The sequence below is a fragment of the Castor canadensis genome, chromosome 10 (genome assembly GCF_047511655.1).
Source record: "Castor canadensis chromosome 10, mCasCan1.hap1v2, whole genome shotgun sequence".
NCBI lineage: Eukaryota > Metazoa > Chordata > Mammalia > Rodentia > Castoridae > Castor > Castor canadensis.
In genome coordinates, this window is record NC_133395.1 from 75,085,194 (window position 1) to 75,229,372 (window position 144,179).

General features: G+C 42.9%; 3 protein-coding genes, 2 long non-coding RNA genes and 2 other non-coding genes across 11 annotated transcripts in view; 3 read left to right on the forward strand and 4 right to left on the reverse strand.

Annotated features, from left to right (window-relative positions):
• Positions 1-4,529: 4,529 nt before the first annotated feature.
• Positions 4,530-32,417, reverse strand: Alox5ap (arachidonate 5-lipoxygenase activating protein). 3 transcript variants are annotated; one of them, XM_074043608.1, is made up of 6 exons: positions 32,258-32,417; positions 24,737-24,836; positions 17,558-17,628; positions 14,439-14,520; positions 6,138-6,213; positions 4,530-5,473 (listed from the first exon to the last, which is right to left on the reverse strand). In XM_074043608.1, the coding sequence occupies exons 1-6, from the start codon at positions 32,325-32,327 to the stop codon at positions 5,366-5,368; spliced, it is 507 nt and encodes a 168-aa protein (XP_073899709.1). In that variant the 5' UTR covers positions 32,328-32,417; the 3' UTR covers positions 4,530-5,365. The 3 variants fall into 3 exon arrangements, with proteins under 3 accessions (XP_073899709.1, XP_020030777.1, XP_020030778.1); XM_020175188.2 differs by lacking the exon at positions 6,138-6,213; XM_020175189.2 differs by lacking the exons at positions 6,138-6,213; positions 17,558-17,628.
• Positions 32,418-38,362: 5,945 nt separating this feature from the next.
• Positions 38,363-44,857, reverse strand: LOC141411323 (uncharacterized). Its single transcript, XR_012436095.1, has 3 exons — positions 44,428-44,857; positions 39,634-39,768; positions 38,363-39,203 (listed from the first exon to the last, which is right to left on the reverse strand). It is a non-coding gene; the product is annotated as an uncharacterized lncRNA (long non-coding RNA).
• A 25,571-nt stretch (positions 44,858-70,428) lies between these two features.
• On the reverse strand, positions 70,429-77,751 carry LOC141411324 (uncharacterized). The gene is made up of 2 exons (XR_012436096.1): positions 76,986-77,751; positions 70,429-70,741 (listed from the first exon to the last, which is right to left on the reverse strand). It is a non-coding gene; the product is annotated as an uncharacterized lncRNA (long non-coding RNA).
• Positions 76,739-76,812, forward strand: Trnan-guu (transfer RNA asparagine (anticodon GUU)). The gene has a single exon. It is a non-coding gene; the product is annotated as a tRNA-Asn (tRNA).
• Positions 77,752-88,582: 10,831 nt separating the features above from the next.
• Uspl1 (ubiquitin specific peptidase like 1) lies at positions 88,583-125,018 on the reverse strand. Of its 3 annotated transcripts, XM_074043609.1 has the most exons (10): positions 124,837-125,018; positions 123,920-124,074; positions 122,163-122,328; positions 121,491-121,619; positions 112,689-113,325; positions 107,801-107,914; positions 102,685-102,814; positions 100,540-100,665; positions 92,947-93,104; positions 88,583-90,652 (listed from the first exon to the last, which is right to left on the reverse strand). In XM_074043609.1, exons 3-10 carry the CDS (start codon positions 122,259-122,261, stop codon positions 88,758-88,760), a joined length of 3,288 nt encoding a protein of 1,095 aa, XP_073899710.1. In that variant the 5' UTR covers positions 122,262-122,328; positions 123,920-124,074; positions 124,837-125,018; the 3' UTR covers positions 88,583-88,757. The 3 variants fall into 3 exon arrangements, with proteins under 3 accessions (XP_073899710.1, XP_020030771.2, XP_020030776.2); XM_020175182.2 differs by lacking the exon at positions 123,920-124,074; XM_020175187.2 differs by lacking the exons at positions 112,689-113,325; positions 121,491-121,619; positions 122,163-122,328; positions 123,920-124,074; positions 124,837-125,018 and adding an exon at positions 109,414-110,183.
• Positions 112,132-112,261, forward strand: LOC141413207 (small nucleolar RNA SNORA51). Its single transcript, XR_012438015.1, has one exon. It is a non-coding gene; the product is annotated as a small nucleolar RNA SNORA51 (small nucleolar RNA).
• Positions 125,019-125,557: 539 nt separating the features above from the next.
• Positions 125,558-144,179, forward strand: part of Hmgb1 (high mobility group box 1) — a 123,200-nt gene continuing 104,578 nt past the window's right edge. The window contains exon 1 of the mRNA XM_074043611.1: positions 125,558-125,691. The gene's annotated coding sequence lies outside the window, so the exon portion shown is untranslated. The remainder of the gene's footprint in view (positions 125,692-144,179) is intronic.

Below are 144,179 nucleotides of genomic sequence, written 5' to 3' on the forward strand. Positions count from 1 at the left end.
TGCTTCAAACAGAACAATGAAAAGAGTAATAAAAGCCATAAAAATGCTACTTTATTTTTATTTATTTATGGGGTTTTTTTAGCATTTCATCGAGGCCAGGCCCTATACTCCATGCTTCCAGCGACCCACTTCCTTTCTCTGCCTGGCCTCCCCCATTTGATTTCTCACCCCACCACAGGAGGAATGATGGAGGAAATTCATGGAGGAGAGGCTTTGAACTTGAGAGTTAGAACAAGGCTAGGGCCAGGCATCAGCTATGCTTCCTAGGGTCCCTATTAACCCAGGTGATTGAAAGGGAGACAGAAAGGACGCATCAGCCAAAGCCAAAGTGCTAATGTGGTTCTTTTCCTCTCAGTCAGCACACAGCACACGTACACTGGCGTGTACACACACATACACACATGCACATGCACGCACGCGTGCACTTTCCTGCAACCCCTCTCCCCAGCTGTTTTCTGAAGCTGGAAATTACAAGTGCCATCGAGCCTTACAGTGTCAATCATGTCAGCACTTTTAACATGGCACTGGCTGATGCAGGGGTGAGTTTGAATACAACTGAAGAGTATTTTAGTGCATTCAGGCTACTATAATAAAATACCACAGACTGGGTGACAAAAACTACAGGAATTTATTCCTCACAGTTCTGGAGGCCGCCAAGTCCAAGGCCAAGACATGAGCAGATCTGGAGTCTGGTGAGGTCACCCTTACTGGTGCAGAGATGGCACCTTCTCACAGAGCCCTCACACGGTGAAGAACAATAGGCCTCCCTCGAACCATTTTGTAAGGTACTAGACCATTCATGAGGACTCCACCTTCGTGATCTAATTACCTCTCAAAGGTCTCATATCAGAATTTGGGAGGGGTGGGGAAAGGGGACACAAGCATTCAGATCATAGAAAGGACAGAGGGGGAATATGGAATTGGTGTGCTCCAGGGAAAAACAGACATTTCTGGACATTCACTGTGGCCACATTCTGGTCTCCTTAGCACTGGTCTCAAGTCCCCAGGTGTCTATGTACCACAGGAAGTAATCTAATCACACGCCAAATGTTCATTCTTTTGCACTCTCGCTGACGGGCCGAGAGGCTGTTCATCAGTTTGAATTCCAAAAAGGCTTGTAATATAAGCCATTGTTTACACATCAAGTTCCAGTCTATTAATAGAAAACCCAGATTTGTAGTCACTTGTAACTATTTAGACCAATTTTCATTAAACTGTGTTTCAAAAGTTATGAAAAGAGAAACAGTTGTTATTTTCCTTTAGATGGGCCACCTGACTTCTTGGTGAGACTTCTGACATCTTTTGGGCCAAGAAGGATGTGCCTGTTTGCAGGACTGAGTCCATCTTAATCCTCACACTCCAGACAATGTGTCCTACCAAGCAGCACATCTAAGGGCTTAGCAAGGAGAATAGAAAGGTTGAGGTGATACTTCTCCTGGGATGCTGGTGTTTTGATATGCTAAGGCAAGTTTTTAATGTGAAGACAGTTCTGCAGAAAGGAGCAGAAACTCCTCTGTAAACATTTTAATAAGAATAACCCCCGAGCCAATATGCAATTGAGTGCAACACTCTAGTAATTTAATTTATACAACTGCTCACAAGCTGCTTCTCTCCCCATTTTCAGATAGCCCTAGCCTCTAGGTGACTGTAAAAATGATATTTTAATAAAGTGCCACATCTGTGATCAGAAATACTTCATGAAACACTCTCATGATCACATGGTAACAAGGTTCAAAGAACTATTTTCCAGATTTAGGCAGGACTGGTGTGTTATTTGTGGTAACTTTCGTAGGTATACTTTCCCATACTGTCTGCAAGAAATCATACCTAAAGATGAATGTGTAGGGGTCTGGCATGGTGGTACACGCCTGTAATTCCAGCTACTTGGGAAGCAGAGATCAGGAGGATCGAGGTTTGAGGCCTGCCTGGGTAAACGTTTGCAAGGCCCTATGTCAAAAACAAGCTGGGTATTTTGGTGCACACCTATGGTCCCAGCTGCTCAGGAGACCGAGACAGAAAGATCATCATCCCAGGCCAGGCCTAGCAAAAGCACAAGACCCTATCTAAGAAAAAAAAAAAAGTAAAGCAAAAAGGGCTCGCGGAGTGGCTCAAGCAGTAGCGCTCCTGCCCAGTAAGTTCAAGGCCCTGAGTTCAAACCCCAGCACCAAAAACAGAAGGCACCATCCATGAACTGAGACACAAACCCTCTCCAGAGACCGAAACAGCTGGTGCCACAACCGTGGATCTCCCAGCCTCCAGAACGGTGAAAAACTGAAGCTCTGTTGTTTAATTTTAAACAACTGGTAGTTAGCAGTTTATGGGTTCTCATTACAGCAGCAAGAGTAGGGTAAGTCACGATAGGCAGGGAAGGCAAGGTATAGGGGTGAATATAAAATCCCCGTTGTGCAGTGTCACTTCATAACTGGGGCAGTCTCAGCATGAAAGTCGCCCCAATTTCATCCACGTGGAGGGGAGTCAGTTCACCACGGTGTGTCTCAGCCCAGCCTCTTCTTTCACTCTGCTGTTTCCCACAGGGGTCGAAAAAAGGTCAGAAGGTCTCCTGAATGCAAGGAGGAAAAAGAAAATCCAGCGTCTGTCCTCATAAAATTCCCTCCCAGGGCTCCCACGTACAAACACACACAGATACACAAAATCAGGCTCACGTTCTCCTTCCTCTCTCCTCTCCCCCACCTCCTGCTTCTGCCCCAGAAACCCTGCAGTGTCACCACTCGTCCTGCTCCATTCAGCTCCTCTGACACTGGAAGGCTAATGACGGTAGCAGAATGGTAGCCCCAACCCACATGGCTGTATGATGCCCTCCCCTGCAGTGACAGCAGGATCTGGACTGTGATGTCACTCCTCTCACTAAGTCACCTTATAGGGTAACCGAGGGAATTTTTCGGATGAAATTAAAGTCCCTAATCAGTTGACTTTAAATTAAAGTGAGCTTGCTCTGTGTAGGCCTGACCTAATCAGGTGACCCCCATTAAAAGTGCTTTTGAAGGTCTCGAGAAAACACCAACAATGCTTTTCTACTGCCCTTGAAGACATGAATTGTGGGCTGGTGGAGTGGCTCAAGGGGTAGAGTACCTGCCTAGGAAGTACAAAGCTCTGAGTTCAAATCCTAGTACCACCAAAAAAAGAGTCATGAATTGGCACATGAAGAAAGCCACATGAGGGAAAGGGCTTCTAGGAGCCTAAAGGCTTATAGACATTAGCCCTACAGCTACAAAAAACTGAATTTTACTGACAACCAACGAGCCCAAAAGAGGATCCTGAGTGAGCTTCAGCCGGGATCACAGCTCCCGCTGATACCTTGATGGAAGACACAGGTGAGCAGGAGGACCTCTGACCTCTGACCCAGGGGAGCTGTGGGGTGATCAGTACATGGTGTTTGCGGGCATTTCTTACGCTTGGTAGAAAGCTAGCGCAATGATCATGACTACAGCTGATCATTTCGGCACTGGCTCTGTGCTAACTGTTTGTAATCGCTGTACCTCGTGAGTCCTCACAGCCCGTGCGTTTGGCACTGTTACCATCCCAATTCCACACATGCAAACGCTAGTTTTCGGGGCGAAGCCGCAGAAGGGAGGGAAGGAGACAGCAGGATCCGGTCCTGTCCCTGGAGCTCTGGAGACAGGGAGTGTGGCCACTAAACAATGTTGCCTCGGGTTAGAGAAGTCTGTCACTTAGGAGCTTGGCACCAGAGACCCTCATCCTCATAATTACGCAGAACAGTCTACCTGCTCCCCAGAAAGAGTGAGCTGAGCGGCTGTCCTGAGATAATCCGTGGCCAGAACTTCCTGCTGGATGGGGTTCTGCAGGCGCCCTCTGGGGACCTGCGATGGTCTGACTGTGTCCCCAAAGCTCATGCAACTGTGTTGAAAGTGACTTTCAGAGGAAATTAAGGGACTCTCACAGGAGTGGGTGGGTCTCTTACAAATGCGAGTTCATCCCTCTCACTATCTCTGGCTCATTCTTTCTTGCCTTTTCACCTTCTATCACGGGAAGACAGAGCAAGAAGGCCCTCTCCTCCTAGAACTTCCCAGTCTAAAGAAGTGTAAGAAATTTCATCTTTATAAAATCACCTAGTCCCAGATATTCTGTTATAGCAGCGCACACACACACACATGCAAAATCTCAGAACCTTTCCCTTGAACTGAGAGGTCTGGCCTCAAGAATCACACAGGAGACCCAGTGATCGGACCCTCAGGCCTCCCCTGGCTCCCTATTCCATCAGCTGCACTTCCTGTGTGGGCAACTCAGGAGAGCTGGGTAGACTCATGTCCTCTCTAAGTCGTGATCATAGGGCTGCTCAGTTGGGGGATGGAAGGCACCTAACTGAGGTCAGTCCTAGTGAGTTTGACTCACCTATAGGAGCTGGCTTTCCACTGTGGGTATCCTGTGTGCTGGACTACATTCATCTTCCAGTTGTGCTGTTTGTGCCAAGAGGCACCTGGGGGTGACGTGGTCAGATCAATAAAAATCTGTCCATAGGACATATTTTATTAAATACATCAGCCAGTGACTCACAAACTTACACATTCATTTATTCATTTCTTTAGCCAGGATTTGATGACACCTACAACAGGCTTGGTATTATCTTAGCTGCTCACAGGGAATTATAGCACATTTCAAACTGTGTGACAAGGTACGAGGTGGGCATGACACTGTGTATAAAGATTCCAACCTAGTCTGGCACCAGTGGCTGATGCCTATTATCCTAGCTACTCAGGAGACAGATCAGGAGGACTGAAGTTCGAAGCCAGCTCAGGCAAATAGTTCATGAGACCCCATCTCGAAAAAACCCAACATAAGAAAAGGCTGGCGGGTTGGTTCAAGCAGTAAGAGTGCCTGCTTAGCAAAGTATGAGACCGTGAGTTCAAATCCCAGTGCCACCAAAAAAAAAGAAAAAGTAAAAAAGATACCAACCTAAGCCACCTGGGTGTTGGGGGGGGCATGGTCAATTACAGAAGAAAACAACGAGTAGTTCAGCTTCAAAGATGTACCCCAAAAACTGAGCCTACCATTTGTCTGTGCATTTTATTTTCAGAAAACATACATCTGGTCACAAAACAGCTTCAGAGAGCAGAATAAGTCATGAAGCATACTGAATGGATCTGAACAATAAATCTGAGGCCACTGCCATGTTCGAAGGGTGGAGCTGACACAAAGTTGTTTTCTCGGAAAAGCAAGGTTACTTGAAGCTGGGAGGCCCAGATGGTCGTTAGATTTACAGCTATCTAAGGAGGGAGCAGACTCCTGCGAAGTGCTGAGTTATGATGGTGATGGCTCCTAGCCATTGATTAGCTACGGAATGAGAAGCAGCGGGGAGATGGTGGTGGTCACCGTCTTTATGTAGTTTTCAAAGTCGCTTCCGAAAAAGAAGATGAGGTAATAGTTGAGTATTCCAGCCAGAGACATGAGAAGCAGGAACAAGATGATTCGTTTCCCAAATATGTAGCCAGGGGTGCTGGAAAAGAAGGAAAGAAAGCTGGAACCGTGGCACAAGTGACATGCATTTCACCAAAAAACATCCTCACTTTCAGACCCAGGGGGCTTAAATGGTAGTGCCTTTTACTCAGCAATGCTCCATTTACCCATTTACTTCAGATGAAGGTGGAGGTGTCTTTGCTATTATTAGTCATTGAACATGTTTCAAAGTCAAGGCCACAGAGCCTAGACCTCAAAGCCCACCAGCATTAGGGCTTGGTGGCACCTGCTTCTCTGTGCTCTCCTGCTGTTCTCAACTCCAGCTTCTGGATGGGGAGGGTGGTGGGTCCTGTTGATTGTCACACAATCAGCCTAGGGCTTAGGAACACCATTAAGACCCTCTCCCGAGGGTGGGTCTTCTCACAGGTGTCTGTAAGACCCACGGCTGTGTGTTTACTGCAGGACTGTGCTTGGAGGAATGTTTAAGTTAAGCAGGTGGAATAATTCCTGCTCACATTACGACACTGAACACCAGCGATGGAAGACAGGCCCTACATTCTTGAGTGGAGGGAGAGGTACTTTTTAATAATTCCTGTATCCCTCTCAAGGGCTCTCAATCCTAAATTATTTAGGTAAGTCACCAGCAAGGGACAGGAAGAATTTCCCAAGGGAGATGTGAACACTTAATTGCTTGCAGCGGCCACCTTTGTCTTCTCTTGTTCTGCAGGATCCTCTGGCCACTGAGCCCATCTCTGGGTCCATCTGAGTAGAGCTATGTATCTGGAAAGTTCAGTGAAATGGCTCATTAAGGATGTTAGTGAAGACCGGCAAGGATATCCTCTGACAATCAGGACCTCTCACCGATAACAACCAACTCAGCCAAACAGGGCGTCCATGCTACTTACTACAGCTTGCTTCTTACTATGGCCAGAGAGAGAGAGATGGAGAGAACTGGGCATCCACTGGTTTCAGGCTAGAAATTTTATCTGTGTGGAAGGCATCCCAAAGGTTCGAAATGGAACTCATCATGTTCCCACAGCACAAGTGTGAGAGTTGCTTGGCAGTTAAGTATCCTCTTCCTCTCTACTCAAGTATGGTCTGTGGACCAGCCGCAGCAACAGCTGCCAGGAACTCGTCAGACATGGAAAACCTCAGGTCCTTCTCAGCACAGGGAACCAGACTCTGCATTTCAACCAGGTCTCTAGGCTATCTGAGAAGCAGATAGCTGATTGTTACAATTTGGGTATAAGATGTTGCCAAAAGCTTACGTGTGAAAGGCTTGGTCCCCAGCCCATGGCACTGCTGAGAAGTAACCAAATGATTAGGGCACAAACCTCATCAACAGGTGGAACCAATGATGAGTTCATAGCTGAAGGGGCTATTAGGAATTGGGGACACCGGAAGTGGCAGGAAGTAGGTCAATGGGGTTAGGCCTTTGAAGGGTATATTTTGCCCAAGGTGTAGCTCGCTCTCTCTTTCTCTCTCTCTCTCTCTCTCTCTCTCTCTCTCTGTCTCTGTCTCTCTCTCTCTCCTCCCTCCTTGGCCACCGTTGAGCAACCTCTTTCAACCAGTGCCTGTTCCCACCATCATGATATTCTGCCTGAACCTTGCCTCAGGCCCAAAGCAATGGGACCAGTGGATCATGGACTAAAACATTTTAAACCATGAACCAAAATAAACCTTTCCTTCCTTTAAATCATTTTCTCAAGCATTTTGTCACAGCCACAAAAAGCTAACACACTGATGCCACTCCTCCTCCTTGACCAACTTTGTCTTTGTCTCTTTGGTTGACTGTTCCCAGCCCTGCCCATGAAGTAAGGCATTCTGAGTCCTTATTGGGGAGCAAAGTTGGTCCCAAACTAAAGTATGGGCTGAACTGTGTCCCTTTCAAGTTTATGTGTTCACGTCCTAACCCCTAGTACCTCAGAATGTGACTATATTTAGTGACTGGGTCTTTCTTGAAATTGTGGTTAATTTATTTTCTATGTATGATTCTGTTTATGAAGTATCAGAGTAGGCAAATCCTTGGACACAGAGAACAGATTTAGGAATACAGGAAAAATTGGAAACAGTCAAAATAATTTTTAATCCTGTCTATTTGAAATGATGCCTAGTCTCCCAGGAAATTATGGTTAATTTCAAGGCAAAACCCACTGAACAATGAACGGATACTAAAACAAGGAAGGGCAGGACTGCAGAGCAGGTTGTGTTATGGGGAGGGCTCTGGTGGGAGGGGAGGGGAGGGGAAATGAAGAGGGTAAAGGAGGGTGAATATGGTTTCAGCACTTTCTACACATGTACGACTCATTTTAAGAAGAGGAACAGGGGAAGAGGGAGAATAGTGGAGGGAATGAACCAAACTGGGGTACATTTTTTTGAGGTAAAGACATAAAAAGTCTATTCTTTCAGCAATTGTGAAATATGCAATACGTTATTATTAACTGTGGTTACCATGCCATACCACAGGGCACTAAAACTTACTCCTCCAGACCAACTGAACCTTTCTACCTTTTGATCAACAGTTCCCATTTCCCCATCACTCCTGGAGATTGGATATTTGCAAGGCAGTTAAGGTAAAGCTCCTTATTTGGGGAGCTCTAATCCACAATGACTGGTGTCCCTATAAGAAGAGGAGATTAGGACCCAGACAGGTATAAAAGGAAGATTATGTGAAGAGACAGGAGGAAGACAGTTGTCTGCAAGCCAAGGAGAGAGCTTCAAAGGAAACAGCCCTGCCAACACCTTGATCTTGGACTTCCAGCCTCTAAACTGTGAGACAATTTCTGCTATCTAAGCCGTCTACACTGCAGGCCTACACTGTGCACCCCTAGCAACCCGGAGTCACCTGCTAGTGCTGGTCAAGGAAGTGAAAACAAAGGTGAACAGTAAGAGATAATTTTTAACCAGAACATAGGTGGTTCAGAGAAATTAAACTGTGAAAGTCAAATAACATAGTGACTCACATCACGTGAGTGAGGGGACCACAGGGCTTATTCCAGAACCAAGGACATTTACGTCCAAGGCAAAAGCAAAGTGAATAATGAAATGACAATGCCTCCTGAAGACATGGTGGCCCTTGAATTAAGGGGACATTTTCAAAGGTGTCAATGCATGTGGCCCCAAAGGAACCAGGACAGGGTGCTTTAACTTTTGCTAGACCAGACACAGGGTGTAGTAAGAGCATGGTCACATGCTTCAGTCCCTGCAGGGCTAAACTCCAGTGTGGGCCCAGGTCATGACCTGCACAAGATGTACCTATCAGACTCTGGAGGTTAGACATGAGGTCAGGATTAGACATTTCTTCTAGTATCTTTCATTTCTATTGATGACAACTGCTCCGAGCTCAGGATTAAGAAGGACTCTGAGATCAAGTTTGATGGCCACACCCTGGAGGTGGGCATGGTGAATGCATGGAAGAATTTGACTCGGGCTAAGCAGAGCCACAGGGACCTGAAATGAGGCAGAGAAAGAATTGTGGGGAGCCCAGACAGTGCTCACACAGGATCACTAAGCCTTGAACAATCCAGACAAGTCTTGTTATTTCTGAAAGCTGATTCATAATTCTCTCTCAATGGGTGGAGAAGGTCAGAAGTTAATTAAGGAGTACCTGTCAGGGCCAGGTGTTTTATGTCCATGTCATTTAATTCCCACACCCACTCTGTGAGAACACATGATAAACCTATTTTCCAGCTAGGGAAACTGAGAGCAGAGGGTGAGTGATTTGCTTAAGACCACACAGCCAGGAAGAGGCAGCATGGGAGTTAAACCTTCCCATGTGAGGCCAGTCTCTGTGCCACACTGACTTCCTGAAGATTCCTTCAGACTTGGAGACTAGGATTTGATCATTAGTTTTGAAACAAATGGGCCATTGAGGAAAACACATAAAGCTTACATGGAAACACCAAAGAGGAATTATGTTCAACGATTCCTGTCTGGAGTGTACTAGAAACTTCTAGCATGAGATGCTGTGGTGTGGGAAAGGGTGAACCTGGTCATGCTTAAGCTTCAGTTCCAGTCTCAGGTTGATACTACGTGACTTCTGGCCAGTCACTCTCCTCCCCAGTTCTTAATGTCACATATGAGGGAGAGGCAGAAAACCTTATAGTCCCTTCTGCTCTTCAATTTCTGTTCTTACCATAGGGAAATGCTACTTTCAGCCTGGTGACTGCTAAAGGAAATAAAAATAGTAAGTTCCATGAAAGCATGTTGTCTGCTCCCTTCATTCAGGTAGCTTCAACAAAACAAGCCTCCAGCAATATTTGGTACAGAAAGGAGGCATGGACAGCCTTCAGGGGTTCAAAACTCCAGCATGTATTAAAATCACCTGAAGAGCGTGCTGCAATGCAGATCCCTGGGCCCCCTCCCCTCACAGAAATTCTGAGTCTCTACATCTGGGTGAGGCCCAGGAATCTGTCTTTTTAATTAGCACCCAGATGATTCGGGGGTGGTTCTTTGGCAGTTTTCACTTTTAGAAACACTGGCTTTGATATTTAGCTATGTACCCAGGGGCTTCCAAGCCCACCCTGGAACTCGGGTGAAGTACTGCCATGGTCCACATTTGGAGGGACCCAAGTCTAAAATATTGACGATGGAGGAGAGAAATTACTACAAGGGATCACTTCTCTAGTTTTTGAAAACTACGTTCATTATTATTCTGCAAACTGAATATGTTTGCCCTTGCAGCATGTCCCTGACTCTACGTGACCCCTTGGCTCTGTCATCTTATTGTACCTCAGCTCCTGGCAGGGGGCCTGATACAAAGAAAGTAGTCAACAAGCCTTTACTGAACGGATGCTGAGTGAGTGAGGAGTGGGTCAGCAACCAAGGAGAAGGTGGAGTTGGGTAACCTCTGTCCATTGGTCCAAAGAGTCACCAGTTGCCACGTTCCGAATGTGTCCCCCACAATTTGTATGCTGGAACTTAATTGCCAATTTGATAATTAAGAGGTGAGGCAGGAGAATAGAGAAGTACAGTTTGGCCAAGAGGAGGTGGGGACAGACCAAGACATGCCCCAAGTCCTATCTAGGACATGCCCTCTTTAGGAGACATCTGGTTGGGAATGTCCTTGAAACCATCTTTTTGTGGTTAATTCAATAGCCAGTCCACAATGATAAAAGAAGATGTTTGTACAGAAGGGAAAGTTCTGGAGATAGCCCATCGCCGAGGCTGGAAACCTGTCCTCAAATGGCCTTTTGAGACACCCCCCTATAAAAAACATCATACACCTAGACTGCATCTTATGAATGTAATTACAACAAGGCATTATGGGTAGGGCATGCACAGTAGGAAGTATGTCATAGAACATCTTCTTGTCAATCAAACCTGTCAATCACCACAGTCCCTCCTGCAAATTTTTCCTGCCATTTGCCCTTACAACATATAAATTGCCCTTTGAATAAAGATGGGGGCTTCTGTGCCATCTGCTCAGAGCCCACCACACTGTCTTTCAGTATTTCCTCCTGTCTATACTTCTCTTTTTCTTTTAATAAAAGCGTACTGCTGCTCGCCATCTGTGTCTCTGTCCAATGTTCTGTTCAGAGACACCCTGGACCTGAGAGCGTCTTGACCAGGGTGGTCTGAGACCATCCACCAGTAACACCAGGAGATAATTAAATAAAGGCGGAGCATGGTCAATGGAATCAGCAGCCTTATAAAGAGGTTGAAGGGAGCACCCTATGCTCTTTGCCTTTGTGCCATGTGAGGACACAGCAACAAAGCACTATCTTACAAGCAGAGAGCAGCCCTGCCAAACCTGCCAGCACCTTCATCTTGTACTTTCCAGCCTCCAGAACTGTGAGAAATAAATTCCTGCTTCATATTAATTGCCCAATCTTTGGTATTTTGTTATAGCAGCCTGAACTGACTAAAACACCAGCCATTGCCCACTTGCTATTGAACTAAGAACTTCAACTTGACAAGATGAATTTAGTGGCAGCCCCACCAGGGGACAAGACTCTGAGGGGACAGATTGAGGAGGCAGCCTAATGCTGGCTGGGGAAGGTAGATGGTGAGGGGTAAAAGGTCTTACAATATGACAATATGACATCAATCGCTATTGAGTTTGGGCCAGGATAATAACTTAGAGTGAAAGGAGAAGAAGCTACAATTCATTTTAACTACTGTAGAGAACTGGGCATCAGATGGCCCACACGGGACAGGGAAGAAGGGCTTGGTAGGTGGGAGAAAGGGCTGAAAACAAGAGCTATGAACTTCTAGAAGAAGGAGGAAAGCAGGAAGCTGCAACAACCTCACAAGGCAGCCTGAAGCCAGAAGGAAGACGTTTTGGTGGGGGAGAAACACGGACAGGCATCCGATCCAAAAATGAGATGGGAACTTCTGAAGTGGACAGAGCCAAAGCAACTTCTGGGAAGGAGCAAGGGATGACCTGGAGCCCAAGAGAAAAATCCTTCAGGAAGGTTCTCATTAAGTATTATCTTCCTCAAAGCATTAGGGTATCACTACATGTCTGTTGAGTCCGAGTGTGTTACAGCCCAGGAACAGAGGGGGCGTTAGGAAGGTGGAGCCCCAACTGAGGAGGACATTAGCAAATAGTTTCTAGAAGGCAGAACTGAAAGTCCTCTTGGACTCAACCACATAACGCTCAGGCTCGCATCTACTTCAGGTTGTGTTTTGGTCTATATGAGGATTGCACTTTTCTTCTAGTATCTATCTTTTGTATCAATGACAACTGCTTAGGACACTGGATTAAGAAGAATTCTGAAACTAAGTTTGTCTCAATAAGAAAGAGCTTCATTGGTAGGAATGTAAATTAATTTAGCCATTATACAGAACAATATGGAAATCCCTCTAAAAAACAGAACCACCATGTGATCAAGAAATCCCACAACTGGTTATGTATCCAAGGGAACTGAAATCAATATGTTAAAGAGACATTTGCATCAGTGGGCGCATGCATAAAGAATATATATGTATATATATACTCACATATATATGTATATATGTGTGGAATATTATTCAGTCATAAAAAATAAAGAAATTTTTTCATTTGCAGCAATATGAATAGAACTGGAGGACACTGTGTTAAGAGGAAATAAGCCAGACACAGAAAGATAAATATTGCATGTACTCACTTATATGTGAAAGCTAAAAGAGGCAGAGACTAGAACAGTGGTTACAAGAGACTAGAAAATGTGTGGAAAAGGAAAGGACAGAGAGGGGACAATTAACAGATACTGGAGTGCCATTGGATAAGATGAATAACTCCTAATGCTCCATAGCACAGTAGGGTAACCATTGGTGACAACTAGTTGTATAGTTCAAAATAGCTGGTAGAGAGAACGTGGAATGCTCCCAATGCAAAGCATTGACAAGCGACTGAGATGGTAGATACTTCAAACACCCTGCTCCGATTGTATGCATTCGCTGAAATGGCACACAGTACCCCATAACTATGTACAATTAGCACCCATCAGTTAAACATCAAAACAGATTTAAGAGAAGGAAGGAAGGAAAAGCAACACCACAAAGCATCACTAATGCCTACCATTGCTACAGAGGAGGTGAGGAGGGTCTAGAACCCGCACATGCAGGGGGTTCAGAAGCTGATGGGATCTTTATCATCCTCTAATGATGGACATCAAGAAAGGACTTGAGAGGGGGGACCTTTTACATTTAAATGAGGTCCAGAGGAACTGGATATTTTTAAGATCTCTTATAATTCTATAGCCTATTGTTTATCTTTGCGATATCTGTTCATTCCCTGATAGTGATTGCTTTATAAAACCTTTAAAATCAAAAGAGCCTGTGGATAGGTGGACAGATTTTGTCATGTACCACAGATCATCTCAGACTTAACAAAACTGTAGAATCTCAAGCATCTGGTGACAGAGGAAGAGAACAGTGACTGAACCCAATCCCTGAGACTTCAGGAGAGGAAGACAGGACTGCAAAAGAATCCAGCCCAAGAGACAGAAGACTCCATCCCCTCTTAACAATGTGTAGTAACCTGGGGGAAAGGTACAGGAGATGTTTTCCAGGGTAAAAGAGAGTACCAGATATCATTTAGGACAGTGTTGATGAGGGTAATAGAGATAACAAAATTGTGGTTGAGTGAATAGCGAGGAATGAGACAGAAATGAGGGAGGGGAAAGAATTGACATAAAAATAGCCAATTCTTTTCCAGGCTGCAACCCAGTTCACATTCAACCCTCTCAAGTCATGGATCCTCTGCAAGCTCCCAGGTTCCCCATAGGTAGCACTTTCACCTGTGAACTTCCCGGAGATGTCATTCCCTTTATCACCCCTGAAGGGCACTGTCCATTAGCACCAGAGATGGGTGCTGTTGCAAAACACAGAGCTTCAGGGGAACATAGCCAAGGAGGAAAGTGATGGGGGCCCCAAGAATGTACTCCTGGCTCTGGGAGCCCTTGGGTAAATCAGGAACTCCAGCCTCCAAGGAACTGGTGGCATTCTGAAACCCAAAACATCTCCTCACAAGTATCATCACTTATTTTACCAAAATCCACGTTGTCTCATGTGGGTGTCATGAAAGTACAGAGCTGCCCTGGGGCCTCCTGCCTGGCAACATCTGTAACATAGACATGTTATGTTCTCAACATTCCCTCTGCGGTCCTGGGAAGATCTGTTACTCAAGAGAGCTTATCACATGGTGCAAGCTTCAGATCTCATTTCTCACAGCAAACAAGGAAACGATGCATTCACAGGAAGCTCAGGAAGCCAGGCATGAAAAGTCATTCTGGGCCAGACTCCACAGGGTGGAAAGAGTCGGGTGGGGTTGCAAGGAATGTGTAGCACACAGTGTCAAAGCGCCCTGTGTAAGTCAGTGCTACGCCAAGGAATTTATGCATGGGAAAACTAGCCAAGTCCCCAGCTGTATTTTCAGCCCTCCCCTTCTACCCAAACTGATCCTGCAGAGCCTTAAGAGGCAGTCAGGACATTGTTTGGAATTGTCACACACTCCCACCCCATCCCCCACTGGAAAAGCATGCAGAACTCCAGGTTCTGCAATAGTGCCCAGGACCCACCTCTGAGTTCTCTCTCCCAGATAGCCGACAAAGTACTTTTGCCTCACAAACAAGTACATCAGTCCAGCGAAGGCAGCAGGAACTTTGTGGGAAAATAAAAGCACATGCATTAGCATTAGTTTCACAGAGGCCCAAACATGTTTTATTAACACATAGTAATGCAGTGATCAGTGTTGGTCACAAGATCCAGCAGAGGCGATAGGTTCTGATGGGTGGAGGTGGGGGTGGTTGTCATGCACTAGTGATTACAGCCAAAGGGCTGGGAGAAAGTAAAGAACTTGACTAATAATGACATATCTTATATGGGTCCCATGGCATGGTTTAGGAAGCATTTGCTTATCTGTCATCTCACACTAATCCTTTCAATGTAACTGGTACCAACATGTTTGTCTCTAAATGTGAAAGGTTGAGCTCAGATGGTCAAAGAGGCCTGTGTAAGGCTGTCAGCTGGTAAGAGGGGCAGGACTTGCACCCAAGCCCAGCTGGTTCTGTTGAAAGCACACCCTTTACCCCTGAGGCCTGGGCAGCACAATACTGGGTTCCTGGTGTTGTCCTGGTACCTTTGGTACCATCTGGAGGAGGTCTCTAGGGAAAGACATTCCATTTGCATACTAGCCTCTGAGAAAAAGCCACAAGTAGCCTCCCAATAACCCCATGGACTCCTGATCTTGGAGTTGAAAGCTGAAAAACCAGACTTCCTATCTACTAGAAATGAGGGAGAAAGTGGAATAGGGCTGGAAAAATAAAAGCACTTTGAAAACTTGATGTGTGGCTCGAGGTAGAGCACCTGCTTTGCAAGTACAAAGCCCTGAGTTCAAACCCTGGTCCCACCAAAAAAAACCCATCAAACTTCCAAACATAATTCAAACATCAAACTAACTGTCACTGGTAAGCATTTTTTCCAGCCATCTGCTGGTAAGAGGCATTTTCCTGTTGCCATTGCCCAGAAAGGAAATTTAGGCTCAGACCAAAAAGATCAATTGGAGACAATTGTCTTTTCCAAGATCCCATAATATATGCCTGACACATCTAGGGTTTCAAAAAAAATATTTATTAAATGAAAAAATCAGGTAAGTAATCACAGAGGTGAAATGTGGAACCAGGTCTTCTTGATTTCAAAACTTTGTCACCAGCATCATGAATAATAATATTTTCAGGGCTACAACTGCCGAGCTCAACCATACAAAATTGCCACTGTTGTAGGTCATAAATGGTCACATATTGACGGAGGCTCAATCTGATATCTGCCAAGAATAAGTTAGGGCTTCGTACACATTTGTCATAGGAACACGACTAGGTAGAAAATGGTCCTGTTTTACATTGGAGAAACTGAGGCTCAGAAAAGCTGATAAACAGGAGGGGAGTTGGCTTTGCCTCCAACCTGTCACTCCCGAAGTTCTTTCCACAACTCCACCTGCCTTCCAGAACACTATAGTTACAAGGCAGAGAAGAAAACTGAAGCACAAAAGAAACTGTTAGTTTTCTCCTTATTCTCTGAAAATCCATGATTTTCCTTGGACAAAGTTTTTCCTGGGTTTCCCATCTGGATGGCTCTGTTCTGACTTATTGGCCCATTTCTCTTTCAATGGGAATGAACTTGAACATGAGCTAATAGCACCAGGGGTGCAGAGGGTCCTGCAGGGAATGGCAGGGCCTTCTGTGGGAACCTGAGCCACCTGGACAAATCTGGGCTCTAAAATTCTGAAGCTTAAGCAAGCCACTTGTCCATCTGGGGCTTGAGCTCCTGCTCTGTAAAATGAGGACTTTGGGCTAGATTTATCTCTGGAGTTCCTCTCCACTAAAAAATCCATAATCTACTATGTTCTTAGACTATGACAGTGATCATCCAGGACTGACTGACATGTGTGAGCCCTGGCAATAGAGAAGCTTGTTTTGAAAAGAGATACATATTTCCAGGGCTCCAAGCCACCTTCCAACACCTTTTATTTCACCTAGCTAGAGTCACTGTAGACTTCCCCAGATCATATACTAAGCAGACATAAAAGGAGCCATAACTCCTAACATGAACAGAGTTTGGATTGATTTTTTTCAAGTAATGTCAGACATGAGTCTTATTTTACTCAGGACAGAAAGTGGAAAAAAAAAAAAATGGCAAGGCTACTAACAGCCTTCCAGGCACAGTGACTTCTGCTGCCAGTCCCTCTCCTCTGTCCTTTATGGTGTATTTTGCTCTTGGCAACAACACATCCATCCACCTACTTTTGTCTGGTCCATCTTTGCAACCAGTGTGTATTTCATACATCTCTGTTTATTTATCTCTGTATATCTAGCCAAAGGGCTTGGCATATAGTAGAAGTTCAACCTATATTTATTATATAAATGAATAAAATAAGAGGATGCTTGTGGAAAAATCTGAAAGGCCTGAGTTGTGATTTTGCCTCTATTGAGTAACCTTGAACAAATGACTTTATCTCCCTGAAACAAAGTGTCCTCAAATGTCATAGGGATACTTAAGGAGATGATGAGGATTAAATAGTTCATCAAGAGGACTGGTGTGGACTTTCCAAATGAGCCACAAAAGCTGACCTGTTCACACCGAGCCACCCTTCAGACAGATGCCAACTGTGGCCAAGCCTGTCTGGTGCTAACTCTCCAAAGAGGACCAAAAACTATGATTCTGGCTTCCATTTAATTTTAAATCAGTTCTGTTTGTTAATCTGCACTTCCAACATGCTGAAGTCAAGACTGTGAGCACCTGATAACCCAGGGTAGGCTGGGGACCCGGAATCCAGCCCGTGGCTCAGCAGCCATGTGCCCAAAGTAGGACCACCACGCGGGAAGCTTATTAGCAGAAGAGCCAAGCAACAGTGGGCCCAGAATAGATCCCTCACCACTCTCATTTATGCCTTGTATCTGAGCTAACACTACTTAAGGATTCAGAGCCACATTCAGCCTTAAACCACTCTTGTCAGTGCAGCACTCTCTCCAGCCACGAGGAGCAAGCAGGAGCAATGCATTATTAGCACACCGCCTCCCGGGGGCTTGCTGGAGGTCCAGCTGGAGGTCGGGCAGAGGATTTTCAGCAAAACACCTGTCCTTTGAACCACCATGAGATGCACATTATAGAAAAATAACACACAAAGGGAAGTCTGAGTTACCTTGGCTGCAAAGGAGCCCTGCAGTCCAGAGCACCACAAGGAAAGTGGGGTACGCATCTACACAGTTCTGGCTGTAAACGAGGAGGAAAGAAACAAAAACCATGTTACTGCAAAGTGGTCTGACAAGTACCTGAAGCCCCAAGTGAATCATCACCACTGAGCAACGGTCACAAACCTCTTTCATGGTTCCACTTACATCTCCCCACTAAGACACGGTGCCAGTGCCACGTCGGCAGCAGGCAGTGCTGAGAAGCAAACGGATGTTAAGAATCCATTAACTTTGCTCCTACAGCAAAGCGATCGGAAGCACAGATTCTTGATGTATTCACTTTGGCAGGGTTCCTGCTACTGGCTGTGCCCGTGCTCTTCTTGGAATTGAAAAGTGAGCAATGCAGACAGCAGGGTGTGGTCACAGGCAGGGCTGGGGTGGCAGGGAAGAAAAGCCCGACTAAGGAAACCTTTATGTCGACAGTAATGAGCACAGATCTGCAGACTGTGCCAAGAAAGAAAGTGATCTAGCGTTAAAGAAACCAGCAGTCACAAAAGCTGACACAAGGAAGTTATCTTGTGTGCCAGCCACAGTCCTCACTCCTAGGAGCCGGGGAGTGTCACTCACTGAATATTCAGTTTGAACTGGGATTTGAACTCATGGCTTTGCACCTTGATAGGCAGGCACTCTACCACTTGAACCATGTGCCAACCCTGCACTGATATTTGACATCCATGGTCTCCTTTAAACTCACCATAGTCCTGTGAGTACATAGGTTGACTTTATGAGTTTCCTCTGGGTACTTAACAAGTGACCACAACTTGGTGGCTTACAACAACACAACGTTGTCATCTCACAGTTCTGGAGGGCAGAAGTCAGATGTGCATCTCGCTGGGTTATAGTCAAAGTGTTGTCAAGCTGAGCTCTCTCCGCAGCATGGGAGAAGTTCACTTCATTGCCTTTCCAGCCTCTGGAGGTCCCCAGCATTCCTTGGCTAGTGACACTTCCAATGTCATTGAAGGCAGGGAAGGTGATGGAGGTTTTTGGATGTTAAATCTGCCATCTTCTTCCCCATTTAAAGTGCCCTTCCAATTACATTGAGTCCTACCCAGATAATTTCTTTATTCCAAGGTCAAATGGTTAGCAATCTAAATTCTTCCTTGCCATGAAGCACGTAGAGCTCTTGGGATTTGGATGTGTGTGTATCAGGGACCATTATTCTTCCTACAATTACACTCATGTTTCAGATGAGAAACTGAGGCTCAGAACAGCCGAATAACTTGCCCAGGGTTTTCCAGTTAGGGTCAGGGAAGCCAGAATTCACACCTGGTCAGTCTGACTCCAAAGCCAAGCTGCAACTCTGACTATACTAAATTCAGTATCGGATGTCCTCATGAGGAGTTTGCAGCCTAGATTGGGATATTAAACACACAATAAATATGGAAAAACAACAGAACAAGACATGAGAGGCATAAAAGAGAGTTAGGGGGCACCTGACCAGGACTTAATCCTCACCCTGACTTTAACCAGCTGTTTGCCCGCCACTGGCAAAGCAATCTCTCTGATAACAGTTTCCCTACTGCAAATCTTAAGAAACCGAAAACAACTCTGCTACTGATGCTGTAGCAGTGAAAGTTTTAAATCAGGGGTTCTCAAGAACGGTCTGGGCCCAGCAGCACCAGAATCACCTGAGAAGTTGTTAGAAATGCAAACGTTTGTGCCCACTCTGTCCCATGGGATTGAAAGCTCGAGGACAGGGCTAGACAATCTGACTTGTGAAGCCCTCCAGGAGGCTCTGTTGAGCACTGAAGTTTCAGAACCACTGGATAATGGGATTCCAACTTGATATAGATAGGTAGAAACAAAGATATGGTTTTCAAACTGCTAGGTTCTCATGCCTCAGTGGTACCATGAGAACTCTGGTGCCATGGCTTGAATATGAGTGTTGTCCACCAAAGGTCCATATGCTGAAGGCATGTGTGCTACCCTCATCACACGCCCAAACCAATGGGGCTGCCTTATCTTGGATTTGAACTTTCAGAACCATAAAAAAATCTCTCTTTACTTCATAAGTAGCCTTATGGATTTCATTTAGGTATTTCGTTCTAGTGATGCAAAACTGAATAATACATACAGACTGGTCAGCCCTAAATGCTGTACAGAGACTCCAGAGAGACCAGGCTGGCCTCAGGGAACTTCATGACACTCTGATGGTTGAAAAAGCCTCTGCTAGAGAAGTCAGTGGATGCCACAGTGAGAAACCCTTGTCTCCTGTCCTCGGAGATGGGCAGAACAAAAACCAGGCACAGGACAGAAAGAATAGACCCCTGCTGATCCTGCTAGTGGCCATGGATCCCCAAGAGTTTCCCAGACTAGTGGACACAGTTAGAACTTCAAAGGGCAGGAGGCCCTTACAAATTGGCCATTTGAGGTAACAGACTTAGCGAGAAAACAGGTCCAAGGTACACCTGTAGCAGCTCCTGTGAGCCAGCCTCACTTCTATTCTTACACATTATTAGAGACACCGAATTGCAGCCTTGGGACTGAGAAAATGTGATGCATTTCCCAGCTCAAGAAAACTAGGGAGAAAATGCCTTTTTTCAGTTGATTGAATAGCATGCAATATCAGATGGAATGCTAATGCTTTTACAGTTTGAAAATCTATTAATACCAAGGATTTCCCCTGCTTCCTCATTCTCGTGTTTCTGGGTGTTTCGTGTGTTTGTTTATAAGTAGTGATTTTGTCTGGGAGATGCAAAAAGGGAAAAATCCTTCATTGGCCAGGAATTTTCTCACTGCAAAGAACTGTCCTGTGATCTGACTGGATCAATTTCTTCTGCCTATTTCAAGTCACCTTGGTTCCTAATAGAACATGGTCTGTCCTCCCAACTGGCAGAGAATAGACTCCTCTTTGGAATTTCCAAAGTTTCTCTCTCCATCCAAAACTCCTTGAGCAGCTTCCATGCAAAGCTCCAAGACTATAAGCCCCTCCTGGAGGGGACGCTGCTAGGCTGAACTCAGGGAGCTCTGTGCAATCTACTTGTGGAGTTCACAAGGCCTAGGTCCAATTCCAAGGCTGCCACTCCTTGGCTGTGTGAATGTGGGTCTATTGCCTAGCCTCATGGAGCCTCAATTTGGTCCTCTATAAAAGGTGATGGGAGACATTCATAGCTGCCTTCCTAGATTGTTGGGAGAATAAAATAAGATAATGCACCATGAGACTCATGGGAAGCATTCACTCTGGTGGCAATTATTGCTCTGATGTCTTCCTTCTTAACCCAGTGAAAATGTCCCTTCCTGACCTGTCCTGACACATTACCATTATTTTGGATTTTCTTTTGAGTTTTGTGCCACTTTTTTTCTGCCAAAGAGAACTGACAAATCCGTTTGGATCCTCATTTCTCCAGGTCTATACGAGAGCCATTCAGTAGACCTTACAATACTTCTCTGTGCTACATTGGGTTTGATGCCTTATGCTCTTATTGTTTTTATGGAGAAAAGGATTTGCACTGTTTTCTCTTTCATTTCTCTCCATTTCTGGGAATAAAATAGAGAAACACTATAATGGTTGGTTTGGTTTGATTTGGTTTGGTTTTGTAGTGCAGGGGAATTGAAGCCAGGGCACAACGCATGTTAGGCAAGCACTCTTCCACTGAACTACATTCTCAGCCCTAATGTTCTATTAATTAGTTTGGATTAATTTAAAATAAGGAAATATCATGAATAAGAGTAGAATAACGATAGTATCAATACTAACCAACTGGGTCATCATAGACCTATCATCTTCAAATAGTTGTACAAGTTTTACACTACCTAAAAGTAAGTCTACAGTGGATACAGGGGAGAAGTTGACATTAGTATAGCAATTTCTGAAATGTGTCCTCAAAAAACAAAAGAAAAGAAAGGAAATAGGGTGAGGAGGAGCATCTGTGATTAACTAAGACATCCTCTTCTTGGAAAAACAAGAATAGTCTGCCCTTTAGCATGTTAGAGTTCTCAAATATATGGCTGTAAAGAACTTGTTCCTCCATGTAACACTTATTAATGACCTATGAACCTGGAATCCATAGAATACATTTTAGGAAATGACATATCTCCAGACACCCATCTCCTTTCTGTAACCTGCACTTACCTGCCTTCATGGGGAAGAACCTAACTAGTCAACTAACTAGGATTTTTCTCATAAAACAAAACATTGGCCACAGCTTTACTAGCTGTGTTTGTCCTCCAGGACCAGAGCAGTGGATGTCATTCTTTATGTGTGAACAGAGTCAAGGTCTAGCTCCTTTTATCTCTCAGACCCTGACTCAGCACTGCCGTAGTGGGAGATGGGCTGTGGGAGGGTCATCAGTCAAGGCCAAGTCTGCTCTTGATGGACTATGCCTGCTGGGATGTCAGTTAACCTCTGCCCCAGAACCTCAAGCTTTCACTACCCATCAACAGATATAGTTTCTACTAAAATAATGTGTTTTGAAAATGCATCAGGCTTTTCAGTCCACCAGTATCATTTATCCTTGATGCTGTTTTTTCCTTCACAGCCAGGGTCTCTAAACACTTATGATCTTACTCTCCGTCAACTAAAAGCATGCACCCTGCAACCCTGTGACAGGCACATTTATGTATAAATTGCATACACTACATGTACTACGTACGGTCTATCTGAGTATTCCAAATAGGTGAAGCTTTTTGATTGAATATATGCTCTTTTCTTCTTGCACCCCTTTTTGGTGTTTTTGGAGGCCTGAGGAGAAGCTATGGACGGGGAAGACTTCCTACAAGAACAACTCATAATCCCCTCCTGGTAGTTTCCTGGCACAGGAAAAAGCCAGCCATGACTCATCAAGGGCTCCAAAGCAACAGGCAGCACACTGGCAATGCTGTCCCCTCTGCTGCCCTCACTTCCTGGTGGCAGTCTGGAGATGACCTGAGTCAGTTTCCTAACAGCAGCTCCCCTTGAGCAACCAGGACAAGAACAGAGAGGATGGGTATCATGCAATTGTGTTTTCCTTTTGAATAGAAAAGCTGTTTGGAAACACCTGAACAGCTTAGGGAACAGGGGTTGAGATCTATTTGGGATGCAAATCAGAAAAGATGTTATGCAAACATGGGCTTTTCCTATATGCAGATGTATTTAAATAGAGGATCAGCAGGGTGCACTGACCTGCTTCTCTTGCCGTTGACTAGGGATCTATCAGAGAGGAAGTCTGTGCTGTGCTGTGGGACTAACAGGGGTCGTCTGGCCTTCAGTTTCAGCCCAGAGGTGACTTCGATGTCCCCAGAGCTCCTTCCACGGGAGAGTCATGAGTACCTGAGGGATGTATGCTTAGAATGACAAGAACACTACAGGTACACAGAAAGTCGCTATGGGAGCAACTAGGAGGGGGACCACTCAGGGCCACCACTGGCTTTCTCTGGATTAAGCTGACTCCAGGGATGTTGACAGGGCAGAACTCACCACAAGCCTTCTCTTCAGTCCATTTCTTGGTATAAACATCATTTACTCTTTCTGTGAGGTACAGGTATGGAGGAGTCCCGGGGAGCCTACCCAGCACAAGTTTTCATAATTGACTCCTTCTCTCAGCTTCTAAACTGCTGAGTGCATCTGACCCAGTCACAGAAACATTGACAGAGTTGTCCAGAGCTGAATTCCTGATCCTTGACATTTTTTTGGTCACACTGTTTCCATAGAGGCCCCTTGCTCTCCATCTTCCCCACCAACACATCTGCTCTGGCCACTCCCTATAGCAAACTCCTACCAGGCCTATTCCAGTTTGCTCTCAAGGAGCTCCTTTACTAAAGTTAAGGAGGGAGATTTCTATTCTAACAATTGGAACTTGCTTCTGTGCCTTAATTCTCAGAATCAATTTAAGATGTTTAAAGATGTGATTTTAAAGACACTATAGCCAGGTGCCAGTAGCTAATACCAGTAATCCTAGCTACTCAGAAGGCAGAGATCAGGAGGATTGAAGTTTGAGGCTTGCCCAGACAAAATGGGGCTGGCTGAGCGCTCAAGGGGTAGAGAACCTATTTAGCAAGTGTGAGACACTGAGTTCAAACCTCAGAACCACCAATAAATAAATAAAAGATACATTTGAGAGAGGGCAGGGAAAATATGTAGGTTGCCATCTACTTTTTTATAGCATTTGCTGGGCTAGAGGCCCAATCAGATACATCATGTGTAAGTAGTGCAATGAAGGTATCTGATGAAAACCTCACGGAATCCAAAGAAAACACAGCCACTATGCCAGCAGTGTGGAAGAGTAGTGTCCTTCTGTCCAGATGGCTTCATTCTCATGGTGACATTGAGTTCCTATGAACTCCAGCTCCTCCATCTGGAAGAAGTTACAGTGGAATTCCACTGAACCATCTTGCTGGCGATGCACAAGAAATGGAGCAGGACGGGCTACCTTGTTCCTGCCACTTCTCCCCCAGGAGTGAAATAATCTGCTTCTAAGAAGCCAGTGTGCTTACATCTGGCCTCACTGGCTGTCAGTCTCCAAATGGCAAAAGTGCCACGTGGCTGGTAGCTGAGCTTGAAAGGCGGTTTGGAAATTCCACAATTGTATGGGCTCCCAGAGTTAAGAAGGCATGAAAGGAGAGTGGTGGCTGACTGTTGTGTTGGAGGTCCTCACCATATGGGTACTGCAACCCAGCTCTCAAAACCCACGTCTTTGTCACTTAGCCTCTGTGAGAGGGGAGTAGGGAAGGGAGGGGAGAGACTGCATGGAGAGGTAGGAAATAGGGAAGGAGAGCTTTCTGCAAGATAAACGTTGCTCAGGTACTACTGTGGTTCTGTTGCAAACCCCACTTCCTCCTTAGCGCAACATCATCCGCGCGCCTGTGTAGGCGGCATGAAATCACTGGAGACCAGGCAGCAGGCTACCGCACGCAGTCTCTGACTCACCCACAACAAGCTCGTCTACTCCCCAGGCAAGATGACCAGCTCTATATTTCCTGAGCCGTGGAGACCACACCTTCCCCGCCCCAACATCCCCACCTCCTTCCCTCCAACACTGGCGCTCACTAAAATGAGGAAGAGCACCCACAAACATCCAGGTGGAACCCTGCCTCTCTGGTGGTCTGGAGGTTGACCCAGGTAGACATGTGGGTAATCAGTCATCACTCCTGCAAGGAACCCCTGTCCCCATGGCCTCACTTTTTTAGTCAACAGAGTCAGGATTTGGACTCACTTGGCAGTGTAGACCCGCTCAAAGGCCAGTGTTCCTGTCCTCTGGAAGCTCCGCCCATTCTGCATCTTGCTTTCGTGCTCCACCTTGTGGGCGAAGAATCCTGCCAAAGGAAAGAGTTTGGATTTGGTTCATTGCCGGCATGCAGGAGTCAGTTATGTAGTTATTTTCTACAACGTTAAAATGCTTCCTTGACTTGATCTCCAAAACAGCCCTAAATGTTTTCCCTCAAATGACATTTAGCAAAAATGTATTCAGCAGCTGCTCTTTCTGATCACTGATCGCTGTGTTTGGTGTTGGGGATACAGTAGTGAGCAAGACACAGCTCCCACTTTAAGGCTTTTATGTACAAAAGAAGTAGACAAACAAGCAAAGCAGAAATTAGACTCTAGTGACTCGTGCTGAGATGAAATCACGAGTCCACAGTGCTAACAAGAGGTGAAGTTTAATTCATTGAAGGATCTCCAGAAGAAATGATGCCTAAGATAAAAATCTGAAGAACAGCCAAGCAGCTGGAGGGAGCTGTAAAATAGCATATGCCAAGGTCCAAGGGCAAGAACTGTCTGTGGTTTTGTATATCCAGCTTAGGACAGGGGATGGAGGAGGTGGGGAAGCAGGACTCAGTACAAGTACAGATGAGGCTGGTGAATTGTTCTTGCAATGACATAGATCTGTTATCCCTAGTCACACGTCAGATGCTTAGCTGAAATCTAAGAACAAACAGAAAAAGAGCCTTGGCCCTCGGACCTTATGTTCTATCAAGGATAATGGAGGAGACAGAGCTCATACACAGTAAACAAAATACATAAATTAAAATTGTGCAGTGTATTCAGTTACAGACAAAGAGAGAAAGCACAGCCTGGTAAAAAGCCATTTAAGTGTGTGCTATAGGATGCCCAGAGTGAAGTTCAATGAGAAGCAATACCTGAGCCAGGACTCAGACATGATGGTCAGGAAGTATTCATTGGAGGACACACACAGTGGGTCCCTTCTATAATCCCAGCTACTGAGGAGGATCACAGTTTGAGGCCAGTCAGAAAAAAAGTCATTGAGATCCTATCTCAAAGAACATGCTGGGGAGTGGTGGCATGTGCTTATAATCCCAGCTCTGTGGGAGGCATAGATAGGAGGATTTGTGGTGCCAGACTGATCCCAGCAAAAATCAAGGCCATATCTAAAAAATAACCTAACACAAAAAGGGATAGCTCAAACCCCAGTACTGCCAGAAAAAAAAAAATGAAGAAGGAGGAGGAAGGAGAAGGAGGAGGAGGAGGGAGAAGAAGGAAGGAGAAGGAGGAGAAGGAGAAGAACAAGAACAAGAACAAGAAATGCTCATTGGAGTAAGTGGAGTGGCTGTGACCTTGATGGCAGCCATTTAAAGAGACTGCAGAGAATTTCCATTTGAGGGTAACAAGGAGTTCTCGACGGACTTGAGCAGAGGAATGGAGTAATCAGAAAGCCACTGTCTGTAGTGTGACAGGTGTTTACGGGGATCAGACTCAGGATGGAGAGCAAGAGATGAGCTGATTAGGCAATGTCTGTGGGTGTGTAAGAGATGTCGAGGAAACAGAATCTGGAGGGTGAGATTGTAGACTGGATGGTGGAGGACCAAAGGCTTGCATGTTCTCTCTTCCCCTCTCCTATTCTATTCCTGCACTCCTATTTCAAGAGTGAAAGGAGGAGGATGTGATGGGTTCCTTTCCACCAACTTTGTATTAACCTCTCAAAAAGACATGGAAGTGTCACAATGTACCCCATACAATAACAATATGGTAATAAAAATTTTTAATGAAAAAAAAAGACATGGAAAGGGTGCCATATCTAGCATGTAAATAATAAAAGCCTTTCATGGTGTCTTTTTGGCCAAAAAAAAAAATTCTGTTTTTGTAGGACTGTGCCCATTTTGCCTCTGGGGCTAGCATATATACAGGAGGAATCAGCCACCCTGCAACCATTCTGGTAGGAACTTGACATTCACTTCCTTATTGAGCCTTGCCCCAGCTTTGTGAAGTGGGTGATACCATCCTTCTGTGCACAAGGACACCACCACTCAGGGAGGTGGGGTAACTTTCTCAGTCACTGCTGCTGGGTTTGGGTGAGGCTTGGGAATGCAAAGCCAGCTGAGCATGTGTCTCTCCTCTTGCTGTCACACAAAAGCTCTCTACAGGAGTCCAGCAGCTACTCAGGGTGTAATATATCTGCCCATCTGAGATTCTCTCCTTAGCAGAGAGGGTAAGAGAAAATTCTGATCACTTCCTTTCCAGAACCCAAGATGATGCCCCTTACCACTGAGCATGTAAACAGAATAATATTAAGAAATCTGGAGATCAGTTCCTCAACCAGCCGCACAACTTGGCTGGCCTTCTTTGTATGTGCTTCCTCTCTGCCCTTCCATACTCAGAAAATGAAACTTTCTTTTTATCAAAGGTAAGCCCTCTACCTGTGATCTTGACTCATCCCTACCACTGTCTTCATGTCTTTGATTCATCGCTGCTGTCCCACCTGGAATCCTCAATCTCTTCTCCTTTCCTATGCAAAAATACTAAACAAAGCAAGTCTGCCTCAGTTCAATATTCCACAGGGTTGGCCTCCCCTTCCTTTTTAATTTCATTTATTTACTTATTTATTTATTTTTGCAGCACTGGGGTTTACACTTGGTAGGCTGGCACTCTACCACTTAACTCCCTTTCCTTTTTAAGCCCAACTTGGAAGAGTTGGTGGCCTTTGCCCACTCCTCCCCAGCTTCTCGTTCCCCAAGTCCATGTAATAATCTTCCAGTAGGTTCCAGAAACTATGCATGCAAAGACCATCAACACACTGATCTTGGCCAGCAGCTAATATTAAGCCAAAACCAAAGAGAGAGGTGGTGGGATGACGAAGAGAGGACCTACACAGAGAAATGGCTGCAAACAGTTATTGAGAACCTACCACACATGGAGCACTGAAGCTGTCTTACTTGTTCTCTCCTACAATACCTTCAGTGACCACTAATGAATGGAAATCATTATGACCTCCACTTCTCAGGTGAGGAAACTAAGGGGCAGAAAACTCAAGTTTCTTCAGATCACAGAAAAAGATCTTCATCTCGAGACCCTGTATCAAAAACACCCATCACAAAAAAAAAGGGCTGGTGGAGTGGCTCAAGGTGTAGGCCCTGAGTTCAAACCCCAGTACCACCAAAAAAAAAAAAAAGAAAGAAAGAAAGAAAGATCTTGAGATTTTAATTTTAATTAACCACCAGGTCCATATGAGCCAATAGTGTGATTGATACAAGTCCTCAAAAGAACTTGTGCATAGACTCGATAGAATTGCTGTTTGGGTATCAGGAACAGCTTTACTGCATGGGAGACACGTATCTGCATTTTAGAAAGAACCCAGGAAAGGAACAGACAACCCAATGGTAAGGAAGTCTAAAAACGAAGCCCTATGAGGAACAATACATTACAGAAAGAAGGTTACAGCTGACACGATAAACACAGAGGCAGCAGGCCCAATGAAAGCCTTTCCAGGCAACAGGACCACTGGATAGAAAATACAGGGTGGCAGATTTCAGTTGAGAAGTGAGTGCTTGATAAACGAATGAGAGACACATCAATGCGTAAGTGTCTACCGTCTAGAGTCAGATAATCAGGTTGGAGTTGCAGTGTCACCTCTAATGGCTTGGACACTTTCAAGCAAGGCCTTAGATCTCTATGGCTCACTTCGTGTATCTATAAAATAGGAATAAATAATAGTCTGTGTGTCTGTCTGTCTGTCTGTCTGTCACAGGATGCAGTGATTAAACAAGATGATACTACACACGACACTGGGCACGTTGCTGGCATGACATAAGCTCTCAACAGTCCTAAGAATAGGAAGGGTGAACTCCCACTACTGAAGTGTTCAGGTAGGAACGGTCAGGGGTGACATAAAGATTTTGGTATTCAGGAAACTTCATGAGTCTATGGTTCTGTTTCTATTGCCCCTCAAATCCCAGGTTGAATTCTAAGCCTTCCAATATGATGCCCGTATGGTTCCTTGTGAGCATGTGTGCTGGGGTAGAGACAACAGGGACGAGAACACTCAACTTCCCTCCATCAGACAGTGCTCATAAACACTCCCTCCGAGGGCCACTGCTTCTTCCTTCTTGACTGCAGAGCAAGCAGACTTACAGGCCACCTCTCCTGGAGGAGAGAGGACACTAACTACTCCCAGCTGTCCCCTCAACAGAAGGGCTGTGGGAACAACCATCCTAACAGAAGACTCTGTCTTTCCTGTGCATCCTCTGCTGTCACCGTGCCTGGCTTGGTGCCCCACAGCCCCTCCCACCTTCTTCTCCCAAGCTCATTAGTTTGGTTCCCTGTGAAAATCACTTTCTCCAAATACACGCGCTCCTCTAATTATGATGGGGTTGCTTCCTCTATAAACCCATCGTAAATTGAAAACATTGTCAGCTAAAAATGCATTTAATCCGCCTAACCTGTAGAGTGTCACAGCTTAATCTAACAGGCTTTAAACATGCTCAGAACACTTTTGTTAGCTTATAGTTGGACAGTACATCTAACACAAAGCCTATTTTATAATGCTACTGAAATTGTCACCTAATTTATTGAATACCGTAGTAAAAATGAAAAAACAAAATGATTGTACGGGTATACTTTTGTCCCATTGTGAAGTCAAAAAATCCTAAGTGGAACCACAGTACAAGTATGGAGACTGTATGTTTTTCCCAGATTTGCCTCCTGTCAAAGCTGTCGGCACCTCGGCAGGAGAAAGTAGAGGCTCTCTGCCTGCTATTCTTAGAAAATGCATTTGTCTATTCCCTCAGGGAAAGCAAGCCTCACTAGTTCTGATCTAGGCTTCTTAGAAGGATGTATTTTAAACTTGCACTCTTCTGCCAGATTTGCACTCTGCTGGATCACACTGGACGAAGGCCACAAGTTGGAAGATCTTGATGACTAAAGAATGTCTGGAGCCAGAAGAGGAAGCTGCACAAGGCGGGCAGGGCTCTGCCCCTCCCCAGCAGACCAGGCTCACAGAGTGTACCAAGAATATGAAGCCAGACAATGTCACAGATACATGAGGCGCTGTACCTCATTGTTGTGGGACACAAACAGAGTGTGCAGTGCTGGTAACAACGTGGTTTTTTTTTTTTTAAACTAACAGGAAGGTTTCAGAATAGGATTTTGGGGTGGGGAGAGAAAAGTATAGTTTTGCATATTTTTTGAACTCAGGTTTATGGTTGCAACCTTGAAGTTAATTAGAATTGCAAAGAGAAGGCTTGGGCCTTCCAGACATTCTTGTTTGCCTAAAAACTCACAGTTACAAATAAGTAGAGATGTTATCTCCCAGCTCATTTGAATTGTTCTTGTTGCCCTGAGCAGGCATATTCGGCCATTACCAAGTCCTCACAGATGATCTCAGCATGACCCAGGGAGCATGGAGCTCCTCTTTAAGAGCAACTTAAACTCTTGCAAGGAGGCAAGAGGTTCTTTTGTGGTCTCACAGGGGCAGCAGAAACTCCATCCTCTGAGCATGTCTGGGACACCTCTGTGTAGCTACTCTGATCCCACACCTCTCTGGCTAGCTTTCAGGAGGTTAGAGAGGGATGGGGACATCGGGACTATGCTAGCACGCCATGGTAGTCTGTTTGCCCAACATGAAAAGGTCTCATGCCCAATAATGTTTTCCTGCTGCCACTCTGTGTCCATCTCCCAGTCCAGGAAGGAAGGCCCCAGCACACACAGCATTTCATGGAACTCTGCTAGTGAGGCTGTTGTGTCCTGTCGTGATCTATCTTACGTGCTCTGTAAGCAGTTGAGGTCTTAGATTGTGGTTGTGATGACTCAGACATTTAGTCATCTCTAATCGTACCTCCTGTCCCCAGTTGTTCTACAGAAGATGACTTCCTCCCTTCCAACATGATAGAAATAGAAGCTAGGACCAGCTGGACAGAGGAGGACCTGGTCCCTGGTGCACCTTAGTAAGGAGAGAAGACGCTTGGTCCTCACAACAGGGAGCCTTGAAGCCTCCCCTGCCTCCACTGTGAATAAGAGGGAGCAGGAAGAGTTAACTTGACCTTCCCAGTTGAGCTCAGCCCCAATTGCCCTCATAGATGAGAGTACACCAGCCCCCTGTCCATCAGGTTAGAGGGGAGACCCTACTCAGAGCTGAGCAAGCACTGCCCACCCACCCACCCATGCACTGCCTTCCCAGAGAGTGGAGGGCCACTGCGGGCCTCTTGCTGTCCCCCAGCTATCTTGCTCAGTACTCTGTTTTCCAGGTACCCAGGACATGCCTAGCGCAGACCAAGGTTTCTGTAAATTGAATATATGCTCCACTCTGACAATTTCCAGGGCCAAGGAAGCACTGAATGAAATAGCAATGGTTTGAGGAAGTGGCGGCCTGAATAAGCCACTTGTTCCCCCTCTGAGCTGCAACTCAATTTTTTCATATGAAAATGTTTGGATTTGGAAGCTGCAGAGTATTGTTTCATCTAAGAAGCATGCTTGGAGTGTGCAAAGTAGGACCTCTGTGATGGTGGGAAGCCTTGCTCTGTGCCCAGAAGGCGAAATCACCAACTGTCCACACTTGAGATGGGGACAAATATCAGATATCCCAAAGTGATTCAATATGCCAAGTTCCAAAGTGTGACAGTGTAAACATTCTGGATTTACTATTAAGCCATAGAGTTGCCCTTACTAATTATTCTGCAATTTTCTCTATCTTAATAAACTGTAAAGCAAGCCACCAGGATCCTTATAAAAATAACCTGAAAATTGTAAGGAGATAGCTCTACACGGCCCTGCCTTTTGCAGGTCTGTATCCAGCTTGGTTTTGTAATTCATAGCTAATGAAAATGCAAGTCCCAAACAAGAATCTCTCTTTCTCAATCTCTTTCTCTCTCTCTCTGTCTCTCTTTCTCTCTCTGTATATAATGTATATGTTACATATGAAAAAACGCTTCAAAAATTATACATTGCTAGAGAAAAAGAAAGTATTGCCAAAATACATGTTCCTTCAAAAGAAAGAAAAAATACAGAAATAATGAAAAGATGATTTCCCCTTTATCTCCCAAATTCACTTTTCTTCCCTTTTTCTACTAAGCGTACTCATGATGGGTAATGTCAGTTGCACAGCAGGTGAGTTACTGAAGCCTGACTTCTGAGTGAACATGCACTTCACGCTCCCTTTCTAGGCTCCTTGCTTTCCCCTCTTCCCGGGCCATGTTAACTGATAGGTAAAATTCTGATTGCAGACACCAGTGTATGTGGGGGAGGGGCGCACCAGCCTTCAGGTTGCTGCCCTTTCTCTGCAAAAACAGCTCATCACCACCACTAAAGTGAAAGAGAGATCAGGAGGAGGAGAGCCCCAGACTCACACAGAAATGCACACACCTCCATACATTCAAATCAAAGAACACAGAAGGTAAAAGGGTGTGTGTGCCTGTGTGTGTGTGCATGCACAACTGCCTAAGCCTGGCTTACAGACAGCCATCAAACAAGATGCCCCTCTCTTCCTCACCAAGCCAGGGGCTTCTCTTACCGTTCTGGAGCACACTGATGAGGGTGACAATGGCCAACAGAACCACGTTGCCCACAGTTTCCTGGTCCATGTTGCTTCGGGCTCTGCAGAAGGGACTGGTCTGGCCCTAGCACTCTAGCCTCACTGTACAGGAAGGGGAAGTGTCGCCTGCACCCTGCCTTTCATCATTAGAATTTCCAAAGGTCCCAGCACAGTTACACAAAAAAAGAAGAAGTTCCTCTTCTTTTTTATTAGCCACTAAAGTGTCCGGGCTGCAGTTCAATGTGACCCACCAGGAGAAGCAGGGCCTGGGGGTGGAGCAGGTGGACTGTACATTCCCCTGCACTGCCTTGTCCTTGGAGGTCTCCCTGAGAGCCTCGAATGTGAATTCTGCACCCAAAGCCTGACCAGCAAGAGCTCAAGCAGGAGCCAGAGGATCTAGGAGCTACTGCCGTCTTTGACACCAGCAAAGACAAAGAAGAGAAGGGAACTGAAACTACTTTTTATGTATACAGCACCAAAAAGACTTGTGTCCTGAATACTGTCCTCTGTTCCTTTGATTCCTAGGGGGTGCACTCACAGTAGCAGCCACATAAGCTTGGATGAATGGATGGACAGATGAATGAATGAGTGAATGAATGAATGCAGATGAGTATGAGACAGGTGATGTCTCCTTTCACGCAGAATAAGTAATGAAAGGAAACTAGGCACTGGTGGCTCACACCTGTAATCCTAGCTACTCAGGAGGATCAGAGTTTGAAGCCAGCCAGGATAAACAGTCTATGAAAAAACCCATCACAAAAAAAGGGTTGGTGGAGTGACTCAAGGTATAGGCCCTGAGTTCAAGCTCCAAAACTGCCAGAAAAAAAAAAAAAGGAGTGAAAGAACTGAAAAATTAAGGCAAAGATAAAAACTAAACCAAAAAATATAGCATGGTCAGCAATAGAGTTCGCAGATGACCCCTAAGGAAAACTTCTAAACAAAGATTGTCAAACACTGCAACTGAGGCAATTGTAGATTTACCTTCCCTGAAATTCTTCCCAGCTTAATGATGAGAGCAGTTTCCAGTGTGACAGAAAGTACAGGAGTGGACCTGCTGGGTGGACCCATGCCTCTCCTGGTATTCTTCAGCTCTGTAAAATCTGCAGCAATCCCACAGAGGCTTTACGGAACATGCAAGATTCCTGCTACCTTTGTCCCACACCCAACAATTGGCATAGATTAAAAGGCACTTTGATCAAACCCTCAGTCTGAAAGATAACCCTGGCCCATCATTGGTGGCAACAGCAGGAAGCTGCACCTCAGCATGGGAGAGGCCAGGGTGGGGAAGAGATCACGGCCCTGTACCAACAGAAGCAGCGGCCAGCTTGCGTATCTGCAGTCAACTTCGAGAGACAGATGTTGGTGGAGGTGGTGTGCAGAGCTTGGATGCACAGAAGCTAGTAAATAAGTCAGGCTACTCATGACACTCTGAGGGACTTTGAGTGCCAGGGGTACTTTGTAGAGCACAGAGTGTGTGTTAGTCAAAGATCTTCAGAACACAGAACATATGAATAGATAGATATGAAAGGAGATTTGTTACAGGAATTGATTATAGGAACTCCATGCACAGCCATGAAGGTGGAGAAGTCCCACAGTCTGCCGTCTGCCAGGTGGAGACTCAGGAAAGCTGGCGGTAAAGCCAGTCTCAGTCCAAGGCCAATGGCAATAGACAGGTCAACAGCACAAGGCCGAGTCTGAGTCCAAAGGCCAGAGAATCAGGAGCTCTGGTGGCCAAGGGTAGGAGAAGATGGATGTCCCAGTTTAAGGACAGGAGGAAATTCACCCTTCTTCCACCTTTTCTTCTATTTGAGACTCAACAAGTTGGATGATACTCACCCTCAATAGCGAGGGCAGATCTTTGCACAGTCCAATGATTTGAATGTCAGTGTTCCAGAAACATTCTCACACTCACCCAGACATAATTGTTTTAACAGCTATCTGGGCATTCCGTAGCCCAGTCAAGAATATACCTCAAATTAACCATCCCAATAGCCAGGCATGGTGGATCATGCCTACAATCTCAAATACTCGAGAGGCACAGATACCAGAGGCCAACTCAGGGAAAAGTGTGAGACCCTATCTCAAAAACAAACTAAAGCAAAAATGACTGGCAATGTGGTTCAAGTGGTAGAGCACTTGCCTCGCAAACTCAAGGGCTTGAGTTCAAACGAGAGAGAGAGAGAGAGAAAGAGAGAGAGAGAGCTTTCCTAATATTCTTCCAGTATTCACCTATTCATATTTCAGTGATGATGCATCTGAAGTTAAGGACAATCCCTTAAAAAGTAGTCCCATTGCAAGTAATAGGAGCTTAGCTCAAACTAGCTCAGGCCAAGTAGGAGGTTTATTGGCTCAAAGACTCCAAGGACATGAGCAATCAAAAGTTACAAAGAACAGAGATGGAGTTGGACCTTGGAGTAGAGCCTTCTCTCTCTCAAATATAGCACTACCAAATGGAGTTTCCTCTCTCTCTCTCTCCTGCTCCGTCCTCTCCTTCTCTCCTTCCATCTCCTCTCTATCTTCCCTTTCTCCTCCCTCCCCTCCCCTCTCCTTCCCTCCCCTTCTCTTACCTGCCCTTCCCTCCACTCTTCTCCTCTCCTCTCCTTCAACTCAGCATGTCAGATTTATTCTCTCTGTAGAACAATTTTCTCCTCACAGTGGAAAATGTGCATTTTCCTACAACTCAGGAATTATACATCTTCTATCAGCTGCCACTTGTCAAGCACAGACTACTCTCATCTAAGCTCTTAGGACAACCTCACTGGTCTAAGCTGGCAAGCGTCCATTCCCAGGTCAACCAAATGGCAGAAAAACTAGAGTCAGTAGTTCCCAAAGTCATCAGAGGGTTGAGGGGAACGTTCCCTAAAGAGAGGGCGTGCTGGCCCTGTCACATTTTATAATCCCAGATTAAACTGTCCAGTTTTTAAACAAGTCTCTCTATCCTGTCCTCAAGCTCATTCCCATCTCCTTCCTGCTCTGGTATTTATATTCATGGGTGCATCCACACAGGGCTGCCTAGGACACCACTGGGAATCTTCCCTGTGGGACCAGGAAGAGGCCTCTTGCTCCTTTCCTAAACCTTCAGGAGCTCTACAAACAGGAGAGAGAATATCCAGCCATTTGCACTGTAGAGGCGGAGAAGACCCCTGGGAGGTGGTTCCCCTGGGAGGTGGTTCCTGGGGGGCCCTCGCCCAGCTCCCTGGAATCACCTAGCGCAGACAGCACGTGCTGGTGGTGCGAGTGCCCTTCACCCCAGCAGCGATGGCATTAAATTACAGCGTGCACGTTAAGATTCCGACGATGGCGCTGCAGAGGAGCACTTAGCAGAGGTGAAGTCCTGGAAATGCCATTCATCTCAATAGAGAGCTGCTGAGACAGAACAAAAAGGCAGGGGCGCCTGGGAGCAGAGGAGGGGCGCTGCCCGCCTTCGCTGGCTCCATTCCCGCACAGAACGATCCGCAGCCCGCACCACACTGGTCCCACACCCGCTCTGGGCCAAGTCACCAAGGAACCAGAGTAGCCCCTCAGCCCCATACACTGGGCAGCTGTATCTGGAGACCTGGCTGTGCTGGGCACTAGGCCAAGAGCTTCCAGCTGCTCCTGGATGCAGCCCTCCAAGAGGCAACATCCCCACCCCCCATCCTTTCCCGAAAATGTGATCAAGGACAAACAGGCAGCAGGGAGCAGAAGCAGGATCCAAACGCAGGCCTACGTGCTTCAAAGTCTGATGTTCTAACTGCCCTGAGTGCTGCTCTGGAATCATTTGAGGGAACTTGGGGCTCCCCTGTCCTTCTGCATTCCAGCTTAGCAATCCTCCAAGGCTGGCAAGTTAGCAGTGACCTCTGTGTTCCTGTAGAGAGATTGTTTTTTTTAAAGGAATGAAAGGAAAACACACATGTTGCAAGAAGTAACATATCCCTGTACACTCACCATTGGGAAAGGTAATTTAACAAGAAATATCCCACAGCTCCAAAGCTAAGGTCACCCCTCTTGTGCCCAGCCCCTCCCCACGGACTCTCAGGACATAGGTCTGTGCTGTCCTCATATGTGTGACAGGTTACTTAGACAAATGTGCCAGGAGTAGGCAAGTATAATTAGCACATTCATTAATTAGAGCACTGTTAGTGGTTTGACTGTGAAGGACAACCATTTGTCAACAGAGATCAGGACAGCTGGGGCCAACCAGTGACTCAGAGGACAGCCATCCAGGGACAGCAGTGGCACAGACCAGCTGCTATTTAAAAACTCCGGGGCTGCTCATACACTTAGCGTCACTGCCACCTCTGTTGCCATGGCAACATGGAGCTACTAAGGCCCAGCTGTCAGGCAACAACATTAATGTATCCTTCACCTCAGGGGGCATGTTGCTATCTCATGATGACGCCTCCTTTCTCTTCCCAAGCCAGGTTGCCTCAGTGTTCATTAGGACGAGCATTTACCTGTACGCATACAGGGCACATGGGGTGGGGGGCAACGCTAGATGAGGCATAGAGATACAGCCCAGGTCTACAGGCATAAATCACAGGTGGTTACAAAGCAGTTTCACTTCACTTCAGTTGATCTAAAGACTATTCAGGACCAGGCACAATGACTTATGCCTGTAATCCCAGGTACTCAGGTGAAGATTCAGAGCACTGAGGTTCAATCTGAGGCCACCCTGGGCAAAAAGTGAGTGAGACAGCCATCTCAAAAATAAGCTGAGCATGGTGGTGTATGCCTGTTACCCCAGCTACACAGGAGGCAGATGTAGGAGCATTGGGGCCCAAGGCTACCCTGGGCAAAAGCAAAACCATACTTGAAAAATAAGCAAAGGCAAAAAAGAAGTGAGGCCCTGAGTTCAAACCCCAGTCTCACCAAAGGAAAAAAAATGAATATTGAGACCAATACTGATCTGAAAGAGAAGCAATGTGCACAAAGTGACCAGGCATGGTTTGTTCTAGAGACCACATGCTAATGGTCTTCACGAAAACCAAATCAGCCTAGTGCCATTTTTCCTTCCCTAGCCATGATCAGATGACTTTTCCATCCATGAACAGCCCATGGTTATGAATTAAACTGAATTGAGATAAATCCTCATGCCAGTCTGCGGATGAGGAAACAAAGAGATATTGAGTTTGCTATAACCTGATACACTGCTGATTAAATTCCAATCTCAGGGCACTGAGACACAAGCTTTTTATTTTTTGAGGTACTGGGATTTGAACTCAGGGCCTACACCTTGAGCCTCTCCACCAGCCCTTTCTTGTGAAGGTTTTTTTCAAGATAGGATCTCATGAACTACTTGCCTCTCTTCTGTAATACCTCAAGTTGTAAGCCGGTCCTATCAGTACAAAGCAAATCAAGAAATAGAATCCATGACTTACACAGACAGCAAACAACAAAGGTGGTGTATACAAGACCCCTCCCCTCTCCCATCACAAATACACAGAGCAGTAGATGATGAGTTTGTAGGGAAATTAAGCAAGTGACCCATAAGTGTGGAAAATGGCATGCAATGCATTAGGCACAGAAACAAAGGGTAGACAAGCACTCATTCACTTGTGCCTCAGCTTTGTGTGTCTCCTAGGTTCTCTAAGGAAAAGAGATCAGGAATGGGCAGCACCTGCCTTGGGAACATTCAGTCCAAATTAAAAACTGTTATGCTCAGGCTCAGGTGTAGCTCAGTGGCAGATGGTGTGCTTGGTGTGTGCAGCCCTTGACTCCACCCCAGCACCACACACAAGGCACACACGCACACACGCACACACACACCAAATGTGATGCTCAGCTGACCTTTGCAAAGTAATTCAAATGAGGAAAAGAAAGTCTTTTTAATGAAGGATACTAGAACAATTGGATACATATATTGGAAAGGAAGTGAACCTTGACCCTCCCAGAAATCACACAAAATATAATTAGGTGAGTCTTAAATCTAAACACATAAAAATATAAAGCTTCTAGAAGAAAACAAAGGAGGAAGTCTTTGGGACCAGGAAGAAGTCAACTATTTCTTAGACAACAAAAAAGCATAGGCCATGTAAGAAAAAAAATCAGCAACTCAGGCTTCATCAAAATAGCCATTTTTATTAGGATGGCTTATGAGGGTGGGGTGACTGGAACTCCCAGCCATTGCTGACAAGAAAGTGGCAACATATGAATAAAAACACTTCAGAAAATTTTCCCAGTTTCTCAAAAAGCTAAACAAACACTTACTATATGACCTGACAATTCCACCCTAGTATTTCTTCAAGAGAAATGAAAATACTCATTTTGTATCACTCAGCATTTGACCAGAGAAGCAGATCCATTAGAAGATATTGTAATACATATGTGTGTGTGTGTGTGTACACACATTACATATAGAATACATACACATATTTTAGGAGATTCGTTGTAGGAATTCGACCTTATGCAGTTATGGAAGTTCGCTTTCAGGGGTTACTGTAACAAAGTATTATAAGTTGAGTGGTTTTAAACAGCAGAAGTTTATTATTTTACAGTTCTAGTGTGGTCAGGGCTATGCGTTCTCTGGATCTGTGGATGAGGACTCTTCCTCACATCTTCCTGGCTGCTGGTAGTAATCTTTGGTGCTCCTTGGCTTGCAGTGACACCACTCCAGCCTCTGCCCCCATTAACACCTGGCCCTCTCCCCTGTGTCTCTGTCTTTGCGTGGACACAGCTACATGGAATTAGGAGGCCCCCACCGCCAAGACAAGTATGACCTTGTCTTAACTATGTTTGCAATGACCCGATTTCCAAAGTCACATTTTGAAGTACTTGAGGTTAGGACTTCAACATATCTTTTGGGGGGTATATAATCCAACTGTTGTTTTGTGGCAGGTGTTGATGCCTGAAGTCTGCAGGGCAGGCAGTTGGGAAGGGAAGAAGGACATGAAGGATGGGAAGAAAGCACAGACCAAAGACTGCAAGGCTGTGCTGATGCTGAAATCTGCAAAAAAGAAAATCACAAGGATGGGCCGGGGCCATGCCTGCCACTCACTGACTTAAAGCCCCAACACTGATGCTTAGGGCTTTTCCCCTGGAAGATCTGGTGCCGAAGGTGGACAAGCTATGTCCCCAGCCACTGCTCCAAATCAACTAGATGAGCTGGCAGATTAGTAACATCGTGTGACAGAGCCATGTGCCCCATCTATCCTCTGAGCATAGAAAGATAGCTGCTCCTTAGCTTTCCCTTCCTAATCCCATGACTCCAGCATAGGTAATTTGGCATAAAACAAATCCACTGCAACCCAACTCTTGTCAACTTAGCATCCATATACATTTCTTTAACCGTACCAAAGTTAACGTCCCCCAAAATGCAAAACCGTCCTTCCACCTGGCAATGGAACTTTCTCTCACCCAACAAAAAAAGCACTTACCCTCTCCCCAAAAGAGGATACACATCTCTTTATTCATCTTCGGTTGCTACTCATCCCTCTTGTAGCTGAATCACATCCTCTTTTTTATATCTTGTAACGGATACTGAGATATAAAGTTAACTACCGCTAACAATGCTATGCAGAAGAAAGATTGAATAGAGGGATGAAAAAACTGGTTAATATATGTATAGATATATTTATATCAAGACAAAGAAGAAATAGTTGACACGATTACAGAAGTTGCTTCCCAAACAGTGTATGTGGCTGTTGACTAATAGTTACCATCTTCTTCCCCTATTATCTATGTTCCCTTTGCCCTCAGCAAACTCCTTGGTTGGCCAAACCTCCTTGCCTGATAAAGTGACTCAATTCTTCACTCCCAAGGGGTCTGGACCATTATCAGTCCTACGTATATTAGGTTGGATTGTTTGCCATTGACTGTCACAGGACTGTCATCCCCACTGTATTAGCAGTCAATTTCCCTTTGGTAATAGGATCCATCACTCTAGGTGGGAAAAGAACCTCCTTCCTTGCTTGTTCACTATCTGAACCCTGTCCACTGACATGAGGAAATGGCAAAGTCACCCTGGTTTAATGGAACCACTGTTGGGCTCACTAATGGAAGCATCTCCACCCCCTCCCATAGGAAGTGAGATTTCTAGATTAGTAGAGCTCAAAGTTGCAGGGACAAGAAGGAAAAATTCACTACTGGAACACCAGAGGTGATAGTGAGAAATAGCCTCACACAGGGGTCACCGACGTACGGTATATACTACATCCTGGAGGACATAACCCAGGCCAGCAAGGTGTTGCACCAAGCTGTACTGTGACCCAGCCTTTAAAAACCCATTCCAGTCTACAAATCAGGCCACTTGCTTCAGTTTACTGCAAGACCAGTGACATCCATGACCATGAGTGCATGCTGTACTTTCTTGATATAAAATTCCTTCTTTGTTTTGAAGCAATGTGGATAGAAGACAAAATTAAATCCATAGACAGTGGGTTGGGCAGAAGCATTCTAGTAAGGGAAAGTAAATCTATACCCAGAGAAAACATCCATGTGACTGTCCCTTCCATGATGGCAGTAGTCCAGTGTAATCAATCTGCCACCAGGTGGCTTTCCAGTCACCTCCCTAAGCCAGGGAATGGTGCCATATCGGTGTAGATTTCTCCTCTTGGCAGGCTGAACAATCAGCAATAGCTCAAGCCAAATTAGCCCTGATGTGTGGAACTCCATTTTGCTGTGTCTACACATAGCTGAGTAGGTGCTCAACTGCCTGAGCCACTCTACCAGCTGTGTCCACACCAAACCCCGCCCCTATGGCCGTTATATTTGGGAGCCCAGTGGAACCATGCTAGCTGGGGAAAGAGGTTAGCTTGTGATGTCAGGATGGACCATCCTGTCCACCTAATAATTAAAATCCTTTTCTACTGTAGCTATTTTTGTTTCTATTCATATGGGATGCAAAATTCTCACATTTCTTATGCATCCAAAGACTTCTATCCATATACCTCTTCCGCACACTTCCTGTTCCAATCTTGTCCTTTCAAGTTCCTAACCATGAGGATAAACCATTAGCCACTGTCTACGATTAATGTAAGTCTGTTTTTTATGACTATTTTTTCTTCTAGGCAAAAAGAACACCCACTTGCTGCTCAGAGTTCTGCCCCGAAGGGATTCAGCTCTGTACATCACCTCTGTACTTCAGCTGACCCCGTAGTGGAAACATAACACCGCAATTGTCCTCTTTGGGTAGAACCAGCCTATGTTCAACCCAATTTTTTTCTTCCCCATTCAACCAGGCAGAGGAAAATACCCATGAGGCGATAGATGCAGGTCAGGAGGGAGTAGTCAGCTTGACAGAACTGACCGAGGGCACAGGCTGCTTGCTCATGCAAGATATTTGTGCCTGCAGGACCTATGTGAGTCCAATCTTATATATGTCACTTCCCTTTGATGATGAAATGGTGATATGTACACCCAACTTTCTGACTTGGTCAGATGACAGTTGCTCATGAAGGATAACTTGGGTCACGAGATAGCATGGTGGCCCGTGGTGATACATTCAGTGCTGATTATCTACAGCTGGTCAAAAGGGTAACCGCTACCTTCAGCAGGTGACATAGCTTTGCTCCCAATTGTTTAAGAGTTAGCCTAGGACACAGGGCTGCCAGAGGCTCCATGTAGCAGCCCTACGCTTGACACTTCAAACACCATCCTATCAGTTGAATTTTAAGGTTGCAGGCACACCAGAGCAATTTGCACAACAGCTTGAACTCGTACAGAGCCTTCATTGTTCTGGGGTGGCAGCTTTTTAAGTTAGTACATGGATTGGAGTAGCATGCTCAAATAAGTTATATGTTGCTTCCAAAATCTAGGCAAAATCTAGGCCTCTTCTCTGTGGTAGGATGTAAAAACTTGCCCTTTATCTTGAACAGGATAATTTGCATGGATCAGACTACTGAATTCCAAATAAATTTCACAGCATAGGCAGAACTATGAAATTCTGTGGGATACAAATCATCCACGTCCACACAAAGACCTATAGTATGTTTGCAGCAGCATTAGTCAAAATAGTCCAAACTGGAAACAATCCAAAGGGCCATGAGCAGATGAATGACTAAACAAACTGTGTGTATTCTTACAAAGGAATAGTTCAGTAATAAAAAGGAACAAACTATAGATGCTCACAACACAGATGTTTCTCAAAATCATTATGCTAAGCCAAAAAAGACACACACAAAAGAGAACCTGCCGGATGATTCCACTTTCATGAAACTCTAGAAAAGCCAAGTATAATCTATAGCGACAGAGAGCAGATTCATGGTTGCCTAGAGCTAGGACTGGATTTGGGCTGGGAATGGGCAGCAGAGAACCTTCTTGGAGTGATAGAAATGTTCTATATCCTTATGTTGCTGATGGTTACATGGATGAACACATTTGTCAAAACAAACATGCTTAAAATGGGTGCATTTTTGTGTGTTAATTATACTTCAATAAAATTGATTTTAAAACAGCATTTAAAATTTTTTTGATGTTTAGTCAGCTGTGTAATGTTTTTCACTTAGAGGCTAAAGTGAATTGCATTGGAAAATAAATCAGTATTTAATAAATGTTCAACAAAGGAATTTATACTAACTAAATTTATATTAACTAAATTATTGAATGTGTGGATTAGAAGATCTGGCTTTTCATGAGGTTATGACATCAGGTGGCAGAAAATTCTGTCACCCATTTTTCATATGCAAACCAGCTTATGGAACCAAAGCAGACCCACTAACATCTTATTGTACATCCCTTGTCCCTCTGTTTACTTTGGCCTCTATTTTAAGTAATTTGGTGGTCATGGTCACCGATCCGTGATTCTAAAGTAAGGGGACCAGATGTCCTGAGCTGGCCCTTATTGATCTAGATCTAGATAAGGAAAACTACAAAATTCTATTGAAAGAAATCAAAGAACAAATAAATGGAGAGCTATTCCATGTTCATGGATGGGAAGACGCAATTTTGTCAGGATGCTAGTTCTTTCCAACATGATCTATAGATGTAATATCACACCAACCAAGTCCCAGAAGGTTATTTTATGAGTATCAAACAAACTGGCTCTAACGTTTATGTGAGAGGCATAACACTCAGACTAGCCAACACAATATTGACAGAGAACAAAGCAAGAGAACTGACACAACTCAACTTCAAGACCGCCTATAAAGCCACAGCAATCAAGACAGTCTGGTGTCAGGAAAAGAACAGACAGACCAACAGAACAGAACAGAGAGCTCAGAGATGAACCCACAGAAAAATGGTCAACTGATGTATGACAGGAGAAAAGGCAATGCAGTGGAACAAAGATAATCTTTTCAACAAATAGTGCCAGAACAATCAGACATTCACATGCAGAAAAAAGAATGAAATTATAGTCTTGTATCCTTGATGTGAACTTACATACTTGACAATAGTTATTCCAGGCTGGGTGCATGACTCAAGTAGTAGAATGCCTGCCAGGTGAGCTTAAGTTCCTGAGTTCAAACCACAGTACCAACAAAAAAAATTATTCACACATCATTCTGCCACATTTTCTGTTTCTTGTGTCTCTTTATCAATGCATTATTAGACCTAAAACAAAGCATGATCTCATAGAATCTTGAAGAAAGTGACTGTCAGGTGCCGGTGGCTCATACCTGTAATCCTAGCTACTCAGGAGGTAGAGATCAGAAGGATCAATGTTTGAAGCCAGCCCGGGGAAATAGTTTATGAGACCCTCTCTTGAAAGTATCTAACACACACACACACACACACACACACACACACACGCACACACACACGCACGCACAAAGGACTGGTGGAGTGGCTCAAAGTGTAGGATCTGAGTTCAAACCTCAGTACCACCAAAATAGAGAGAGAGACTGTTTTTAAGTATTTGATTAGAAGAGTCCCAAATTCATTAGAAGTGATCCACAATCTCCCACTTGCCTATTAAAAGAATCATGGAGTTAGATACAGTTCTACAAACCCAGACCCAAAAGAGGATCAGATGACACTGGGGCTGGAGGATCTTATACATCCTCTGCCTAAATGTCATACATCGTCTACATTCTTTCACTCATTCAACAAATACTTACTGGACATAAGTAACCCAAGCCATGTATGTACTGTTCTGGACTAAGCACCAGACCAGTCAGTGTTAATATTAAGTTCTTTGCATATGAGCAAAAAGATAGCACTTAAACATTTCATGGCCTAAGTGGAAAGAGTTCATTTTTCTCTCGAGTAAAGGAATTCAACAGTTGGCGAACCTGGTCTGGCTTGGCAACTCCAAGGTCATCAAGGATCCAGGCGCCTTCTCTCTTTCTGTTCCACCATTGTAGGGTGACGCTTCAAACTGAGTCTCATCCTGCTGTCTTAGATGGCTTCTGGTGTGTCTTCCTTCTGTTCTGCATTTTAGGAAGAAAAGAGAATGAGTAAGAAGAGAAAAGAGGAATTACCTTCAGAGAGCTTCCCTGGAAATCCCACCCTTGAGCTTTCTTGTTGCACCACCATCTTTTTTGAAAGAATGTTGTTGCCTGGCCATTCCTAGCTGCAGGAGAGTCTGGGACTACAGTTCTTCAGCCAGGCACATAGCTGCCTGGAGTAGCATTTGGGATGAATGCTCAATTGATATCAGTGGGCAATTATCCTGATCTTTTTTACAGAGAATATAAAGAAAATCTTCCCAGAGGAAGTGGTGTTTTGGCCAAGACACAAGAGAAAATGACATACTCAAAGATCCTTGGCAAAAGAAAAGCATGACGCTATTGAGGAACTAAAAATTTTCCATTTTGCTAGAAACCAGATTAAACATGTAGTGTGGGAGGGAGCTGGGGAACTGCATCACAAAATACTTTGCCAATGCCATTAAGAAGCTTCAAAATGATCCTGGGGCCAAAGTTCCTGCTTACTCTTTAGAGAAGAAGAGTCCAGAATGGTTCAAAGATTTCTGACTTCAATAACTGGATAAGAGCTGGGCATGGTGGGGTATGCTTGTAATCCCAGCTACTCAAGAGTCAGAAGTATAAGCATCACAGTTTGAGACCAGCCTAAGCCAAATTGCAAAAACTAAACTAAAGCAAAAAGGACTGGGAGTATGGTTCAAGTCGTAGCGTGCTTGCCTTGAAAGGGTGAGACCCTCAGTTCAAATCCCAGTATTGCCAAAAAATAAAATAAAACAAAAACTGCATGAACATAAGTGTCATTCCCTAAGAAGGTCCTCTTCAGCCTTTTGTTATCATCATTCTTACAGTACTTGGACAGGGGCATTTGAGAGTACAGTTGAAGTTCTCAGTGTTTGGTTGACCTTGGCTATTCTTGAGTACTAGTGTGACATGGCAGAATTAGACTGCACACAAATATATGCATATTTGCATTCTGATGCAAACCTGGGATACCAGCACCTGGAGGGCTGAGGCAGGAGGATCGTGAGAGTTCAAGGCCAACGTGGGCTATATAACAGCATCCACTCTCAAAAACAATCAAATTTTAAACCCATCCCCTATGACCCTCAGGGTGCAGACAGTCCATTCTCTCAGGGCTGAGAAAAGCTGCTTTGATCGTTGTTCCATCTTTTGTCAACAGAAATTATGCAACATACAAGGAGATGGAATACTCAGATTAAATGACGAGGCATTTAATCTTCTCCCAGCAAAGTCAGCCTGACCACATTAACAAAGTATATATAGCATTAAAGTGTTTTGGTTCCTGTTTTCTTTTTGAATAAACTAGCTGACTTTTATTCCGCTAGTTTGCCGAATGTTAATAATTAACATTATTGCTTGCAATGTTAAATGGATTTCATAACATATACAGGATGCGGCTAAATTCATATTACTGTGATCATTTTAATTGAATTTCCTGACTCCTAAATGTTGAATTGTCAACTTTCAACACTGCATTAAACATAAGGTTCCAATGTTTTTAAAATGAAACGTTCACATTCCCTCCTGACTGGGATTATACTTTGTTATCATTCCTGAATGTGTATTCAATCTATTTAAAAGATATCCCATGAGGCTTTTATATGTCCAGTGCATGAGAAGATGCAGATGTTCTCACATATCTGGGACAGGTGAATCAATTTTCATTGTCTGTGAAACTTGTTGAAACCACTTAGAGAGCTTTCTGGGTAGCCAGGGGAATTAAAAAATCCATAGCATCCAATAGTGTACAGTAATGCCAGTGGTCTTTCCAAATGCGAACACACATATGAAAGTATCCTTGAAGAAAGAAAAGCAAAGAGTTAGAACCATGGCCCTGTAGCTCTCAGGCTGTGTTTGAATCACACTCAAATTAGAACTGCCACAAGTTTATCACCAGAGCATCCCTAAGAGTCACTCACCCACCTGGGACTTGTCCCTAGCCCTATTTATCTAGAACAAGCCCATGAGCAAAGGAAGACTGTGAGCCATCAAAACAGTTTTAACAGAGAAGATTCACTAATAGTATTTGACTCTTGGAAATCCCTACAGAGTCTGGTGATTTTACAAAGGACAGGGATAAGCTTCGTTATCTGAAGTCTGTACCTGAAGCAAAAGAGAGTAGGGAATTGAGAGTGAGGTTTGGGAAAGTGGTTGAATACAACTTAGCGCAAGCAGCCTTACAAACATTACTTTATTTCATCTTTATTACAACCTAATGAAGAGGTAATACTGTCCCCATTTTTTAGGTGAAGTTACTGAGATGGAGAAAGGTCACACAGCAAGCAGTGATGAAGCTGAAATCCTATCCTGGGGAGTTGTCATCATAATGATAACCGTAATTATTAATATGACAGGTGCTTAGAAACTGCTTTTGCTGAAAAGTACTGACTCCTTACTTGGGCCCACAAATTAACTAAAAGCAGGAGAAAAGCTTGACATCCCATCTTTGCCCTAAGCTATTCTCTCTGCACTTTGCAATCACCTTGGAATCCAGAAAGGACAGAACTGGTCCGTGACATCTTTATGACAAGGGAGAGAAATTACCCCCAAGGAACAGCAAAATCCCCACAGGACAGACACCAACCAGGCAACAATGATGGTTTATCCTGAACAAATTTGCTCCCCTCAAATGATGACAGTGATAGCAACTTCTCTATAAGAGTTAACCAGGCCATACCAATGAGGAGAGTGTAGTAGTTATGCAGACCTCTCTCCTCCTGCCCCCAGTTCTTCCTCCATTTAAACCTAAAACTCGTGTCTATACTCTGAAAATGGCTGAAATGGGCTGAAGTGCTGTCTTCTCACGGCTGCCCATGCTACTAAAAAACCTCCTTTCTCTGCCCTTCACCACGTCTTTTTATTTGATGGATAGGGGCGAGTTGCTGGATCTGACATGTGGAAGTTTGGACCTGGGGTCTAGAAGTATGGTTTCACTAATATTTCTGGAATTTTATGTGCACCACACCCCGAGCTGTTTGCATCCATGATGACCCTTAAGTTTTACAAAGAGCTTTAAGACAACCTCCTTGTTATTGCCCTGCAGTAGTTGAGTAAACTTAGGCCTAGAAAATGTGGGTACCTTCCCCCATCATCACACAAAAAGCTGACAACAGAGATGTGATTCAATGTGACTCCTTGAGCTTGTAATATTTCACACGGTCTGCACTGCACTGTTAGGGAAGGCGACGGCTGGGAACAGAAACAATGGCCATACCAAGAAGCATCAATTTGACAGCAAGAGAGAATTTTCTTTGCATGTAAAAATAGTCAGAATGCAAAAATAAAGCTGTCTACACCAAGGCACCCAAAAGACACAGGGGTATTGGATCAAGGGAGGGCTATGAGACACATACCCCTGTGTTCTGTGAACTTGGGGGAGGGAGTGTCCAGGAGGTCGGTGGGCAGCTGTGAACATGGCCTCAGAGGTGAAGTGTTTTCCAGGAGACTGGAGGAGCCATGGTCTGGAAGTTTCCTTGGGAAGTCAGGACTTCCCCATTCCACCTCCTGATGTGACCTGAGCCACCAATGTGGGCCCCACCTTTGGTCCTTTGGTTTGAGGGCTGCAAGGTGTAAGAAAGCCTTGTCTGAGAAGGTTGCAGGGATGCCAGTTTCCGGTGACAGTGAGAGGTGAGGGGAACATTCTGAAAAAGTGTCGAGATCACACAAGAGTTTGTGGTTCAAGGTTTGCACGTACCAAAGGGTCCAGATGAAGGGTGTGGGAAGGGGGAAGGGGCAAGGGCTGGTCAGAGCCACAGGAAGAACCACACAAGAAGGCAGTGTAAAGGAAGTCTGGCTTTTGCCCTGGACTTAGGGTCGATGGGATGTCTGTGTTTGCCTGGGGCATTGTGATTTGGAGCAGGGACTTCAGGGTCATGTGTGTCAGCTGAAGTTCTGAAAACAGATCAGCCATGTGTCCCACATGTGCGTACAAACTGGAGCCCAGCGAAGGCCCTGGACACTGAGACTCTGGGGAGTTCCCCAAGTGGCAATACAGACAGTCCCCGACCTACAACATGTCACCTTACGATGTCTAATTTCACAGTGTTGTCAAAGTAAAATGCGTCCAATAGAAACTGTATTTGGGATTTAGGATCTGAATCCTTTCCCAGGCTAGCACTATGGTATCCAGGATCACGATGCTGGGCAGAGCAGAGACTGTGACCAGAGTTCTAGGCCAGAGACCCAAATTCCAGGTCTCTCGGAGGGCAGGGAAAGGCGGTTTATCACATGGCAAGGACATTCCACAGAAAGAGCAAAATAAATACTCGGCCCATCTTGGGTACAGACATAAGCTTTAGAATTAGATAGAGGAAGAATTGGGGGTAGGGAATGGGAAGTGTACAGAATTGTTAAGCAGTCCCACTCAGGGTGCGGTCAGGTGGTCAGAGGTAGTAAGAGGTGTGTTCTGGTTACTTATGATCTCAGGATTGGTCAGGTGGGCCTGGTTACAGTAAGAAGGTCATTGCCTTCCTTCCTTAGGACTAGTTTCCATTCCTCTTAGTAAAGATGCTATCCAATAGTTCTGTCCTTCCTGGATTCCAAGATGACTGCAGTAGAGAGAAACTCAGAGCAGAAAATAGAGGCAGGGATGCTAAGCTTTTCTCTGCTTTCAATTAATCCACAGGCCCAGGTAAGGAGCCAGTGGTGTTTAGCAAAAGCAATGTAAGTACTTGTTATATGACACAGCTCCCAGTCAGCCTGGTGACCACCAGGGAAACACCAAGATACTCTTCAGTGTGCTGTGTGTCTCAACTAGGATGTTCGGTAGGGGGGGTGGTGAATGAAGTTTATTTTCCATTTAAGGTGGGTTATCAGGACATAGCACCATCTTAAGGAAAGGAGCATCGTCACATGGTAACACACTGATGCAGAAAAACAACACTGTCATGACTGTAGGGAAAGAACCATGGAGGCCCTTTTTTTTTTTTTAATGAAACAGGGTCTCTCTATGTAGTCCAGGCTGGCCTTGAACTCATGACCGTCTTTCCTCAGCACTGGGATTAAAGATGTACACTATCCCCATCTGGTTTCCCTTGCCATTTTTATCTGTTTTTTTCTCTCTGTTAAGAGGCATAACAGCTTTAATAAGTTTTGTGAGTCTTTCCAGCAAATTATCAAAATGGAGTGTAGACTGAGGAGCCCCTTGATTTGCAGTTGGTATCAGAAGCATGATCCTTCACTGCTAGTGTTCCCTTTAACTTCCAGGTGGTTAAGCGTCCATGGACTATCACTGACTGCACAGGGCAGATGGTTCACTGGAAGGGGTGACATATCAGGCAATGACAAAAGATCACAGGATAGTAAGTAGGTAGATTAGACAGTGCCACCCCCACTCTCTTAAAACAATGTTTCAGGCTTTAATGTATAGGCAAATAACATAGGAATCTGGATAAATAGCAGATCCTGATTTGGGAACTAAGTGGGGCCAGAGCTGAATTTCTGATAAGCTGAGGTTACTACTCCCTGGGACCCCTTACAGGAACCAGGTCTTGTGCCAATGGTTCTCAAACCTTGTTACATATTAAAATCACCCCAGGAACTTGAGAAAAAAAAAACTCACACCTAGGTTGCACATCATATACAGTAAGTCAGAACTTCTAGGGTTGGGAATTGGCAGCCCAACTTTTTAAATTGCTAATGTGCAAGCAAGTTTGAGAACTGCTGTCTATGGACACCTGAGCTAACAGAATCCAGTTATGACCTAACATTAGCGCTGGGCGTCCTAGTGTTGCTTGGTGGCTGTGAATGTTGGCAGGGATAGTAAATCAAGACCTAGATGAGGGAGGAGTGGGGAAAAGAAAGGAGAAACTGTAGTTGGGCCCACGGGCTAAGATCAAGCTGTACTCCTGATTAAAAACCCAAGTCAACACAGGTTGATGGGTTCATCTCATCTGTTGAAGAAGGTTGAGAAATAAAGATAAACAAATCAGATCCTCTGAATCTGACAAAGGAGCAGATATCTCCATGGGGGTCTTCCCTGGCTCTTGGGAGTTCTCTTCTTTAGCACATGGTAGCCATTGTCACCACTCTACCACATCCGGCTTACCATTAAAGCAGCTCAGCTCTGAAAGGGAGCCCAGCTCAAAGACAGGAGTAGGTAGATGTGGCCCTAAACTCAGCATTGCTGTGATGTCTTCTGCTATTATATACTGACATTCCTAGCTGACTATGACTCATCTTTTTTCTTATCACTTTGAATGTTGGATTTGGTGGCCAGGAAGGATCACCCTGGAAGTCACAGGGCAAACTTGCCTGAATATAATTTTCTGGAAAAAAGAAAAAAAATCCCAGTAACCCCAGGGGATGCTCATGGATTATAGAAGGAAACTCAATGGAGGGCTTTTCCCAAAAGTCCCAGACATCTGAACACATCCTAAAGGAAGGGCCCTTCCCAATATGAGGGTGGTCTCCACAGGCGTTCAACCCTGAAGCAGCCACTGGGACAAGAATGGGCATGGAGACATTCTTGCCCTCCAGAGCCCCAGAAGACACCTGCTACCTTTGCTTTGGTTAATCCAATGTGGTAGAATTATACTCACTGACTCATAGAATGTCTCGTAGAGTAATAATAAAATTAACATGTGTCAAGCACAGTACATGTGCCAGGTGCTGTACCAAGTACTTTGTAGCCAATGTCTCACCTGGTAAAGACAAAATTCCAGTTATTATTTTTTTTTTTTGAGATCTCACTATGTAGCCCAGGCTGGCCTCAAACTCATGATCTTTTTGCTTTGGCCTCCCTGTACAGCTGAAGAAGTTATTGTTTGTTTAGGTGTAGTGACTCATGTCTGTAATACCAGCTAGAAAGGAGATCAAGATGGGAAGAATCACAGTTAGAGGACAGCCAGGCAAAACGTTAGCGAGACCACCCATCTAGACTTCTAGTCCCAGCTATGTGGGAGGCAGTAGTAGAAGGATTACTGTCTGAGGCTGCCCCTGGGCAAAAACACGAGACCCTTCCTGAAAAAAGGGGTTGTGGGACTGGGAGGTGTGGCTCACTTCCAGAGTGCAAAGTAGCAGAGTTCAAACTCATTACCACCAAAAAATATTTTTAAAAGTTATTTAAACAAATCACATAAATAAACAAAGAGCTAGAACTGACTGGAAACTCAGTCATGACATAGCTTGCTAAGAGCAGTATATAAACTAGGTACTATTATTATTATTATTGCCCTTTTTTACAAATGAGGACCATGAAGCTCGGAGAGCCCCATAACTTGGCCACAGTTATAAATCAAGTTAAAAAACATGGTTCCAAAGCCAGATCTGTCAGACTCCCCAACCAGTGCCACCTGTTGTTTTATGGGCACCCATAGCACTTACGCAACTGGTTGAAGGTCATATTGACCTGGAGAAGGAGCAAAGTGACAAACCCAAGAAGCTCTCCTACATACTGTGATGCACCAGGACCAATCACAAAAGGATCTGATATGGAGATGCCCCATCCCAGCAAGGGGTGCTCCCTCACAACCAGGACACAAACCCAAAAGGAGAGCTCAAGTGCAATACTTCAGCAAGTAGTAAAATAAGTGCCAAGAATGGGGCTGCCCATAAAATCAAAAGAACACTTAGGCAAGCCCTGAGTTTCCCAACAGAAACCAGAAACTGTGAGCTAAGTCAAAACTCCACAGGTACCCAGGGCCTGATGGCCAGCTTAAGGAAATGACTACTCTGCTCAGAAGACACCAGAGCCCCTACCTACATTTCCAAGTCCAGGGTCTCATCCCTTAGAAGTATTGTGAGACCCAGCAGCAGGCTTGATCTGTTTGGTGTCCTGGAGGCCTCTTGCATTTGCATGGGAATATCTTTCTCTAGATTTGGGAAATTTTCCGTTATTATTTTGTCGAATATATTACACATTCCCTTCACTTGCACCTATTCTCCTTCTTCGATGCCCATGATTCTCAAGTTTGGTCTTTTGATGGAGTCGGTGAGTTCTTGCATTTTCTTTTCACAGGTCTTGAGTTGTTTAATTAATAGTTCTTCGGTTTTTCCTTTAATTACCATTTCATCTTCAAGTTCTAAGATTCTGTCTTCTGTTTGTTCTATTCTGCTGGATTGGCCTTCTGTTTTGTTTTGCAGTTCTGTTTCATTCTTTTTTCTGAGGCTTTCCATATCCCGGGTGGTTTCCTCTTTTATGTTGTCTATTTTTGTCCTGAGTTCATTTATCTGTTTATTCATCGTGTTCTCTGTTTCACTTTGGTGTTCATACAGTGCTTCTATGGTTTCCTTTACTTCTTCTTTTGCTTTTTCAAATTCTCTATTTTTGTTGTCTTGGAATTTCTTGAGTGTCTCCTGTACATTTTGGTTGACCCTATCCAGTATCATCTCTATAAAATTCTCATTGAGTACCTGTGGTATGTCTTCTTTTAAATTATGCTTGTGGGCTTCATTGGGTCCTTTGGCATAGTTTACCTTCATTTTTTGGAGTCTGGATCTGAGTTTCTGTTCTCTTCATTCCCCTCTGGTTCCTGTACTAATTTTTTGCTGTGGGGAAACTGGTTTCCCTGTTTTTTCTGTCTTCCCGTCATTGTCTTTGGTGTTGTTACTGTCCCTATACTGTGTACAATTAAGTATTTTCTAGCTTGTAATAATAACAATGGTAATATTTAGAATGGAAGGGTGAGAGGAGATGGAAAGCAAGAAGTTAAAGAAAAGGGAAAAACAAATAAACAGACAAGAAGGAGAAAACAGAACAAGGAATCAGACAAAAAAGTTTCAAAGGTATAAACAGGGAGCGTTAGTGTACTAATTGACAGTAAGCTGAACAGGCATTAGAGAGACAGAGAGGGGATTGAAAATAAAAAATAAAAAAAAAAAGATAAAAATAAAAATAAAAAATAAGTAAATGAAAGAAATATCTTGTCCGCGTCTTCCCAAGCCATCTGGGCGCGGGGGACCTCCTTGTTTCTCCATATAACATGAAGTGGAGATTCTCTGCGCTGGCTGGAGGTGTGGAGGGGTCAAAGTTATGCCTTTTCTCAGTGATTTTGCCTGCAAAGTGTGTCTCCAGCGTCTCTCCAAGATTTCACTATAGGAGGCTCGCTTTCTGCTTCCTCCCTCTAGCCACCATCTTGGAATCCCTCCAGCAGCAGGCTTGAAACCAGCGTTGGTCTCTGGGACGCTACCTCAGTTCCTGGGCAGCCAGCAGCCTGTCAGGAGCCCTCGCACAAAATTCCTGTGCCAGGCAGGCACCTCTCTTGAGCAGGAGTCAGGAACATGTGGGAATCACAGGAAAGAATAAATGAAGCCTCTGAAAGTGGGTCATTTGCCCTGGATGATGACAGATTCTTTGGTCCCCACACAGTGAAGACCACCCTATACTTACTCTTCCTGGCTCCCACCCTTCACACTTAGACGTGGACCTTGCACCTCCTCTGTGAGGATGGAAAGATGCTCTTCCCCAGGAAAGATGCATCTTTCTCAGGAGAGAGCAGAAAGAATCTCCTGGCATCTCCCTCCAAAGGTACAGAGAGATGTTCTAAGCGTTCCATGACTTTGGACACCCAGCTCAGGTCCTTTCCCTGAAGACTGACATGTTCATCCCTTCCTTTCTACTTATGCGGCCTGTGTCCCTTGCAGAGCCAAGGGTTGGGTTTACCTCCTTGGGGCATCTTCTAGTGAAATCACAGTTATTTAATGCAAGACAGAGAAGACTCCCTTGCTGTTTGCTAGGATCCTGGCCCCATAGTTCAGACTTATGAAACAAAAGTTCAAAAGAAACTTGGCTTGGAAGTAGGGAGAATCAGAAGTAGATCCTGGGACTGCCCTGGCTGCCAACACGGCCGCTGGGGACTTAGAACCATTGTGTGAAGGCTTAGGACCCAGGACAGAGTTGTAAGAGGCACAGTAGAAGATGCACACACGCACACACACAAGTACACACACGTCCCAGAACAGATGGCTTGTAAATTCACAAGGCTCCCCAATTCACAGGTTTTCGATTCTCCCATGTGTGCAAAGGAAAGCAATCGTTGGATGTGAGTCCATTTGTCTCTGCTGTCCTCCTGGAGTCATATAACGCCCCTTTCACAGTGAAGCAAGCTCTATACAGCTCTTGCATGACCACCCAGGTGGGCTGGGGCTCCTCTCTCCCACAGAGCTGAGAGGCGAGAGTGCAAGAATGGTGATGTACAAAGCTACCCCATGGTTGGGACCAGTACCTCTGTAGCCTGAGCTTTGCCAGAGCTGTGCCACCTGCCTCTCCATGTGCAGGTCCCTTTCCTGAGTGCCTGGAACCTCACCACTATCTCCCAGACCAAACTCACCCCAGATGCAGATGGGGTGGATTCACTTTCTACCTGTGGGGTCAGGGGCGACACAACATAAGACAGGCAGAAGTTGCAACATTGTCTCACTTACTCATTTCCTTGTACTTTGCAAGAGGAAGTCCTGTACCCAGGTCTGTAGGACAGTGCCCTGTGTGGACACTTCCTCGTTCCAACATCTGTGTCACTCACTTGACCCAGCGTCAATCACAACCCCCTCCTTCAAATCCCTGGCCTAGGTCCCAGTCCTTTCTCCTCTCTAGGAAATGAGTGTTCCCATCCCCCTTCTTGTGTCTTGGGAAATCTGCTCCCCACACCCTGCTCGAAGGCACAGGACACCTCTCCCCCAGCTTTGCCAAGTCCAGACTGGCTGAACAGAAGGCAGAAAGGAAGATGGATGGGCTCATGTGCCCGTAACTGGAGGGAAGTTAGCCTTAGGTACATCCAGAATCAGGACCCAACTGTCCTCCAATGCTCCCTGCCTGCAGTTCTATGTTTCTGTGTGGCTTCTGTCTCTCCACTTGGGGCTGGGCTGTAGTGCAAGCTTGAGGGAGCCAGTAGGTATTTGATGCCAGTTAGACTCTCCCAGCTAAGGGTCACAGTGGGCATCCTCAACTGTCAGCTGAAGACGCCCCCAGTCCAGTGTGACATGAAGGAACACATTTCTCCTGATAACAGCACTTTCTTTCTGGACCTTTCAGAATAACAATCCTAGCTAGCCTGTTGGGCCTGGCTCACTTTGCAAACCCTCACAAATACCTTAGGGCCTTATCAGTTGAATTGTGTCCCCAAAAAGACATGGTCAAGTTCTAAACCTAGAACCTTAGAATGTGACCTTATTTGCCAACAAAGCCACTGAAGATGTAATTAGTTAAGGTGAGGTTTTGCCAGGTACCAGTGGCTCACACCTGTAATCCTAGCTACTCAGAAGGCAGAGATCAGGAGGATCACGGTTCAAGGCCAGCCCTTGAGAAATAATTCGGGAAACTCTATCTGGAAAAAAAAATCACAAAAAAAAGGGTAAGTGGAGTGGCTCAAGTGGTAGAGTGACTGCCTAGGAAGTGTGAGGCCCTGAGTTCAAACCCCAGGAAAAAAAAAAAGATGAGTTCTTACAAGAACGTAATGGGCCTTAATCCAGCATGACTAATGTTCTTATGAGAAGAAACACAGAGACAGACATGCTGGAAAGGTGCCATGTGCAAGGGAGCCAGACTGGAGTGGTATGTCTGCCAGTCAAGGAACGCTAAGGGATGCTGGTGCACCAGAAACTAGGAGAAACTGTGGAGCCTTCAGAGAGCACAGCCCTACTGACATCTTGATTTTGGACTTCTGGCCTCCAGAACTGTGAGATAATAAATTTCTGTTGCACACATCTTCACAGTTTGTGATGTGCTTGTGACAGCAACTCTAGAAACTAATACAACAGCCCTTACAAGTGCTACCAGCTCAAATTGATTCCTTTTGCTTGTTTGTTTTTTTTAATCCAGTAATGGGTTTGAGCTCAGGGCCCAGAGCCTGCCTGGCAGGAGCTCTATTACTTGAGCCCTTTTGTGCTTTTAGTTATTTTTTCTGATAAGATCTTGAGCTTTGCCCTGTATACTGGACTGGACTGTGATCCTCCTCCTCCCTATGACCTCTGCGTAGCTACGATGACAGATGCTATCACCACACCCAACTTTATTGGTTGAAAGGAGGTCTGGAGAATTTTTTGCCCAAGCTGGACTTGGACCACGATCCTCCCCTTTGCCACCTCCTGAGTAACTGAGATTATAGGTATGAACTATGACCTACTCAAAGTGATTCTTTTTTTTTTTTATCAGCACTGGGGTTTGAACTCAGGGCCTCCTGCTTGCTAGACAGGCACTTTACCACTTGAGCCACTCCACCAGCCCTCAAACTGATTCTTTACAATCCCCAAATCACCCCTGGATGGGCAATACTGTGATTTAATTCATCTCACCAAAATGGAAAATTGTTTTGGTTGAAGCCTACCGAGCTCTTGCCTGGTTACCGTCACCCAAGTCAACATCTTCTAAGAACAAGGATCAATGCCACTAAAGATGAAACAAATGACTGCACAGCTAGCAGTATAAATGAGTTGACAAATGCTACAGGCAAGAAATGATGCTGGCTCAGTTGATGAGGGAAAGCTCTCAGCCAGTCCCACATTACTGTCCACTGTGTTCTAATCACTGTGTGATCTTCTGAGTGTTTCCCTGTCCTGAAGTTTGTGAAAAATGGCTCCCAACAAGCTAGACAAGAGTTACTGTGTCTAATTAAGTAATAAAGTGAAATTTTAGATTTGTTGAAAGGTGATATATCTTTAGTGGAAATTGGGTGACATCAGGGGAAAATGAATCCAGCATCTGCAGTACAGTATTAAATGAACTTTGAGCATTTGTGGGGTTTCCTCAATGGTGGTCTCCTTGGAACCATATACCCATGGATGCCAAGTATCTACTGTACCTGCTTTATATGAGAAATACAACAGCATTAAAAAATTAAAAAAGAAGCGATGTAGTACCCATACTGGAAACTTGAATAAATGCCTGCTTGCAGACACAGTAAGATTTTGAGATCACTCAACCTGCAGAAGTCCTTTACTCTGTCATGAAGCAAATAAAAAAGCAGGCTCTGAGCTGTGTGCTGTGTCTACAGACCTCTCTGGGACACAAACACTTGCCATCACACTTTCTCTGGCTTTGAGTTTTTAAGACATCAATTAATCAAAGGTGTTAAGGAGATAGATATTGTTCAAAGATTCAAAATTTCCCAGGTCATCAATGTTCTAAATAAGAGATTGCTGTCTATATTGCAAATAGGGTTGGCCAGGATTAAATTTTAATTTCAGACAAACAATGAATAATTTTTCAGTACAAGTACATTTCAAAACCTGCACGTCCTTTTATTTGCTAGCTTGGTAATCCTAACTGCAGAGTTGTTCTTGAGTCCTACTGCTGCACATTGAGATGTCATCAAACATGAGGGCCACAGTGAAATCCCCAAATGATGCCATCCACCCAAAGAAATGTCACATGTCAACTGGCCCAAGGAAAGTCCTGCCAAAGTGAGATTGCATCTCAACAGGTCACATATTCAGAGAGGCAGTGGGCATTTGGGTTTACTAATGATGTAGTCTAAAGAGTGGGGGGAAGAGGAACATTTTCCCAACTTCTCACACACACAAAATGTGTAACTGTCAGAAATGACAGGCCAATGGAAAGCACGTGAAATCATCTACATCAATGCTGACATTTATGTCACGGTTCTGATCACTTAGGCAATAGCACATCCCACAAAGCCACAAGTTTTTCATCAAGACAGAATACGAGTCCTATACGGCTCTATGCCTATATGTGAACCCTCTGAAGGTTTTGTTGGCTCCATCTGTAATTAGCGAGTCTTGCTTTAGAAAAACATCCCACAGGAGCGGGTGGGGGGTAGCCTTGTGGATAGGGATTGTGCATTTTCCCTGATGAAACCAATACTCTTCTGCACACCCTCTAGTAGGCTGAGAGGAACTAGAACAAATAAAAGACAATAAAAAATACATTCTGGACATTCCCCTCCAGCCTCACTCTTCACTTCTACACAAATACAATAATATTGGGTGGTGGTATGGGACACAGAACCAGTCCCAGTTTGTAGCAACCACAGGTTGCACCCAGTCCAAGGGTGGGTTTCGATTTGCTTACAAGGGGAGGACCCCTGCAATGGGTCCATCAACGCTGTCGGTGCCTAGCCCTCCTCTGGAATGTGCGACCTTGAAAAAACATCCATCTCCCTACACTGCACTCTATCCTATAAAGCGACCATGTGATGATCATTTCTTATCAATGAGATGTAACGGATTCTGCTTGGGCTGCAGGGAGAAGGTTTCATGGTGTTTTCGTTTTGGTGTTTTTCATTTTCTTCTGATAAAAGAAGGCAGATCATCAGATCATCAACCTGTTCCCTTCTTCTTCCTGGGAGCTAAGATAGGATGCCAAAGGTGAAGGAGACATCTTGCTACCAAGAAACAAAAGCCACATGTGGAAGGAAGTAGAACAGAAAGCCAGGGGCCAGGTTCTGAGGACTCCCCCGACAGCCTAACAGCCCTGTTCCACCTATCTCTGAAAAATAACTCTCAATCAAGAGGGCTGAAACCAGCATAAGGGGAGACAAATCAAAAGAATGAAATAGAAAGACCAGAAATGGATCTACACTGGCCATAAAACTAAACTTGATCTATTGAATTCCATCATAAGTTTCTACTTACCAAAGACATTAAGAATATGAAAAGGCAAACGATATACTGGAAGAAAATAGTCACAATGCATTTACTTGGTAAAGAGTTTGTGTCCAGAAAATATATACTACTATAAATGAAAAAGAAAAGAAAAAAAGAGAAGCAGACAGCCCAATGTTTTAAAAGAATGTGCAAAAGCCGTCAATGGACTGGCCACAGAGAGCTTCAGAGGTGGTCTAGGCTCAGCCTGTGAAAAAGACACTCAGCTATATGCAGCTCTGTGAAATCTCGGTATTATAACCACGGAGAGACTTCATGTCACTGGAATGGCCACAACTTTAAAACTGGCAGCGTTAAATGCCAGGGAATATGTGGAGCCACGGAAAGTCTCACATACTCACACATTGCCATTTGGAGTATGAAATAGTACAACCACTTGGAAAAACCGTCATGCAGCTTTTTACAATATTAAATATGCATCTATGTACTATCTAGCAATTTCACTTCTGGTTATTTACCCTAGAAAAAAATAGAGCATATGAAATGAAAGACTTGAACAAGAATGTTTTTAATAGTTTTATACATAAGAGGCAAAAATCTGAAACAATCCAAATATCCATCATTCAAAATCAATGAACAAATTATAGTATATTTATTCAATAGCACACTACACATAAACCAAAAGGAAAAATTGCAGATACATTCAATGACATGGATTGTGTTAGCCAGCTTTCCCTTACTGTAACATAATACCTGAGATGATAAGCTTATTATCAGAGAATGTTTATTTTGGCTCACAGTTTTGGAGATTTCAGTCCTTGTTGCTTTTGTGCTTGTGGCCAAGCAATACATCACAGTGGAAGCAAAGGGCAAAGAAAGTCCATGGCCAGGAATAAAAGACAAAAGGAAAAGACCAGCATCCCACAATCCCCTTTGAGGGCATGTCCCCAATGGCCTAACTTCCTCCCAGTAGGCCTCACCTGGCCTCTTACCTCCACCCCCTTCCAATGGCACCAAGTTGAAAACCAATACATGGGACTTTGGAGAACATTCCAGATCCAAACTTAGAATGGTTGAGTCTCACAAAAGTTATGTTGAACAAAGAGAAGTCAGTCACCAAAGATCACATTCTGTATAATTCTATTTATATAAAGCTCTAGAAATACATAAAACTAAGCTATGGAGGAACTCAGAACAGAGGTCACCTGGGCAAAGGGGCCGGTATTGACAAGAAAAAGACTTGCCATCATTTTTAAGGGTGATTAAAGTATTGTAGGATGGAATGGCTTTAAATGGTTTGTCAAAATCCATCCAACTGTGCACTTGAAATGTGTGGGATTTACATTCTGTAACCATCCCTCTAAAGAACATACCCTATGTCAGGTTTCTGTGAAGGTGACCCAGGGCAGACCCTGATTGGCTTGGAGAAGAAACACAGGAGTCAAAGGTCCTTCCCTTGGCCATTGTTCTACAGAACACATCAGTCACCTGGCTCCTGGGGAGACATTCTCTCAACTTGACCTCCTGTGCTGGTCTCAAGACATCCTCCTGCACGCCCCCTCCCCCCGGGTGGTTCTGAAGGTTGGGGTGGTGATGATGGATACCCCAAAACAGTGCTGCATTTTCCCATCCCTTTTTGGTGGAGTCACAGATCTCCCAAAATGGAGCTGGCCTTACTCCAGCTCAGCAGCAGCAGGGACCACTCTCTTTGGGGGCGGGGCAGGGGAGGGTGAGGAATAAATGGCTCTAGTTAGGAGGTAACTCAGCCTGGGTTCCCAAAGTTTCCCAGAAGAGAGAGACTTGGGTCCTCCAAAGAAAAGTACTGATGGAGACTCCGACTTCTTTTCTCCTCTCTCTCAAGCTCTAGCACTTTGGAAGAACACTTGAGTCACACATTTAGGAAGCCTGGGAGAAGAACCGAGCATGTGCAGCTCAGTCCCCCTCCTCACCCCACCTCCAGCCCCTCCTCTAATTCATTGGTTCCCTAATGTACACTTCACCTGCCTTTTCTGCCAGGTGTTAAGCTGCAAATGACATGCAAAGCTTCAAAACCCCAAATTCCAGGTAACCACATTGCTGTTTTGCTGAACCCTAACTCCCCACAAGTCACAAAGGTGGCACTGGTTCCCCTATCCCCACCCTCATCCCCACCCCCATCCCCATCCCCGCAGCTTCTTTGGTATTCTTTTTTGAACTGCCTGCTACGCCCTTTTCACATAGGGCACTAAGATGTCATGTGGCCTTCAGTTGACACAAATGCTTATAACCACCTCTTGGTTTTTTTCATGAGTCCACAAGCACTTTTTTTTTTCTTTTTGCAGTACCGGGATTTCAACTCAGGGCATCACATTTGCTAGGCAGGAGCTCTACCACTTGAGTCACTCTACCGGCCCTTTGTGCATTGGTTATTTTTGAGATAGGGTCGCATTTTATTCCTAGGCTGGCCTGGACCTCCAATATCCTATTTGTGCTTCCCTCTGTAGCTAGGAAGGCAGGTGTACACCACCACACCAGCCATTGGTTGAGATGAGGTCTCAAAAACTTTTTGCCCATGATGACCTAGAAATTCTATCCTCCCAGTCTCTGTCTTCTGAGTAGGTAGGATTACAGGCTTGAGCCACTGTGCTCAGCCTCACAAGCACTTTTTAAAAATATGTCTTGGCATAAAATGATTTTAAAAGCACTTGTAGCCAAGGGTCCTGAGGTGGCAAGATGGTACTTCTGTCTGAGGAGGTCATCGAGAATACAGAATATGCTTAATCTGTTCAAATTACCGGAAAAATGAGCTATGACAACCCTGCCACTGTGATCGGTCTGCCTTTCCAGTCCCAGCCTTGGCCAGAGCCTGCACACCCTGTTTGAAAAGCCGTTCACCCTTTCTCAGTTTCCCCTCAGTGCTCTCTGGCTTTGCCCCAAATCAGACTTCATTGGGTGCAGCAAAGCATGTTATGAAGCCCGAAGGGCTTTGGTTCCCGTCTATTCTGAAATCTGTAAAAGCAATGTTTATGTCTCAGCACTTCGCTTTTCCTGCATTACCTGGACAGCTATTCCCTTCGGGCTCAATGTAGCTGTCATAGAGGGCAATTTCATGCTAGTTTTCCTTCCATCTGGGATTTACGGACCTGGTTGTTACGAGCATCTGATTTGCAGTAAAGTTAGCAGGCCTCTGCAGCCCAGTAGAGAAAAGCAAGATGGAGGCTTCCTACACAACGGAGAGCCTGACTTCATCTCCCCCCTCAGATTGGCACCAGAACAGACCCTCGCCTGTCAGGCCCCTTCTCTGTGCATCACCAGCTGTCAACTGAAGGCCCAGTGCCAGGGGGTGGATGCTGATCTTCAGGCTCCGAAAGGCCACGTGCTAAAAATATCGATGGCAGAAACTGTCACCCGAGGAACACTTGGCAGTGAGGGAGAAGTGGAGCAGCCCTGTCCTTCAGGGAAAGATCTCCCAAGTGCCCTGTCTGTGAATGAGCCCAGGCTCTGCCCACCACTGAGCTCTGAAAGCAGGGGCCTGTCATCCCCAGGAGACAAGAGACAGGCACCTCCACGTCTTCCTCCTGACCCTTGTCCCCAAACCATGCTCACTTCTGGCATCCTCTTTGGGTAAATGAGATTTGTTCTCCCATTGCTATGGTTTTCAGCATGTGACCCTCACCAGATATGGCCACCCAATCTTGGACTTCCCAGCCTCCAAAATAAACCTCTTTTTTTTTATAAGTTACTCATTCTCAGGTATTCTGTTATAGCAACAGGAAACACACTAAGACACCCATGTTCATCTCCTGCCTGCACTAATGCGGGAGACTCTGAAATTATCTTCCTGCCTCCACTCCTTCTTTTGACAGCCCATATGGACACGTCATCAGTTCTGTCCTTAATTTTGTGCCTTCAAAAACATGGCTCCATGGCCCACGAAACAGAGCACAACACCTTGAAGATCAAGGTCTTTCCCAAACTGTTCCACTAACCTTTATTTCTGTGTGATCTACTGTTGCCTGACAAATCAGTTCAAAAGTAAGTGGCTTAAAGCACTCCATTTCTGTGGGTCCAAGATCTTGACCAGGCTTTCTGGTTCAAGGTCTCTCTGTGGGTTTCAGTCCAGATGTCAGCCGGAGCCTTTCACAGTCTGAAGGCGTGACTTGGGCTGGAGAGCCCACTGTGAACTTGGCTCGCCCACATGGACAGCAAGTTGGAGCTGGCTGTTGGCAGGAGACCTCATGCCTCCTCCACTGGTCCCTTCTTAGGCTGCTATGTGTCCTCGTAAGGAAGTGGCTGGCTACCCCCAGAGTAGACAATCCAAAAGACAGTAAGGGAAGTGGCTACATGTTCTATGATGAGCCTTGGAAATTACCAACCAGGGACTGGAGGTGTGGCTCAAGTGCTAGGGTGCCTGCTTTGCAAGTTTGAAGCCCTGAGTTCAAGCCCCAGTCTCACCAAAAAAAAAAAAAAAAAGAAATTACCAACCATGACTTCCACCATATTCATTTGGTCACATAGACCAACCTGGATTTACTGCTAGGGGACAACATAAGCGCAAGGACCAGAGAGGGCCATCTTGGACCTGGTTGCCACACATTTCCACCTTGACCCTCATCTCCCATCCTGTGCACCCTACATTATAGCTGCTCAAAATGACTCTTCTCCCAATTTTAGATACCAAAGTCATGCCATTCCTGCCAGAGCTCAATCTGCCACAGTGGCCTCCGGCTCCTGTTACGCTTTGGTGAGTTCCTCCTCTCCTGGCACACTTAGCACTTCTGCTTCTGTTATCCCACAGATCCCACTCTGCCCTGTATTACAGTTAGATGCAAATGTATCTGTCTCCAAAGACTGAAATCTCCTGAAGGAGGAAGCCCAAGACGTACACTTTCCCTCAGTCCTAGGCAAACTACTCGGAGAAGACATCCTATAAACGTTTGTGAAGTAGAATTGAACATGGCTTCCTTCGCATCTGAGTTACTGTCAGATGCTGTCATCTGAGTTGGACTGTCTCTTGAAAGAGAAGAGACTTTCATGTAACATTCATACCATGTACCACTTACTGAAAACGGACATGCTCCGTGCTTTCATGGAACACTCAAGCTGGTGAGATTTATAAATTTTCACAAGTGTTGGGGCAAACCATATCATATTTAAAAATCTCTGCCCTGTCAACTCACTATGTTAAAATATTCTCATGGTAGTTTAAAAACTATTTTACCCACAAGATTTTATGGCCCAGTCTTTTCCACTTTCTTCTCAGCTTTTTCATGATGGCTCCCATTCATTCTTTCATTTTTTCTTTCTTTCACCTTCTCATCCATTCCACAAACATTTACTGAGCAGTCACTGTGAGGATCCAAACACCGACAAGATATTTCCAATGTATTGGAGGAGATAAACAGGTGCACAGATGACAGCCATGCTAGTCATTTGGAAGGTGGCCAGGATAAAGCAGCAGGTTCTGTCCAGCAGGGAGAGAGGCTGTACCCTTCTATAATCCTTGAGAGCTACAGAAACCACCACAACTGCATCAGAGAGAGAGACAGAGACAGAGAGAGAGAGAGAGAGAGTTGGGGGGGTGGGTGTTCCTTGGGTCCAGCAAGATCTGGGCACATCCCCTTGTCCCCAGAATTACACAGGCCTGCCAACATCTCCTTTCCAATCAGGGAACTTAAAGACAAGAAAGAAAACAAATAGCAGTGCTTCGACGCTTGCTAGGTGAGCAGGTTTAGCCATTCATACTTAGCAGTTTATGAAAGAGTCAGTCAGTCCTTATCTGAGTCTGCCCCAGGGCCAGGCTTCCCCTCTCTGGACTGGCCGGCCGTCCTGGACAGCACAGGCATACTGGTGGTTCAGTCCTAGTGATCCTTTTTAACCTAGAACCCGCTGATCTTCTAAGATGGGGAAGGGCGAAAACACGCTCAGACAGTCATTCCCAAGGAATCATGAATTATATACTATTTCTACAGCAACCATTTTTTTTGAACCGTGAATCAAAATACATGGTCAATCCCATTGTTTGGTGGATAGGAGAAATAGCAGGGTGGAATATTTTACTCCATTGCTGTTTTGGATCTCCAAGCCATATGACTGCTAAAACAATCCTTATAGATGCTCGCTTATTTTTATTGCATGTATTTTCATGCATGTGAAATATATCATACACATAAAGGATTTATAAGATCTATGCACAGTTTAAAGCTTAATAAAAAGAAGAGCGTGGGCCCCACCTGCTTAAGAAATATACGTCAGTATATTGCTAATAATAACATTTAATATCTTCTGAGAACTTAGGTGCTAGGCATGGTCTAAGCGCTTTGCACATGTTATCTGATGGATCTTCACAACAACTTTAGGTGTTAGGTGTTATTCTCATCATTTATCATCAATGGATGAAAGAGTTTGCCCAAGGACACGTGGATAGGCTGGCCAGTCGGACTCTGGAGCCCTGACTTATAATCACTGCACTGTACAGAGGGCGTTGGTGGCCCAAATATTGGGAGGAGTTGGTCAATGATGAAATGCTATAATTCAAGCATGATTTCTACATCAACTCCCACAGTTACATGGTGTCTGCTGTCAACAAAGGAGAGATTTGGAGGTCAGGGGACACAGCCGTGATGCAGTCTTCCTTTCTTTTCATTGTCTGACTTAAAGCCTGAGACAGTTATTCAGCAACCAGGGGCTGGCGGAATGGCTCAAGTCATAGAGCGCCTGCCTAGCAAGTGTGAGGCCCTGAGAACCACCAAAAATAAGAAAAAAGAAAAGAAAAAAAGTCACCCAGAAGCTTTTGGCCACCTCTTCTTTCCATCTCCTCAGTTCCCACCGCCGCCTGCTCTTTGCCCATGGTGACAGTAACACACCCTTTCCTTTGCCAAGATGGAGCTGAGGGAAAGCCTGAGCTAACCACCAGTACTTCATCTTGAACAAGCTCTCTCCTCCTCACTGCTCTTAGTTGCTTGCTTTGAATTACCTATAGGTAACACCGCTGATGTCAACTGATAACATTTGACCCAGTGACCTTTCCCCCATACCTCAGTCCATAAACTCTATCCCTGTCCTCAGGAGAGTGAGTCTGAGACTTGCTCTCCTGTCTCCACAGGTGGCCACTTCGTGAATAAACTCTTACTTTCGCAAGATTTACACTTCAGTGACTGGCATGCTTTATAGTGGGCAAAACAAGCCTGGATCAGTGAGGAGACACGATGACTTCCGAATTCACATGGGTGGGTGAGTGAAAGCAGATTCGTTCGTGGCAGCATGGTCTCTTGCCTCTGCATTGCCTCACAGAATAAGGGACTGCCTAAGACCTCAACGCCCACCAGTGTCCACCCAAGCTGGATTTCAACTAGGCATTCAAGCAAAAGCATATCTATACAGTCTTTCAATAATCAATCATAAATATTTATTTCCAGAGTTTGATTCTCTCAATTCTTCCCCTTGCACAAATACTTCAGTTCCTAAAGTAGCCAACAGTGTGCCAGGAATAGGTGTCGGGGCTGCTCTCTAGGATGACCACAGGTGTGAAAGGAAAGAGTCTGCTCTCCAGCCTCTTTCTTCCCCTGGGTCACTTGGGCCACCAACACAGGAAAGAGTGAAGAGAACTTGCTGCTGAGTTCCCTAGGTAATCTGACCTCAAGTCTTCATGGCAATGATTTAGAGAGAAAATCAGAATGTCTTCAGGGCTCATGGTCTAGCAAGGATAGGGATAGAGTTTATGGACTGAGGTATGATGGAAATGTGACGGGGTCAAATGTCATCAGTTGTTACTGTCATGCCGTACACATCCTATCTCTCCCTTTTTCATTATAAATCGACCAGCTTCTGGTGTTTTGTTACAGCAACACAAAACGAGCTAATACACTCTGCTAGAATCCAGAGGTTTGTAGAGAAGTGTGGGGGCCCTGGCATCTGGCCACCACCTTTTTCAGAAAAACTTGCTGACTAAGCAAGGAGATTAGCAACCCAGACCACTAAGGTGGCTACACACTTTCTGAAGGCCCTAAGAAGAAGTTACGGACTTTTTTCACTTTCAGTCAAACTTCCTGGGATAGAATTTGAAAATTGACCAAGGCAAGTACACTTTACTCAATGACAAAAAAATTTTTGTCTAGGTTGTGGATAGGGCTCAATCCGAGGGAAGAGTAGAAGATGGCAATCCTGCCACTGGCACATATAGCCCAGGGGTGCAGCAACATTTTTCTTTTTTCTTTTTTTGGCAGTATTGGAATTTGAAGTCAGAGCCTTATGCAGTGCTCTGTCACTTGAGCTGCACACTCCAGCCCTTTTTTGCTTTAGTTAGTTTTCAGATAGGGTCTCACATTTTTGCCTGTGACAGACTATGATTCTCCTATTTCTCCCATGTAGTTGGAACTACAGTGAACACCACCACACCCAGCTTCTTGTTTGTTGAGATGGGGTCTCACTATCCTTTTGTCCAGGTTAGCCTTGAATCCTGATCCTCCCAATCTCTGCTTCCCAAGTAGCTAGAATTACAGACAAGTTCCATGATACAGGCCAAACATAGTTATAATGTGTGTGTGTGTGTGTGTGTGTGTGTGTGTGTGTGTGTGTTGCTGGGGGTTGAACCCAGGGCCCCATGCTTGCTTGATAAGCGATCTGAGCTATACCCCAGCCCGATGTCTTCCTCAGAGCTAGCCCAACAGAGACAAGAACCAACTAGCAGCTCCTTCCTGCAAATGGAACTCCTGGGAAGCCAGACTGTGGCTGTGGCAGCCAAACACCAGCATTCTAAAGCACAGAAGGCAGAACCAGAGCAGGGGAAGATGACAGGGTTTGTGAAAATCTCACCACACGTGTAGACACATGCGTCAGGACTATTTCCTTGTCCAATTGCAAACTTCATCTGGAAAGAGACATCTGAGCCCAAGAAATCACGGGCATTTTTAATTCTGCAAAAATTTGTAAGTAATAGTTCCCATTAACACATTTATTCTCATCTTAGTAGGGCAACATCCCAGGGTCAGTGTCTCTTTTTGGCAAATGTCAGATTGAGAGTATTGGCAGAGAAGACAAAAGAACTTTAAAATAACCCAATGTGACAAAAGTCAAAGAGCAAGCTGAGGTGGAGCCCAGCCCTGGTTCCATCCCCAACACTGCAGAAAAGCAAAGGCAAGTGATGGAGCTGGGCCATGGGCCCATGGCAGCCAGTGCTCTTCTCCCTTTCTTGGCACTCATGTTCTCTCTGTCATCCTGCTCTTTCTCCCAGTTCCTTCCCTCCCACTCCTTGGAGAGTTCCACTCCCCGAGCTATCTTTGTCCTTCCTGCTACACCCAGTCTTAGAATAACCTGCCACTTCCGGTTGCAAATTCCTCTTCTTTCCACCCTCCAGAACTTTTAGACAGCCAGTGGTAAACGTGTAGCACAAAGCCCTGAGCGTGTTTGCGCACAGGCAGAAATTTGCTGAGTGTAGATATGATCAAGACTCCTGGCTTCAGACAACTTCTAGCCTAGGAGAAAGAAGCCCAAGAACTAGACTTCACCGTGGGCTAAGGTCCTACCAAGTTGGGTGAGGAGGAGCGGTGTGAAGCTAATCCGCAGAGTAGGCGGGCTTCCTGGAGGAAGTGGACAGAGCTCAGTCTGCAGTTTCACCTGAGAATGGCCAATGGAAAGTGTGAAGAGTAAGCATGCATGCTTTCCCAGTGCTGGGGCGCAGAGCACTGGAGAATGTTGGGCCTACCTGAACAGCTGCAGCACCCCCAGCATGCACACAACTGTGCTGCTGCAGTCCCCAGGTCACACTACCAGCTTGCAGTCTCCAGGGTATTTGCCTTAAGATACAGCAGCCACCCCAGACACCCCACCTAGTTCTGCGGGCAACAACCAAACAAGGAGCAAGAAGATATTAGAGAGCCTCCCTTCCTGATGTGCACTGAAATCAAACCACACACAGGCCCCCAGCCTGCTCTGTTTGTCACAGGCCCTTCCTCATGGAACTTTCTGCCAGCCTGTCCTTCATGCTGGTGCTGACTCATGGCGAAAGAGGCGGAGAGGAAAGGGGGGAGGGAATAGGAATCTTTCAAGAATCAGCCTTTGAAAGAAGCACTTCCAGCTCTCTGGGCCTCAGTTTCCTTATCTGTAAAATGGGAAAGGTTGGCTGTGCCAGCTCTGACAAGGAGTTGTTTTCTGTCCTTCCTTTCAAATAGGATTAGGAGTGCTTGCCAGTGCCTGGAAGCCACTGACCCCACACAGTCATTAATGTCCTCTGAGACTTGGCTCTTTCCACTCCTCTCCCTTCCCTCCCCCATCCTCTCCCCTGCCCTTTCCATGTTAACTCATTCATTTTTGAAAGTTGGCCTTTTTGCTCCTCTACCCAGCCTTGGGCAGGGGTGGGAGTGAAGGGTTGCTTTCGCTGGTGAAGGAGCCAGACAGGTTGGTGTGGCTGCAGGGACCAGAAGGTCTGCAGAGACAGGAAGTGGGGATCCTGCCGCCTGCTGGGCCTGGGGACAGGACAAGGCCTGGCCCTCGAAGCTCTTAGCACTGCAGGGGAAACAGTCACCCCATACCCCACCCCCACTTGCAGAATTAAATGCAGAGTCACAGAACCTGGAGCAGTGGTTACGAAACCGCTGCCTTTTTTTCCTTTTAAATCACAGCTTCAGACACCAAGGAGTTGTTAACCACACTTGCCAGGGGGCCAGAAGGAACCCAGGGGTCCAGGCAGTTTGGAAGCAGGGTCAACCTGCCATGTGGTGCTATCAGTGACTGGTGAACAACACTGAATGGACAGTGCTGGGTGAAAGTCCCTTTAGATGGCTGCAGAGAGCCAGTCTTTCACAGCCCCGTTGGAGAGGTGACATTGCTGTGCAGTGCTTTGGGTCTCTGTGCTGGAAGCTTCCTCCTGCCTCATCCTTCCAACATGGCTCCTCAAAGAACCCTGGCCAATGCACTTGCTGGAATCTCTTCAAAAGAGCTGGCTCTGCCTGGGTAGCAGGAGTGCTCTGCTCCCCCTTTTGCAGCTCCCCTTCATGCTTTCCTCCTCCAGGACCTCCCTGAAGTCACCTCTGTCTCCGGTCAGACAGAGCTCCCAGCCTCCACCCCTAAAGTCACATCCTGCTTAGCAAAAGGTGCATTCCTAAACGACTGTGAAGACATTGATCCACCCTGGCTTTTGCCTTTATCCCCCCCTGCACAAAACCCCTTCAGAGCTTGGCTCTTAGCACTCAGCCAGCATTTAATAAATGCTGCCTTTTAGTGACATAATTCTTTTAACGCACCCCTCCAGCCTCCACAGCCAACCAGCACGTTGCTCTAGAGCTTGGCATCCACCGCCATGTCCAGTGTGTAGGCAGTGGTTCCTGTTTCGTTTTTAATTTTGGTTGATTGCACAAGGAGAACACACTCCCGGTAGGATTCAATGTTTATTGACTGAGTAAATCAGCAGAGACAAAAATGCACAGGCGCCTAACAATTAAAGCAATGCAGCTTCTTTCAAATGGAGATTCACTCCTGTGAGGATGAAATTAAGGCAAATCAATAAAAATGATAAGGCACTATGGAGGAAAGGTGATAACGGTGCAACCATCCTCAGGGTACAGACAGATTCTAGGTTTAAGTAGAGGAGGAGTCGGGGCAGCGGTGGCAGGTGTCATAATTACTAAGCTGTCCTGGTCACAGGTGCCGTCTGGTCGATCATCATCTCAGGAGCGCTGGGCAGGGCCTGGTCACAATAAGAAAGGCATTGCTTTGACTCTTGTTACAAGATGTTACCCATGAGTCCCGTCCTTCCTGGATTCCAAGGTGGATCAAGATAACTGCAGAGAGGACGACTCAGAACAAAGCCAGGCGCCTACCACTGGAGCCATGCCACCCCCCCCCCCCGGCCTGAGAAAGGCGGTTCTTAGCTGTGCGCTTGTGAGTTTGTAATGTGGTGTCACCTGTCGCACGCACCAGGCACGTCCACCTCACACATGACACCTCAGTGGTAACAGGTAATCGGTGAGTGCTGGGATGATATGAATCAGTCTTCGGTAAACACATTAGGCTGGAGCCTTCCTGCTTCCCAAGCCTACACCCGACTTGTCCCCGCACCCCCACAGCACAGGGAGGGAACAGCCTTGACCAGGAGGTCCTCTGTGGCAGTCTCTGAGTCTTTGCCTTGGGTCTTGCTCACACACTGCTGGTGAGAAGGTGGCCACCGTGGCTAGACACTGGGTGCTGATGTTTGGGACAGGTCCTGAGGTTCCAGCCTGGAGGGCTTGGTGTCAGTCCCAGGTGGCCAGGTTTACCTCCAGGCAAAGCACAGTCAAACCCAAATGCTGAGCAAGATATCAAAGGGGCACTGAGGCCCTGGTTTACAGGCTGACTCCCCAAACTTCAGTCTTGGTCAGTCCCTTCCTTGGCAGCCTCTGATGCCTGTCAGTTCCTGCTCTGACCCACTCTATCCAGAGCACTAAGTCCCACATCCTGCTTACAGAGACACCCTCCTTGGAAATAGATCACTGTGGGCAGCCACACCAGTTGCCCACTCTTCCTGTCCTATCTATAGCACACACCTAGGGAGGACAGGCGAGTGAGGGTCTCTTCCCTCACCAGGCCCTCTGGAGTGGATAACACCTCACCGAGACCCAGGCTAGTGTTAAGTGGAAGTGCCACAGGCTGAGTAGGCAAAGTAGAGTGTAGAGTTAGGAAGGACTAACAAGAAAGGCTAAATAAAGAGGGAAAAAAGCTTAGCTCTGAGCTGTGGACTCAGAGAGGGGAGCTGGGAAGCCATTGTCTTCCATGGTGACCTGCTCCATGCTTTAAGAGATAATAAATGGAAAAAAACTCAGACAGCACGGTGACATCTCCAGTGAGGAGGTTGGGAGATCCAATTACACTATAGTTATCAATACCTGCTGATTAAGACTCAATAGAATTAATTGATCAGTTACTAGGAGACAGAAGACTTTTCTGTCACCTTGAGTACCCAAGATGCTCTAAGACAGGACCACTTGAAGCAATTCTAACAACCAGAACTGAGAGCCAACATTTGTTGATGCTTGCTGGATGCCAGGGACTCATTCTTCTGAGTTTTATTTGCCCATCATTTTTTCATTCTTTAAAAAAAATACTCTAAGAGCTGAATGTTTATATTACTGTACCCATTTTACAGATGAGGAAACTAAGACAGAGGAGTAAAGAAGCATGTCCAAGTGTACAGGACTAGACAGTGAAGGATAGAATTTGAGTACAATCAGTCTGTCTGCAAAACTACAACCAGAAAGGAAGTACCCCAAACCTTGTCTCAAAAAAAATACTAGGCTATACAATAGTGGGAGGTGACCTACATCCTGAAATTATAGTTAATTTTTTTTTTTTTAGCATTATTGGTTTGCCCAAGAAACTCTAGCCCCTGCCCTGCCCTCTATATGTGCCATCTAGGATGTGACCATTTGGGGAAACCCCAGTGCCCTGTACCCTCCTCCCTTCCCTCAGGTCTATATTCACAGCTTGGTGACCATTCTCACCTCAGATTGTTAAAACTTTGCCCATCAGTGCCTGAAGTTGGCACCTGCAGCCTTAAACGATACATACATATATCCTGCCCCCTCCAGTAGATGAAAGTAACCTGCCTTGGAGGGAAGGAGCGACCTGGCGCACTTGGCGGGTGTCTCGCTGACTGTTAATAGCACATTTGCAAAGGGTGAAGAAAAAAAAAACCTAGTTATTTAATAATCTCCCATGGGCTGGATTATCCTGCCCAGGTGAAAACAACTCATTGTCAAAAAGATAAAAGAACAACAGGGGAGGGCACACAAGTTTTGTTGTTTTTTGCTTCGTCTGATACAGGGAGTAAGGTTGCTAGACAGGCACCTTACCACTTGAGCCACACCTCCAATTTGAGCCATGCCTCCAATCCATAAAAGCATCTTTTTTTTTTTTTTTTTAATGAAAACGCAGTAAAGTCACCTCCATCTCAGGGACCACACTGTTTGTAAATGAAAGTGAGCTCATGGTTGATTCACACCTGTGCAATTCCTCACCCATGTGGTTTGCACTGCTGAATTCCTTCCCTGGGGTGGAAGAACTGGAAAAGGCCAGCTGGCCATTGCACTGTGTGCGCACTGGACTGTCCAAGGTCACCACCTCTGACACTCCTCTGCCCCTAGAGGGGGAAGACCAGTGAGCACGATCACCACGCTCTATCTGGAACTTATGGAAACGTCCCTTGCCCTTTCAACACTGGCCCCTGGAAGGACTGCTCGCTTCAAGCGTTTGAGAAAATAGTGGGAAGGGAAAAGAATAGAAGTCACCACCCCGAGGTAACCACTAACAGAAAATCTTCCCAAGCTGCACACACATGTGCACACACACCGCAGTGGAGACTCACTGTGTTTACAACCACATGATAGCTCCATGACCTTGATCAAACTGCTCCCTCTGCCCGTCTCCCAGCTGTGAGTTCCTAAAATGGGAACAGTACCCCCTGCACAGAGTTGCTGTCAGCTTTAACAAGGTGCTTCGCACGCATGGAGACTTTCTAATGTCGCCAGCACAAGCCAAGAGCGATGCAACCTTGAGTGGTCACGGTTACATGTTTCCAGCTTGCCTGGCTTTGCAAAGCAAGCCCTCTACCGCTGGGCTAGCCACACCCAAGGCCTTTCCCAACTTGCCTCTTCACTGAAAAATGTTATCATGAAACATTTCACCATGTGCGAGGGTTTGAACTCTGGCTCCATGACTGCTCTTAAAATAGTCTTTGAAAGTATTGTTTTTATGACTAGCTGGTCCTATATCATACTTTTTTTTACTCAATCTTTTATCATGACCTTGTGTTTTTAAATGATCTTTAAAAATATTATTTTGATCTTTATACAATCAACCCTCTTTTCTAAATAGGCCACAACTTATTTACCATTTTCTTCCATTACTGAACCTACAGGTTGTTTCTATTTATCCCCCACCATTGTAAACAAGACTGTGATGATATAGTTAAAACTATGATTCCCTGGTTGTTTCCTTTGGATGGAGTTCCAGGATGGAAGGGCGTAAATCTCATTCCTGGTGCCCAATATCCAGAAATAGTGTAACGATTGTTCTCTCATCGGTGCTGAGTGGCCTCTCACTGTAGCATTTTAATATTATATCTTTGTCTTCTGTGCCATTTGGGGAAAGGAAATTTTGTCATTTATTTTTATTTTGATTGTTATGGAGGCTAGGCCTTTATGGTTATATGTATCAGTTGTGTATTTTTAATCAACAAGAATAGTATACATTTATGTGATATAATGCGATGTTTATGTATATCTACAAATTATATACACGCATCAAATGATTAAATCAAGCTATTTAACACAGTCTTTGCCTCACATACTTATTTTCTCATGATGAAAATTTTTTCTTGGAGATGGTGTCTGGCTGCATTGCTCAGGCTGGTCTTGAACACCTGGACTCAAGGGATCTACCTGCCTCAGTCTCCCGAGAAACTGGAATTATAGGCTTGTAGTACCACATCCAGCTTGTAGTTAGGATATCTAAGCTCTACTCTTGACCATTTTTGAGTGTATAATGTGTTATTATTAACTGCAGTCACCATGTTGCACAACAATTCTACAGAATTTATCCTCTTGCCTAACTGAAACTTTGTAGCTTTTGAGTCACATCTGCCCATCCCCTCCCCCCCACCTCCCCAGCCCCAGATAGCTACCCCTCTATTCTGTTTCCGGGAGTTTGAGTTTTTAGATCCCACACATAAGTGACATCATGCAGTTTTTGTCTGCTTTATTTCACTTAGTATAACGTCCTCTCAGTTCATCCATGTTGGTGTAAATGACAAATTTCCTTCTTGTTAAAGGCTGAATAGTGTTCCTTTGTGTGTGTGTGTGCCACATTTGCTTTAATCACTCATCTGCTATGGACACTTGGTTGGATTCGGGATTTGGCCATTGTCAATAATTCTGCAGTGAACATGAACCTGCAGATAATATGCTGACTTCAGTTCTGGCGTACATCCATTTGCTGGCTCAAAAGTCCCATTTTTCATGAAGGAATCTCCATACCACTTTCCATAAGGAACTTTGTGCTGTGTCCCTTTTTTTTTTTTTTTTTTTTTGCTGTTTTTAGTTGAGTTCTAAAGGTTTTTTGGACTGTATATTAGAAATTTATTTTTCCTATCACCTTTCATTTTCTTCATCTACATTGTGGTTTACAGTTTTCACTGACTCACGGACTCAGCACCTATTTGTTGAGTCCGCTGGGCTCATGGCACTACCATAGTTATTTGGGGACACAGCAAGGGAGCAAAGCCCTCTAAAGCCTCAGAGAGCCCACGTTTTATCGGGCCATGATTTTGACGGCCAGAACACCCAACTTCTGGAATGCTGCCTTACACTCTGATAAACACCTCTATTACATATATGTAATTGACCTATTACTGCCCTCTTTCTCTCAGAACCCCTAGCCCACACAGGCCATAGAGGAAGAGGACCCCAGAACTTGGGCTAACAGAAAAAACAAACTAGATAATGTTTTCAGACACATAGACTGAAAGAGCATTGTTAGACCTTCGGTTGAACTTGAGGCGGCACGAGCTTGGTGCTCTTCCCTCCCACCTGCCTCACGAGGGTCCCCAGCAGCTTACAACACCCCAGGGGCTGGGGCCTGAGAAACCAAGGGTGCAGGTGAGCTCGATGAGGACAGAGGCATGGCGTCCCACCTGGGTGGGGGGGCCCCAGCGATGGCTTTAGGGAACATCTGAGACACAAAGCCAACCCCACAGGAGATCCCCCTCCCTCAGCGACCCTGGAGAGGCCCGGCCTGCCACGGCTCCTCTCGGCAGAGTCCCCCACCCGAGACCCACGTGGGACCCCAGGCCCAGACGGGTTTCCTCCGCCCCACACAGCTGCGGGACAGGACACAGGGAACCTCGAACGGACAGCGGCTGGATTTCTGATTGCAAAAGAAATTTAATGAAGTTATAGAAAAATAAAGTCCTATTTGTTATACATTTGAAATATCTCAGGTTTTTTTTTTTTTTAAGAAATCACCAAAAAAAAAGAGATCATCACTTCAAACACTGACATAAGAAATTCCCACGGATCTGAAAAAGAAACTAAAAATGCATGCAGAATTTCATTAAATTGGCATAATTTTAAGTGAGCTTTTAAAAATGCCGTATGGAAAACATTGTTCGCTCCAGTGTTTCCAAGATAGAGGCATGGATTCTGACTTCACTGGTTGGCGGGTCACAAGTACACATTCATAGAGGGGACCGCCCCCCAAGGGGTGCAAACTGGCTTTTAGGAGGTGACAAAAATTTTGCTCCTCTAATGGGCAAAGCACAAAAATACAGCACGCACACAGATGCACTGTCTCTGGGTGCGGGTCTCTGCACGGAGCTGGAAGCTATGGGGGAGAGAGCCTGGGGGAAGGGTTGGTGACAAGGACAAAGAGGGATCCGTGCGTGGTCCCCAGGCTGCAGCCCCGGCCCCGCGCGCTCCCGGCTGCAAGCACGCAGCCCTCGCTGGAGCTCAGCCTGTGCTCACGGTCGCACCGCGGCCGCCGCTGCGCCGGGCGGCAAGCTGTGTCCCCGGGGCCGCGCGGCCTCTCCGCCTCCCGCAGCCCGGGCCGAGGCCGCGCCCGGGGTGGTGACACCCAGGGTGGCGACAGCCGCCGCCGGCGCCTCTGCGGCCGCCGTGGAAATGTGTAGGGAGCTCAGCGCGCCTTGGGCAGCTGGGTCTCTGTGGCGCAATCGGTTAGCGCGTTCGGCTGTTAACCGAAAGGTTGGTGGTTCGAGCCCACCCAGGGACGACAGCGCTCCTTTTCTCGGGCCAGTCTTCGCAGGGGTTCATTTTAGAAGTGCTACCCCGAGATTTTTAACTGAGTAGGAATGCGACACTAACAGCTTCTAGGATGGACGCTTTCCTTTCGGGGGCGTGCAGGCTGTGGAGTCGCGCTCCCACCCTTTACCGAGGGCCTTGCACCTGTGTAAGTCAGGGGACCCGGCCAAGAAGGCTCCAGGCGGCTGGGACGGCATCACAGACGCAGCTGAGACGAGCGAGTAAGACACGCCACTGGTTTCTCAAAAAAAAACAAAAAAAACGACGCCACCAAACAGCGACTGTGGCCGGACCGCTTCCTTTCCCTTGCGGAAGAAGCCGGGTGGAAAGTGGAAGGGGGCCGTTTAGAGGGGTGCGGACCCCACCATCCATAGGAACTGCAGCGAGGCCGCTCAGTCCGGACGATGGACCCCGCCGCAGGAAAAGACGTCACAAAGCTACTTCACATTGTCACAGGTTCGTCCCGCAGAACCTGTACGGCTTCCTGTTACAAAGTTTCAAATGGCGTGTTCTCCACTCCGGTCACGCCTCCAAAAATTCTTCGAGCAAATGATTCACTTAGGACTTCTGATAGAGAGAGAATCACGTAGCATAACGTCGTTTTCTGCCAGGAGTGAGGGGATGTAGGTGGTGCTTTGTCTCTGGGAACTACTTCCCACAAGAACAGTTAACTGAGTCACTAGGAGGTCTCTTAGCGCCTTGGGAAATGATTCTTTTAATCAAATATGTTGACAATAAAATATTCTCTATTGTATAGTTAGGAACCCTAAAGGAGAGGACACTCCTTATGGTGGAACTCCTGGCAGAGAATCCCCCACACCCCCGAAGGTTTTAAGTTGGAGCTTTCTGAAACCCATGGAAACCCCACAGCTTTCAGGTATCTCACAGTGGAAACAAGAAAATGAACGGAAATTGGGTCATAAGATCATTTCTACGCTCTTCAGATCTAACCTAACATTTCACCATGAAAAAGGCCTGTTTACTGTCACTGAGGACTTTGAGCACTCACGGGAGGTTACAAGCTCTTTAGGACAGAGTCTGTTTCCAGCTGTCACGATCAGTCCGGACTCAGAGGGACCTCCTTCAGGGCACAGTTCAGTCCTTGAGCTGAGCCCACAACGGCCTGCCTGTGCCACAGCCTTGCCTTGCACACAGCTCCTCTGTGAAAATTTCTCATGGCTATATACACTGACTATGGAGGCCTCAATGGTCCTGCTGCCCTACAGACCCTACCAGACCTCAGGTGCCTTATCCCTTCCCACCTGGACTCTACTCACTAGGGTCACATGAGCCCCTGATGCCCCTCCCTGTGAACCACCATCCCACTCTGAACCCATTCTGCCTGCGGCTTTTGCTGGAATCTGAACTCACTGCAAGGACGTGCCAGGGCTTCACTCTGGTTGTTTGTCCATCTAGTACAGGCCTGTCGCATGCCACATGCTCGGGACACAAGTAATCCCTGCCTTCTCAGGTAGGGTTCACAGAGCTGGTCAGACACAATGCATGTCGGGGAAGCCAGCATGAGGCCAAGAAGAATGTTCCCCGGGGGTTAAGAAAGCCATCAACATGGGCCATGTATTCCTGGAGGATCTGAAATAACCCTGCAAGATCAGGACAGGCCAGAAGGCAGGAGAGGGATATGCAAGACTGGGAGAAGCCCAAGACAAGATGGTAGGTGGGTGAGTGGGAAATGAGCATAACCAGTGTCTAGGACAAGTGTCCTCTAAGAAGGACACTTCTAAGGAAGGGAGTAACCACTGAACGTTTCTGCCTAAGGACGGAATAGGTAGGTGATCTGGCAACAATGTAGGAAAATAAGAGGCTATTATATTTCAAAAGAGAGGCAAGGAGGCTCAGGGGCTAAGGTGGGTGGAGGAAAAAGTATGGATGAAATTCAAGGGGAGACTGGACAAGAGGAGGGCATTGAAACTGGAGTGAAATATCCAGGCTAGTGCCTGCACCGGAGCCTGGCTGAGCCTAAAAGATATTTGAGGGCAGGTGGAGTGGCTCAAGTGCTAGAGCACTTGCCTAGATAGCACGATGCCCTGAGTTCAAATCACAGCACCACCAAATAAATAAAATAAAAAGAGATTTGGAGGATTGCTTTTTTTTTTTTTAGGTGGGGGAGTCTCACTGTGTTGTTCAGGTTATTCTCATAGCTCTGGACTCAAAAGATCTTCTCACCTTAGCCCCAAGTAGCCTGGTGGAGGGGGACTTACCTTAGAAAAAAGAAAATTACAGGTCTAGAGTCACATGGAACAAAATCAGATACGAGGCTGAGTTCAAACCGCAGGACTGCTTTAAAAAAAGGAAAAAAGTTGTCCATACTCCGTTTATCTTACTTTTGTCTCTGATTCCTAAATCCAGAAACTATTTTTAAGTTAAAAAAATTTTTTAACTTTTTTTGGTAGCACTGGGGTTTGAACTCAGTACTGGCTAGGTAGGTTATCTTACCACTTGAACCACTCCGCCAGCCCTATTTTTGTGTTGAGTTTTTTTGAGACTGGATCTGTCAAACTATTTGGCTGGGGCTGGCTTCAAACCACGATCCTCCTGGTCTCTGCCTCCTGAGTAGCTAGGATTACAGGCACAAGCCACCAGCACCTTGCTAAAGTTCATCTTTTTAAACTCATATAAGCCAAGCTTCCCAAGAGGGGAAAATCCCGATGGGAAGTGAGGAGGACTTTCTCCCCATGACATCCATATCACAGATAGAATTTTGCCAGTGATGTCTAAGGAAATCACAGGCCCTATGAAGCAGAGTCCTTGGCCTCCAAAATTTGGAACCCTGGCTTTTATTTTGTTTACTGAGTTTGTATTCTGATAAGGCCATAGAGCATGTCAAATCCAAAGCATTTAAGTATTGAAAAAAATTACTAAAATCTGAAAATTTTAAGGTAACAGAAAGAATCCAAATAGCCTAGTACAAAAAGAAACCAGTTTGATTTATTTTGTTTGAGCAATTAAGTAGATATGTAAAACGAGGATATGACAAAAACGTCTGACTTGCCGCTTTAACACAACGTTTGGCGTTACAGTCTGGAGCCACTGGCTGTGCTGGACTTTTGCACAGCGACGCTCATGGTAGCTTCTGTGGAGAGCTGCGGCATTACAGACACCACCATGCATTTCTTTCCTGAAGTTCTTTTCATGACATATTTTAGTTATCCCTCAGAGCAACTGAGCCATTTTTCATTGGGGTTTTTTTTTCCTTTTTTTTGTAAAAACAAAACAGCAAAATTCATTTTATGTCAACAAGATCAACAAACTTCACACACTTAAAAATACGTCTTCGTAATAAACTGAGACGATCACGTGTGAGTACAATGATGATTCTCCTTGACTGAGAATATATTCACTTACCCTTGCACACAGGTCTGCTGAATTCACTAGAATAAACGCTGGCTAGGTGAAAGCATATAACGTATTGAAGTTTTAAATATAGGATCTCTCGACTAATTACCAAGCACAGAGACTCTTTACACCATAGCCAAGTGGGACATCAGCCTGCAGCTGCAAATGTTTTTGCCATCCTGCAGAACAGGCCTGCTTTACGTTGCCTTGGGGAAAGGGGAACATGAGCTATAGGGTGAGTTATGGAGATGCTGGAACCTTCTCTGCCTGGTGGGAAGGCTGTAATACGGGGAAAGAGGGCATGAAGGGAACTTTGCCAAGCCGCTAAAGGCCCACTAGAACGAAGCACAATGTGCATTTTCATTTTGACTCCTTAAGAATTTCACAGGGTTCCTTTCTCCTCCAGCCCACTTGTTTCCGTGGTTAATGTACTGATTATTTTTAAGTGTTCCCAATACTAGCTATATGGTCACTTTAGCCCTTTGGTATTAATTTGCAGTTAGTGCCTTTGCACAGACAGGTATTAGAAGTACCTTTCAAGTGCACTTCAGGTCCCTCCGGTGGTTACCTGAGGGAGCACTGACACGGACATGGGGCTGTAGGCCTCTTGATGGTGAAAAGCTATCAGAAAACAAAGCTTCAACAATTGAGCATAGTGAATTGTTTTTAGTGACTTGTGAACTGAGCAGCAACATACCATCTATGAATCAGAAGAATTCTCCAATGAGCTGAGCAGAGAAGGTGGGCTTTATAGACAGAAAAAAACAAAACAAAACAAAGAAAACAGGAAGAAGGGACAAAAGAGGATTGGTGTCAGTTACTTTTCGTACAGGAGCTCTTACCATGCCAGCTCTTTGGTTGCTGTGAAATCCCTGGCTGTTTTGGGAGACTGGCCCATTTTATAGTTCCATTTGATTACATGACACCTGGCAGGAGGGACTCCATTCTGGTCTGCCGGAGCTAGTATGGTCTAGCGGCCTCCCATAAATTTTATTTCACAAAGCTAAGAGGGCAGAGACAGAGTTCCACATCAGTTCACTGAGCAGGCCTGCGTGGAGCCCACGAAGCATGGGTGGTTCTTCACCATAACCAGGATGCCCACCTGAAGGGTTGCCCCGGAAACTGCTCAGACTGAAGTCATGAGTTCAGTGTCACTGCTTCAGATGTTTTCTCTAATCCACCAGCTTTGTTTTACTTTTGCTGCCATGAACTCCTGCAGCATCTTCCTCCCCTGCCACAGCACATCTGTTGGTCCCCAGACTCTAAGGTTGGAGAAGACAGTTCATTTGGCTGGCTTCTGCAGTACCCAGCAAAACTCTAATACCTTGCATTTTTCACTCTTCATACTCCTTTTAAGACACACAGAATGTGCTGGTTGTCAGTGGTTCATGCCTCTAATCCTAGCTACTCAGGAAGACAGCAGTTTGAGGGTATCCCGGCAAATAGCTTGTGAGACCCTATCTCGAAAAACCCATCACAAAAAAGGGCTAGTGGAGTGGCTCAAATGGTCAAAAGTTCAAGACCCTGAGTTCAAGCCCAGGACTGCAAGGAAAAAAAAAAAAAAAGGCTTGCAGAATGCATTATTGTGATAATTAAGTGGATGAAAACTTAGTTAAGATTTAGTGGACTTTCCTCCTTGCCTTGTTTTTCTGAAAAATTGGTATTGAATCATTGTATTTACTTTTCAATTGGCATTTGATAACAGATCACTACATTTTTTCTCAGTAATTTCGAAATACTATGGGAATTAAACAGAGAACGATGGGGATGTGACTCAGTGGCAGAGCACCTGCCTACATGTACAAGGCCCTAGGTTCAACCCTCAGCACCCTGCCTTCACCCCCAAAAATCCTAGCAATAAAACCACATGGTAAATTTATGGTGGTACACACCAGTAATTCCAGCACTCAGGAGTTAGAGGCAGGAATGGCACAAGTTTAAGGGTCTAAGCTACATAGTGAGACCCTGTCCCCCAAAACAAGGGCTGGGGATGTAGTTTAGTGTTAGCTTGTTTGTGCAAAAGATGTGAATGATGTATTCTGAATGGTTAAAGAATAGCATTTTTCAATAAGTAGTGTTCAAACAATAACTTTATTACTTGGGAAAAATAGGAAAAAATAGAAACCTGAACATTACACATCAAAATACATTCCAAATAAAGATTCACACACACAAAAAAGAAGCCCAATTTCATTAGGAAATACACGTAAATATTTGTGTTTTGGAGGGGGGTTAAAACTTTGCTAATACATTATATCAAAAGGAAAAGACTATAAAATAATATAAAATTTCTATACATCAAAACATTAAAAATGATAACCTAAGCCAGGCATGGTGGCACATGTCTGTAATCCCAGTACTCTGGAGGCTGAGGCAAGATCACGGATTCTGAATTCAAGGCCAGACTGGGTTACACAGTGAGATCCTGTCTCAGAAAACAAAAAAAAATAATGATCTGGAGACAAATTGGCAAATGACCAAGCTTAATATCTAAGTTTGAACTCAGGGTCTTATGCTTGCTAGGCAGGCTACCACTTGGGCCACACCCGTCCCCCAGCCCTTTCTTGCTTTTTCAAGTAGGGTCTCGAATTTTTGCTTGGATAAAGACATGGATACTCCGAGATTACAGGTGTACACCACTTAGTCCAGCTTTTGTTTTTTAATATTTTATTAGGAGAAATTAATTTTACAAAGGGCTTTCATTGTGATATTTATATAAACTTACCTCCCTTTTACTCTTTCTTAACCTGTCCCTCTTCCCCACTCCTTTTCAACAGCTTTTAGTGGGTTTCATTATGCTATTTTCTTCTCGTGATACTGGGGTTTGAACTCAGGGCCTCACATTTGCAAGGCTGGCGGTCTTACCACTTGAGCCACTCCACCAGCCCTTTTCTGTGAAGTTTTTTTTAAGATAGGGTCTCTCGAACTATTTGCCTGGACTGGCTTCAAACCAGGATCTTCCTCCTGATCTCTGCCTCCTCAGTAGCTAGGATTACAGGCGTGAGCCGCTTCATTTTAAATATACTTCTATCAGATTCACCCCCCATCCCTTTCATCCCAGTCACCCTTTTACACTGTCACTTTTATGTCTAGATTCCAGATATGAGCGAAAACGTGAGCTTGATTTGTGTCACTTAACATGATCTCCAGTTCCATCCATTTTCCTGCAGCAACTTCATTCTTCTTTAAGGCTGAATACTCTATTGTAAACATGTAGCACATTTATTTTTTTAGTCATCGGTTGGTAGGCACCTAGGCAGAATCCATAGCTTGACTATTGTGACTACATGCTTACAGTGCTGCTGTAAACATGCGTGTGCAGGTGTCTCTACTGAGCACTGATTTACTTTCCTTAGGATACATACCCAAGTGATACAGCAGTATCAAGTAACTATTTCAGTTGCTCGAGGAACCGTCACACTGATCGCCGTAGTTGCTGCACTGATTGCCGTAGTTGCTGCACTGATTTACCCCACCAACATGTGTAATGGTTCCTCCCCCCACCCAGCACCCAGCATCCTTGCAAGAATTTCCAGCTCGCTTTTGAAGTGGGGTCTCAGTATCTTTTTGCCAAGACTGGCCTCAAACTGTGCTCGTCCCGATCTTTGACTGTCAAGTAGCTGGAATTACAGGCATGAGCCCCCACACACAGTCCTACCAAGTCCCTATGATGCCAAATACAATGTGAATGTCATGGAAATAGTTGTTATGCTGTGTGTTGGGGGAATGAGAAAAAAATCTGCACATATTCGATAGATAACATTTCTCATGATTATTTTCCATCTGAGGTTGGCTGAACTCACAGATGTGGAACCCACAGAGTGTTGACCATATCCCATCTTTCCTTGAGGGTGAGAGGTCCTGGCACACAGGTTATCCTGTTACCGTCTAGATTGCCTCGGCTTCCATGAAGACAATGCAAGCATCACCCTGGTTTCTTCACTCCTCCATCTCACTTTTCTTTGTGGACTCATACAACCTCAGCCATGTGCCTTCCTCCTCATACTTTGGACCTTCTCATTATCAGTAAAAGCTTAATTTCAAGTCCACCACGTTCTAACCTGCTTACTTTCTCCACTAGACCCACGTAGGTACTCTTGGAACCTTCCACCCACACATCAAGATTTGCCATGCTTTTAAATTACTCTCTTTATCCATTTACAGTACCTGTGTCAGTCAGCTTTGTTTCTGTAACAGATAACCAATATTTAAAAAAGAAAAAGTTTATTTTGGCTTATAGTTCAAAGGTTTCAGTCCATGATTCATTGGCTGTGTCACTGAGGGCTACGGCAAAGCAGCACCTCAGTGTAGAATTGTGTGGAGGGACAAAAAGCTGTCACCTCATGACCAAGGAGCAAAGGGAGGAAGGGGAAGGGGCCGATGTCCCACTACCCCCATCACAGGCACACCTCCAATGACCTAAAGACCTCCCACTGGGCTATGCCTCTTAAAGATTCTACCACATCCTAACAGGGCAAAGTTGGAGACCAAGCCTTCAGTACATGGGCCTTTGGGGAACACTGCAGGTCCAAACTGTAACATTACCCAACACAAAATCTTAATTCCTCTTCTCCTCCATCTGTCTCAGTAATTCCTCCACTTTGGCTAAATCCAACTTCTTGCATATTCTCTGATTTCTATCTAAGCAGCTAAACATAGGGTGAAGGAGACAAAAAATAAAAAACGTAGCTGGTCTCAGTTTAAGACTGTAGCCCCCCAGCGGGCTCTCTGCACAGCTCAGCAAGTCCCCAACATGTCCCTATTGGAGTTTCTCTCCTCTCTTCCAGACTGATTCTTCAAACCTCTCTTCAGCCTCCAACTCCTCCTCCCTTCAATCCTCAGCAGCTGATCAGTTTCCCCAAGAGAACAAAAGAGGCTTCATTCCTTTCTCGTCTGTCATAATGTTGGTACCTTTGCAAAGTCTTCCCTAGCACTAAACTGATAAATTCTTCTAGCTCCTAATTAAGGTCACATCCTCTTCTTTTTCTACACTGGATTCCATCCAGTGTAGAGAGCACCTGCTCTCTCATCAAAGAACACTCAGGCAGGCTCACACGACATACTGTTAACATCTTTCACCTCAGACAGTAACAAAAACCTTGACCTCAGATTCCCCCAACAAGCACCAGGAAAAATTTTTTAAAAAGTGGGTCTACCTAGTGGTCAGGTGGAACCTGTATATTGCAATTATGTAAACCTACAGCCTCACGACACTGTTGCTTACCTGCGACCTCAATCTTGTAGGCTGGACCTAAGGAAAGGAATTTCTCACTGGGAATCTCAAATACTCAAACCCCAAAGGCTAATGTTGTCATTCTTACCCTAGAGACAATCCACTCTCGTCTAGTCAAAGTGTATTGTTTTAATAAACTTTACTAACACTTTCACTAAAAAAAGGTAAGACTAGGGCTGGGATGCTACTTAGGGTAAAACACTTGCCTAGCAGGGGTGAGGCCCTGGTTCCTGTAGCTCCACCTTCTCTCTTCCCTCCCTCATGAGCCCCTGGTCAGTTCTCAGCCCTCATATTACTCCTACTTTTCGCCTACCCCTCCTTCCAAGTGCTCTTCCTTTGATTTTTGAGGCACCATACGTGTCCTGTTTTCCTCTTACCATCCCTTTTGCTCCCCACAGCTGTTTTAACTCCCTCAGTAACCCCATCCTATCTCATCGCATTAAAAATGATCATGCATTCATAATTCTCAAATGACTGTCTCCAGTGTCTGTCTCTCCTGAGCTCCACCAGCATTCCAGATGCATCTTCTTACTAAATTATCTCCATCTGGAGTCAAACAGGAATCTCACACCCCAAATTGAATTAACTTTTTTCCATTCTTTCCAACCCATCTGTATCATCTCAGAAAACACCACACAACCCACTAGCTCAGGCACAAAACCTGAGGCTCATCTTTGATTTCCTTTCTATCCACGATTCATCAACACATCCCATCAGCTCTACTTTTCAAATTCAACAGTAATCCAGCTACTTCTGAAAATCTCCAGTTACCACCCCAGTCTGAACTCTGTATGTAAACTTGTTCTTTTTTTTTTTTTTTTGCGGTACTGGGGTTTCAACTCAGGGCCTCAACACTCAGGCTCTGTATTTCAGCTTTCATACTGTAAACGAAGTGGGTTTTTCTTATGTTCCATTTAGTGGCATGCTTTTCACATTTCTGTGGTTATTGTTCATGATTTTACTGTTTAAAAGTGCTCAAGTGCTATCTAATGTTCCTATGCACAGGGTAGCTGTGATGGCCTTCAGGAAAACCATGTTAGCTAAGTTTCACTCAGGCCTGAGTTACAGTGCTGCTGGTCACAAGTTCAATGTTAATGAATCAACATTAAAATTAAATAAGGTTATCTGTGAACAGAAACAAGGTTATGAACTGGTCAACAAAAAGATTGTGACCAGAGGCTCACGGGATCATACCCTGTATTTCCCTAGAAGCAATGGTTCAGTATTTTCTAACTCAACGTTCATGGTGACTTAATAGATCATGACTCCCAAAAATGTCAAGAATCAATTGTATGTTATCTCCTATTCCCACCTAACTTATCTCCTTGTTTGAAAAACAAATTACTAAGGAGCAAGAATTTCCTTTTATTTTACTGCCTTATCTCAGGCTTATAAACAGTGCTGGGCACTTAACAGCAATTAAAAATACTTGCTAAATGAGTAATAAAAAGGATGAACAAAAAATTTCCTTGAAGAAACTCAACTGGCCAGTAGAGTTTCAGCCCCAATAGTAACCATGGAAATATAAACAAAAGGCCAAGGCTGGTTCCCCCTGCCCCCAATGCAGCGTTGCCAAGGACCCAGTGTTGCCACCATGCAATCATAAGTTTTTCAATGTGCACGTTCTCTGACCTCGCAATTCTAATCCCCAAAATTAAAAATTGGATCTGTGCAAAACCTGATCAAGGTTAACTGCCTGCAGCAAAACTAACAATAGCAAAACTGTATAAATCACCTGAAATCTAAAAAGACTAGCAAAATAATAATTATACACAGTGTAACATTCAGCAAAAAGATGTCCAAGCAGGCCTGGTGGTATATGCCTGCAATCCCAGAATCTGGAAGGCTGGTACAGGAGGATCTAAAACTTTGAGGCTAGCCTGAGCTACATGGTAAGACCCTGTCTCAAAAGCAGTATCCAAAACTATGTGATATGGAAAAATGATTAAAGTAAAAGCACATCACACAAATAGGTAAAACAATCTCATTTAAAAAGACTATGTGTATAAAAACATGAGACTATTTATAGTAGTTATCACTAATATTAAGAAGGATGAGCCAAAATCCATTTTTCTTTTAACACTACTTTTATAATTAGGAAAAACAATGATTTGGGAGTAAGTTTGGAAAATAAATTATGAAGTACTGAGTCTTCGGCAAAGAATTTTACTACTGACTGCCACCCTTAAGGTCAAGGTTAACTCAAATTCCTGCAATGGATATACTGTTTGGGCACCTGAACTTAAATGAAACCTGAGAAGTGGAACACGTGGCAACGCTAACTGCTATAGTTGCCAGTTACATCCTGTGGACATGAAAAATGTCCTAAAAAATTACCTCATTCACAGAAGTGTTTTCTTATTTGTTGGGAGTGCTGGGGATGAGCCCAGAGGCTCCCATATGCAAGTTAAGTGCTCCACCACTGAGCTCCACCCAGACTAAAGGTTGAGTTTTAAATTAATCAGCATTTTGTATATAATAGAACCCAACGTGTAGCAAGCCTTATCATTCTCCCCAAAGCAGAACTGGCAGCTGGTATCCTACTTCAGTCACAGAAATTAGTGTTAGAAAAACAGGGTATTTACAGTAACATGTAAACATTTTGCACATTGCCACAAAAAGTTCACTTTTCCTGTAATAGATCATTTGTTGATCACTTATGATTACTCAAAGTTCTAGTAATGAGTTTCCTTTTTTTTTTTTTTGGTGGGACTGGGGTTTAAACTCACTATTGCTTAAGCCACACCTCCAGTCCATTTCTGTTCTATTTTGGAGATGGGGTTTTGAGAACTATTTGACCCAGCTGGTCTTGAACCACAATCCTCCTGATCTCAGTCTTCTGGCACCCGGCTCCTGTCATTCTTTTTATGAAGAGAAGAGACAAGTGGTGCTGTCAAGTTTCTGTTCCACAACACTGTGCTGGTGCACGAAACAGGCTTAGGTTGAATCAGAAGCAAAACTGTCACGCAATCATACTGTATATATAACAATTTGTTTGTATAAACTAGTTTTTCTCTTGAACCAACAGAACCAAAACTTAGAATGTGGAAATTGAATGCAACCAGCTGTACAAATTGCCAGAAACTAGACTTTTCATCTTTAACATCCTGAAATCCTCATTCTCTTACAAGTACAAAATGAAACAAATAAAGAACACATTCCTCATGATTTTAATATGTAAAACAGGTAACATGCTTCATGGGCAGAATCAAAGGTAAAACTTTCAGCAGCTGACATTTTATTCATGGTTATTACACAGGCCAGTGTATAAAACTATCTGAAAACACAAGTTTTTCTGGAACAATAAATATTAAAGAGTTAATAAGCATTCAGCAATTCTCAAACAAATATTCATCAAAATGAGGTATGTCTAATGTGTCATTTGCTAAAGAACTTAGTGAAGTAGAAAAAAACTCATCAAAAATATCGGTCTTCAAGGGACTCTCCAAGTTTAATGTTCTCATGCAGGTATTATTTGTCAGTGAGTCTGGCTGAACCTCATACTGGTTTCTCTTGGTGGGGCTGCAATAGTTATGGTCCTGTTTCAGATGTGTATTTTGGAGCATGCTGTTTAACTCACTAGGTACTGGTGCTGGAATATGGTTACCTCCCATTTCCAAATACCTAAAGTCAGCCTCAGCATTTTCTGAGAGCTCTGTTGGAACAGTTGTAGGAGACAATAATTCTGCTAAAATTTCTTCATGGGTCTGACTACTATATGAGGAAACACTAGGAACAGTGGTACATCCAGACTTATCTGCAATATCAATTTGATGCTGAAGTTCATTTAACAAGTCTTCTATTGATTCACAATCATTTGGAGACCCACAATGGGACACATGCTCTGAATTTTCACTTGGAGGTGTTCCACTTTGGGGGGAAGAGGTAAGAGCAGCTAATTTCTTCTTTTTTGCCTTTAGTTTTTTAAGAAGTTTTAGACGAAGTTTATGAATCTGACCTTCCACCGACTCTCCTTGGCCATTTTCGCTTCCGTGAGGATGTCCGTTGAGGTGAGCACCATGTGTGGTGCTTTCCTGCTTCTTCAAAAGTTCTGAAGCAGCATTCTCCCCAGCATGAAGATGAGGAGCTTTGCTTCCTGATGGCAGAAGACCTAGTGGAAGGCTGCTGCTGATGGGATGAGGCTTACCTGCACACCTGTCAGCTTTCCTGGATGCCCGGTTAGCCTTTCGGCTTACACCTTTAGTTTTAAAGCCACCAAAATTATTTGCCCCCTTAACTGAAGGCTGCAAATCAGTTAAAGTGTTTCTATTCTGAGCTGAAACACAAGGTGGCATAAAAGAAGCACCTCTGCTTAATAGGCCTTTCACCCAACTTCCCACAAAAGGTTTCTTTTGATTTTCTTTTGGTGCCTGATTCTGGGATGACTTAGCTGTTACAGTTTGAGGAGCTGCTGTGGTTTCTCTTTTCTTCAAATTAGGTACCCGAGATGGATGGTACTGTTTATTGTTGCTGTCTGGTTCTAATTTCTCATGTTTTAATGGAAAGAACTGTTGCAATTGAGCATCCTGCTGAGCTTCCACCCATCTCACTCCCTGAACAACATCAGCAGCATGAACGGTATTCACAGATTTTGAAACTGCAGTATCTTTTGTATTCGGCTGTTCTCTATTTGTGTTTGTATTTACTATCTGAATTGGGAAGCTTAAATCCACAAATTGGGCTTGGATAAGCTTTTCTTTACACGGAGCAGACACTGAAGAAGACATTAGTGATTCTTGTAATTGCAAAGTATTTGTTTTGACAAGTCCTATATTTTCTGCCACAGGTTTGTTTTCTAATAGGAAATCTTTGGAGTTAATCTGGAAAACAGAGGCAGTTTTCTGGATAGTTCCTTCAAGTGTCAAAGATAAAATATTATTGTCATCCAAATATTTTGGACTAGAAGGTACACAATCTCTGTGAGCTACAGTTTTGTCCTGTGGAAGAGTAGGAGGAGCAACTGAGGTATGTGGGGGGTGAATGACTGCGGTTTCGGCCGGGGCAGCCTCACCCACAGAACACAGTGCTGGAGATGCTGGTATCACCTCACTGAACGCCTGCTCATCACTGGGCTTCTTGAGTGGAAAGCAGACAGCTTCTTTAGCTGTCACTTGGGATGTTTTTCTTTCCCAAATAACAATATGTACCTCAGAAGCAGGAACTTCAAATTTCTCATGCCTTTTAGCACATGAACCTTTTAAGTCATCACATTCCAGCCAACTTCCTAGGGGATGGGAAAGAAAGCCAAAGAGGTTAGCATTCTCAAATCATCCTATCTTCACTTTCTTCTGGTCTCTGAAACATGACTTTATTCTTATCACCATTCTCTACGAAATGTTATCTGGATGCCAAAAGTGATAGAGTAACTTATGCAGATATCTGAAAATCTGGGGTAGTTTTCTGGACAGTTTATACTCTTCCCTAAAAATATTCATAAAAAAAATCAAGACAGAATTAACTTTTGGAACATACAATACAGAATCACATAATTTATCCAACAACATCAGAAAATAGACCAAGTCGCTCCATATACATGAATTAAAATTTTCAAGGTAAGTGTGTCACCCCAGATACATAGTGTTTCACTTATATAGTCAAGTCCAGACAGTCTGGAACTCTGGAGCTGGCTAGATAGCCCAGGCTGCTCAGACCCTCCATCTCCTGCCTCAAGCCTTCTGGTGTGCACCATCACACCCAGCTTCCATTTTTATTTTTAAGTTTTTTCTTCTTGTTATCAAGTGAGAATGAGAATGACAAGCATTTAAGGATTAGGAGCAGTCTATGGTATCAAATTCTAAAGTACTGAGACAAGACCTGCAAAGGTCCATTATTTATAACCATTTGGTTCCTGGCAGTCACTTTTGCCTGTACAATTTCCAGAAGAGGAGTCATTGTCTAGTGGACTAAAGTATGAATGAGAATGAGAAGTAAGGAAGTAATGTGTTTAAATTACTCCTTAGAAAAGAAAGGGAGAAAAGGCATTCATTAGGGTAATTATTATAAAAAAGGAAAATAACACAAATGGTTATTTATTAGGCAGGTTTTAGAGAAACTAGAATCTTGTGTACTGCTGGTAGGAAAGTAAAATAGTGATGCTGCTGTGGAAAGCCTGGCCACTCTTCCAAAAGTTAAACATAGAATCACCAAAAGACATGGCAATTCCACTTGCAGGTATACACCCAAAGAGAACTGAAAATAGGGGCTGGTGGAGTGGTTCAAGTGGAAGAATGCACTTGCACAGCAAGCCAAAAATAAACACAAAAAACTGAAAACAAGACTTAACCTATCCACCAATGTTCACAGCAGCATTATTCACAATAGCTGAAGAGTAGGAATAACCCGAATGTCTATGGCATTTTATTAATAGATAATTCAATGGGTATTATTCACCCTTAAAAAGGAAAAAGTGACACATGCTACAACATGGATGAACTTGAAAATAAGCTAAATGAAACAGATTAGATGCAAAAATCCAAATATGTACGGCCCCATTTAAATGAAGTACCAAAAGTTGTCAAATTCAGAGACACAAAGTAGAATAGTGGTTACCAACAGCTGGGGACAGGGAGGATGGGGAGTTAATGTTTAATGAGAGAAAATCATGAAGAAAGTTCTGGAAATAAATGGTGGTATTAGTTATACAAACTGTGAATGTACTCAGTGCATATGAATTACAAACTTTAAAATGGAAAAATGGTAAACTTTAGCTGTAAAAAAAAGCAAGAACAAAAAGCACACAAGGAATTTTGAGAAGGGGCTGACACAGTGGCTCAAGTGATGACGTGCCTGTCTAGCAAGCATGAAGCCCTGAGTTCAAACTTCAATATCAAAAAAAATTGAGAGAATGAACAGGCGGAGCACAACAGGATTTTTAAGGTCAACTATTCTGTCTGATACTGTGATGGCAAATGTATGTCAGCATACATTATCAAAGCACAGAGACTGCACAACCAAGAGTGAACCATAAACTACTGACTGAGAGGTAACCATGTGTCAGTGTACATTAATTGGTATCAACAAATCTCCACACTGGTGTGGCATGTATGCAGTAGGAAAGTAAAAAAATAGTATCTGATGAAAACAAAGTGAACTGAGTGTGTGAGTCACAACAGAATTATGAATTCTGACAGTTAAGTTACAAAGAGTGCAAAATATGTTCGGAGATCGCTGGCACCCTTATATACAAACACAAAGCTATTCAGGAAACACGTGGTTCATGTGACTCCACTCATACATGGCCTGTCTGTACTACTACTTATTCCATACTCAATACAGCTTTGCCTCTTTAGTTTGCCTAAGTCAGTGATTTTCCCCCACGTGCACACGAGAACCACTGGGGAGCTTTTAAAACAATAGTGATATTTGGGCCCAATCCCTAAGTTTGGTTTGTTGACCTAGGGTAGAGGCTGGAAATTTTTAGAAGTTAACCCCTTTTTCTTTAAAAAGAAAACAAACAGACAAACAAAACACTAGAGATTAATTTCCATGCCTATTATTATGAAATATTTCAGCACTTACCATCAGCACCTAAATTCCATGTTATAAAATGATTACTTGTTTGGTACTGGATTACGGATGTTATTTGATAAAGAGCACCCTCAAAATGAAATGTGTACTGCTGCAAGTCACTCTGTGGTAAGCCTTCCACGAAGTGCAGCATGAACACAGGAGACACTCTGTGGGAGAGAAGGCAAGAAAAGTCAACCAAGTTTAATGCCATGTGTCTGAAGTGAACTAGTCACCCAGCACTTTCAAGGCTAACTGCACTGATTTTGCTTGAGCACCTCCAGAAGTGTGCCTTAATCAGAAATGTAAAACTCACTCTAAGACGTATGTAATACCACACCCTTTCAGAAAGCCATCATGCAGCAAGACTAACAAAGGCCATTACTAAAAACTGCCCTGTAAGCAGTGGTGTTGCTCTAGTAAAGATCTCTGGTAACTACTTTGTAGAAGTCAAAGGAAAAGCGCAGGTTTTAGAACTTCCTCTGGCATCAAGTACCCAGGTGAACTGCTTTGTTAGGTGTGGAAGGTAATATGTGAAAACCTAAGAGTCAAATAAACATTAATTTGGCCTATTTCTCTGTAATCTCAGGAAGTAAAGAAGTCTATCAAATTAAAATTTCCACTTAGGAAAAATTTAATTTGTAACTAAGTAAAGAAAATAAACCATATTGGTCAATTTACTATGAACTTCAAGACACCCATAATTTAAAACACACTGTACCATTATACCTATGCACACCGTCACAGGTGCCACACCAGAAAACACAACCCACAGATGGGCCTCAAATACCTAAATTTAACAGAGCTCTCTGGATTTAAGAAAAATGTCCAATATCCCTTTTTAAAACATTAAAACAGCTGTCGAAACTTACTTAGCCTATCAAAATTTACTCACCTGAAATGAACTTGAGTCAATGTCCAAAATGCAAGATTCAGAATGACAAGGGACAATTTATAAATTACTCCTTGTCAATCATTTTGTTAGTATAATCATTCCTCAAAATTTAAGAACCTACAGGACTGGTGGAGTGGCTCACCCGGCAAGAGTGAGGCCCCAAGTTCAAACCCCACTACCGCCAAAATAAATAATAAATAAATAAATAAATAAATGAACCTACAAAGTCCTGTACTCTCTTCAACACTGAACTTTTCTCATTTTCTAAAAAAAAAACCTACTTCACCGAATCCAAGATGTCACCAATAGTAATGTGTGCCACTAAACTATACCATACTGTCAATTTTTAAATTATTTCCATTTCATGTTAAGTTAAAATGTGAAGTGTGTCACTGAGTCAATGATCCATGGTGAAACCAGAGATGTTTTCTCACAGCTTTTGGTCTGTGCCTCTTTTTATTACTACTAAGATATTTTTAAGTAAATAATAAGTTAAAAATAAAGGATTAATACTATTTAGTTCCCTTGGCCTCATATGATGATCCCTTTCAGACTATCTTCTAAGGCTAGTTACTAAACAAGCTCTTGATTCTAGATTAGGAAATCTCACTAGTTTCCAGCCTTTGAGTTTACACTCAGAAAATGTTTTAAGACATACAAATTTAACAGAAATAAAATAATGCATATAAGACCACGTGCCAGATTTTTAGACTTTTTGTATATTCCAAGTCTTCTAAAATATTCTTTTTGCAAATTAGTAGAAGTAAAAAACACTAAGACAAAAACTCACACTCTGTACTTTCTTAGATGTTACAGATACTCAAATCCTAGCTGAATACAAGTAACTCCACAACCTGCTTTGAGAACTAGATAGGGCAGAATTTAGATAAGGTAGCAATCTGATTTTTATTATTCAGCCAAGGAAAAAAAAAAGATGGCAACCATGGGAGTAACTGTACAAATTTTAAAACATCTTTTCTTTTCCTTTTTTTTTTGAGATAGTGTCTATGTAGCCGAGGATGGCCTTGAACTCAGAATCTTCCTGCCTCAGCCTCCAGAGTACCAGGATTAAAGGCAGACACCACCACACTTAGCTAAACATCTGAACATCTTCTTAATTACACAGGCCCTCACTGCCAAAATCCACTAATATTCCAAAATTATCCAGGACCCAGTGAGGAGTGAAATGATGCTGAGCAGACTCCTAATTCTTCAGTTATTACCATTTCATCCAAAGGAAAACCCTCAGAATGTCCTCCTTACTACTTCCTTTTCCTTTGGTGGTGAGGATTCAACCAGGGCTTCACACATGCTAAACAGGCTCAAACACTGAGCCACAACCTAGCCCCTACATTCAACATTCTATAACCATGAAACTTTGTTAATTCCAAATGTCAAATAAATTCCAATTTTTTTCAGGCTTTTTAACATGGGTACACCACATCACTGCTGACACACAAACAGGCAGCATTTCTTTATTTCTTTTGTTTGGCAGTACTGGGGTTTGAACTCAGGGCCTCACACTTGGTAGGCAGGAACTCTAACACTTGAGCCATGCAAAACCCCTACAAGCTCAACATTTCTTTCTTAATGGCATATTTTTTTTTCCTTTTTCTTTTATTATTCATATGTGCATACAAGGCTTGGTTTATTTCTCCCCCCTGCCCCCACCCCCTCCCTTACCACCCACTCCACCCCCTCCCTCTCGCCCCCCACCCCAATACCCAGCAGAAACTATTTTGCCCTATTTCTAATTTTGTTGTAGAGAGAGTATAAGCAATAACAGGAAGGGACAAGTGTTTTTGCTGGTTGAGATAAGGATAGCTATACAGGGCATTGACTCACATTGATTTCCTGTGCGTGGGTGTTACCTTCTAGGTTAATTCTTTTTGATCTAACCTTTTCTCTAGTACCTGTTCCCCTCTTCCTATTGGCCTCAGTTGATTTTAAGGTATCTGCTTTAGTTTCTCTGCGTTAAGGGCAACAAATGCTAGCTAGTTTTTTAGGTGTCTTACCTATCCTCACCCCTTCCTTGTGTGCTCTTGCTTTTATCATGTGCTCAAAGTCCAATCCCATTGTTGTGTATGCCCTTGATCTAATGTCCATACATTAGAGAACATACGATTTTTGGTCTTTTGGGCCAGGCTAACCTCACTCAGAATGATGTTCTCCAATTCCATTCTTAATGGCATATTTTAAAACGGTGCAACTTATAAACAATGGCCTCTTGGCGTTAATCAAATAACATGTTTCCTCCTGATTTTTCTCTTTGGGTACCTAGACTCCCCAGTGTCCCCTAGAAGTCTAGAAGTCACAGTCTTCTTCCAGACTCCCAGGTGAGGGCAGAACTTTGCCCCTAGGCTTTGCTCTCAGACTTCATACTCCCTCAGGGCTGGAGTGCCATGCAGATGAGGCTCAGGGTTGAGCAGAGCAAGTTAGGTTCGTCCTCAGCCATGGGAAAGGACAGAGGTTGGGTACCAGAACTGGAACAAGACTCAACAAGTTATTTCAAGCAAAGACCAACCTGCCTTCCCCTAATGTGGGGCTGAACTTCTCTTACGAGCATCTACCATCGGGAAAAGAAAGCAGAAAAGAGAGCACAAAGGAAACTATGTAAATCCCTGATACCCAAAGACAGCAGGGAACTTCGATTCCCTACATCACATCTTTTTTAATTTTTGGCAGTACAGGGGGTTGAACTCAGGGCCTCACATTTGACAGGCAGGTGCTCTATCACTTGAGCCACTCTGCCTACACCACATCTTGCACTAACAGCCAGAGTGCAAGTTTTTGATTTTCATCTCAACATATGTAATAATTCTCATCTAAGAAAATGCAAATTTAACAATGTGCATATGTATATCAGCATAGCAATAAAGTAGGGTTTAGGCAGAAAAGTCTGCAAATATAATTTTTAAACCTCATTACATTTTAGATCTATTGTATCAATTTAACTCTTTCAGACTCTGACAAGAAATTAAAAATACGAGTAAAATTGGCTGTAATTCAAAACTAGAACTGGATATTTAGCTGTAATATGTAAATACATCTTTAGAAAAATTCAACTGTTCAACCAAGATTTACAAACTGCTCTCTGTAGGTAGTTCAAGGATCTTTTTTTTGTGGTACTCAGGGCCTACCCCCTGAGCCACTCCACCAGCCCTTTTTTGTGATGGGTTTTTTCGAGATAGGGTCTCCAAACCATTTGCACAGGGCTCAGGCCTCCTGATCTCGTCCTCCTGAGTACCAAGGACTACAAGCGTGAGCCACCAGTGCACAGCAGTTCAAGGATCTTATCAATAAATAATAAAGCATTTTCAACCAATGAACAGTTATGTTTTCATTAAATTATGTAGTAGTATTCCATCCAAAGTTTTGTAGAATAGGTACAATCTATCTGTTTAAAAAAGAAAGCCTCCATAAGCACAGGACATGTCTTATCTCTCTTCTTAGCATTCTAGTATTCTTTTGATTAAAAAAAAAACTATTAAAGCTGTAGTTTATTAAGCTTTTCAAGCGCCAACTCTAAAGAGCACATGCCACACTTCTAAGGGAAGTAATGAGAAGTTCATTTCAAGAGCTTGTAAAATAAAATTTCATCTGACTGTAAGATGGTGGTGCTCCATGTCACCATACTCTCAATATTAATTCCAAAACAATTTTCTTAAAGTAGCAGATTTGGACTTGTTAGGCATCATTCACCTGATTTGGACCAATGAATCCTTTTTTCTAATGGGTCAGTATTACAGATGTGGATGAGCTGAGGTAAAGTATTTAGGAAAATTCACAACACTATTAGGTTTTAGAATGTTGTATAATTGGATTACTCATGTTATGATGGATATAATTTATCCCTAAAACATGTATATAATTTGTTTCTAAATTGTATTAGACACCAACAAATTAAGTTATACTCATTTCAAAGTAAAAAACTATAAAGTACTATTAGCATCTTGTCATTTAAAATTTAAGTGAAATTTTACATAAACTCAATTACTTTTGAAGAATATAGGCCATGTACAAATTATAAATTTGGCTTATAACTGGCCCAGCAGAACTTAAAACACATTTTTTTCATTAAAATATGGTTTTACCTAATGGATACATTTCCTGATCAGAACATGAACCTTTAATGTGAGTAAAAGCAACATATGTGTATAACTAAAAAGTGTAAGTTGCAATGCAACCAATTAAAAGATCAAACAAAATAACAGGATGAGTCTATCCTCAATCCTGAGGCTTGAGAAAAAGCAGAGATAAACATTATTCAGGATTATACACACTAAGAAGCCTCAAGCAATCTAATGGCCCAGTGCTGACCAGCAGACAAGCCACACCCTGCTGCCTTTCTGTGTCAATATCAAGCAAGGGCTTGCAAAGAGGACTCCTCAACACTGAGATCTCAAAACTTGGACATGGGATGTCCCCACTCCCTACCAAGTCTATAGACTTCTGGTTAAAGACAGCTGCTCTTCTCTACTTTGCCTCCCACTTAGATACTATCAAATGATAGTAAAGGACAAAAACAGCTAATAGTGCGAAAGGGAAAGGGTAATGGGCAACAAGAAGCCAGCAGACTAGGTACTAGTGGCTCACACCTGTAATCCCAGCTACTTGGAAGGCAGAGATCAGGAAGATTGCTGTTTAAGGGTAGCCAGGGCAGGGAGTTTGTGAGACCCTACCCTCCCCTGCCCCATCTCAAGTAATGGCTGGGTACAGTGGTTCATGTCATCCCAAGCTACAAAGGAGGCTGAGATCAGAAAGACTGTGGTTCCAGGCCAGCCTCAAAAGAAAAAGCTAGGTGTGGTGGCACATGCCTACCATTCCTGGTACTTCAGGAAGCATAAATAGGAAGATCGCAGTCCAGGCCAGCCTGGCCAAAAGATGAGACCCTTTTTGGCCATTTTGGTTATTTTGGAAGTCCAAAATAACCACAGCAAAAAGGTTATTTGGAGGTGTGGCTCAAGTGGTAGATTTCCTAGAGCTTTGCAAGCATGAAGCCCTGAGTTCAAACCTCAGTACGGTCCCCCAAAAAACAGTCAAATAATTATAAGGCAGAAAGCAAAGAGAAGTGGTGCCTGGCATAACAGAATGGATGGGGTGAAGACGTAAGCACTACACAGCAGGCACACTGCTGAGAGCTATCTGTTCCACAGAACCCCTAACACTCGATACTCACATGCAATACATGCTGTGGAGTATGGGGATGAGACCAGGGTTACAAACTAGGGGAAAGATTGAAAGTGTACAGAAAGAGCACCCCTATATAGCAGGCCCAGAAAGGAGCTAGTGCAGACTGGGAAACTGCAGGGAAAGGATGGAAATCAGCAGAAGGGAAGATTCCAAGGGGAAAAAAAGGTGAGAGGACAGTTAGGGTTCAAAAATAAATTTTGAAGCATTTGAAAGTAAAAATGTATTGAGTATTTAAATCATTTGAAAACAATTCAGTGAATAAGCAAAGCAAATGAAAATACAAGGCAAACAATTCAAGGAAGAATAAAGAATTACAAGAGAAATAAAGCATAACCATGAACTTAGCCATGTGCTTGGCCAGGGGGATTAATACATGTATGTTTATAAATAACACAAACACTGAGTAATGATTTAACCACATATGTATTCACACTGGCACTAACAGAGACAGGACCCAGGTGCGGGTACAAGAGGAGGCCTAGCCCTGAAACATGACAGGACAGCAGCCTGGTGCCATAGCAGAAACAGCACATCACTTTGCAATGTCAAAGTACTGCCAAACTTGAAGATGTGACATAGAAACCTGGAGAGGGAAATGAGTTAGGAGACTGCCCTACTCTCCTTTGAAACCTTTTGGGACTATTAAATTAAAGAACTTATTACTTCAATGACAACAAACCTTTAGGAACAATTCTAAGGAGTTTCTGGCAGATTTCAGAGCATCAGAAGTCAAATTACACTTCATTCCCTTCATGCAGAGCCAGACTAAACATGAAGGCTAAAGGGGGTGTGTACACTTTGAATGAACTAACCAAAGACACAAGCTGTGAGTTTAAACAGTGATTCTGTTAACACTGACCAACTTACCCACTGAGGCCAAACTGAAAAGTTAAGTTGGCAACATATAATGAAAACACATCTGCTCAAAAGCTTACAAGAGCTGGGTGCTGGTGGTTTGTGCCTCTAACCCTAGCTACTCAGGTGGATCGAGATTTGAAGCCAGCCCAGGCAAATAGTTCTTGAGACCCTATCTCGAAAAAAAACATCACAAAAAAGGGCTGGTGGAGTGGTTCAAGATGTAGGCCCTGAGTTCAAGCACCAGTACCGCAAAAAACAAAAAAAAAAACTTATAAGATGAAGAAAAATAGTAGGCTGATATCTGGGAGAAGATGTAAATTCATCATCTTCCAACTTCTAACGAAGTTCTAGAATTCTAGTCACTTCAAGACCCTTGGAGGGAGGAACAAACCAAAGTTTAATACCTTTAAAGGGACAAAAAGGCAGAAAGAAAAGAAGCTAGGAGAGTGGGACCAACAGTCACCCTAATACAGCACTACAGTATTTTACTGCTTACGTCAGAGTTCCTGATAAAGCAAAGCAGTGGCAATTCATAAGCATATGTGTTAATTCAAACTTCTGAACAGTAAGCTGTAGTTACCATCTCCCATTCCACACATTAAAAAAAGTAAATGTTATCTTCGTTTCACTCCGAAAATTAAAAAGCAATTTTAACTCACGTTTCCAATACCATTTTTCTAATTTGTGTTTTACTGCTGCAATTGTTACATGGACCAAAATGTGCAGCATTAAGTGGGTGCCACTCAGGGATGATATTTGTAAAGGTGACCAGACTCTTCATACACCTATGAAAAAAGAAAACCCAACTTAAATTCATTTGTTAAACTCATTTACGTTAATTTAAATCAATGTCTAAAATACCCCTTCATATGCTAACTCATACTTTATTTTTCCAATTCACATATTAGTATGATAATTTCCTCCTTAGCCCTTGTGAAGAGCTCTCTGGGAAGACTCTCCATATTAACTATCTAGGTTTTTCAACTATGAAAGGAAGCAAGAGTGTGAAAGGTAGGATTCTTAACAGCAATACCGCTCACATTTTGCACAGATAATCGTTTGTTGTAAGGCACTATTCTGTACGGAGAATGTTTAAGTTAGCATCTCCCCTGCCTCTGTGTTCCAGAGGCCAGTTTCAGTCCCCCAGATGCAGCAACCCAGACATCGCTAATGCCTTTTAGGAAGGCAAGAGGGCCCCTGGCTGATGATCATCATTCTAAGGTTGTCGAATTTAAGATCTCACCTGCTATTCAACTCAATCTAGCTAGCTATTACTAACAACTGCTTTCATTTTTGGAACAGAGGAAGATAATTTTAAAGAAATAAAAACAAAATGCAAACCAAAGTGGATGCTGGCTTCCCTTGGAGCTGAGTTTTGTCCATCTACTTCTAGAGTACACTTGCCATCTTGTGTGCCAAAATACATATATAATAACAGTCAAAAGAGTAATTACTAAGTCATTGACCATCTCTTAGGTGTCCACATATCATCTCCCTAACTGGCAGTCTGAATTTGGACAGGATAGAAATTATTTCCAGTAGCTACATAAGTAGCTGGCAAACAGAACATACTCAATGGAAAAATTGTCAAACTACGAGGATGTAGACTCTACAAAGGCTGCAATGAAGTTCTTTCTGATCACCAACTTTGTTTATATTATTTAAAACCCAGGTAGCTCCTGATTTTGCTCCATGCTAGTGTGTGCCCTTGGATACCACCTAACCCTTTTAAGTTTTAGTGTCCTCATCTGTCAAATGAGGACACTAGGATCCTCACTCGCTTACACAAAATTATTCAAGTCTAGTATGAGTAAAAACATTACTTCTCACCCTGTTCTGGCAGCAGTTTTGAGCAAACTGATTAGAAGCAAATACTTCTGTCGCTTGTACTCCCCCTGGAGCATTCTCTTAAACTCAACTCTCTTTTATTGTACCCTTCCTACAAAGGACCTCAGATTTAGATAATGAATATCTAAGTAATAGTTTTACTTAATAACTTTAAGACTTACTAGTGGTAAGTTAAAGAAAAAGGGGAAGGATTTTATCTGTATTGTAATAGTTCCTCAAGGCCCCGTCCGTGTGTCACCCACAGCCTCTCGAATCTTCCCCAAAAGGCCTCATGGAAGCAAAAGCATGGCTGAGACAGTTCATGTGCAAGAGGAGCCTCGTGGTATGAAGGGAAGAACAGGAAAGCAGAGGATCCCGAGAAGTGTTGCCAGACTCTAGGAGCCTAAGATCAGCTTCTATGATTAAAAGCCTCAGCAAACAAAAACCCTAGATACTAGTAGAGAAGTAAATAAAACACAGTTTCAAGGAATTCTGGGCAGTGTTCCCACTCAGCTAGAAATCTGGAGAGAGAGTGTGTGTGTGAGTGTGGTGCTATTCTTCTCATGTTCCCAACTTCCCACTAAAGGACTTCTTAGGAAGTCTCCCACACCACGCATTTTGGACTCTTCCAGTTTAAAGGAACAAGCAAAATGCAGTTTCTCATGCTACCATCTATCCTTTTAACCTGAGTGGTGGAGAGATTTTAAGATATGGTAGAAGCTAGATGTGGCACAGGCCACAGGAGGCTGAGGCAGGAGGATTATAAGTTTGAGGCCAGGCTGGGCTACAAGCAAGTCCCAGGCCTGCTTGGACTACAAAGCAAGACCCTGTCTCAAAAGAGATGTGATAGGAAATTTTGTCAAGGGTAGAAATGCAAAGTAGTGCAAAGGTACAAACAAGTTTTATTCAAATTAAAATACTCAGAAACATTTCAGTAGAATGAATCCATTTAAAGAAAAACAAAAGCAAAAACTAACCTGTTTCGGTATTGGTGTCCACACTGTGAACATGCAAAGTCCCAAGAAAAAGAGTATGTGAAGAGCTTTTCAATGTGGGGTTCTATTTTTAAGAGCAAGGGAAATGCAAACACAGGGCTTTCCATCTCGCCTTCAAAAAAAAAGAAAAGGAAAAAATCATTACTCATAATTAATAACCACAAAAAGTAATCTAAATGAACTGTTGTCTTTTCTCACTATATAGTGATAATATATATTCATACTTGCAGTATAAATATATGTGAATACAGTATGACAGAGTAAGATGTTTTATAGCTGAGTGGGGGAAAGTTTAAAAATCAGTTTTCTAAAAATGTTCAGTGTAACTAATTGTCATCTCAAGTCTCTTATTTTCGTTGGTGGACTTTTACGAAAACTTAAGATAAAACCATACAGTGGCCCATAATGTCTTCTCAGATTTTCTAGTCTTTCTCAAGGAAAAAAAATTAAAACAAAAATCATATAAATGGTTTGCTATAGATACAAAAAAAATGCAAGAAGTGAAAAACTGTAGAATAACATCAGAATTGGACAAAATCATTAAAATACCACTTCTATCTATTTCAATCCTCTCAATTCTATGTGTACAGAGGGCTTGACACAGAAGGGTTAACGCCCCTCCCCCACCATCTGCCACTCTTCTAAAGCTTTTACTCTAGTCCTTTTCCTGAACAATTAAACTTCAACAACTTTAAGACTAAAAATGTAAAAATTAAAAAATAAATAAAAACAAACAAAAAGACTAAAAATGTGTATTTTGAATTTTGTTGTCAATAAAACAAAAACTGAAAAAAAAAAAAATCTCATTTAGGGCTAGTGGAGTGGCTCAAGTGGTAAAGGGCCTGCCTAGCAAGTGTGACACACTGAGTTCAAACTTCAGTGCTGCAAAAAAAACCCTGCAGAGTAAATAAATACTGGCTTCAGCTTTGAGATCAGCACATCAGATAAATAGGATTCACACTCTTATATTTATTCTCCATTCTCCAATTGCTTTCTTCCCTTCCTAAGCTCAGGTGGCCCAAGAAACTGAATAATTCTCCCGCCCTGCCTCAGACAGAGCCTCACCTTCAGGGCCCAGTTCTCCCTGAGCACAGCCAGCATTGTCACTTGGCAGACAGTAGGTGTCACTGCCCAAGCCTGTTCTATAAATATCAGCAATCACAAAGGCTATTTCAATAGTCACCTTTGTGCCATAGCCCCACTGCTATTTTTGTACAAAAACACAAAAATCAAAACAACTTTTTATAATTAGAAATACTTCATCTCCTAGAAATGAAAAATACATCATACGCATAAGCAGTTAGTAGTATAATAAAAATTTGTAACTAGTCATCAGCTTTTACATGCTTACTTTATAACTAAAAAAGCAAATGATTTACATCTCATAAAATCTTCTGATCTGAAATAAAGTGTTCACTGACTCAAAATATGAAGGGGTCAAAATACACTTTTTACCAAATTTCATTACTACAGATTATTTCAGGTAATTTAAATAGCTCCTAAATTGATCTCAATTCTTATGTACAAACTATCTTACTAGAAAACATATAATACTGATGTCTAATTTTAAGTTTTATAATCTCCTGCTTAAATTAGTTAAGTAGTCTCTATGCCATTAGACTCTAGCCCCAACTCCCCAACACAATCCTTAACCCAATTTCCCTAAAAGACCTTCACTTGGCAAGATGCAAATGTTTCAGCGACTCTTTGCTGTCCAACTATTCAGGCTTTCTCTTCTGTTAACTCATTAAAATCTTCAGGGCTGCAAGCACTGACTCACTGTAAATCCTAAGCTATGTGGGGGAGGTGGAGATGAGGAAGATCCTAGTTTAAGGCCAATCTGAGCAAAAAGTTCGAGAGACACCATCTCAACCAATGGCTGATTGCAGTGTGCATGCCTGTCACCCTAGCTCCAAAAAGCACAAATAGGAGGATTGTGGTCCAGGACAGCCTGGGAATAAACATGAGACCCTATGTGAAAAATAACTAAAGCAAAAAGGGCTGGAGGTGTGGGTTAAGTGATAGAGCGCCTGCCTAGCAACCATGAGGCCCTGAGTTCAATCCCCACTACCACCAAAAAAATAAAAAATCTTCAGGCCACTTTTCTTTCTGGTTATCTGTACTCCTTCTAATATATCCTGAATACTTATTTCTGTGTTCCATCTTTGCCCAGAGGCTTTAAATGTTACGGTAATATTCGTGAATCTTCATCGCATGTTAAAAAATATTCCCCCTCTCAAGTGGTAAAGATATCCACCAAGATTTTCTTCCAAAGTTTTCTGGCCCTTCTTTTTACACTTCAGTCTTTACACATGCTGAAGCTTCTGACCCAGTGTCTCCTGGATCAGGAACCAACAGCCCCAGTACCATGTCCTAGGTATTCTTTACTAACTCATCTTCATAGCCACCTCTAACCCAGCACAAAGTAGCCAAAAGGGGAAGCTCTTCTGATGGAGACTAGTTGGCCTACCCTTACACCACGCACGAAATGCAAACACTGTTACCCTTTTAGACTGTTAGCTTTTACTGTTTTAGTGAAGAGCTAGAGACATTGAAGGGAAAAAGAAAATGAAGATCACAGTTACCTTTGTGGGGAGGAAAGGAAGAATTTGGGGAAGAGTACAAAGAGAGCTGCAGTTGTATTTATAATGTTACAGTTCTTAAACTGTAGAGAGGGAAAACAAAGAGGAAAATTTACAATGTTTTTAAAACAGTAATCAAGATCATGTTAAAAAGGATCTGAAAAAGTTTAACATCAGGGTCAGTACAGATTTGACTTCTAAGTCTTTAATACTTTGAAATAAATGTTAGTATCTGTAATGACAAGACACAAATGGTAAGATTTCAAAGTGCTCTCTCAAAGGCCAGGCACAGTGACTCATGCCTGTAATTCCAGCAAGTTGGGAGGTAGAAATAGGAGAATCATGGTCTGAGGCCAGCCTAGGCCAAAAGAAGATGAAGAAAAACAAAACAGTGAGATCCTATCTCAAAGAACAAGCCAAATATGGCTGCTATGTGCCTGTAATCACAGCTATATGGGAGGCACAGGTAAGACGACTGCAGTCCTGGGCCAGTACAGGCGACTTACCTGAAAAATAACTAAAAGTACAAAGAACTAGAGTTAAAGCTCAAGCAAACACAAGACCCTGAGCTCAACCTCTGGGTGAGTGGGGAAGTACTCTATGAAGCAGACTGACTGCATCGGTAAGAGCACAAGCTACTGTAGTACCTATCCCCGTTGAAAGGGTAGGAGCGCAAGCAAGAGAGGACTTCCACTGTACTAGAAACGCTGTACCCGTGCTTGGCTGTCATGACTATATAGTAAAAATTTCAAACTCCCTCTCTGTTAAGTAGAACACCAGGCCCCAGGTGGAAAGGGAGCAAGAGATGGTTCAAACATGACCAGAGGGTAACAGGGTGGTGATCCACACAACACAGAGCTGGGGGAAGGTGGGGGGTTGGTTGTTGATCCTCAGGAAGCAGCTCCTGGGCAGTGAGCTTTCAACCATGCTTCAGTGGTGGGGCATGAGGACAGTGGATTCTAGTGAACAGTTTTAGGATGACAGACCTGTCCAGAGTCTCAAGTGCAGAATTAGTTACTCCACTGTAAGTTTTAGGATGACAGACCTGTCCAGAGTCTCAAGTGCGGAATTAGTTACTCCACTGTATACATTTTAAAAGGGCTATGTTAATTACACTTTGGTAAAAAGAAAAGAGTACTCATCATATTGGAGCTCACACCTGGTGTTAAGTAAGAGCCATTAATTAGACTGAGGGGTGGCACAAGAAAACTCAATTTGCTATTAGAACAGAGCAACTCATGCCTGTAGGAGCCACTGAGAAGCAGGGGAAACCCAGGAGGGGAGGCAGAACTGTAGGCAAACAAGCAGGTCAAAGCTGCAGACAAAGACATGGTGCCTAGACACAGAATCTGAGCCTAATAAAATAATGCCACTCATTCAAAGAAAAATAGAAGATGTCTATAATTCCAGCTACTAAGGAGGCTGAGGTAAAGGGATCCTGAATTCAAGGATAGCCTGGCTAACTTAACAAGACCCCAGCTCAAAAAAATAAAATACCAGTCTCCTTTTTGCAACTCTAAAAGTTTAAAAAGACCTGGACAGAATCTCTAGACTTCCTTTTTTCACTTTGTTCCATAAGCCAAAACCAATTCAAAGAGAACAAAGCAAGTCCCACCTGTGCCCTTTCTAAAGGTGAGTAAATAGGGGCCAGGCATGGTGGCTTCCATCTGTAATCCCAGCTACTCAGAAGATAAAGATCTGGAGGACCACATTCAAAGCCAGCCCTGGCTAAAAATTAACAAGATCCCCATTTCAACAAATAAGCTACTTATAATCCCAGCTATGTAAAAGGGATAGACAGGATTATGGTCCCCAGGCTGGCCTGGGTAAAAATGCACTATCCAACTGAAAAACTAAAGCAGAAAGGGTTGGAGGCATGGCTTAAATAGTAGTGTACCTACCTAGCAAGCAGAAGGCCCCGAGTTCAAACTCCAGTACTGTTCCCCCCACCTCCCCCCACCAAAAAAGTGAGAAAGCTATCTCAAAAAGGTCATCAAGTCTACTTTTTCTAATATCCCACAGGCCAAAACTGTACCACAAGTCCACTCTAACACTGGTAAGAAGAGCAGAATTACTATGATTGGTTTAGATTTTCAACCCTGTTTAAAAACAAGATTGAGGAGGAGCTTCTAAAACTACCTCAAAGACTCTGGTTTACCTGAGCTTGTATGGCCCTAGCACTGGAGTATATTTTGAAACTCCCAAGGTACTTCTTAGTAACATGGTCAAGGTGACAAAGCTGGGCAAATCTACTGAGGGCAAAGATATGAGAAGCAACCAAGGGTGTATCCCCTAAGTTATCACCTGGCTCTGACACCTGCACCCTCTCTCAAGAGGTGGAACAGCAACCTGCATTATTTGTGAAGAACTTCTCTGCACAACGATGATTTAACCATGGGTTCATTCCTAAGTCTCACTACCCAGACTCCCCCAGAATCTGATCATCCAAAGTACTAGGACAATACTCTAACTGCTCCAGGTTTACATAGAGGAGTTAAGTTACAGCAATTACTTACCTAATGTGCATCTAAGCTGAGGCTGAAGTTTTGTAAAAATTTCATCTCTGACTTCATTCAGACAAGTTTCTATCTCTGCAATTATTTCCGAAGTAAGTTTTTTATAATTTCCATCTAAAAAAATATAGATTATCAACATGTCATCAATGTGCACCTTTCCACAGAAAATTGAGACATTAGCAAATGAAAAGTTGACCAGAATCAGTAAGTTGTGCAGGGACAAAAAGCAATACACAAAATTTCCTCAATTCTTCTTCCTCCAGGGCACACTATATATCCCCTCAATGTATGCCTTCAGCACAGCATCATTACTACTTACCACCTGGTACCATCTCAGGGAAAGCCTTTCTGAACTAAACAGCCACAGGCCTACTAAAACACAGCAGGCATCAGGAGTGTTTCAAATTTCAGGGCTTTTTTTGTTTTTTTGTTTTAGATTTTGGAATATTTTCATAGACATAATATTTTGAGAATGGGATCCAAGTCTAAACATGAAATTCATTTATGTTTTATATACACCTTATACACATAGCCTAAATGTAATTTTATACAAAGTACTGTGTTTTGACTGTGACCTGTCACATAAGGTCAGGTTACAATATTCTACTTTTGGAAACATGCTGGCACTCAAAAAGTTTCAGATTTTGAATTTTTCAGATTAATAATACCCAATCTTTCAAATATTTTGGTCCCCCTCTGAAACAAAAGCTATTTACAAATACTTTATATGCAAATACTCTTTATGCTAGACACATCTAATTATTTACTTTCTGTAGTGATAAGAAGTCTTACTAAAGTTATAATTATTTCCCAAAGTAGTATTTGGCATATGGGGAGGGGGGAAGGGCGTCTTCAGTGGCTTCCAGAGTTTACAGAATTCCACATTTTGCTTTGTTCCCACAAATTTGCTTTACAATGCACTTCTAAGCTAGCTGTTACATGTAACTGACACAGTTTTACTAATCACTCCCCTTTGGATGAAAATTTCTTTTCCCAATACTATAAATATTAAAGTGATAAGCATCCTGGGCACATCCCCGTTCATGTTTTTGATTAGAAAGAAAATTATTTTGAACAAAAGCCTCCATATGCACCTGACTCTAGATACTCATAAGCTACAATGAATCTTTTCACTCAAATCTTTTTAAATAATTCATGCACAGCTTGAGCATGTTTTGCTTAGGTGTTCCATTAATGAAAATACCTGGATTCTCCTTTAAAAAATACATGAATTCTCAATAAACTGAATGCTAACCAAATTTTTTGTTATTCATGACAAAAAAAAAGAAAATTTATAATGCAAGGTAATTAAGCTCATATATAATTTAAAACCAGTTTATAAAGACTATAATTATTCTATAGTTAATATGGTAAAGATATAAAATTAAAATTCCAACATTCAGTTGTTGCTCTTCTGCAATAATCAAATGAACAACTGTCACCTACACAGTTCTGATAGACAACCTCCCCAAAAAAGCTGAAGGCAAAAATGCTTATAAAAAACCGACTCAAAAATGGCAAAAAAACATAAATGTCTGATACCATGAAAAAAATTCAATCTCAAAGGAAACTCAAATTGATGCTGGTGTTGGAATTCAAGCTGGCTCACATACCTGTAGTCCTAGGTACTTGGGAGGCTGAGATCAGGAGACTGTCTCCAAAATAACCAGAGCAAAATGAACTTGAGGTTTGGCTTGAGCTGTATAGAGCGCCCACTTTGCAAGTGCAAAGTCCTGAGGTCAAACCCCAATCCCACCCAAAGGGGGGTGGGGCCTCAAATTGAAACAAAAGATTTATTTTAGATGATTAACTAGTTGTTATTTAGCCTGATTCAGTATAAGTCTAATTTACATGAATAGAAGTTGGGGTTTTGATTTTTCACTCTGCTTTTTTGTTTGAAAAATTGTAACTACTACATTGTAAATGATAGAAAATAACTGCATATGTTATTTTTGGGTGTGTTTTGCATCACTTTTATTCTATTAATGTTCATGCTCATAGCTGCATATAAAAATCTTGGATGTATCAATGTAACTTAATTTTTTATTTTCATATTGGGCAGTGTTCTATCACTTGAGCCATCTCCCACTCCTTCTAGGATATTTACATGCAATGTATTCTAGAGATACATGGGTATCTGTCATGGTATGAATTCATAATAGCAAAAAGTGGTAAGCAGTCTAACTGGTCCACAAGGGAAGCAATGTGCAGGATCCACAGAAAGGACTGCATGACAGAAGTCACAATTTTAGAACATTAGTGAAAAAGAATACCTATAATACCAAGTGAAGAAAGCATGGTATAATGTCAAGTATTGTCAAAAAAAATACATGCACAAATAAGATCAGGAAAAAACAAACCACAACACTTCAATATAAATTCAAGAAAGGTGAGGATTCTTGCCCTCCTAAATAAAAAAGCCTTAATAAAATAGCACAGATACAAGTTAAAAAAAAAAGGAAAAAAAAAAGTATTAAGAGTAGTCAGGGGAAAGCTGAACACATTCATACAATGTTGCAATATAACAAAGGTGGCATGGCAGATCAACTGACAAGAGAAGTGAAATGAGAAAAACTAGCTATGTAGATGAGAAAAATGGATCCTTAACTCACACCATACACAAATATTAACTGAATGAAGAATTTCAAAATCAGGGCTCATGGCCTGGCTCAAATGGTAGCGCTTACCTACCAGGTGTGCAGCCCTGAGTTCAAGTCGCATACCACAAAAATAAAAAAATTAAGAAAAGGATAAATAAAAGTAAAAACACAAGCTCCAAACTGGGTGAACAATCAGCAAAACATATTTGACATAAAAATAGCAACAAGGAAATAAGAAAACTCATACAAATCAGTAAGAACATGAAGCTCAATACAACAGTGATAAGACACACCCTGTCACAAAACAGGGCACATACATGGTCAAATGCATGAAGAGCCAATAGATTATCTGTTTTAAAATCTGGGAAAGGTAAAGCGAGACCAAAGATCCTTTCATACCACTCTCTGTATGGAAATATCTAAGGCACAATGTATGGGTCAGGAAGGTAGCTCATATATTGCTTATCAGAGTACTGACTGGTACAACCAGTTTGAAAGCAGTTGCCATCATCTGTAAATCTGAACTTAGAGCCCTATGATTTGGCAAATCCATTCCTATGGTATATGCAAGAGAAAGTCTCCTATTCATGCTATGCCTTGGAGAACTACCTAAGAATGGTCACAGCAGTATATTTCTAATAGCAAAAAAGTGACCCACTGTCTACTGACAGGCGAATAAATGTGCAGTCAGCCCTCAGTATCTGCAGATTTCGCCTCCCTAGACTCGACCAACCATGGATTGAAAATACTTAGAAAAAAACTCTATCTGTATCGAAATGCCACTATGTGTATGTCATTTATACTGCACTAGGAATAATAAGTAATCTAGAAATCATTTAAAATATAGGGGAGGACTGAGTGGTAGAGCTCTTGCCTAGCATGCACAACATACTGGGTTTGATCCTAAGCACCACAAATAAAGTAAAATAAAACTATACATAATTTCAATGTGGCTAGTGAGGAAGGAAGGAAGGCAGGAAGGAAGGCAGGCAGACAAGAGAAAAGTGAATGGATACAGGAAGATGTGCACAAAGGGGCTGGCGGAGTGGCTCAAGCAGGAAGATGTGCACAGGTTCTATACAGATATGCCATTTTCAGAATTTTTTTTTTTTTTTTTGGTGTGACTGGGGTTTGAACTCAGAGTTTCACACTTGCAAAGCAGGTGTTCTACAGCTTGAGTCACACCTCCAGTACTTCTGCCATTTTACATAAAGGACATAAGCATCCTTTGGGTATCTGTAGGAGGTCCTGGAACCAATCCTACGTGGATACATTGAGGGAAGACTGTATTGATATATTTCTAAAATGAAAATATTACACATAGATGAAAATTTGAATCACAGTTATAAGCAGCTTCACAGATCAATCCTTACAAAAAGAAAAGGAGCTGGGTGTGGAGGTACACATCTGTAATCCCAGAAATCAGGGGACTAAAATGGGAGGATCACTTGAGTCCAGGAGTCTGAACTAGGGTAACACAGTGAGACTCCCACACTGAGAAAGGAAAGAGAAGAGGTTCCAGAAGACACATTGCACAACACCCTTTAAAAAAGTTAAAAAAAAAAAAAAAGTTTAAAACAGACTACGTTTGCAATGTATTGTTCAGCTATACGTATGTTAAGAAAAACTATTAAGAGGAGAAATGCTAAAAGACAATTCAGGATGACTGCCTTTGGGGAAAGGGTGATGAGATGGAAAGAACACATAGGTAGGTATAAAATTTATGGTTTGGGCCTCCTGGAGCTTACCATAGGCTGTGTTCTTACACTGACTACAGAGAGAGACGGCAAAGTAAACCTACCCTATATACACCTCAGCCCAGGCCCTGTGCCTGGTCTGTATTGTGGATGGGGAGACATGGAGTGGAAGAAAAAAGAAATTGTGGTTTGACTATGATGGATTCTGTGGTGAGCACTATCACCCTGCAGGCTAAGACCCATCACTGTTTCTTCCTCTTTCACTCGGAGTTTTACAAAGACAGCCTTTTTGTGGCAATCATCATATTGTAACTGGTGTTCTCTCAACTTTCACAACCCTACTCCTGGGCTTCCTGCCCCCAGGTGTCCACGCAGAACAGAAATTACTGCAGGTCTTTTCCACGTGCTGAGACAGAACTCAACAACTCAACATTAACATCTTTTTTGTTTGGTTGGTTGGTTTTGGTACTGGGGTTTGAACTCAGGGCTTCAGGCTTGCTAGGCAGGTGCTCTACTGCTTGAGTTACTCCGCCAGCCTCTCGACACTAACACCTTTAAAAATTCAAGATTAAATAATACATTTGCACCAACCTTTAACTCCATCTGACTGGCAGTCATACAAAAGCTTATTTGCTTGATGATATTTTTCAAACAACTGCCAAAATATAGACTCCTCCTTGGAGTACAGTTCAGTCACAGTGTTCTTCAACCTTTCCAAATGCACCAAGGTTGACAGGATACAGTCTAACCAACAGAGAGCATGAGCATTTTTCCACTGCACACGTAATGTCTGGCAAAATGACACACATCTGCTGTCCAATGGCATTTCCAGTTCCGATCCTTCACTTTGAGGGGAAATTCCCCCAGTTTCTGAGACAGCAACTGAAACAGGTTTTTCCTCAGTAGCCATGTCAACTTCACCATCATCTTGCAGAGTCTCATTCTGCTCCAGGGAATCAGCGGTCTGAATTGGATTCTGTTGACTGCTACTACATGGTAAGTTTGGTGAGATTTCATCACATACCTCTCCATTACGTTTACTCTGCAAAATCTGTTCCCCATCCGTAACAGTATGGTTTCTCGTCTTTTTGGAATTTGCTAAAAGAAGTGAATCTTTATAGTTGGTTTCCAAGATCTTTCTTTTCTGAGGTTTACTGGGAATGTCACAATCTTCCAAATCAGGAGAAATTAAATTACTAAGTGATTTAGAGCCCAAAGGATAGATGCACTAGAAAGGAAAAATAAAATCATAAAAACTACAAAAATTCAAATAAGCTCAAGTTTAACTTTAGTTTCTATGCCATGAAAAACACAGCTTTTAGCATTAATTTGACATGACAGTGTATTTATCAACCTAAATTTGAAAGAAATAGAAACTATTTCATCAAAATTTGCCCCTCAAAAGAACAATTTTTCCTAGTTAATCTGAACAACCAAGGGTTTAATCTGAGTTATACTAGGGTAAATCAAAAAGGAAAACATACTTATTTTTGCTTTAATAAAAAAGCTAACGTCAAATAAACTTAAAAATTTCAACGACGTAAAGAAAGACAATGATGAGTGTTGTTGTTCTGATAGACGCACTGTATAATACTAAAACCTGAAAGAGAAGCTGGGCACAGTGGCTCACACCTATGATCTGAGCTACTCAGGAGGCTAAGCTTGGGAGGAACACAATGGGAGAGGATGGGGAGGGGAGAGGAGGGGAGGGGAGTTCAGGCAAATAGTTCATGAGACCGTATCTCCAAAATAACTAGAGCAAAATGGACAAGAGGCATGGCTCAAATAGAGCAACTGTTTTGCAAGCTTAAAGTCTTGTGTTCAAAAAAACCCCCACTCCACCAACAAAGAAAAAAAAAAAAGTGTTTCCAAGTAAAAACTTTGCATAGGGCAATTTCTACTTATCCTGTATTTTGAAACTGAACATGAAATCTGAGAATGCTACTATTTTATGTCCTAACTAGGTAGAGTCAAATCAGCAGAATTTTAGTGGCTTATAGCATCTATTGCACATTAACACAATTTTAGCCACACACAAAAAATGTAAACAAACCAACAGTAAATTTTCCCAAACTCTGAAGACCACCTAAATACTCCACAAAACAAATTTAAGAACCTATAGAAGGCATTTAAAATTTGCCTCTAGAGCCAGGCATGGTGGTACACACCTGTAATTCCAGCACTGGAGAGTCTGAGGTATAATGATAATGAGTTCAAGGCCAACCTGTCCTACATAATGAGATGCTCATGTCAAAAAAATACCAAGAAAAACCTTAAAATATGCCTTCTAAACAAGTACAGTAGACTGCAACCTTAGTGGCCTCCAGTGAACTAAGGAACCAGACTCCTGGTAATCAACACCCTCATATAGTCAAGTCATCAGTCCTCTACACAGACTGGGCTCAGCCATGTTTCTAGTTTTGCTGGGACACACGACGTCCATGGAGGCCTGACAGGCACTGGCTCATCATACCTGTCCTCTTTGAGCCCTGCTTCTAGTCCCAGCTACCATGCTGTGAGAAGCCCAATTAACCAGCGAGGGTCTGAGCTAAGCCCTCTAACAGCAGCCAGTGTTATTGCCAGACTCGAAGGCATGTCAGCCTTCCCAGAGGATACTGTGTGGAGTGGAGAACTGCCTGGTCAGCTCAGAGAATCATGAAAATAATAAAAGAAGCCACATTTTGTATGCTATATTTTGAAGTGATAGATTCATTTCAGAGCAGTGGGGAAGTAAAATACACTAAATTCCCTTATCTACTTCTATGCAAGTAAACACTCAAAATATACTTATAAAATTCTTTCCTTTTTTTTTTTTTTGGTGGTACTGGAATTTGCACTCAGGGTCTCATACTTGCTAGGCAGGCATTCTACAGCTTGATTATGAAATTCTTTAGTATACATGGACAAGTTCTGGATTCTATTACCAACTAATTATATGGTGAGCGTCAATAATAACGTTGATGATGTTATCTATCTTGACATTTCCTAAATCCAATTCTATACCAAGAAACCGATAATACTTTAAAGTCAGTAGCATGCCAAGCATGGTGGCACATGCCTGTAACCCTAATATTTGGGATGCTGAGGATTTCAAGTTTAAGGGCAGCCTGGGATACACAGTGAGTTCAGAGCCAGCCTGGGCTACATAGTAATACCCTATCTCAAAAAAACCCAAAAACCCCTCAGTGGCAGTAATTGTGTACTGAACGTCAAGAAAATGTATACATTCTCAGCCAGGCACTGGTGGCTCATGCCTGTAATCCTAGCTAGACAGAAGGTGCAGATCAGGAGGATCGCAGTTCGAAGCCAGCCAGGGCAAAATAGTTCATGAGACCCTGTCTCAAAAAAAACCATCACAAAAAAAGGGCTGGGAAAGTGGCTCAAGGTGTGGGCCCTGAGTTCAAATCCCAATACTGCCAGAAAAAAAAAAAAAGGTATATATTCTCCCCACCTTCCAAAAAAAAAAAAAGCAGAATCTTAAGGAGATATTGCATACCCATATTCATTCATTATAGCATTATTCACTATAGCCAAAGGGGAAACAAACTAAAAGTCTGACAGATGAATGGAACATTATTCAGCCTGAATAAGGAAGGCTATCCTATCACATGCTATAACATGGATGAACCTTGAGATGATACTAAGTAAATTAGCAAGCTACAAAAAAGAAAAACACTATGAGGCATTTAGAGTAGTGAGATTCACAGAAACAGGCAATTGGGGTAGCGGCTGTCAGGGGCTGAAAAGTGGGGAAAGTACAGTATTACGGGTATAAGGTTTCATTTTTGTAAGGTGAAAAAAGTTATATACCTAATAATCCTGAACTATATGGGGCACTTAAAAATCATTATGATGATCAACTGTTATTTCTTTTTCCCCCATAATTAAAGCACGAGGGGACCTGAGCCACAAAAGTTAGCGGATGGTTTCCCCACAGGGTTTGCAAGAGTCTTCACTTTTTTTCTATAATCTGTACTCCTATCACTGGGCCAATCTAAATTATAATTTGTCTTTGCCTTGATTTCTCCTCTTTAATAAATTAGTTCTTTTATATTTATGTCATTATATCCCATCTTAGATTCTATTTATAATGAGCATGTATCTTTTTTAACTCGAATAAAACTTTTGATCTAGCTTCAAAAAAAGTAGTAAGAAGATACATGGGCCTTCAAATAACAGCCATAAAAGATACATAGTACTAACTTGTTAGTCTAGTACAGTCATCTAACATCATCTAAAACTTAATGCTGAGAAAAAACTAATGCTGTCTCTTTCAGTGATTATTTTTTTTGGAGCTGCTTAAATGAATTACTGTAATACAGAGATAAGGAAAACATCTTTTATTTGGAAAGTAACGGTCTGTAAGGTATGGCCAAAGACAAATTACACAAATAATTTATACTCATTTTACAAAAAGACAAGAAAATAAATGTTTTCTTTGATGACTTCACACTAATTACTTAAAAATATTTACAGCAGGGCATAGTGGCACATGCTTTTAATACCAAATACCTGGGAGGCTAAGGCAGGAGCATAGAGTTCAAGGCACACCCCAGCACATAGCAAAACCCATCACAGGTTGCGTTTTCAATCCTGGCAATCAGCACTTCTTTGAGAATGTCTAGACACCTTAAGTGTACTAAATCCACCCAAAATTAAAAATAAATGTAAAAATAAAATAAAAAATTTAAAATCAACTCTATTATAAAGTTCATACTTTTTTTAAAATAAAGAACTAAATAGTGAAATGCTCCAAAGTAAACACTTAATAATAAACCACCCCAGGTCAGGAGAAGTTACAACTCCCTACTAAAACACCTGGCAATTCCAATTTGTTATTAATTTTGGAGAATTCTGAATGTTAGTAATTTCTTTTTTTCAAATCAAGAAACATTTTACTGTACATCCCTGATTAAAAGAGGTTTCCAGGTTGGCGGAGTGGCTGAAGTGGTAGAGCACCTGCTTAGCAAGTGTGAGGCCCTGAGTTCAAACCCCAGTGCCACCAAACTCCATCATACAGTTTGCTGACCTCTGCTATTAAACAAATCTACTTCATAAATTACACAGGGCTCATAATGATTAACAATTAACCCAGTTAGGATGGGACCAACTGATCAAGGACTGGACCCTCCAAAATCATGAGCCAAAAGAAAACTTTTGTAAGTTAAAGAGTTTTTGGTTTTTTTTAAACACTTAAGTATACTTTAAAATTCTTGATTATATATATTCCTTATCACTTAAAAAGGAATGCTTCAGGCTGAGGGGAATGGCTCAAGTAGTAGAGTGTCTGTTCACAAGGCACTGAGTTCAAACCCCAGTACCACAAAAAAAAAATAAAATAAAGACTAAAACCTATCTCCTGAGGACAGGGATTTCTCTATTCTTATCTTTCAAAGGAGGTGGTAGTTATTTTGTTCACAATTCTACAGCTTTGAGTTAATTAGTAAACTGTATAGAGTCTACAATGAATGGGATGTCAAAACTCCTGGAATCAACCCCATCCCTTGGGCAACAGAACACACCCACCCCCTGCTCCAGGGATATGCCTCCAGCCCTTTTCCACTTTCTAATAGATAGACCACTTTTCAATTCTCTTTCTCCCCTTCACTTTAACAGGTTTTCATCACCACTGCTTTACCAACCTATTCTCCCTGAGATCTTCAAGAACTCCTCCCTCCCTCCCCACCCCCCACACTAGTGAAGGTTGAGTTGAGTCCTCAGACTCCAGGAGCTCTCAGCAGCATTTGAAGGTAATGACACCTTCCTCCCTTCCTGTCTTCACTTCTAGAACAATGCCCTCTCCTTCCTGGTTTTACGCCTCCCAAACTGTCCACTTCTCAGATTCTCCTGAGCTCTACTTCATCTCCTAGCCTCTTAATTATGGATTGGTTCAGGGCTCAGTCTGCGGACTTCTTGATCCATATTCCTAAATTAACTCCCTATTCTTGCAGTTGCTTTATCTCCAATCTCAAACTCTCCACCTAATGTCACACATCTAGACCCAACTGCTTACTCCGCAGGGGTTAGAAGTTTCAAGTTTAACAGTCCTGACCTTCTGATCTTCTCCCTAAATCTTGCTTTTCTCAAAGTCCTTCCTAGCTCAGTAACTGGCAACTTTACCAATTGTTCAGGCCAAAAATCTTGGAATCATCCTGGATTTCTCTCCCCTGCTCTATATCCCAATCCTTCAGTAAATCCTGTTGGTTTTACCTTCAAAGTATAGTCGGCCCTCTGTATCCACAGGTTCTGTATCCATGGGCTCCACATCCAAGGATTCAGCCAACTGAAGATCATGTACTACTCAGCTAGACCTACACGTAGACTTTCTTGTCATTATTCCCTAAGTGACACAGCATAACATAGCATTTACATCGTATTAGGTATCGTAAGTAATCTAGAAACGGCTTGAAAGTATACGGGTGGACATACGTTATATGCAAACACTATGCCACTTTAAAGGGACCTGAGCATCCCTTATATAAACACAATCCTAGAACAAATCACCCATAGATACTGAGGGGCAACTATATAAACAGAATTTATCCATGCCTTGTCACCTCTGCCATTACCCTTTCTCCCTGAAATACTGCAACTGCCTTTCAACTAGTCTGAAGGGAAAAAACAAAACATTTCCCCTTTCTACTCTACTCTCACAAGCCTGCAGCACCCTTCTGTGACAGATGCATGGAGTTTTTGTTCCCACACAAATGGACAATTCTCATTTTCCAGCGGACACCAACTGTGTATTCTGTAATTTAATTCTGATGTTATCTACTTGGACACCAAGCAATTCCGAAATGGACACCAAATGGCTATCCTACAAACTATCTCTTCTTTAGATGCCAACTGCCAAGCCTAATAACTTGTACTCCTGACCAACTGTCAACAAACTGGGATTCCCGTGAGCCCCTCCTTGGGTACAATTAATTTGCTAGGATCACTCATAGGCGTTAAGGAAATACATTTACTGGTTTACTCTAAAAGACATTAGAAAGGTTACAGATGAAGAGATGCACAGGACAAGGTACTGGGGCAGGGAGGGAGGTAGTGTGGTACTTTCACTCCACTTGGGTATACCGACCATCGAGGCTCAGTACCTCTAGCAACCTGGACACTCATTAAATGTTTAAGTTGTTATAGTACCTGATATCCAGCCCCTTCTCCCTTTCCTGGGGGTTGGTGGTTGGGGCTAAAGTTGCAACTTTTAAGATCTTAGCATGGACCCCATGCTAAGGTTATCCAGGGGCTATTCACAACTCAGGTGTAATCAAGGGGGCTCATTATGAATAACAAAAGACACTCCTTTCATTCAGAAAATCCATGGGTTTTAACTGTGAGAAAACTGGGGACAGAAACATCCTGACTCCCCGCTTCACATTTTGCCTATTACATGTATTTTCAACCAGCAGTTTTAGTGATCCTTTTATCAGTCAGATTATCGTCATTCTTCTGCCAACACCCATGCTATGGCTAATCATTTTGCCCAGAATAAAGAGATCTTACCATCTATGGTAAGATCCTACTTTGCCCAACCCCGACTGTTTTTCTAACCCATCATCTATCACTTATGAAAATCCTGTTCTACTGGTTTCACTGCAGCAGCACAAATGTGGCAGGCAGCCTCCACTCTCAAGGCCTTCCTTGTATCTGCTTCCCCTCTCTCCTCTTCCTCTCTCTGGCCTTTGCTCAAATTTCACTCCCCTCACCAAGCTATTTAAAACTGCAAGCTTCTCCCCTGCCACTCTGATCCCTATTGCTTTATTTTCTAATCAACACTTCTCTTTCTTTTTTGGTGAGCCAGGATCTCACACTGTTGCCAAGGCTGACCTTGAACTGTTAATCCTCTTGCCTCAGCATCCCAAGTAGCTGGGATTCTGAATGCCTGCCACTGTGCCAGACTCCCCGGTATTTTTCATCACTTGACACAACTTATGCCTTACCTGTTTTTCATCTGTACTATCTTTTCCACTCTAAAACATAACCTTCCTTAAGTAACACAAGAATTTTTTGGTTTTATTCATCACTATCTTTCTTAGCACTATGTTAGCAATAGTGTCAACACAGGGGCATTCATATTTAACTAAATAAATGCATAATGAAGATATGTTTGTATTTTTAAACATGCCTGGAATGGTTTTTCTTCAAAATATACCCAGCAACATAACTATTACCAACCATGTGATTTAGTCTAGCATTTTCCAAACTGGGCTGATCATTAGGCCTCAAGTTACAAAACTATAGAAGTCTGGGACAACTCTACTGAATCAGTACCTGGAGGTAAGACCCCCAGTTTTTTTTTGGTGGGACTGGGGTTTGAACTCAGGGCTTTGTGCTTGCAAAGCAGGCACTCTACCGCTTGAGCCATACCTTCAGTTCATTTGCTCTGGTAATTTGGGAGATGGGGGGGAGGTCTCTTGAGCTATTTGCTCTGGCTGGCCTTAAACTGAGATCCTCCAGATCTCAGTCTCCCAAGAATTCCAAGTGTGAACCTGGGGAGACAGAAATATTTTAATGGCACACCAGGTGATTCTCATGAACTACTAGTTTATCTGAAGTAAACAGATCTGACATTAGAAGACTACATTATAAACATATCTCTGCAGCTTTACAAAAATTTTCTGTTCCTAAACTCTCTAAATCTGATTTCTTAATTAAAAAATGGGAATACCTATCTTGCAAAGTTCTGAGAATTAAACATGTATAAAAGTTTCAGAAACTGTCAAGTACAATAAAATGTAGAGTATTACAGAATTTAATGCGCTCCCATAAGAGATGTAGCATTGAATAAAAATCACTATAATTAACTCTAAAAGATATTCAGAGCCTTTTAATTTTAATTTTTTTTTTTTTTTTTGAGGCAAGTTCTCCCTGTGTGTAGCCCAGGCTGGCTTCAAACTTATGGCCCTCCTTGCTTTAGTTTTCCAAATGTCAGTATTACAGATAGGCACCACCATGCCCAGCTTACAGCTTTTAAGTATGCACTATTTAGCTCAGAGCGTACACATTGTTTTTGAACTAACCAATTTCCAAAATTTTTTTCCAGGTAAATTGGAGATTATTAACTTTTCCAATGGGTCACAAAGTTTATAAACAAGTAAGACGAGGGAGTAACTACTATATAGTAACAGTTAACCAGTTAACTCCTACAAGGTTAAGAACAGTCACACCCAACTACTCAAGAATCTAGATGGAAAACAACATAAGCAATTTAAAATTGTATACAAATAAATAAATAAATAAATAAAACAGCATACTAGACAGATTTGGAAACCAAGATTACCTATGCTTAAAAAACTACACTCTACAAAAAATACAAAATGAGTAAATATTTTGATGTGGAAGAAAAAAAGCAAAAGGCTAAAGTCAATGTACTATTTAGGATGGGTACTTTACCTGCAGATCCTCACACAGAAAGACAGATTCTTGAAAACTAATTCGGTAAGTCTTTAAGGCTTTTAACTTTCCCTTCTCTTTACAAGCAGGACAATACCCATCTGATGTAACTTTAGCTGAATCATAATTCTAAAAGAGAAATAAAGCAAATTAAAATACAGACATTCCTAAAATATGTCAAATTACAAAAAAAGTTTAATAGAAGAGTAACCAGAAAAAAATTACAACTTTTAAGTAGAAGTGTCCTGGCAAGATTAAACACAGCAAATAAAAGAAATGCATATGACATTTTAACATGCTACTACTTGTTTTAAATATTAAATTTATAAATTAAATTATATTATTTAAATATTTAAATAATAGTTTTAAATATTAAATTTTAAGTGTTTAGCATCAGTTTTATTTGCAAGAAAAAAGAAATATCAACTGCCAGGAAAATGGTATGACCTATATTTTCAAAGAATAGTAAACCACAGATCTATGTTTTATTTCTATTTGCACATATAACAGAGAGGTAAACACATTAAAACAATCTTTCGCCATTGCTGTAAGATTTCCGTGGAAGATACAATTTTTTCAGATGTTAACTGATAAAATTAAAAATGAATTTAAATCTCAAAAATAGGAGGGGGGAAAAAACTTTGCACTGAGGCAAAAAATAAGTTCACTAACTTTTCCCAAGTACCCCACCATGGGGAGTGAAGGTATCCCCTTATCTGTCCCTGGTTCAATCATTGGCAAACCATTTCCAATCTTCAGAGAATCCATCATTCCGAGTCATTGGCTAATTTATGTCACTTGAAACATGTCAATATCACTAAGGATTTTTCAATGAACCCTGGAAAAAAAAAGTTAATAGACAATTAAACAAAAATCCTATTCAATATAAAATGAACTTTGCTATTTTATGAGAGATATATATCAAGTATATTTTGAGAGCATATGTTCCAGGATAAACATAGCCTACAATTGTGATCTTGAAGTTGAAAACACCTAAACTTACGGATTTAGCAAATATATAGGGAGCAGGCAGAGCATGGCAATAGGCTACATTTTCATAACCGACTTTCTTACAGTAAGGCAGCTACTATTGAAAGCAGACTATGTCCACTGGAATTTGAAAACCCAGCTTTTTAAGTCTATACACAATTTGAAACAAATATGCCAGCATTATGATTAACTACCTGACAGAAATAAAAGAGCAAGCCACACATTTCATACATTCCTACTGTTTTCAGCCACTAGTCCTTCATGACTTGAGAATAATACTTTTGTTAAAGTTTCAAACAAAATACTTATATTTGTAAATGTATCAGAACAAAAATATAAGCACTCTCATACTACAAGTTTGTTTTCAGTGTAGTTCGGTGGACTCTACATTCAGTAGAGCCAAAATTATGAGATAAGGCTCAATATAAAGAAAAAGTTATTAAGAGCAGTTTAAATACTATTTAAAATAGCAAAACCAGTCGGGTGCCTGTGGCTCATGCCTGTAATCCCAACTACTCAGGAAGCAGACATCAGAAGGGTCATGGTTCAAAGCCATCCCATCTTGAAAAACAAAACCAACACAAAAAAGGGCTGGTGGAGTGGCTCAAGATATAGGTCCTGAGTTCAAACCCCAGTACCACTAAATACATAACTAAAATAGCAAAACTAAATACAGAAGTCCTTTAATCAGAGGAGAATTACCACTTAGGCAAGATACTGTAATGTAACTTCAAGCATAAGTCTTTCCAAAACGTAAGAAATCATGATTTTAGGACAACCACTTTTGGTTCATGGATTCATTTCATAAACTATTTTGCTGGTGCCTGAAATCCTAGCTATTCAGGAGGCAGTGATCAGGAAAATCATGTTTCAAAGCCAGCCCGCCCAATTAGTTTGTGAAATCCTATCTCAAAAATACTCATCACAAAAAAGGGTTGGCTGGCTCAAGTGGTAAGGGTGCCTTCCTTGCAAGCATGAGGCCCTGAGTTCAAACCTAGTGCCACCAAAAAAACAAAAAAAAGTTTGTTAAACCTGAGAATCAAATGAGACAATGCATATGAAGTGATTAACACAATAAATGACAGCTACTACTACTTGGTGCTAGCTTTGTATTTCACCATATAGAAAATATGCAGTGCACCTTATTCTGTAGCACTCATTCTCAAAGGAGAAACTGATGGGCCAGGTATCTTAAATGTTATTTTGGGTGAAAATTTCTATCAGCCTGAGGGATGGAAGAAAACGTTTCAGGTGGTTCTCTTTCTGCCTCAATTACAGAAGTAAAACCTGAGGAGTCTTCAAATCTACTCTGATCCCTCCAGTCAACATTTCAAATACACAAAATCCTGGGATGGCTATTAAAACTTAATTTGTCTCTAAACAGCTGCCTTCATTATCTTCCCTTCAAAAATAACCTGCTTCGCCTCCCTGCATCTCACCTAAATTTTGGCACCGACAGCCTTCCAAACGCAGACTAGAAAGTGGTTCTGCACTCATTTCTCCCTCTTCCTCACGCAGTAAATGTCACCAAATTCTGGGGACAGTTCTCTGACAATGTTTCTTTCCATCCCATATCACTATCAAAACGATGCTCCTAGAAAACAAGTCTGTCACTGCTCAGCTTAGAATCACCTATTTATTCTAGTCTGATTACAGCAAAGTCCATCCCAAAAGCTCAGTGTGGCTGAAAGGTCATGACCAAATCCACGGCACACTAAGACCAGAACCTCCAGCCTTCTCTTCCTCCACTTCGCCCCAGCATCTTTCTTCTAACAGTCCAGAGCCCCTAATAGGAATTACTAGCCCAGTACGGACCCAGTAAAGATTCAGTGAAAGTATAAAGTTAACCCTGCGAATCGCAAGGGGCATGCAACTAAACTTAACTCAGTCCCGTGCGCACAACAGGAAACCCAGGAAAAGAATGGCCTGAGCTTGCCCCCTCCCCAGACCAAGTGGGCTCAGCACGTGAACTATCAAAGGCGAGGCCACCACAGACATAAAGCCAGGGCACCAGGTCCCTGTGAACGCCCAGCCCTGAGTGGTGCCAAACCCAGCTGTCCGAATCAGAGACGGATAGAACAGTCGAGGTGAGTTCAAAGCCCAAGAGGCGTTCCGCTAACCGTGCCATCTCCACAATCCCCGGGAGACCCAAGCAAACTCTGGTTTCTCTTGTGTTTACCTCTCTGAGCCCAAACGGATCTGTAACTCCAGCTCCATCCCCTAGTCATCAAGACTCCCCACCTGAACCTGGTCCCAGTCCATCCTTTCAGCAAGCCTACTACCCACCTGTCGCCCCAGCCGTCCCTTTTCTTTTCCCTTATTTCCAGGACCGAAAAAACTATTACTTCTCCCTTACCTGCCCGGGACGCTGCTTTTCTTCGTTTCGGATCGGTTCGAACTCCTGTTCCAGCGTGGGCTCCACACCATCTACTCGCAACGTCCAACCCACGTTCGCCTCGGACTACTCCTCCCCCACCGGCGTCTCCGCCAGGAAAGCAACTTCCGGCTTGAGTCCGCAGCAAAACAGTCTCCCTTCCTGCTGCGCTCTGGGATTAAAAGGACGTAGGCGTGGCGGGGAAGACAAAGATCAGAGCACTTCCGGCAGAGCTCCGCAGAGGGCGTGGCTGTCTGCTCCGCCCTGCAGTCGCAGCCGCAGTTTCAACTGCGACGACGAGTAGGGGCGGGGCGGGTGGCTGCCGAGCCCGCCGAGTGTGAGTGGCCGGTTTTGGGGAGGCGATGGATTCTGGAAGCTGCTGGAAAGCACTCAAGTCGAGTGGCGGAGGTGACGCTAGCGGCTAGGGGGCGGGGCGTGATCAAAACTAGTGCGCGGCCCGCTGCGGAGGGATTACGCTGCTTGGAAAAGAGGGCCGCAAGAGTGCGCCGCAAGAGTGCGTGTCTTTGCGCTCGGGCCTGCGCCCGCTGATGCCGGAGGACGGGGACCCTCCCCAACCCCCCATGAGTGGTCCCGGGGGTGGGCGAAAGCGGGAAGGGCTGCCATGGAGGCTCGGCCTCTACCCCTGGGCAGTGCCAAATGTCCGTAGTCCGCTCCTTAATCCTCGGTAAAGCCGAGCTGCCCGCGCGTGTTCACAAAGGGTCACCACACAAGGAGCTGCCCCTCCTTTCTCCCTAGACCCCACCTTGGAGGCCAGGGGCTTTTTCACCAGGATTCTGGGGTGTTCCTCTCCTTTGCTCCCTCCCAGATCTTCTAACGGTAAGGGGCGCAGCGAAAGCCCGAGCAGCCGCCCCGCCTGGCTTAACTTGGCTTTTCGTTGATGAGTTAAAGCTGCTTTCGTAGCGAGGTCATGTGGTTCAGGGGACATCGTGACCGACCACGTCTGCTCTTTCTGAGTCCGTTCTAAATCGTGAGGGCAGCCTAGTCCACAAGTCCTTTGGGTCGCTCGTTTGTAATTTCTGACCGTTTCTGTACAGAGGATGCATTAGTTGGCATTTTGGACTATGGGCTTTTTTTTTTTTTTTAAAGTGGTCTCTAAGTAAATGCCTGTGTTCTGGCATAATGCTGGTCATTTTGATAGGGTGGTATGGAGAAACAAGTCCCTGTAGGAAGAAATTCTTCAACAAAAAGGATTTTAGTTTCTGGGATTTAGGAATGCCAAGAAATCCTACGATTCTTCCCCTCCCCCAGACAAAAATTGGCTGGCTTGTTTTTGTTTACTTTTTTTGTAGTTGTTCTAGGTTGTTAATGTATTTGCATAGTTGTTGTAAGATGTAGCTAGGTTTTTTTAATGAATCGTGATGAAAATTTGAGAAACCAGCGTTTACTCCTGATTCATGCTATTTGCATTTTTAGGATGGAATGCCCTTTTTGTACCATACTTGCAGAATGTTAACTCATAAATTGAACAAAAGAATTGGTTCTGTAGCTAAACTTTTAAAACTGCAAAGCAACATAAAACCAAACTGGGTTATGTTAAAACTGAAATGCCCTTTCAGAAGTTCATTTATAGTCTTTTTGTGCAAATTTGATTTTTTTCATCTAAAAAATGTACTGGTGACAAAATAGAAGTGGGGCTTGATATGTAGAGAAAAAGGAAAAGATTTTGGTGTGTGCATTGTTTGGCTTCAGAGCCTTACCCTTTGTAAAGCTTGGAAAAAAAAAAAAAAAACCTTAAAAGATGAAGGGAAGGATTCTGATGTAGGGGTTAGAAGTTGACTAGAAAACTCCAGCGGGTTAAAGCCCCTGACCTCCATCCCCTTGTCAGCAATGTAGGACAGAAATCGTCTTTACTTATTTCCACTTACAAACTCACATTTAATAAAAAGAAGCTCTGCAATTAATAGCTAATGGACATCTACAATAGGAATACAATGCCATACAATTAGGGTTTCTTCTTTTTCCCCATTTTCTCTTCTCGTGATGTCAGCACTTACACTCTGCTAGGTTGGATTCCTTAACTGAAAAACAAGCCTTTGGCTCCAGCCTACATCTAAAAGCTGCCTGCTGTTAATTGCTCGTTCCACTCTCATCAAAAGGAATTGAAGTAACCATCCTAACTTTCTAGCAGCTCCTTGTGAGAGTAGTCTGTAATCCCTTATCTAAATCCAGCATTCAGAAAGAAAACCCCAAAATTTTAAGGTTGTAGACAAAACTCATTTGCCAACAAAATAAGAACTGAACTAATAAGAAGCTATCCCATATGTTTTATCGCCTATGTTTGCTGAGACTGTATTAATAGGTTGGATTACTGGATGTTGCTCATAGCCATTGGTATGTTTCTCAACCTGGTCCCAGGTTGAGAAAATTGTACACATTCCTTTTATTCCATACCAGTGTATTTAGAATACCTACTTACTACAGAAAGTCCACCTTATTTACTGATTTGTTGCATGCAGTTTTGACCAAGTGCAGTTAAAAAAAATGAAAAAAATTAAAGAAATTTCAAACAAAAATTTTGTTTTCTTTTGGTCGTACTGGAGTTTGAACTCAGGGCCTCACACTTGGTACCTGTACTTGGTACCTGTACATGGTACTTGGTGCTGTACCATGTGAGCCACTCCACCAGCCCTCGAGCACAAGAATTTCAAATTTCTTTGTTCTACGCAGCTTATTAGATAGATTTGGAACAGCTCTTAGTCAGTCCTGTGTTGTCAGTTGCGATTTATCATTGCGTGATCTGTTGAGTGTTTCTCTTCTCTGAATTTTGTGAAAATCTGCCTCTGAAAAAGCAAATGGTTACCCCAAAGCAAGGTAAAAGTGAATGTGCTTAATCGAAGTAGTAAAGTGAAAATTTGAGAGGTGTCAAAAGGCAGCATGTCTTTAGTGGAAGTTGGTCGTTATGGGAAAAACTGATCTAGCATCACAGTACAGTACTGAACTCTGTATCCTGAGCATTTGTGGTTTTCCTTGGAACCATAATCTGTATATTACTCGTCCTCATACTTAAACATGTGGCTGCAGCAGTAGATATGAGAATGGTGAGTGGTTAGGGACTGCTTTAGATGCCTCAATTCTTCCTAGACCCACCTAGAGTTCAGAAAGTAGCAGTGCATTTTTCCAGTGACAAAGTAACATTCTGTAAGTTCTTGTTGAAGGAATCATACAACATGCTGATTAGCAATCAGAGGTCTCCAAATCAAAAAGTTAAACTCATGTAGAGAAACACTCTTTGCTAATTGGAACATAGTTGTCACTGGAAAATAAATTTATCAGTTAGACTGGAAGGAATTTAGGATTATCTGAAAGTGGGTAATAGTATGTTCCCCAGAGTTCATGTTATTATTTAAATTTAGTCAGGAAGTTTAAAACAAATCACTAAAAAAAAAAAATAGAGAAACAAGAGCACTCAGAAAAGAAGTGATGATAGAAGCAATAAATAATGAAAAAGTAAAGGTCTGGAGGAGTGCTGTATAACTTCCTCTGAAGCTGCATTACCACACATGAGCCCTCTTTGGGACCTCATATCCCTGCTGGTAACACAATGCCACCTTTGAGTGGCAGCATAACTTTTGTATCCAGCTGTCCACCCTGTCTGAGGAGCTCTCTATCCTTTACCACACTCTAATTCGTGATTACCACCTGCTGTTGTTTGCCTCATAGCATTGTGTAATGTATGTGTATATGTGTGTGCAATAAATACATATGTATTGATTTTCTGTAAGCTCTTGGGGAAGGACTACATGTTTTACATCAGTTTTCTTGGCCATATATGGTACCTGGTTCATAGTACATACTTGATGAATGATGATCTTGGTGGCTCCCAAATGCCAATTTATGTAACTGACCAAACTTACTTTTTTTGTGGGGGAGGAAAGATGACACAGGGTCTCACTATATAGCCCAGGTTGGCGTCATCCTCCCAACTGAAGGGTCTTTGGGAGATAGGATCTCTCTAGCTATTTGCCAGGTCTTGCGTCAAACTGTGATCCTCCTGATCTCTGCCTCCTGAGTAGCTAGGATTACAGGTGTGAACCTCCAGCGCCCGGCCTCAAACCTACTTTTAAAATGGAATTTTTCCAACAGCATATTTCTCCCACGTTCTCATATTTGTTAGTTCTGTATACACATAATTGATATGCTTATCTTTTTATTGAGAAAAATACTAACTTGTCAACAAGCTCTTATTGAATATTCAAGGCACTAGGCTAAATGCAGGGTGAATAGAAAGGTAAGTGATGCACAAAGTAGAAAAATTTGGAAAGGGGAATGGGGGTGAATATGATGGGTTTTGTATCCATATATGAAAATAGAAGAATGAGGTCTGTTGAAATTGTTCTAAGAAAGGGGAATATGGGGGAAGAGGGAGAATGATGGAAATGGTAAATTCAACTACAATATCCTGTAAACACATATGTAAATATCACAGTGTATCCCCCTGTACAACTATTATGTGTTAATAAAATTTTTAAAGGAAACAAAAAGAAGTAGAAAATTTTCAAAACTAGTACCTTTCATATGAAGCAGAATAAAATAAGTGCTAGTGTTGTACAAGCAATGTCAGACAGGAATAATGGGGGGAAATCATTCATTTTAACTATAAGAAGGGCCTCATGAAGTTGAATTTTTACTTTGGTCTTGAAGATAGAAAAGTAGAACTGAGGTCCCCATAAATGGAGAAGAGAGAAATGAATGTTGAGCTTCACTTTTTAAAAAGTTCTTGAAAGAATAGTATTAACAGTAAAAGACTCTAATAAAGCATTGTCATAAAGATTCTTTAAAAATGTCAATTATAAATAGAATTTCTCTGGCCTTAAACTTACACTTCAAAAATTGAGGCTTACCATAAAGTCAATTTGATGGTTTTGACTAGGTTAGTAGTGCCCAACTAGTAGCAAAGTGATGGTTCAGTTTAATGATTAGATTTTAACTCGGTTTGCAGTTTGGGGGATACTAATGTTTAGTAAACTGTCAATTAAGACAAAGTCATGAAATAGTAAAAATAGTCTGTCTTTCTGTTTCTTCCTCTCTCTCTTTCCTGTAATCCTAGTTGCTTGAGAGGCGGAGATCGGGAAGATCGATATTTGAGGCATAAAAGAAAAATTGTGACCCTATTTAAAAAACACCCAATACAAAAAAGGGCTAGCAAAGTGGCTCATGTGGTAGAGTACCTTCCTAGCAAGTATAAGGCCCTGAGTTCAAACCCCAGAACTGCCAAAAAGAGAGAGAGAGAGAGAGAGAGACGACGACGAGGTAATCTGGAAAATGTGTCTGGCAGTTAACAGCCATGACAGCACAAGTCATTTGCCCTCATCCTTCACCTCATCAGAACTCTGCATGTCCTAAAAAGCTTGGTTTAGTTCTATAGTAACTTTTCCATTGCTGGTTCCTAGCAGCCTGCCTCCCACACTTGTTGCACTTGCCATGCAGACCATGGGTTCTTAAGACAGGTGTACATCAGGATTCTCTGGAGCTCTTGGAAGGTCATTAAGACTGCAGTTATGTACATCCCATTCACGAGCCCATGAGGTCAGCATGCACCCCAACATCTATATTTTGTTCTCCATGCTTTCTTTTTTTTGATGGGACTAGGGATTGAATCCAGGACTTCATGCTTACAAAGCAGGCACTCTATAACTATTTATCTGGGCTGGCCTCACACCACAGTCCTCCCGCTCTCAGCCTCCCAGGTAGCTGGTATTACAGGCGTGAGCTACTGGTGCTTGGCTCTCCATGTTTTCTAATGCTCACTGACCATCAGTTTCTCACTTGGTTTTACCCGGCGGGGGGTGGGGGAGGTTGTTTGGTTTTTTTTTTTTTTTTTTTTTGAGACAGGGTTTTGCTATCTACCCCAGACTGGCCTGGAATTCACTATGTAGCCTAGGCTGATCTCAAACTTACGATCCTTTTCAGCCTTTCAAGTGCTGGGATTATAGACAGGCCTGACCACTGCATCCAGCCTCTCACCTATTTGTTAATAATCATATGTTCCTGTTACATAACTATCATATAACCCCTTCAGGTGTTTTGGTTTATAACCCAAATATACTAAATTCCATGGCAGCACAAAATATCTACTTTAGAGGTTGATAAGTTATGCCTGCCTTTTTACCTCTGCATAAATTTAGATCTAGCTAATTCAGATAGATGAAGATTGAAGTGTTACATTTACCAAAAAAGTTGTTTGGAAAACCTGGTTGAGACTATTCACAATGGCCAAGCTGTGGAATCAACCTAGGTACCCAACAACCAATAAATGGATAAGGAAAATGTAGAATATATACTGTGGAGTATTGTTCAGTTGTAAAGAAGAATGAAATTTTGTCATTTGCAAGAAATTGGAGATCATCCTGTTGAGCAAGATATGCCAAGCTCAAAAATCCAATATTGCATGTTTTTACTCCTATAGAACCTAGAGCTAAAATGATGATAATGGGACATGAGTGTAAAAGGGGAATGTGGGGGAGTTCAGCAGCAGGCAGGGGGCGGGAAGGAAGGAGATGATATTAGGGGGTAAAGAGGATTGGATTACATTTTATATATATATACTCACACATGCGTGTATGTATATGTATACATATGTGTATATATGTATATATACTTACATGTATATATATATATGTGTGTGTGTGTGTATATATATATGTATATATAAAGATAGCATAATAAAACCCATGAAACACTTTGGAAAGGTAGGGAGGAAGGGGGGTTTAGGGAATATAATAGAGGGGGTGAACTTGTTCAAAGTATACTGTGCTTCTATGAATTACCACAGTGAAAACCCCCTTATAGTATTCATGAATGCTAATAAAGAAAACATGGCTGTGGTTTGCAGCAACAGAGTTTTCTAGTACTGTACTCCAGGAATAGGCAGATTTAAACCTCAAGAGGGTTTTTCTACCTAAGAGTAGAGTTTGTCTGCCTACATTTACTGTAACACAGAGCAGGTCAGAACAAATGGCTATCTTCAGTCAGACAGACCAAGGAGAAAAGAGGAAAGGGCTGAGTCTCAGAATTTCTTCTCCCAGAGTTGCTATCAGAGCAGTTACCTGCTCCAGCAGCGGGAAGGAGTTGCTGAAGGAGCAGAGGCCAGCAGTGACTGTTACACTGAGGAAGCTTCATGTGCAGCATTGAAGGGCTCCTATGTTCAGCAGTCCTCAATAGACACTTAATAGAGCTCTAAATACATTTTTATCTGAATTGATGTGTAGTGGTTGTACACATTTATGTGGTGCAGTATCACATTCCAATATGTGTATACCATGTTTAATGATCAGGCTAATTAACATACCTGTCACCTCAAACATGCCATTTGTGTTGGGAACTTAAATTTTTCTTTCTCTACAATTTTGAAGTATTCACGGGTGGTCAACCACAGTTACCCTACTATGTTAGAACATTAGAAGATATTCCTCCTATCCAACTGTACTTTCTTTTCATTTCTCCTTCTCCCACACCCTTCCTACTAAGGGTTTTTTTTTTTTTTTGCAGTACTGGGACTTGAACTCAGGGCCTCACCTTGAGCTAGTCCACCAGCCCTGTTTTTGTGAAGGGTTTTTTGAGATAGGGTCTCGTGAACTATTTGCCCGAGTTGGCTTCAAAGGGTGATCCTCCTGAGTAGCTAGGATTATAGGCATGAGCCACCAGCACCTAGCTAGGGATGTTTTTTTAAGACCTTGCATCAGTATACTATGATTTTTAATCCCAAAAAAGTTACGGTTACAGCTTAAGATAAGTATATATTATTGTATGTAATATACAATTACATATAAATATATAATTGTTTACCTTTTGCTATATAGCACATTACCCCCAGACAGCTTGAAACAATAAACATTTATTATTTTACGTGGGTCTTTCCAGTTCAGGGTCTCTCATGTGGTTTCAGTCATCTGAAGGCTACTTGAGAATCCTCACTACAGGGCAATTGACTTTTCCCCTCAAAGAGCAAGTGATGAGAGAGACAGACAGAAACTACACTGTCTTTTATAACCTGGCTTCAGAAGTGTTATGCTAACACTGTGCTGTATTCTTTGAGTTGCACAAACTCACCCTAAGACAGTGTGGGAGGGACCTACTGTGAGTAGCAAGACTCAGGATTCATCCACAGTTACATTACATGTTTTATACCTCACAGACCAAGTAATTCAATAATGCTTAATATGCCATTAAAATTATAAAAATATTAATGGTAGTTTCATGAAATAATTGTTTTTTTTAATATTCTACATTTAATTGCCTAGCTGGAGGATAGGTTGAGAGAGAATGTATGCATTCTCATTTTCTACTGTCCCCTCCTTCCTGTCTAGCTAAGTCAGTAGCATACATTCTGTGATCCTGGACTACTCTTGGTTTGCATGTTCTTCCAGATAGCTTGTGAAGGTTCAAATGACCTATAGGCAGACTTCTTATAAGGTGGTAATAATAGCTACAATTTTGATTTTAGTATGCATTAGTAATTCTGGTCTCCTAGGAGGTGCCTTAAAAAGCCTGGCTCCCATGTTCTGATGTATTCGGTGAAGGTGTGCATTAGCAATTTGATTAAAATGCCAAAGTATTGAAAATGTTCAAGGGGGTGAAACAAAATAGTTAAAAATATAATTTACTTTCACATAATGTGCTCAATAATTTTAGGTTTTGCAAGATAACAAACAAAATATTGCAGTGTAAGTTATAGGGAATTTGAAATGTTCATTGAATTAAAAAATAATTCCTTTTCCCACCATTTGTATAGTTTTTCAACCCAATGGAAGTATAATTTTTTTGAGACAGGGTCTGGCTATGTAGCCCAGCTTCAAATTCGTGATCCTCTGGCATCAGCATCCTAAGTGCTGGATGATAGGCTGTACCACCACACCTGGCAGAAAATATAGTAACTTGAAGAATATGGCAGAAAGTGTTTTGTTTTGCTTTGGTGGTACTGATGGTTAAACTCAGAGTCTTGTGCTCGCCAGGCACTTGAGTCACACCTTCACACCCAGAAAGTGTTTTTAAGATAAACTTTAGATAACACCTAAATGTTCTTTGAAATTCTGACCATATGCATTGTTGGATCAGCTCACATTTTAAATTGCTTAAGGAACTTACACTTGAAGCCTGGCATGGTGGTTCACACCAGCACTTGGGATGCTGAGTTTGGAGATTAGACTGGGCTGTGTAGTGAGACCTGGTCTCAAAAAATAAAAAATAGGAGTGGCAGAGTGACTCAAGTGGTAGAGTGCCTGCCTAACAAGCATGAGACCCTGAGTTCAACCCCTAGTATCCTCAAAATAAATAAAAAGCAAAAAATAAAAAAGAATTTGTACATAAATGACCAGTAATAGAAACCCAGGTATTATCCCATCAGCTTTCACAACTGGGTGTGTGCCAATCACTACAGGGAAGAGGATAGAGCACTCCAGCACCCGCTCCACTAACTCCTTTGGATGTTGCACTTTCTAGTCACGCACGCAGATTTGACAGCGCTTTCAACCTCAAGTATTAGGAGGCACTGTTTTGCTAATCAGGAAAGGAATTGCAGGAGATTCATTTTGCTTCTAAATGTAATTTGTCATGACTAGTCAATAAAATGATGTTTGGTTTGGATATGATTAGCTAGCTTTCAGATGAGATCTCTTATGAATTCTTAAGTTGGTAGTGCATTTGTTCCCAATATGGAGTGAATAAAGCACAGTTTTATCCATGTAACCACCACCTATTAGCAGAGTTAATAAATAGGTTTTTTTAAACCTTGAAATAAACTGAGGATTTCCTTAAAATGAAAGAGCGAAGCAATATAGGAAAGTTGGGAAATTACGATTTTAGAGTATTGTGCCAGAAGTAGTAAATACATTCACTATCCTCAGAAACTCCCCTTCCAAAGTAGAAGAACAAGATAAACAGCGTGACAGAGAATGAGTCAGTCAAATCTATTCTGTAAAGAAAGTCTTTAACAAGTCATGGTAAGAGAAAACAAAGAGCCCACCCACTATGGTGGTGCATACCTATAATCCCAGTGCTCCAGGCTGAGATAAAAACATCTCAAGTTCAAGGCCAACCTGGTCACATGGCAAGTTCAAGGTCAGCTGTCCACAGTAATACAGTGAGATCATGTCTTCGAAAAACAGACCAAAGAAACTTTGGATCCTGGTTTGCAAAGCACATGTTGGGGAAATTGAATATGCCCAACTATAAAATTCAATGAAGAATATACTTAAAATTTTTCCTAGCAGTGATTTATATCAGTGATTATTCTGATGTAGGAGAATGAACTTATTTTAGGGTATGGATCAAAAATCTTTAGAGGCAAAACTATCTTCTAATAGTTATATTAGAAGTGCACATAGTAAAAAGAAATATGCTACAGTGTTACATCTGTAAGGTTAGTTGTCAGACTATTCTTTAAACTCTTCTGTATGTTTGAATATGTGAAATAAGTTGAGGGGGAAAAAAGGAATCCTCTTTCTTCACTCAGCTTTACAGGAAAAGGCCTCGGGAGAATATACCATTGTCCATTGTTACTGTTTCTACCTTCCTCTACTCTTGGCTATCTTGAATCCACACCTGTTAGGCTGTTATTCTTACCCGCCCACCGAAACACTCATTTCCAGATGGGCATCTGCCTCCAGGTGCCAGACCTGGGGGTCATTTCTTAGTCTTCATTTTCCTTGACCTGAGAGTTGCATTTGGCACAGTTAATCATTGTGTTGTACTTTCAGTTCTCCTTCTCCTTTCTGCCTTTTGCTGGTCCCTCCTCAGTTTCCATGTACTCCCTAAATAATCTTGTCCTGTCCTATAACTAAATACTGTATACTTGAGGTGCTAAGATTCCCAAGTTAATGTCTTCAGGCTTAGCCCTTCTCCTGACTTTCAGGCTCCTATTTCCATCTGCCTACCTGATAAACTCGATGTCAAGTAGACAAATTCAGTGTGTCCGAGGAATGTAAAACTGGTCCTGTTTGGGGGTAGATACTAATGGGAAGAGTGAACAGAGAGGGCAGATAAGAGCAATGTACTTTATGTATTTGTATGGAAATAGAACAATTAAACCTGTTGAAATTGTTTTAAGTAGGGGAAGGGGATGAGGGAGAATGATGGAGCTGCATCTAACAAGGTACATTGTAAACATATGTGGAAATATCACAGTGAAACCCCCCCTGTACAACCAAAATATGCTAATAAAAATGTTTTAAAAAATTCAGTGTGTCCAAAGTGGGATGTTTCAGTACCATCAGTCTCTTCTTACCCCCAAACAAGTGAAGCACCTGCTCCCTGCCTGCTATTCCAATCTTACTCCTTGGTTTTGTTGTTGTTGTTATTGTTGTTTGTTTTTTTGAACTCCTTGCCTCACACTTGTTAGGCAGGCATTCTATCTCTTGACCACTCCGCCAGCCCTCTTCATCTTAATATGATGAACTTCATTCTGCTAATTAATTGTACAGACAAGAAACTGGTCAGCTTTGACATTAGCTCAGCAGTGTGTATATGTGCATATGTATCTTCCATGTTTATATTCAGAAGCTGACCACTTCTGCAGCTGTCACTGTCTTTTTCCCCCAGTACTGGGGATCAAACCCTGGGCCTCTCGCATACTAGGCAGACATGCTACCACAAGCCTACACTCCAGCCCACCATTGCTAAGTTATTCCAAGCTATGTCCAACACAAATTACAACAATTTCTTTACCTTGGCTCTGTTGACAGTTTGGGCCAGTCATGTTGAGAGGAGAGGTCATCTGTTCCAGTGTGCATTGTGCTGATTAGTAGTGTCCTACACCTAACCACTTCGTGCAACCCATCCCACAGTTATGACAGCCAAAAATGGCAGCAAATATTGCCGAATGTTCTCGGGAGGGATGGGGGGCAAAACTGATTGCCCCAAATACCACTGAATTTTAGTGATACCTTTCCTGGTGCCTCCCTTCTAGCACCTTCTAGCTTTCCATCTAACAACCAGTGTGTCATGTAAAAGGTAAATCAAGTCCTGTCATTCCTTTGCTCAAAACCTTCCTGTGTTTGGCTATGGGTATGACTCAGTGGTAGAGTGTGAAGCCCTGGCTTCAGTCCCCAGTACCACACATATGCATGTGCACACAAACCCCAACTTCCTGTGGCCATCTCATTAGGGGCAATCTGAAAGTGCCCACAGATACTTTCCTACCAACACACACACAATTGGAGAGAGCAAATTGGAAAGTTTGCCCTCCCAACAAGTGGATGCAGCCTCTTCCCCTGCTTTATTTTCACCCTGTGTCATCTGTCACTACTTTACATGTAAGGTTTGATGAGTGAACGGCAGGGTGAAAAGTATATGATGCATGTGTAACAAATTTACTAAAAGAGTACCTAGGCCAGAATATCAAGAAAGGCTTAGAGGGACTGGGAGTGTAGCTCAGTTGTAAAATGCGTGCTGAGCATTCATGAGGCCCTGGATTCGATCCCCCAGCACTGGAAAAACAAAACAGTCCTTTTGCTGGATACCTGTGACTCACACCTGTAATCCTAGCTACTCAGGAGGCAGAGATCAGGGGGATCATGGTTCAAAGCCAACCTAGACAAATAGTTCATGAGATCCTATCTACAAAATACCCAACACAGAAAAGGGCTGGTGAAGTGGCTTAAGTGGAAGAGCACCTGCCTAGCAAGCAAGTGTGAGGCCCTGAGTTCAAACCCCAGTGCCACCAAGAAAAAAAAGATAAATAGGTGGTCTTCTTCAGGGATTATTGAGATGTTGGTTACATCAGACAAATGAAGCCAGCTGGCCTTGGTTAACCATATATGTCCTAAGGTTATTTGCATTTTTCTGCTTAGAAAACTTAGCTTTTGCTGGGTACAGTGGCTCATGCCTGTGATCCCCACTACTCAGAAGGCAGAGATTGAGAGGATCATGGTTTGAGACCATCCTAGGCAAAAAGTTAGTGAAACCTCCACCTCAATCAGTAAGCTGAGTGTGGTGGTGCATTCCTGTCATTCCAGCTACACAGGAGGTATAGGTGGGAGGATTGTGATCTGAGGCCAGCCCTGGACAGAAATGGAAGACCCTGGCTGATAAGTAAAAAGGACTGGGGGCATAGCTCAAGTTGTAGAGCACCCGCCTAGCAAACACAAGGCCCTGAGTTCAAACTCCAGTACCGCCAAAAAAAAAAGTGATTTTCAAACTTTGGAAATCTTTAAAGGGGAAAAAAAAAAAGTTGTAGGAAATAGGAAGTGTTTTCTCTCATTCTTGTACTTTTAATTTGGGATTGTATATGAATTTTTTTTTTTTTAGCTTGCTAGATGACTGTAATAGTCATCTATCGTGCAATGGACTACCTCAGACCTTTGTGATTGAAAAATGGTTATTTGTCATGGTCATGTAAGTGACCATGAAAAGTTGTTCTGCTGGTCTCACCTTGGCCTACCATGCAGCTGTAATCAGTTGGCATCTGGCCTGGGACCAAAGAGTCTAAGGTGGCCAAGGTACAGGGTATCAGCAGGCTCCTTTTCCTTCTCTCTCTTTCTCCCTCTCTCTCTCTCTCTCTCTGTCTCTCTCTCTCTCTCTCTCCCTATCCTGTAGCATTGTTTCTTCATTCGTAGTCTCCCCAGTGGCAGCAGCAATGTTCCAAGAGGGAAAAAGTAAAAGCTACAAGGTCAGTTAAGGCCTAGTCTCAGAAGCACACAACATCAATGCTATGTTCTACCATACTATTTTCATTGCAAATTAAGTCATTTAAACCTCACAACAGAGCCATAAAAAAGCAGGTCCCTAGCCGGGGACTGGTGACTCAAGCCTGTAATCCTAGCTACTCTGGAGGCAGAGATCAGGAGGATCTCAGTTTGAAGCCAGCCCCGACAAATAGTTCATGAGCCCCTATCTCAAAAATACCCATCACAAAAAAGGGATGGTGGAGTGGCTCAAGGTGTAGGCCCTGAGTTCAAGCCCCAGTACCACAAAAATTTTTTTTTAAAAATTTAAAAAGGATAAATAAAAATAAAAACACAAGCTCCAAACTGAGAGAACTATCAGCAAAACATATCTGACATAAAAATAGCAACAAAGAAATAAGAAAACTTATACAGCCAGGTGCTGGTGGCTCATGCCTGTGATCCTAGCTACTCAGGAAGCAGAGATCAGGAGGATCGCGTTTCCAAGCCAGCCTGGGCAAATAGTTCAAAAGACCCTATCTCAAAAAACCTGTTGATTTCAGCACCTTCTTCAGGTTTCTTTATGAAATGAGAAGGTGTTTTTATACATGCTATTTGTCTTACTAGCTAAATAAAACCCGAATGACCTGGGCTAGAATTATTAAAGTGGTTAACATTCCAAAAGCGAGCAATAGTTAAGAAAGTTCTATTCTGATAGAATTAGTTATTTTAAAACTGTGATCTGAGCTATGCTACCTTAAAATGTTAGTGGCTGACATCACTTAATACATTACTCTCCCAGCTCAAGCAGTAGAGTGCCTGCCTCCCAGAAATATTATTTAAATTTCAGAGGAAATAAGATACCAGTGGGGGAATAGGACAGAAGAGTTTTGGGTCTGTGGCAAGCCAGTGAGGAAACTGATTAGGAAAGGGATCTTAGAGTAGTACTCCTCGTGGTTGAGTAACTCACCCTACTTTATATACAATTTATAGATTTGCATTTCTACAGACAAAAATTGGGAGAGAGAGAGAGAGAAAGAGAGGGAGGGAGGAGTCTTTTAATACATCCAGATCACATGGTATATTATTTCATTTGATTATGTGACATTTATATTAACATGAATGCAGTTACAGTGCTATAAATACAAACTATAGTTCTTTTTTTTACGAGTTTGAACTCAGGGTCTCTGCCTTCTGAGTAGCTAGGATTACGGGCTTGAGCCATCACACTTGGCACCAAACTACAAATAAAGGTATGGGCCTGTTAGGAACCAAATTGTCTCCCTCCAAACAAAAGCCTTCATTCTCAGTACCCAGAATGTGGCTAGATTTGCACGTAGGGTCTTAAAGAGATGATTAAGGTAAAATGAGGTGTTTAAGGTGAGCTGTAATCCAATATAACTAGCATCCTTTTAAGAAGAAGAAATGTGGGTGCAGAGTGAGACGCCAGAAACTGGCAGAGGCAACCATATGCAAGCCCAGGAGAGAGGTCTTAACGAAACCAAACCAGCTGACACATTAATCTTATACTTCCAGCCTCCACAACTGTGAGAAAATATGTTTCTGTTTCTTCAGCCACCCAATCTGTGGTATTTTGTTATGGCAGCCCTAGAAAACTAAAGATGGGCACACATTCCACCCTTACACATGGTGTTTCACGCTTGTTTTCTTCCAGACCAACTTTCTATTATAAGAAAGGAAATTGGGACTGGATTATAGTGCCTGTTCTCATGAAGTAATCAAATTGAGTTACAGCCTGTCATTTGAAATAGGCCATATTAGAGGAGTTTTAACCTTTATTTTGTCACTAAGGCCATACCCATATCTTTCCATTTCAGTGTCTTCCTCATTCTATCCTGCACCACCCTGTCTGTTCCAATAAACAGGTGACTCTCGGTGGCTCTTTTATCTTGTCCTGTGTCTTTATCAAGCATTAGTTATTTTTCTTAAGGCACAGGAAAATCTGTTGTTTTTTTGGCTTCATAAAAAATGAGTAGGGGACAGGGATGTAGCTCAGTGGTAGAGCACTTGCCTGGCATACATGAAGCTCCAGGTGTGATCCCCAGACTGCACTGTAATAATAATAAAGAAAAATATGAAAGGCCACTTGAGAGAAAGAGAAAAGGCTTAGACATTTTTGTGGCTGTTATTCACTATGCATAAAACATCTCCTTTAGTGAGAAAACAGCTGTGCACCCAATTTAGAAAAAGAAAAGGAGAAGGAACAGTGCTAGCCTATGGCATCACCTTAGAACTTTTGTAGGTGCTGTAGGGGCTACATTGTCAGGTCTGCCATACCTAGTTGTCATGAAAAAGCATTGTGATTATGTCAGTCTCATGTGAGATGTCTCTGGGGTACGTGTCTATTAGAATGGGCCTAGAAACAGCATGAGGTCCTAGTGCTTCTGGGAGTATGCCATTGATTAAGTGATTTGCATGTGTATGTCTCGTTGTCAATGGAGAGGGAAGGAACTGAAAAGTTGCTAACTTCCAGATTGTTAGATGATAGTTTTGAGAAAGGAACAGCCACTCTGAGGACCTTGTTCGGTGTGCCCAGGCTGGTGTGCAGTATGTTCCACCTAGCAGTGAAAGAATTTGAAATTGTCTCCTTAGACTTGGAATGCTGAAAGGGAAAGAGGCACAGGGTCCAGGCTGTGGGTTAAATGTGGACTGAGGCCTGTTTTCATATGTCCCTTGGGCTTTTACATTTTAAAGAATTACAAGAAGAACATGTGACAGAAACTTTACATGGTCCACAAAACCTAAAATATTTACTGTCTTGACCCTGTACAGAAAAAGTTTGATGTTCCTTGCATATAGTTATAAAGGATCTGTTTGTATTTTCAATTGAAAGACTAGTGGTGTTCTATAAACAGTTGACTGAGAAATCTTCCTGGCCCAGGCATGGTGGCATATTTCTGTAATCCCAGCACTTAGGAGGATGAGGCAGGAAGGTCACAAGGTCAGTCAGAACGGCATAGCAAACCCTGTTTCAAAAGTTTAAAAAATCTTCTCAAACATTTGTAGTATTTCATAAAATTATTCAGTTTTAGACCTTAAAAAACCTCAAGAGAACATCTGTTCTATATTAGTTTGCTAGAGCTGCTGTATCAAAGTATTATAAACTGAGTAGCTTGAGCAACAGAAGTTTATTGTCTCACAGTTCTAGATGATAGAAGTCCAAAATAATGGGTGAAAATGGTTGGTTCCGCCTAAGAACTCTAAGGAACACTCTCTTCCATGCCTTTTTTTTTTTTTTTTCCTCTTTTTTTGTCGGCCCTAGGGTTTGAACTCAGGACCTCAGGCTTAATAGGCAGGCACTCTACCAGTTGAGCCACTCCACCACCCCTTCTTTTTTGTGATGGGTTTTTTCTGGAACTGTTTGCTCAGGGCTGGCTTCAAACCTCTATTCTCCTGATCTCTGCCTCCTGAGTATCTAGGATTACAGGTGTGAGCCACTGGAGCTGGCTTTCTTGGCTCTTTCTAAGTGCTCTGCTTTGTCAGTAATCTTTGATGATCTGTGGCTTACAGCAGCATCACCCCAACTTTGCCTTCATATTCCCATGGTATTCTCCCTGTATGTGTGCCTGTATTCAAGTTTTCCTCTTTTATAGAGCTAGTACCGGTAAGGGATGCCCATTAGGTTACCCTAATAACCTTGTCTTTATTATCTGCTAAGACCCTGTTTCCAAATATAGTTACATTACAAGTGTTGGGGGTTAGGACTTCAATATCTTGTATTGGAGACACAATTTTACCCATAACATCTTCTAAGCCTTTGTTTTAACACATAGGCCAAGAAGGCATAAAGAAGTCATTAAGATCTTTCTCCTGGGTAGGAGCAGAACTGATATTAAAATGTAGATCCACTGACTGGTCCAGTGTTCAGTCCTCTCACACTTTACACCATAATACACAATTGACCATAGTATATTGAGGTTCGAATCAAGTGTATACTTGCTTATATTAGTCCAGTCATCTTTCATGTACCTTCATTAAGCATGGAATAATAAGTTATGAGTGAATCACAATTAATCCAACATTTCAATTGTGGAACTGATCGCATTGTGCACTAATGGTAGATTAAAACCATCTTTGTATATTCACTTCAGAAAGGATCACATATGCCAGGCACTGGGAGCTCACACCTGTAATCCTAGCTACTCAGGAGGCAGATATCTGAGGAGCATGATTTGAAGCCAGTCCAGGCAAACAGTTGGAAAGACCCTATCTTGAGAAAACCCATCACATAAAAGGACTGGTGGAGTGGCTCAAGGTGAAGGCCCTGAGTTCAAGCCCCAGGACCACAAAAAAAATAAAAAATCATATACGAGATCTGCTGTTTGATAGAGAGTGTTTGTGATAATTAATCTTGATTGTTGACTTGATTAAGAGAAGCCTAGGAGACTGATAAAGCCACTGCTCTGGGTGTGGCTATGAGGGGTTTTCAGAGAGGATTCTCTCTCTCTCTCTCTCTCTCTCTCTCTCTCTCTCTCTCTCTCTCTCTCTCTCTCTCATCCTGGCTGCCAGGACATGAGCTGCCCTGGTTCACCATGCATTTTCCCTGTCATCATAACAGGGAATCTTTGAGCTAAAATAAATTAATCTTTCCTTCCTTAACTTGTTTTTTAGGTACTTTGCAACAGAAATGGAAAGTCTGACTAATTCAGCATCTAAGTATGCATGTACAGTATTGTATAGACTAAATAGTGGTTGCTGGAAAGATTCCTCCATTGGCCTGGATGTGTACCTTGCTTTTTTCAACAATATTTACGGGCAGTAACTCATCCTGAGGTGATAGTCAAACTCTGATACAGGTTCTAGACTTGGGATTTACTCATTTTGTCCTTTGACAAAATCACTTTCTTAAGCCAGGATTCTCATTTCTTTAAAGGAAGGGGTGAGATTTTTAAAAATCCCTGTAACTCTATGATCCTGTGGATTCTGATTCTGTGGCTGTGAGGAGACTCTCTTGCATTTGGAGCATCTGTTGGTTAGGAATAAGACATTTAACTTCATGCTAAGGTATATGTGTAAAACCTCTATACAGACTGAGACTTATGTGGCCTAACTGGAGTGACATGTGTGACTGTTAACATCTGATAATATAAAAACAATACTCTCCAGACAATTGTGACTTTGCAAATCTCTCTTTGGGTACACATACTACTGTGTGCTTGATTACAAGAGGAATATTACGCAAGGGTCATGGTTCCTGCTGCAGTAATCCCCCTAATCACAGTTTTACTTTTCATGGTTCCCTTTACCCTAGGTCTACCACCTTCAGCTCAGTGATCCTCCTGACAGAATGGTCAAAACATCAGAAGTAGCTGGGCACAGTTGTGTCATGCCTGTAATCCTACTTACTTGGGAGGCTGAGATCAGAACAATCTCGGTTCAAGGCCAGCCCAGGCAAATAATTTGAAACCCCATCTCCAGACCAAAATGGACTGGAGGTGTGACTCAAGCAGTATAGTACCTGCTTTGCAAGAAGTCCTGAGTTCAAACCTCAGTCCCACCAGTAAATAAATAAATAAATAAAGTCAGTAGTAGCCTGTGTTGCAATGCCTGCATCATTCACTTAACTTCATCTCATGTAGGCATTGTATTATCTTACATCATGAAGGTGAGTACAAAACTGGCAAGGGGCTCAAGTAGTAGAGTCGACTGCCAAAAAATAAAAAAAAAAGCGATGAATACCATAAA

What these genes read in the sequence shown, in the direction of transcription:
- Alox5ap (XM_074043608.1), bottom strand. Translation starts at nt 32,327, where the DNA reads ATGGACCAGGAAACTGTGGGCAACGTGGTTCTGTTGGCCATTGTCACC. An exon ending in GAGCGGGTCTACACTGCCAA is followed by an intron (nt 17,629 to 24,736) that starts GTGAGTCCAAAT and finishes CCTCGTTTACAG; the next exon opens with CCAGAACTGTGTAGATGCGT. An exon ending in CTGGGAGAGAGAACTCAGAG is followed by an intron (nt 6,214 to 14,438) that starts GTGGGTCCTGGG and finishes TGAACTTTCCAG; the next exon opens with ATACATAGCTCTACTCAGAT.
- Uspl1 (XM_020175182.2), bottom strand. Translation starts at nt 122,261, where the DNA reads ATGATGGATTCTCTGAAGATTGGAAATGGTTTGCCAATGATTGAACCA. An exon ending in TCAGCTTAGATGCACATTAG is followed by an intron (nt 102,815 to 107,800) that starts GTAAGTAATTGC and finishes TTTTTTTTGAAG; the next exon opens with GCGAGATGGAAAGCCCTGTG. An exon ending in AGAAAAATGGTATTGGAAAC is followed by an intron (nt 93,105 to 100,539) that starts GTGAGTTAAAAT and finishes TCTCTCCCACAG; the next exon opens with AGTGTCTCCTGTGTTCATGC.